The following is a 125,590-nucleotide window of genomic DNA, read 5'->3' on the forward strand; positions in this document are numbered from 1 at the left end:
TAAGCTCACTGACATTTAACAATGGGAAACAGTACTACACGCACACAGAGCTACAGTACAACCAGTCAGGGTGAGGCAAACGGTCACATTGGAGGGAAAAACAAAAACAGGAAGTAAAATGGAACAAAAAGGAGCGTCCATCCATTTTTTAAAATTTCTGTGCTGGAATTTTATGCACAAAATAAAAATACAGTCTCCCCTCAAAGTTAATGCAAATTCTTCTCCTGACAAGACAGTCCTCATTTTCTTGTGAAGAGGAAAAGCTTCTTCTTTTTTTTTTAAAAAAAAGATCCTTACTTATGATTGAGCCCTTGTAAGAACAAGGGTGGTAAGCACACCTCTCGGTGAATGATTTATCGGTTTTGGTCTTTCATATCACACTGAAAGAGATTATGTGCTGCAGAAATATCTTTTTAATTCAGCAGCAACTCACGAGCCCTCATTTGTCTCGACACAAATAGAGAAACCCTTTCAGTAGTGTGTGAATCTTGTCGGGAAATGATTTCTAAGCAGTGGGATGAACTCCAAACGCACACATGAACACAGGAGGGAAAATTCACATCCTCTGTAGCCTACTTCTTGGTGATAAGTCTTCTATTTTAGGCAGTTGTTAAGACAGGTAGTTTCACCTGGGAATTACCAGAAAGCCACAGAGTGGTGATAAATCACAGCCGTAGTGATGTGCTCAGCAAATGAAGCACAGAGGGAGAGCCGGTGAAATTAGCAGCAGAATGAGTCTCCTCCAGACTCCAGAAGCTAAAAACAAAGGCGACATGTAAAGCAGCTCTCGAGGAAAGCGGCAAACTGGGCACAGACCGCAGTGAGATGAAAATAGTGACAAACTGTTCACGTTGCAGGATGGTTACCCATCCTCTCCCCTTGTGATTTTTAAAAACAAGGCCTGCACTGCGGCTCTTGTTAACAGTAAACAGTCCTGGTTGCCTGGCAGGAAAAATGCCCCAGCATTCATCAGTCAGAGGCAAATATCTGAGACGGCAACGGCGAAAAAGAGAGGCTCATCAATATTTCAGCACACGCGATAACAAAAAGGAGGCCACTGCCTTTATGCTGACATTTCTGTGTCATTATTCACAACGAGATCTCTGTTCATTAATGCTTCAGGGTATGCATGCAAGAGGGCTGACAGGCAGGGACAAAAAACCCACAGAGAAGCTTCTGGTTCATAGTCTTGTTACACAAGATGCAAAACTACTCATGCAGAAATAAAATAAACAGGGTAAAGGGCTTTCTAAAGCACAGAAAGTGCCACAAGTGCTTCACTGCAGACATGAAGGACATAAGCAAGAAGAAGAAGTGCGTATTAATCCACCGCTGAAAGAAGTCCTCAGCAAACACACCACGTCTCGGTCAAATTTGATAAAAAATGAAGGGAGCCGCTGTTTGAGGAGTCTAAAAAAAGATCAAACTACATTACCCTGTAATTGTTTCACCATTTTTGGGAAGCCAAGCACTTTTAGAAGTTACTTTCCTTGGTGGGTAATCGTAATGTTACAGATTACTTTACAGTGGACGTCATTTGAATATAACCAGTGCACACCGGTCGCAAGGGATTCCCATGATGCATTGAGTTTTTCCTTTCCAGTCACCTTTCTCACTCACTATGTGTTAATAGAAATCTCTGCATTGAATCATATCTGTTATTAACCTCTGTCTCTCTTCCACAGCATGTCTTTATCCTGTTTTCCTTCTCCCACCCCAACCGGTCGCAGCAGATGGCCCCGCCCCTCCCTGAGCCTGGTTCTGCCGGAGGTTTCTTCCTGTTAAAAGGGAGTTTTTCCTTCCCACTGTCGCCAAAGTACTTGCTCATAGGGGGTCATATGATTGTTGGGCTTTTCTCTGCATCTACTGTACAATATAAAGCGCCTTGAGGCGACTTTTGTTGTGATTTGGCGCTATATAAATAAAATTGAATTGAAGGCAGCCAGTTTCATTTATTTCAGCCTTTTCCTTTTATGCTCTACTTTCCTCGTTGGCTCTGTCTGCCAGTCTCTTCCAGGTAATCAGTGGGTGGAGCTGACCTCGTTAAGGATGCCTCACACCTGAGCAGTTTGGGCGTAGTGTAGTGTAGCTCTGGCAGAAGCTCTAATACAGGCTGACTGACCGAAAAACCTTTGTGTTATTGTTTTACATGGATGCTCTCACTCATACACTGCATACTTACTGACTTGCTGGCAGACAGTTATTTGGTTTCCTTATTTTATTTAATGAAAATAAAACACTAAACATCTTCCTAAGAGTGCGTGTGGCCTCCTTTATGTCGGTGACTAATAAATAACTTTATTAAAACCCAATACTGAAATTGCACAAGGACAATTTAAAGTAAATACGTTGCCCTGTCCTGTTTTTCTACACAATAATGATCTTCAGTGCACTATAACGAACCACAGCTGTCTGTACTGTTAGCAGGGTGAGAGGTTTTACCAGTGCTGAGAAAAAAAAAAGACATAATTCACATCAGACCGGTTAGTGAAGTCTCATTATGAATCCTCGCTGCCACTAACTTGATGTTTTGAAACTGAAAAAAAAAAGTTAAAAACTGATACAAAAGCGAGCCAATCTCCACAGACAAGCGGAAAAATGCCCAACTTTATGGTAGGAATGACCAAGTCAGGTTTATTTATTTATATAGCACATTTTAGACAACCTTAATTGACCAAAGTGCTGTACAAGTTATACAAAATATACACTATATAAAACATAAATAAATATACAATCAAATAAAACAAGTGAAAAAGTCTGTGATTGCATAATAAAAGCCAGGGTATTGAGGACATTAACACATTAACACATTAACCATGTGTACAGCCGGGTTATTCATGTCATGTAATTATACTGTAAACAATAAATGCTTCGTAACTACAAATGAGATCACAGGTCTCGTGCTGCTAGTTAGTCCAAAATTACAGGTTGAGAAAATTCAGCCTGCTACAGTTGAACTGTTTGAATCAGAGGAATGTGCTCCCTCCTCCTGCTTTGGCTAATGTTCTTGCAGCATCCTTGCAGATCAGCTGAAAGAGAAGAATCCGAATGCAAATCTAGTTTTAAAGGCTGTGTGTTTGACTTTACATAACATGAGACATGAGGAGTAGATTAGGTTCGAATCTGGCCTAGAACGAGGCTCTTTCCACTCATTGATCCCTTCTTGATTGATCTGGATCTGATTCTGTGTTTCATTCAGAATTACTTCAGTCGACTGTCACAGGAAAGTGCCGTGCGTTTAATTAATGTGCAGTGATTTAGCATTGAGCACAGTGAAAAAAAAAAAAAAATCATAAATTAGCAAGCTTACAGCTCAGCGGGCCAGATGGTGTCATTAGATGAGGGACACATTTTAATTTGATCAACCAGATGTCCTCATATTCTCCATGTTTATTTGAGGTAAAGAGACCTTGACAAAATCATGTCAGACGTCATTCTTCTTTACTGACAGATGGCGCAGCCAGGAAAGTCCTTCAGCAGCCGCTCAATTCTTTCAGGGACACTTTCAAGAAGACTCTCCTGTGATTTCACTTCATGATCCCAGGATGTTTTAAACTGATTGTAAACCTGGAACACAACTCTGATGTACTCTTTAAATTGATTAATGCCTCCCCAAAAATGCTAACAAAACAAGTTGTCAATCAAAATGTAGCCATGATCCTAAGCAAATTCTGCTTCATCATTTGTTTTACTCTCAATGGGAGAACAATTTGTGAAAGGAACAACTTGCTTTTTAAAATAATATTTGAAACCAGAAGTTCTGATATCTGGAGGGATCTTGGGGTAGAGCTGCTACTCCTGCATGTCAGAAGGAGCCAGATGAAGTGGTTTGGGCATCTGGTTCGGATGCCACCTAAGGATTTTCTGGGTACACCCAAAAGGGAACACACCCTTGGGTAGACCCAGAACCTGGTGGAGAAGCCTAGAAACACCTCAGGATCACCCAGGAGGAACTGAAAAGTCTGAAATACCCTGGTTAGCCTGCTGCTAGCATGACCAAATGTTAGATAAGCAGAAAAGAATAGAAGGATAGAAGTCACATACACAGTGAGAAATAAGCTAATTTTCCCACTGACTTCCATACAGTTGGATTTTTTATTAAATTCATATACTGTATATAAAAGATGGCATAGACATAAATTATGCTGCCAATGTTTGCAGCATGGATGCCAAGCTAATGCTAATTATTGCTAAATAAAATTTTTTTATAAAGTACGTTTCACTCACCAAAACAAGCAAGCTGCATTATTTGTTAAATAATTGCATTAATATGCTCAAAAAGGCACCAATAGCACACATACAGTCAAGACGTCCAGTTTAGTGAGTTCAGCTCCTAGGTTTACTAAAAAAACCAAAAAAAAAAAACCCAGCAGCATTTGTTAGGAAGGGAAACTTACCGAGGCTGTGATGGCCTTAAAGTTGAACTGCAACATTTATTCAGGAGTAGCCTTGTTGAAAGGAAGCACCCCCTGCTGGCTGTCAACAATAATGCAGGTATAAAGCACTTTCTCTTGGCTTCAGTTTTCAGACCCAGAGGCTATGTCCAAATTAACAAATATGTTTTATTTGTTTCTGATTGACATACTTTTTAAACTGAACAGTTAAAAAAGATACATATAAATTTATAACCAAGCTTTGATGTTGTGGCAATGTCATGGTAATGTACGCTTACATACATATGCACAAAATTTTAAGGCTGGGGGGGGGGGTTATAATCTTAATCTTAACTTAATTTTAAGATTTTTAAGATAATGATTATTCCAAACAAAAGGCTGAAGATGCCAACACTGGTCTGTAACGTTTTATCACCCATCCACCCCTCCTCCTCCCCACTCTGATTTGAGGCACTATAACGAGAGCTCTCAGAAGACGATGTTGCTCAATATAAACAGTTTTTTTGGGCCTTTTCTGCTCATGATTGCCAGTTGAGATCAATTAGCAATAAAACTGTTGCCAAGTTGCAGCCTTTATATACACAAATATGTTCCAAGTTTGTTTGTTTTTTTTTCATTGTAAAATTAGAAAAACTTGGATTTGCTTTGGTCGTGTCTCTGCATTTGACCAAAAGACTGACGTCCTTTTTGAGAGTGAACCCCTTAGCTAAAAGCTTGACATTATTTAAAGCGAAAACAGTGTTAAGCTGACAGTAGATTTCATTTTTTTTGGAGCAAATAGAACAGAAAGTGAACTGAACTGATTCACAACTCATCCAGGATTACATCCTGACCGTGTCTAAGCCTCAGAGAAGTCCTAAACTGATGTGGAAACAAACAGAATTTTATTCTTTTAAGGACAAATGAACTTTATTAGCGGCAGATAAAAAAGAATGTTTATTTTCACCCCATGCAGACAGCAATCCTATTTTGAGAACACACACACGACTCCAAACTGATCCTGGGTCAATGAAATTGCTTTCAGATGCAGATACTCCCGAGTCATGCTGCATCTCACTTTGATTTCATAAAAGACAGAATATTTTACCACGGCTCTGTAAATCCAAAACCTGTAAATCTGACTGCAAACCTTCAAGTTGTATTCTTTTATGCTGCTCTTTATTGTTCCACTGATACTTATTTTACCTAAAGCTCCCCTCTCTCTAACTCTCTGAGCAACTTTATGCTTTTACTTCACTATATTAATTCATGTATTAATGATTTTTGCATGCAAAATATTAGCTCCCCCCCCCCATATCCTTTAACCATGAAACCAGCAAAACAGAGCATTCAAGATCCCCAGAGAGTGCAACGTGCTTTCAGAAAGCTCAGAGAAACCAACAGAGCTCAAGATTTAAAGAGAGATATCAATTTAGTATTTTTTCACTTTTCAAATATTATCCTGGGTAATTAATCGACTGCAGTTAGATGGATTTACTTACAGTATATTTATTGTAGAAAAAGAGCCACAAAAACACTGTAAAATAAAAGTGGCTCATTATAGAAAATTATGTAAATGATCTAAATAATCTAAAAGTGAAGCAAAATGTCTCACTGGATAAAAACATGCTGCTGATATTACCACTGTGTGGCTGTAACTGCAGCCACACAGTGGTAATATCAGTGTTGAGGCTTATATAAAACACTGCTTTGACGTTTGTCTTTCTTTAGGAATTAATTTACGGGACAATGAATAACCAGTTTTGGTTTAGAATTAATTCACATACATAACACTGTACTCTAAAATAAGTGCGCACATTTTAGTTTACACTGTTATGTATGATTTAATCTCTTTGTTTTCTGAGTTACCTCAGTTGCAGCTGCTGCAGTCCCTTGATTGAGGAGCCAAGGGGTGGAAAAGGGGCGGAGCAAGCCTATATGGAGAGCAGCAAATTGGCTCATTCCATAACTCGGGATCATGGGGGGGATTGGAGTTCGTTACGTTAGTTTCAGTTAGGTTTCGTGTGTTGTGTTTTTGTGGGCTGATCAGCCACTATTTAAGTTTTTCCTTTGTCTCACTTAATTAGCTCAGTTTGTTTGAGTTACCAGTATTGTTTGTTGGCAACTTCGAGTGGAGTTCTGTTATTTTGGCATCTTTTATGGACCCAAGATTTAGATTTCTTTTATATGATTTAACCAACTATGTTTTTGGGTTAAATAAAAAAAAAACTTTTTTTGGACTTTAACCTGTGCCTGAGTTTCCTTCGCTGCTCGGTCCATCACAATGCTGTAAATATAATGGCAATAATAAGTCCAAATAAATAAAAGATCAATAAAACAAAATACTTACTGATCTGTTTGTTGGCTCTGTAAAATAAACCAAAATAGCTCTTTGTGTTTGGTATGTGCAGTGGTGTAAACAGCAAACAGTGCGGGATATTATTTAAAATAAAATAACTTGTAGATGTGAGAGGTCTGAGGAGTTTCTCTTTGAAATTGAAGAAGTTTGAAGAGTCATGAAAGTTTCCTGTAAGTGTCCTTGTAGTCATTTTCTAAGCTGTAAGCCAGTTCAAAGTTCTCTTGAGAACATTTTTTAAAATTTACAAGAATTTGTTTGAGCAAGTGATTCTCTTGGATGACAAAGATTTGTGAAAGGACCATCAGAGGAAAAAAAGCCAACGCTTCAGATATATTTGAAGTGAATTCTTCTGGTCTTACTCAATTAGGATCCTAAACGGCAGTAACGGGTGTGACTGTACTTCAGTGAAGTTTAGAGACCCTGAAATTCAAGATGAAAACTCTTAGAATTGGACAAACTGCACAAGAGCACAAATTAAACAGAAAGACTCTTATCAATACTCGGAAACTAAACCGCTTCCTTCCTTATAATAAGAGCTTCTGTTAAAATTGTGAAGTACGTGCTGCTGCTCATACAGACATGTAAACAGTCACCAGTGACCTCGAGTTCCAGCTCGCCTTCTGTTTGAGGAGTTATGCTGCTACCTAGTGGCCAAGACCAGAAACATGAAGAACACGAACGCCACAGCAGCAGTCAATCAACAATAAACTATATATTTAGGCTTTTTGGGGTGAAAAGTATCTCTATCCTCTAACACTCACCTCTAACCTAGGATATCCTAGAAAGAAAGATGGATTTACTTACAATATATTTATTGTAGAAAAAGCAAAATAAAATAAAGTGTCTCAATATAGAAAATTATGTAAATGTTCTAAATATCTAAATAAATAAATAAATATCTAAATCCTCTATCACTCACCTCTAACACAATCACAGCTTGGGCAAGTTTGGCTCGTTTGCAAGTTCAAGAAACTTCTTAGATGAGATAGTGGGCGTGATAGCAGAAAAATGTTGAGGTGGACGTCTTTGCTGTGAATGGATGGGTTTTTTTCACACATGAAAATTTGCATGTTGAAGTGTTTGTTGTTCAGGAAGTTGTCTCATACAGAAACGACCTACTGCCCTACTTAGTCTCTTCCTGCTGTACCTGCACGGTGGCAGTCATTGTTTTGCTGCATTTCAGCTGTGAGAGTACTCTGATTTGCTGTTTTCACACAGTAACATGTCTTCCTTGGTACAGCCTTTGTTTGTCTGTGTTTACTCAATGTTTAGATGACATAACAGCTGTTGTATGCAGCAGACAGAAAGTCACAGCTGGCAGCTGGGACAGAACAAAACACAGTTCAGGCCCAGTAACAGACCAGTCTGTGTGTGAAACGAGCTTTTATTCATCGAAAATGTCACAAACCTCAGTCTGTGTCACCGGCAGTGTGTAAACGTAGAACAGAACTAAATGATTAAAAGAAGTTTTGATATCACTGGTCCTCAGCCAAAATGCTTTCAGGATACATGTTATCAAACTTTAGAAATTATGAGTCACTAAAACCAGAAATGGCGCTTAAAACGTCCGATGGTTTGTCGGTTGGTTTTCATGACGTGTTTGTTGGTTAGTTCTAAGATTAAAGTTCCTAACTGAAACCAGAAATTAGTGGAATATTTTTTAGTAGGTGCTCATTTTCTGATGGACAGTCTCTCAAACTATCAATCACTTGAGCTTTTGAGCTCTACTCTGACCTGGACTTTTCTTTTAGCGGGAAATCTGTAATTCTACAAGGTAAAGTTAGACATTAAAAAAAAAAACAAACACATTAAATTATGCGCAGCACGGTGCAAGAACAATTTCACAGCAAGCAAGAATGTCCTGAGTTCAATTCCACCATCAGGCCAGGGGCTTTCTGTGTGGAGTTTGCATGTTCTCCCCGTGTTTGTGTGGTTTCCTCCCACAGTCCAAAGACATGCAGTTAGTGGGGATAGGCTATTTGGAAACTCTAAATTGCCCATAGTTGCGACACATTGGTGACCTGTCCAGGGTGTACCCTGCCTCCCACTCTAAGACAGCTGAGATAGACTCCACTGCAACCCTGAAAAGCATAAGCAAAGACAAATGGATGGACATTAAAATATACGCTTTAATGTACACTGCTCAAAACAATTAAAATACCATTTTTTAAACAGAGTATATATCAAGACATTTAAACTTCTGGGACACTGATCTGGTCTGTTAATTAGTACAGAAGTTAATTAGTTTCAGTTGCTTTGGTGTTTATGGAATTAACAGCAGGTTCGGTGGAGGGGAAACAATGAGACAAGCCCTGAAGCAGCAATGGTTTTGTTGGTGACAGCTGCTGACATTTTTCCCTGCTCTTCTTTTTTTTGACTCTTTTTCAATAGTTTTGCATTGGGCTGTTGAGACCTGGACCCTACAGAGGTGCACAGGTAGCTCACCTCCTCCATGATGGCACATCAACACATGCCATTACCAGAAGGTCTGCTGTGTGTCCCAGCACAGGTTTAAGAGCACGCGAGATTCCAGGAGACAGTCGGTTAATGTAAGAGAGCTGGACAGGGCTGTAGAAGGTCCTTAACCCATTAGCAGGACCGGTATCTGCTTCTTCAAGCAAGCAGGAACAGGATGAACACTGCCAGAGTTACAATAATGACCTCCAGCAGGACACTGGTGTGAATATGTCTGATCTAACAGTCAGAAACAGACTTTGTGAAAGTGGCCTGAGAACTGAATGTCCTTTAGTGGGACCTGTGATTACTTCCTGGTTCTATGGAGCCAGATTGGCATATACCAGAGCGTATCAGAACTGGCAGGTCCACCACTGGCACCCTGTGCTTTTCACAGATGAGAGCAGGTTGACCCTGACCACACGCGACAGACGTGAAAAGGTCAGAAGAGGGTGGGGAGAACATTGTGTTACCTGTGACATCATTTGACATGATGAGAGAGATAACCTTCATTAGTCTAACTCGGATTCAGGTTAGGCGAGTGTTACGGGCCAATCACCACCGATTTCAAAGCTATACCACCGATGTCAAACGGTGGTGGTCCAATGATCGTCTGGGGCAACATATCCATGGAGGGATGCACAGATCTCTACAGGCGAAATTGATACCACTGACCGACCCATAACGCTAGCCTAACCTGAAACCAATAGGACATCTCTGGGACATTATGCTTCGTCAATGGGTGGCTGCCAGGTTGCGCCTCAGACTGTCCAGGAGCTCAGTGATGTCCTGGTCCAGATTTGAGGGGAGCTCCCCAAAGAAACAATCCGTGGTCTCATAGGGAACATTCCCCAACGCTGGTAGGCATGCATACAAGCATGTGGGGCCGTGCAAACTACTGAGATTTTGCCTAAATGGACTAGCCCGCTGCATTATTTTTTCACTTTGATTTTCAGGGCGTCTTTGAATTCAACTCTCTGTAGGTTTATTCTGAACACATCACACTGTCCATATCAGTACAGACATCCAGAATGCTGTTTGTCCCCATTAGATCTGAAGGGCTTTTGAGCAGAGTATATATTTGATTTACTGTTCCTCAGAATTTGAAGTGTTTTTCCTCTTTCGTGCCATGTATCACTGAATAAATAAGGTTGGTTGTAGAGACATCTGTAAACAGGCACGTTGCCAAGTGATGAAACAAACTAACATCATGTCATAATATTCTGGGTAATTGATGAAACAGCAACGACTGGATCTGGCCTCACTGGGTTCAAAATAAAGTCAGTCTATTTGTGGTAGAATAGCCGCTGTGTAACTGCTTCCCTTTTTCAGATTTTTAGATAAAGTGGCCACAAACAGACGTAAAAGGCATCCAACTCATCAAAATAATGTAGATGTGTGTAAACGACCACCAGTCAGCTGTTTTAACTGTCGTATTGGGATTCAGGAAATCAAAATCCATTCGAAACAGCCCAGACTGAAGCAGACACGTTTGAAAAATCAGTGGCCACCATCACCAGATGCCGTAATTTGGTTTTGTCCCTCTCTGAATATCTTGGAGACCTCCTCAGCTCCAAACTCAGCCAGGATTTCAATTTCTTGTGGCTCAAGTAGTAAATTGTTATTATTATTATTTTGTGTCGACTTGTGTGGATAATTCAATGTTAGATAATTCAGTGTGATGGCTTTTAACAGAGCAATCTCAATAATGAGATGTCCATAATGAAAACTGAAATTTGTTAAATGTAATGAAAAGTCTTATTGTGCATTCTTTTTCATTTTCCTTTGTGTTTGTCGCCTCACAGTCACCTTTCTATTGCCACTAATCTCTAACTGGAATTATTCAGTGGGGATTTTTAACTGGTTTCTCTGAGTCCTGCAGCCTGAGGGGTTTTCTTTGTGTCTCCTTCCAAGAAATGGTTTAGAGACACTGCTCGTCCTCTGAGAGCATTACTACAAAGCCTTCTGTGCATTTTAAAAGAATTTTCTGTTCTGTTTTTTATTTGAACCAAGTGTGATGCATTGATCTTCTGATGCTGTGCTCACATCAGGTGCTTTGGGCCCAGCTGATCCAGCTGCGTACGTCCTTAGAATCCTTCAGTCCAGCTATGAGTTGACTCCGAGTCCTTTCTTTGTCAGAATAAAAACTGGACTTTAGACTGTTTCACCTCATCTCAACAGTTCAGGATACTTTGTAAAACTGCTACTATGGAAACGAGTTGCAGTTTTTTCTCAGAATACATAAACAGCTGTCACGTCAGCCGCTTACAGTAAAGTTCCCAACAGAAGCTCCGCCTTTAAAGAGTCTCCTTTTTCATTTAGATTTTGTTTCTAAGAAACCAGTCATGGCCACAGTAGTGGTCCTTGACAAATAAAGAATAAAACTAAATCCCATTGTTGCTTAGTGCGGGAAGCTTGAGGGACATACATATTTCTCGGAGGCTGATTAAAATGAAAACCATCTGAGAATCATCTGAATGCTGGAATTAACATAACTGATGACATCTGCTTCAGTCTGATTGCTGACCTGGAAATAAAGCGGAATCTGAAATATTTCATCATTTCAGAAAATCTTGTGCTCCTGCCGCCTCTGACTTTCTGACTAGTCTTCAGCTTTGCATGAAAGGAGGACTGATGTCTGATATGGTCACAGAGTTTTGAACGTCACTGAGTGGAAGTGGTTAAAAAAATTTACAAAGGTGCAGATGAATGTAAAATCCTTTCAGTTGGTGTTGGGATTTTGCTTCACCAGGAAATGTTGGCAGGAAATGTTGCAAGATGCTGACAGCTCTGTGCCTCCACCTACTGAGCCTGTAAACAGATGAAAGTCCGCGTGCTGCGCTTACATGTTTTCCTTTCCTACGATTCGTGTCTGTTAAAGAGGAACATGTTCTGTGCTATAACAGCTTGAAAAAAGCAATGAGAATACGAGCAGACAGCAACACTTGCTATTGCATATTCTTTAATATTCTGTAATATTTTATGCACTACACTTGTCTATAATTGTAGCTTTTATTTAAATACATTTGAATATAAAGTAATCATGTTAATTTATATATATATATATATATATATATATATATATATATATACCCTATATATATACCCCAAGACAGCTGGGATAGGCTCCAGTGCCCCCCGCGACCCTGAAAAGGATAAGCAGAAGTGAATGGATCGATGGATGGGCGGATATTTTTCTTAAGCCAAACTTCACGTGTTTTTATTCTTTAATTCTGTCACATTGGTTCTCAAACTGCAGCACGGGCCCCATAGTGGGGCACAGAACCACGAATGACATAATATGTAGGAACCCCCCCCCCAAAAAAAAATGTTGGGGGGGGTTTAAAATGTTTTAAAAATGGGGATAAGATAAGATTTTTTTTTCTTCTGCAGTTGGGTCATGCCAGAAAAGGATTTTGAATCACTCCTTTTAGAAATGTTTAACATGCAGGGTGTTTCAGGGGAGTTTGGACGCCACCCAGTGATTTTAAGAACTGAAACAGGAAGTGAAACTATTTAAATGGCAGTGTTTGCTTTTAAAAGACTTTTTAAAAATTGGTTTAAATTAGACTTTTTAGGCTTTGTCTTGGTATGGTGTACAGCAGAAACATGCCAAACACAGGCAGGACTGCGTTACTTAAAGGATGCATTATTTTATTGATCATCAGTGTCTCTTTTTTCTACTTTTGATCAAAAATCTGAATGTATGGATAAAGCTTATGATGCAGATGTGATGAAAGGAGAAAAGCAATAAAATAAAAATAAGTATATTAAAACACACACACACTAGATACCGATGGATACTGTAAACATGTTCACGTGTTTGATTATGGCATACATACATACATCAAACATTATACAGTTTGCTAAAAGGCAACGACAGACAAGAGATGATTTATTGGTAAGCAGTCCACACGTCTTGAATATATCTTTAAATTCATAACTGCTGCTAATGTTTCTTGTGTATAGATTATAGAGATGCCAAAAAAAGAGTTTCCAGCTACCATTGTGTATCTACTAGTGTCTGAATTTAAATTATATTTAAAGTAAAAATATATAATTTTCTTGTAGAAACCACAATGAGATTTCCTGTTTGTTGGTTTGTTGGTTGGGTAGTGACTTAGAGAGAAAACAGTAATTTGCTGTTGCACCTCTCACTTCCAGTGTAAAGTGACGATAGGACTTGTCATCTGATTGCTACAAGACAGCACAGCGAAAACTTGAAATTTTACCCCCAGCTTCCGCTGCGTTCACAAGACAGGAAGTAGATTCATTCTGTTGAGTAAAGAGCATGGTGCTGGAAAGACGTGGAGGACACTTTTAAAGAGTGCTTTACATGTTATTAGGAAGCCCACACACTCCACCAGTGAGCCATGAGCAAACGGAAACTGAGTAAGTTATGTTTTATTTTCTGATGGGGAATTATTTGGAAAAGTACTTGTCATCTGTCGCCCTAAAGGATCCAGCAAAAGTAAATCAAATCCGTCAGTGAGAAAAGCACCTGATGGTGGACTGAACTTTTTCTGATTTTAGGCTGATTTTAAAAACTGTTTAAAGTTTTATATTTTGGTGTAAAATACTAAAAAGAAAAGGTAGTGACAGCAGAATTCACACAAAGCATTCACAGTAAAAAAAAAAAATCTTTGCTCTGAAATCCAGCAATATTTTTTTCTAAAGTTTAGATCGTCCAAAGGTCACAAGATAAAACTGGTTGGGCATGACATGAATTAAAGTTGTGCTTATGTTCTATACAAAGCTTAAAACTTCAGTTTCAGGACTGAAACAGTCATTTTCCAACATTTTTGTTGGATGACTTATCAGTCATCTTACAACATTGCAGATCTACTAACAAGGACGTTTAAATTTAGGTGAAAGGCGTAATCCTTCTAAGTAATAGTACAAAAGTTGTGGCATCAAACTAGCCTGTGTCTCTCTGCCGGGCACGCAGCTTTTTCTGAGATAAATCTACAAATTTCATGTGACATGTTGTAAATAGATATTTGGGATCTTGATCATCCATCCGTCCATTCTCTTCCGCTTATCCTTATCAGGTTCATGAGGGGATCTCAGTTCAATTCAGTTCAACTTTATTTATATAACTCCAAATCACAACAACAGTTGCTTCAATGTGGTTTGTATGGTAAGATGAGGACCATATGATAAAACAGAGAAATACCCAGCAACATTATGAGCAAGACCTTTGGCGACAGTGGGAAGGAAAAACTCCCTTTTAACAGGAAGAAACCTCCAGCAGGACCAGACTCAGGGAGGGGCGGGGCCATCTGCCGCTAACAGTTGGGGTGAGATGAGGAAGACAGGGCAAAAGACATGCTGTGGAAGAGAGTCAGAGATTAATAACAAGTAATAATTAAATGCAGAGAGGTCTATTAACACATAGTCAGTGAAAAAGAAATGCATTATGGGAATCCCCCAGCAGCCTAGAATTATTGCAGCATAACTAAGGGAGGATTCAGGGTCACCTGATCCAGCAGTAAACTGTACGCTTTAGCACAAAAGAAAGTCTGATCTTAAAACTAGAGATGTGTCTGTCTCCTGAGTCCAAACTGGGAGCTGGTTCTACAGAAGAGGCCTGAAAACTGAAGCCTCTCCCTCTCATTCTATTTTCAAATAGTAAGCCTGCAGTCTGAGAGCGAAGTGCTCTAATAGGGTGATATGGTACGATGAGGTTTTTGAGATAAAATGGAGCCTGACTATTCACAATCTTGCATGTGAGGAGCAGGATTTTAACTTCAATTCTGGATTGATGAGAATACATGAGAAATATGCTCTCTTTCTAGTCCCTGTCAGAACTCTGGCTGCAGCATTCTGGAGCAACTTTGAGGGTTTTTAGGACATCCTGATAATAATTACAGCAGTCCAGCTTAGAAGTAGGAACTAAGCCTAATAAGCCGTTTGAAGACATTAATTGTTAAAAATGTTTTACACACAGGTGATAAATTACCATTAAATGTTCTAAACTGTGTTGTAGAAAAGTTCAGTGACTGTGTATCTGCAATGGAAGCTGCAGAAACTGGACAGCGGATATAAAAACACTCTCCATGTTTAATTTGTGTGTGACGGCTGTTTTTCACTAAATGCAATCGGGTGAGAATTTGTGTATTAAAGTACTTATCAGTGTTGTTTTTGCAAAGCAGATCTTGATCTCAGTCAGACTTCCTGACACAAAAATATTTTTACTGCTGCCTTGCCACTTCTGCTTACTCTTATCACTGCGGCTGGCGCTGCACATTTTACTGTAATTGATAGTTCAAACACCTCCCCCTCTGCTGTGGTCTTCTGTTTATTCTTTTAGCTAAATTCTGTTGCTGTCTTTAATAGTTCTGCCATTTTTGATGTTCACTTGTGTTCAGTTCACTTTCTTTGCTTTTTTGTCTGTCGCTTGCAAACCTTTTTCATGTGTTTGACTGTTGGTAAATTGCTGTTGCCATCTTATTTTTCCAAAGCCCGACGTAACTGTTACATGCAAAGGTAAAGCTATCAGCTGAAGCTCACTGGCCTGGTTGGCAAGCTGCTTCCATAGAAAGGATATTTGCACTGGCTACAGATAACTAGTGAGGACAGATTGGACTTCACAGCAAGCCTCAGTGCTCCAAAAGGCACAAACAGCTGAAGAGGGATTCATCATTTATTAGACAACCACAGGCTGCAGCTGTGTTCACGCCCCAGATTAAGGAAACTTTAAACAGCTCACTTATATTGAAACTCCAACTGCAACTTGCAGACTTCTGAAATATGCTTTATAATAAAAGCCAAAAGAATTTGAAACAATTTATTAAATTTGCAACCAGATATTGTTTATTGTATGTTTTTAAATTATGTTTTTAATCTGATTGGAATATCAGAGCAGCCAAATGACAAAAGCAGCGTCTTAAATTTGGTTTTGAGTCTCGTCTCCTAAAGACAACCTGCGCGCTGTCCTAGCAGACTCAGACTGACACAGTCACTCTCTGACTGACTTTCTAATAACTACCTTCTTATTTGTAAATGCAAACAGATTGCCTACGCATGGCAGTCAATCTTACTCAGCACCCAGTTTGCGTCTTTGCAGTCGGAGGTTCTCCTTTTATTCAGCTGGTTGTATTCATGTTGTATTTTCAGATCTTTGAGCTTCTGGCTGGATTATGAAAGTAGGTTTCTGTGTATGTGGATGGCAACAGATATGTGATCTTCACTGATTTATCATACTTACTTGCCACATTTTCACAAAGCGATTTCATGCAATTGCTAACTTTCAATCTAAAAAATAAGAGCAGACTAACTCAGTTTTGATGCACCAAAGTGAGACTGAAGTGAGTGATCGCAGTCCTTCGAAGCAACCATTTCAAAAGCGAGTAGGGAACTTGTTCATTGCACAAAGTTACAGTAATTTTAGTCAGACCGCCGTCTTCCACCACAGTTTTTCTTGGTGTGACTTTAGCGTAACACACTGAAAAGAAATGTTACTTTGAACCAACTTTAATAATTACCCTATTTTGTTACAGCTAAGTTTATTAGTTGTACTCAGACTGTAATTTAATATAAACCTTTTACTTGAAGTACAGATTCTCACATTTGACAAATTGTTTGTGTTGATTATTTTCATGGTAAGTTATTTTTAATTTTAGGTACAGTGAAATAAACAGTGTTAACCCAGAAATCCCAATTTTCTGTTGCTACAGTGGAGTGCAATGCAACACTTTTTCAGTGTAGAAGCATTTTTAAAATTAAGCAATCTCTAGTGGTTATATGTAAAAGCATATAAATAAAATGAGCTCAGGTGGCCACTTTTAGATCGGGCACAATCCTTACTTACCTATATAAGCTCAGTCACCATAAACTCGAACCCCAGTGCACCGTCTCTAAGTCTGCTGGAGACAAAATGAAAACCATCCATTATCTGAACTGAATCTGAACTCATTCATACCTTAGATTATTTCAGAATCACCATTCAACACAATGGCTGCGGCAGGAAGCTGGAGCATCAGGAGAGAACACATGACACTAAAGAAGTGCCCTGAAACAGGAACCTCTTCCTGTGATGCGACATTGCGACCCACACCATGATATGATAAAATACATCTTGTTTAACATCTGTTGATATCAGTCACAAATATACTGAGCATTAAAAATCCCCCCAAAACCTTAGTGTAACTTATCACAGGTTACATTTATAAATATTATAATATGGAACTGTATCAAAGCGGAGGAAGTAATCTAAAGCAAACATATTTGAAAATGTCTTGTATGTATGGTACATAAGACATGAATAATATTACTATATATTAACTCTTAGTAGAGCTGAAGTAGAAAAGTAGTAGTAGAAGCACAGAGACAGTGGTATTAGACGAGTCTGGTAAAAGAGGCTGATGTAAGTTTATTTGTGCAAGCCCATAAATGAATGTGCTCTATTGGCGCTCGTTCCAGCGTGTCCGCTGTTGCTTTGTCCACTGTTCCACTTACAAACATCTTTTTGCTCCATTGTTAACGAAGCATAGACGTGCCTTTGTGCTGTTTGAAGGGACAGCGGCCCGGCTGAGCGCACAGAGCTGAGCTAAGAAAAGACAGCGAATTCCTGCTGACAGGACAACAGGCCTCTGTGCATCTCTTCTTCTGCTGCTTGACTTGGTAGCTGTCTTATAAAAACTGATTTTTTTGAGGCAGCCTGAGGACATTTATTCACTCTGTGAAAACGAATCAGCTTCAGGCTTCGGGACAACAAAAACCTCCAATGGAGCTCAGTTGAATAGTTTTAAAAAGTTCAAATTTTAGAGTCACGTTGTTGCTTTAAGTGTCACGTTGTCCTTTGACATTTACAGAAATAGCCAAGGATCATAAATGCTGAAGTGAATCTGTTTGCTGCAGAAAAACATTAATTTTGGCACATCGTGGCATTATTTTCCTTAACAGAAATTGGCAAAGGACGTAGCTGCAAATTTTGTAAAATCTGCTTGTCTGCTGTTATAATTTGGCACTATATACATAAATCTGATTAGAGTTAACAGTAGATCATTTTTCCTCAGTTCCTCAAAGTAATTGTATCTCAAAGAAAGCGAAACCATTTTAAAAACAGAATGAACTCAACGCCTAACAAGTTCTTTGGGATTTTTGAATGTTTCTACAACCAAGCGAATACAGTTGCTACCAAAATAAAACAGGAAGTGCATGTCAGAGAGACAAAGCATGCATTGACAACAAACAGAGGGAGACAAAGGGAGTGAAAAACAGTCCAGGTAGCAGGCACGCACAGTCGGGCCTGGTCTGGGCTACTTTTGGCACGTACGGTTCAGTTATGGCACCATCAGGTGCTCTGTGGGCATAAAGCAGGTCAGGCATGGGTTATAGAAAGTACTATGTGGGCCAGATGTGCCCCAGATGTCACAACTGATCTGACCTCTGGCTCAAGGTTCAGTGTGGTTCATAGAAAACCACAGATGTGGGCCATATCTAGGACAAATGTTCACTTCTCTCTGAGATGAGACAGCACTAAAAAACACAGAGAAGGGGATGAATTAAGTAAAGGAACAGGAAGCAAAACTGACCATAAACTTAACAAAACTCAACAGCATATAAGGAATAAATGACACAAAGGGAAATGCCCATATCTGTTTATTGGAAAGAGAGGAGGTTTTTAAGTTGATTGTTTAGTACTACAGTGTTTAACTTAACTCCACTGAGTGGGATTTACTCTAAAATATGACAGCCAATAAAGAACATTTTCTCATTTTTATGGTCATGGAAATCGATTAAGAACAATGTGGAAGTGACACATGCTGGCTCAAGTGTAAAAGATAACATCTACCCTCCATCAACCCCATCTTTGTATTTCTCTCCAAATCATGAGTCCATGTTTAGCTGCTGAATTAAATACACAACAGTCAGTGCCTCCAGAGCCTAATTGGTCCTTTGGGAAAACACTTGAACACTGGTGAAAGTTCGGGAGCTTCACCTCATAAGAGAGAAACAAGGGTACGATGACATTCCTCAAATGCCTCCAACGCAAAGAAAACATGTTGGTTTGCAGCTGTAGGTCTAAATAGGGACATAATGGCTCTGCACTGATGCTAATGTGTGTTTAAAATGTGCATGTTCATGTCACTAAGGGGCTAACCCAAATTAAAAAGATGACCCTGTGCAGGGATCAGCCAGTGCATCACTGCAAAACGAGCCAGATTAAAATCATTTTGTCGCGTTTAATCTTGATGAATTTGGGGTTTTTCAGTTTTTAACACACACGTTGTGTTTTCCTGTTTTTCTATTTTTTAAAAGATAAAAGATGACAAAGAAATTGATTGAACTCACTCAGCAAGCAAAAAAGTTGAGAAACTCTCTGACTAAAGATCTAAAGTCAGAGAATATAAAGACGTCATGAACTAAAAAAACAATTAAAAAAAACTGCATGTTTATGTTTCTAAAACAATTCTGATAAACAAGCTTGAAATCACAGACTGTATACAAAAGATGGAGGCTACCATGATGTCCTTTCTTTTTTGAGCTCTTATTTTGAAGATAATTTTAAACACAGTCTCACAGTATTTTAAAAGGATTCCAGGAATAATCTGACTAACAATGTCACCTGGTATGAGTTACAGTATGAGTCATCTAAAGATTTTACTGAGTAAACGTCTATTAGCAAGTAACAAACCTGTAAAAAAATAAAACAAACATGTGGGTATATAAAGTCTGTGGTTCTCACACAAGCCTATCACTGTTCCTAAAAAGGTGTCATGCTTTGTTTACTTTATATATATATGGTTAGGTTTATATATGGTTTATATATATGGTTTAGGCCCTATAAAGGCACTACTAATTACTCGGTTAGGGTTTGAAAAACACGTGGTTTTTCTGTGGTTTGGTTCAAAATATAAGGTTACAGGTCGACTATTGCATTTGAATGTGATGCCAAGAGCTTGTTGCTATTGCAATTTGTGACATGCTGTGAGTGAGAATGAGCCCTGCTGCACAAAACCTTTGGACAGAAATGTGAGACAGCAGCAGCTTTGAGAAAACATCTGTATACGACACAACAGGGAGGTAACAGCTGGCATTTTAGGTCACTGCCAGGTGTTTCTTTCTTCTTGTTCTTCTTCTTTTTTTCTTTAATAAAACCAGACCTCATACAGGGATCTGACCAGGAAGCCAAAAATCACAGTACACTCTATACCCTGCTTACCCATCTATTTCACTCTAAATGGGACTAACATTTACAAAATGAACATCACATTTTATTAAGCAGGTCTGTCGCTCTGTGTTAGCCCTACGTCAGATTGGTGACCTGTCCAGGGTGTATACTGTGTCTCGCCCTATGATAGCTGGGATAGGCTCCAGTCTCCCTGCGTCCCTGATAAGGACAAACGGAAGAGAATATGTGGATGGAGGACTTTAAACGGGCAATTAAGACCATAAAGTCACCAGCAAAGTGTATACTGATGTCATAGATTAAATCAGAAGAGGCTAATTTTCTCATAGTCTTCTATACATTCAGACATCTTTATGCAACCAAAGGAGTCGCCCCCTGTTGGCCATTCAAAAGACTGAAAGCACTTAGGCATTGGCTTCTGTGTTCTCCAGCTGCGTAATTTAAAAATGCTTTTATTAATGTTTTTGCACTTAAAAAAATTTTTTTAACTCCTTTTTAACTAACTCTTCTTCTCCAGATTTAAAACTGTTCGGGAGCCTCTCCAATCTCTCCTTCCGCCGCTCAACAGGGAAGAAGAGCACCAAAGCGTCCCTGGAGTATGATGGGAGCTTTTCCGGGGACAAATCTGCAGGGATGGGCAACCAGTCGGTGGACGACATGGAGTCCTGCCTCCACAGCCCCACCTACGCCCGCTCCTGTGAGATGTACACACATGTGGGGACTGTGCCTCGCAATGACAAGCAGAAGAAGAGCTTTAAGGGGCTAAAGGAGAAGAAGACCAAGACAGAGGAGGAGGAGGAGGAGAAAGGGATGAGTGAGAGGCAGGGCAATTTGAAGGCGGGAGAGCATGTCCGGGACTCGCCCCTGCTTGGTGCTCTGACAAGCCTTAGTGTGAACAATATGGAAAAGCCTCAGCCAGCTTCTACGTTGGCCCGGTCACTGCCAGTGACACCAACATCCAGCCGGACTTCACCTTTGACCTCAGAATCTGACAGCTGTGATCCTGCTGTGGAATCTTTAACCAGCAGTGAGGCATTAAAGAGCAAGAATGATTTAGAAACAGCCAGAGAGCCTTCAGTTAAGAGCCACAAGGCTGCTTCGAACCAGGATCTGTATGTGCCGATGGATCCTATAGCTGAAACAGCCCACAGCCACCTGGACCCCCAAACAGAGAGACTGCGAGGCGTCACACGTACACAGGAAACCACCACAACCGTGAAAAGCTCACAGGAAGTGGAGTATGCTGACAAGTGAGATGTTTATTTATTTTTCTCTCAGAAGATGCAGGTCAGAAATACACAGCCTGATTGTTATTCAGGCAGTCAATTCATATCAGTAGAAAAACGTTTTTAGTTAGAAACATAAGAAAAACAGACTGAAAATTCACAAAAGTGTCTTTGTGAGACTTAAACTATTAGTAGAAAATAGTAATAATCACGAGAGATTGAAAAAAGGTCATGTTTCATGACCACCTGACACCCAGCTGCTTGTTAGTGGAAATTAATTTAATATTGAGTTGACCTGAAATAAATCAGTCACTTAATCGATCACTGATCTATTAAATTATCTGTTTAAAAAGAAAAAAGAATATAAATCTTAAAAATAAAGCATAAAAATGAAATCAACTTAAATTAAATTAAAAAATAATATAAAATGCACAACACTCTATAAGCTCGAGTCACTGAATCAAATAATGCTGGATGAAAATATTTAAAATGAATAGATCTAAAATGTAAATATAATGAAATAATAGAAAATATTGTCTGTAACAGAAGAGACAATGAAAGTAACTCTGTGGTAAAATAATAACTAATTAATTATCGAAAAGAAACTAAGTAACATTATGACACTCTCTAAAAAATAAAACTCTCAAATATTCAACACGTGAAGATTAAAATGCACTGTGAAAGTAGCTGTCGCTGCGGACATGCGCAGTAGCTCCGCTCCCACTCACCGCGGCTATCAGTCAGCTGGGCGAAGCCGTGAGGACTGACCTCGGGACAAGATGTGTGAAGTTGGGGACTTAAAGTTAAGCGGGGTGAGGAGGGAAAGGTGAGAAAACCGCTTCCGCTATTAACTCTTTATCCACTGATGACACGGAGCCAGGCTGTGAGATCAGGGTTTGTGTTTCTTGAAGAACACACACAGTTAGTTTTTTCTGAAACAGTGAGACAGTCAGAGAAAACTATCTGTCACGATCATCTGTTAATCTGCTTCGGGGAACAGTCTCAGCTCCGAGGCTTTGATATTTTTATCCCTTCGGTCGCTTTTCTTTCGTTTGAAGTATATTTGTAAAGGCGGAAATAGAGGCGTGTTTTTGGTTAGTTTGGTGCCATAAAACCTGAAACGAGGATCAGTAAAACATTTACTAGCTACAAGTCGACTTTGAAGTGAGTCGGCTTGCTGGCTCTGGACCGGTCTGTTAGTTACATAAGCGGAGGAATTTGATCCTGCGCTGCTTCACTCTGAAGAGTGATAAGACTTCTTTGGCAGAGATGCAGCAGCAGGTTTAACTTCGTCTCTTTTCCACCTGACTTGTATGTCCCGCTGCATGCTGTCACAGTTTTGCGACCTTGTGTCAGTCGCTTAGTGCTGGCTTCAAGGAAAAGCATCCCACCTTCTGCTGCTTTAATCCAAATTATAAAAGAAATGAATGATTCTTGTACAAATAAAAGGCTATGAAAATACTTAAATGTTATGGCCCTGCAGGTAAAAGTCTATCTTAATCAAGCTGAAGTAAATGATTATGTCTTCCCAAATTGAACTTTTTGGTATTTTTCTTTTTTCAGTATATATCGTCCTGTTATTCCTGTTAACATTATGCTGTAATTAAGAATTTAGTTTGTAAAACTGTGAAAAAAAATCATTAGAATTTGACTTTAAAGTAGTTTCGTTTGCAAAGATCTGTTTCAAGCTTCTAAATGTCACCAAACATTTGAGTAAAACAGCGAAGTGACGGTGTGATTCGTGTAGATGTAATTATATCTGATACCAGTGCATTACTGGAAAAATAAAGCTCAGAGGTGCCAAAATTTTACAAAGTCAGAATCACAAAAATGCTCAAAATATTGAACAAAATATTGATACGTCCAGAATCTCAACTTAATATACAGTTCATCGGACAGCTGTGATAACAGGCCTGCTAATTATCACCAGCCTGATCATTTGATTTGAACTCGCTTAACCTGCTAGAGAGTTCAAGAGGTTGATAAAGGCCAACAAGAGTGAAAGTAAAAGGAAATGTGTCTGTATCTATAAAAAAGAACGTCTGAAATGACGAGAATGATGAATATTTGGTTGTTTTACTTAAAAAATCGGCTTATGTTGTTTCATTATGAAGTCTTATTGTTAGCATTTTGGCTCCTGCCATTTTATGTATTTATGTTTTGGAGACAGAAATAAGTTAGGGCCGACGAACACCCGTTCTTTCAAACTCGAAGCTTTAGGAGAAAGAAGATCTCCCAACCAAAAATCCTCAGTATCTGTTAAAAAAAACTAACATTAAACGGCTTTAAGACTCACATCAGCATCAAAGGAAAGCTTTTAGTTTTATTATCGACTTTCAGTAGCAGAATAAGAGGAAATGGTGTCCTGTAGCTGTCAGGGGAAAAGGCTCAGAGTGGATTTGTGGATAAACAGAGACGACTCGTCCAGCCTCCCATTAACAGTGCGTTTCTTTTAACTACCGGTGCAGTGCCTGTTCCGGGTAAGTGTAGCCCCAACTTACAGATTTTCCCTGACTGTGCAGTTAATTGGAAGTTGCTGGTTTGAAAAGACGACCGCTGTATGGTCACACTTGTTGAATGTGTGTGTAGTGAAAACATAACTGGATGACTTAAGCTGTTTGTCACAGGAAACCAAAGACTAACATTTTTTTTAAATGCCTGTTTGTCTTTTTGAGAACCAGTCTGAATTTTGTTATTCCACATTTCAACCCTGCACCCACGGGACACTACAAAGCCTTAAGATGTAGACGATGGTCTTCAAACCTCAGTGTGGGACCAAAACACCGCCATGTCGGACACTTTTAGATGTGGTATCGCTAAACTAAGTGACGTGCGTTCATGTGGATGAATGCCCTCACAAAGATATTTAAACAAACATGGCTGTGTTGGTGTGTGGGCCCCGTCCCTGCAGATAGAGTAGAGCCACAGTCACAGTAGTGGACTCAGTGGGAACAGGAAAACAATGAGAAATCTTCATCCAAACAACCAGAAACCCATCAAGTTTGAGGCATATCCCGCGAACGATCGATGAGACAGGCAAATTGGAGATTTCTCAAATTATTAGTAAGTAGTAGTAAGAGCAGTTGCCTAAAATTACCCGCAGCGCAGCCGCAGAGGTGTCACATCAGCTTTCAGCTGTTCACAGTTTCGGAGGAATTGCACTGCCCGAACTCAGCACGTTCTGAATTCTCACCTTATTGCAATAAAGGAGGTAATTCAAGTTTAAGAAGCCATCAGAGCAGAAGTGGTCACTGAGGCTGAACTTGACCTGCTTTTAAAAAGTCATCCAGGCTTGGTGACTTTCTTTTTCCACTCTGTGTTTGTTGCAGTCAGCCTCAGCTCTTTGCAACTAATGTCGTTATTAGGGAAGCGTTAAACCACAGGCAGAGTCTCTCTGACTGTGTTGCTGTTGCTTGATGGCGTAACAGCTGCTGGCAGTCGGAGCAGGAACTGCTGTAAAATTTGGTGCTGGTTTGAGGAGTGCAGCCCTGAAGTGGAGGGAGTTTCCCCTCATGGATAAGGCCACTGCAAACAGTCTTATAACTTAACAGTGAACAGACTTTAACTGTGGTTCGGTCCAAGTGTGAAGAAAAAATGTGAGCAGAAGAATATTGACCATGTGTGACAGTATCCTGTCCACGTATAAGTGGACGTTGACCACTGGTTATAAGCTGGTTATAAGCTTATTCTTAGATATAGCTGCAGGTCTCCAGTTTGTCGCCTTTAAATAGAGATAAAAACATCTATCATTATATCTCACATCAGGTGACCTGAGCCGTCTCCTTACAGAGACCTCAGGGTTGAGGGCGCTACTCTTTTATCCTCTGGGTTGTTTGAAAAGTAGTGAAAAATTTAAACACAATCACCGGGCAACCACCAGCTTTTTTCCTGTTCTCAAGGAGGTTCACATCCTATTTTTACAGAATTCGTCATTAATAAGTAATAAGCTACATTCCTCATTGCAAGGAAATGACTGAGTCATTATGTGTTTTGAATGGAAAAATCAGCTTAACTTTTTTATAAATAATTACATGAATATAACAAATATATAATATAATACAATATAAATGTTCTGAACCTGCGTTTATTGGTTAAGTAATACAGTCAATTACAAGATAGATAAAAAGAAAAAATGTAAAAATAAATTTGCATTTGCACTTTCAGTATTTACTGCTATCACTGTGGTCGTTTGCTGTCACCCGATATCTGATCCTGACGTCCATACTCGCTTTTAAACCATTTGGAACATCTAGAAGAGGCTTGCATTTATTTTATTTTATCCTGTGAGGGAGAGGTGCTCTCTGTTTTTATTTGCTCCAAGGATCTCAGAATTGGAACATCCTGATACTTGGAAACTTGGAGTTTTTCAGTCCTGAGTTTGAAAAAGCAGGTATGAAGCAGCTTTTACTGGAATGAATGGGGTGCCGTGTTGTAACCTGGGAGTTTTGTCTTCGTCTGACTTCCTGTTTATTATATTGTCCTCAATAATGCCATAAAAATACCCTCCTCCTCCTTCCTAGCCCTAAAGGGTTTAATCTAATAATTAAAACAGCCAGTGAGCGTCGGCATCATTCCCAAACAGCACAAGCAGTATATCAGGGCTTAAAATCATCTGCGTGGGGTTTAGTTTTTGAATGCCAGCGCGTTTCTCATGCTGTATGTCCACATCTGTGAGTGTGTGCTGCCTGTTCTCAGAGTTTGTGTTTGGGAACAAAAGGTCACCTCCCTTGACTCTTGGAAGTATGCAGCCAGTTGAGGAAGAGCAGAGAGTTTCACCCTGCCAGTGTGCTGTGTTTCTGCGCTGACATAATGCATCAGAGCTGTCAGAAAGAAACAAAGCTTTTGCTTTTTGGGAGTTTTTTTTTATTTAAAGCATCATTTGAAAAGTGTCAGTGGTCCTCTGAGTGCTGAGTTTAGTTTTGTGAGCCCCACAGGCCTCAGATTTGGTGAGGATCCAGCTGTTGTGTGGATGGACATCATGGAGAAAAAATGTTTCTTTTGCTTCAGTCTTGAAAAACAGACGGTTTGCAGATACGAGCGGGAATATTCCCGACCCTCCCTGGAGGAGTTTGTTGGGTTGCATGTTGTTGCTGGGCGGTGTCGAATGAACTCACTGCTGCTGTCAGAGAGTTTCGCAAGAGGGCCGATGGACAGCAGACAGCATAAAGCATGTACAACTTCTGCTGCTGCTACCAGAACTAACTGATAATACTGCTACTCACTTATCAAGATATGGGATTTTTTAAAAAATCAAGTAAATTATGATGACAAACAATAAGGAAAACGTGCTGTTTGAAAACAGGGCTGTTGGATTTCCAGCCTTTAATCAAGGCTGAACAATAAAAGACAAAAGCTGAATGTGACCGTGATGACAGTTGTTTGCTGTTTTATCTGATACCATAGAGTTGCTATGTCAATGACCACGACTCTGCAACAGTTTAAACTCTAATCTTACATGAGTGCGACAGGAAATATGTCACAGTAGATGAAAATTACAAAACACGTTGAATGTTTGTTGAAAGTTGCATAAAATGTGGTTTCTGGAAACAGCAGGCGCTGTAGACCCCCTGGCTACATTTAGTAGTTACCTGACTCAGACACACTGAATCCTGTGGAGCTTCAGTGGATGATGTAGCAGTGTCAGCTATTTCACCACCTTGCAGACTCTACTTTGATTCTGACGCGTCGCAGAAGCGACCCTCTTCTCGGCAACTCTAAAAATAGTGCCAGCTGTAGCTGCACAGAGCAGATGGGGGGGTTAGGACGACATGGTATGGTGTAAACATGACATGCAAACACTCAGCTCCGGTGTATTAACTGACTCCCAGCTATAGACTGTATAAAAGTTGGACATAAATATTGTGGCGTCTGATACTGGTTAGTAAAACACCGTCATGAAGCTTTGAGCTCAGCGGCCTCTTGGTAGTTTGAAACCAGACATGACAGGCGGAGGTGGGCGGGGGGAGAGGTCTGACTGAACCACCCCACAGTTGCTAGTTAACAACTTCTCAATTACAAGTCATTGGCAGCTGATGAAGCGGCGGGTGATTCTCTCTCCTCTAACAAGGCTCCCTGAGAAACACGAGAGCTATACTGAAACTTTGATGTTTTATGATTTTTTTTTTTTATAACATGCTGACGTCAGCCATTTTTTTTTATTACAATATGATCAAGGGCAAATGCTTACCCTACCTATGTACTCGTGCCCCCCAAGGCCTAGCTTAGTGTTGTGAAGTTTGAAGACGATCCATAAAAACATTCTGGGTAATATAAAGTTTTTAATGATTGTCACATTTGCTGTGATCTTTTTCACCTAAATTAAATCAGCGCTAGATGCTGTTGAAGACACAAAGTCTGAGAATCATATATTAAAAACGCTAGACTGCTAACTGACAGACAGACCGATTACATACTTGATTACAATATGAGCTTAAAGTAGCAACTGAGACCAGAAACTATTTAAAATTGTGTTTAGTGAGGTCATACAGCAATGAGCTGAGTGCTGTTTCACATAGACTTCTATACAACGTCTTTGTCCCCCTGGTGGTCATTAAAAAGAATACACATTTAGGGCACTACCACTTTGGCTTCACTTTTCCGACACAGAAACTAGTCATTGGTCCCAGATTCTTCCTGCTTGGATCTTTATTGTATGTTGGTCGATTTTTCTTTTCCCATAGCTGCTCTGTTGATCTCTACTGAGCAATTCATGAACAAAGAAAAAAAAACAACTTAATTTATTCAGAGCAGCCATCATTCATGAAAACACAGTGCTTGTATCGCATCCAATAAGTAACAAAAAATTAAAAGTAGACGAAAAATAAATAAACAAATACTAACCTGACCAATACAGGATTTTAAAGACTGATACCGATATTTGGTGATTTTGTTTTTTCTAGCAGACAGATGAAACAAACACATTTTTCTAAAATGTGTTAATCATAGTTATTTATTTACTTGATTGACATCTGCTAAACTCTGCTCAGATCACCTGGAGCTTATTTGTGGCATTGGATGTGTTGAAGAGAGAGAACCTTCTTCTATAATTTGCTTGGTTCAATATTTATTTTGCCCTGTCATTAATACCTCGTTAGACTCTTTTTTTTAGAAACTTTCCTGTGAATTATTAGCTGATAGGTAATTGGGGACTCTTACAAGAAAAAGTTCAAACTAATATTCTTAATAAATCAAACTTGTTTCCTTTGTTTTTTAGGCATCAGGCCATGACAGATGGTGGAGGAGAATATGTGAAAGTAAGCTTACCTTTTTGTGCGACTTTAAAGTACATTTGACTCTCATTTTGATTCAGCTTCCTTTTGCTTTCTCACTTCCTGTGGTCAAGCCTTTTTCCAGCTGTATATGGACCTCTCAGCAAACCTCTGTGATTCCCTACACTCGGCTCTGTGGCTCTAATTCAATCAGGACAGTGACAGAAAAGCCTCGGGGAATGCAGCCCCTCTGCGGTGACATACTTTTGAGCTGACTTGGTTACCGCTGGCAATGGTGGCGTCTCGGTCGGCGGCCTTGTTTAGGAAAGGTGGAGAGAGCCTCGGAGAGCAAGATGATTTCCACTCCATTGACTTATAATTAGATACTTGACAAACACACTTGTCTAAATGTTACAAGCTGCCAGTGAATGATAATGCTAATGAAATTAGAGCTGGAGGCTTCCAGGTCTTTACCTCACAACACACACACCATCTTATTTTGTTTTGAAGTGGTCCTGGCCCCGTTCCCAGTCTTTGATTCCCAGTTCAACGGGGCAAACCATTCTGTCAAAGAAGAAGGGGGTGGGAGGTTTCAGGGACCAGAAAAACAACATGTCACCTATAAAGCTGAGGAATGTGTTTGTGTGTGTGTCCACACTCCCAGTATTCCCAGCTTGTCCTTAACATAAATTTTTGTATACAGTAGCTTCTTCTTCTTCTTTTTTTTTTGCATAAAGACACGACAGACAAAGGCCGCTGAGCGATGACCCCCATCTAACAATGACGTTGCCACAGTGACAAGGCCAAAACTCCAGCATGGGTCTGGGTTTTGGGCCTCTGGTGCCGCCACTGTGGATGCCAGTGTGGGAATGCCAGAGCTGTCAATCCTCCCTCTCTCTATTCCACCTCCCTCATCCCACTCTGTCCTCTGTTAACAGACATTCACACAAAAACAGCAGAGAAGGCTGCAGATTGGCTACATGCTTGTATTTTAGCCATTTCTTTAAAAAGCCAATCTGGTTTAGATTTTTTTTCAGGAAGGAAAAACGCAGAAGATAAAAGACTCTGCTGGGATTTGACCTTTAGCCAGCAGAGGTCACACAATGGCTTAAACTCATGTTGTTGCCTTCCTGTGTTCGTACATGGGGAGGTTGTTTCTCAACGTGCGCCTGTCATGTCTTTTAAGTTCTCCAAGGAGAAGTTCTGGTTGGAGGCGCCGTCTGAGAAGCTGAGGAAGCAGCTGGAGGAAGAGCTGAGGCTGAGCGGCACAAACCTGAAGAGCCACGCTTGGTACCACGGATGCATCCCCTGGCAGGTCTGCCTCTGACATACGCACATGCAAATACACACTTTTTTTTTTTTTTGCAGCTGTTGCATGAAAATTTCATAATTTTTAAAAACGCTTCTCATTACTTGTGTCATTTAGGGTTACACAAAAAGGATATGAATAAAGGATGTTTTTAGCTTTCATGCATTAAGGTCAGACAATGTTGAGAGAATCAGTTCTGGACTTTATGCACTGTTACTTATGCAGCACTCAGCAGGAAATAGTGTGTTTCAGTCCTGAACATACTGGCTGTTCAATGTTTAGGCATCGAGGGGTACTCAGTTGTTACGAGACAATTACACAGCGTCACTTGCATGGAACTGGGCATCACACGGGCCAGACTCTAATGGACTGTTTAATTTTGACCAAGCATTTCCAGGGCTGCAAAAAGAAACCAACACTGAAGTGACAAAAACATGCAGTTCCTCTAATGGCCACTTGAGGCTGACGCCCATGTCAAAGTATATCCAGCAAACAGACATGTTTACAGCCTTGTTCAAAAAACACTATTGAGCTCTCTTATCCACTGTATGGATTTTATTAATCTTAAGGGTATGACTGTTTTGAATGACAGGTGAGTCAACAGGTAGACCCAACAGCTACCTGCTAGGCCTGACCTCCATTAAATTGACTCACCGAACTAGACCTCTCAACCATGTTTGGTATCTTGCGGAGCACTTTTAATGATGTTATCTGGCAAATAATATGGCTTGCTTTGTAGTAAATACTTTCCATGAATTTGGTTGTAGGTAGCATTAGCTAGCAAGTTTAAATATGTATGAATATTCCAGCTCTAAGAAACTAAGAAATGTGGTATTGACCAAAGACGAAGCTTCAAAATGCAGAGGCTTAAATCAGTGGGTGATCTCACAATGGCTACGTCTATTTATAGTCCAATTGGCCAACTGTGGTTCTGACGGCTACGTCAGGTAATATCTGGAGAAGTACATGTGGGGGAGAAAAAAAACAGTTCCCAGCATCTGCCCTGCAAGCAAGCAAGCACGTGTTTTCACCACAAACCAGCTGTGAACATTACGTAACAAAAATGGCTTTAGTTTCTTAGTTACTGATCGACGTCACTACAGACTAGAGCGTGGGATAGTAATCGATTAGAAATGCAGCAATGAAACAAAAACAAGAGAGTGGAAATAGTGGGCGGTGGTGGTTAAGTGGGTGTGAGGATGGTAGTGAATGGGGGGAGGGGGGGTATGCTCTCAAAGGTTGGTTTAATTTTAGTTTCTTTACTTTTCCTTTCACTTTTTTAAAACATTGGACTCCAGCTGCTTCATCACCAAAGTTGCGAGGCTCGTGATGAAGCAACTGGAGCTAAAGAAAATTAGTATACTTAACCAATCAGGGAAACCTTCAGGAGTACTACACATCTCCTGACCCAGAGTGTAAGTGAGCGTGAACCAAAGAGTCAAAGTTTGTTTTTCAACACGCAACAAAAGTCTTGTAGGAGTGTGCATTTCCATACTTGTTCATACAGTCGAGCCCACTAACGGAAAAATATTTTTCCTGTGATGTGCTCTGTGGGCTGTTTCTTCACCGAATCGGTTGTTGGTTTTGTCAGATATTTGTCTAGGCTGTGAAAGGAAAAGACTTTTAGGTGTTCTCCTTATTAGGACAGGGATTGTTTTGTGCAGATATGTGTGAATATGAAAGGTTTAGTGTTAGATTGTTAATCGGAATCTACACAGGTGATACTGAGTAACAAAAAAGTAACATAAAGAGTAATGTAACAAAGTAGTTCTACAGAGAATAAAGAATAAAACTAAAACATAAAATGAAGTTTAAAAAATATGCAATGCACCTATCAAAAAGTCAGATGTATCCAACATCCTATGATGGAAGGACAAGCTGATAGGCTGATGTGGGAATGAAGGCTACCTGAAGGGAAAAGGTTGTTGTTTCAGGGGAAAAGCTCATGCTGGTTAAAAAGCATCTTCAATCTAAGAGACTAATGAGCTCACTGAAGCATGGATAACTATATCACCATTAGAACACCTTTTCTTTTGCATCTTTTCTTTTTCTGTCAGATTTGCTGCATTGCTTCCTGATAAAACAGAGAGTATCTTTGGGTTTTAAAAAACATATTATTAAAGCAAGCTTGTTTTAAAGAAATGCATTTGCCCCATCCAGCTAGAACTGGATTCAGAGCAGAACTGAACAATCAGAACCTGTAGAAATAACTTCCATCAGTTTTCTTAATTGCTTATCCAGTTGAGAGTCAATGGAGCCTGTCCCAGCAGACAGAGGGTGAAAGGTGGAGTACACTCTGGACAGTTTGCCGGTTTATCGCAGTGCTAACAGAGAGACAGAAAACATTCAGATTCGCAAAACCCAGAGAGAACCCATACAGTCACAGGGAGAACCTGCAAACCCCACACAGCAAATCCCAGACTGCAAAGCTTACTACGGCATTTATTCAGATACTACAGTCATGTAGCTATTAGGCCACAAGGGGGAGCATCGGGCTAAACTTTGGAGACAGAATGATGTTAGAAGGAGTTTAGGTATACTTTATATTACAAAACCCCTTCAAAAGGTTTTCCTCTCTGTTCAATACATGCCAGCCTCTATTCTTAGTTTTCATTTTAAATACAAAAATCAAAAAAGCAGAAGCAGAAACGTTGATGCTTCCACAATTCTTATAAATCGTTTAGTGTCAATACAAAAAGGGAATTTAGTGAAATAAAGGTCAGCATGATAGTGTTTGGAAATGCTTGTTTATTTTTCATGACTCCTGTTTATTTAAATTAGTTTGACTTTATTTTTCCCCTGGTGGTTTCACCCTCCAGCAGCAGCCCTATCCAAGCCTCACAGTTTGAGAAACACTTTCAGGAATGAGATTTAAACTAACTTGGATTTCTTCCTCTGTGTCCGAGTGTTTAGATGTGCAAATGTAAAAAAAACTTTCACAAATATTGTTTACATCACTATTAAACACAGGTACATTTTGAGTTATGTGACTATTATTGTATTTTTTTAACCCAATTCATTCCAAACATTTTTTTAAATAAAATTAATATATCAATTAGACAACATAAAATAAAAGTGAAACATCACACTGCATCTTTAATCACATCGGTATAAATGTAAAAATGATGAAACGTCTAATAACTAACAGAAATTTAAACATCTGTTCAGGTGTCGGAGAGCCTTGTGGTGAACCATGGTGACTTTCTTGTCAGGGACTCTCAGTCCAGTCAGGGTGACTTTGTCCTTACCAGCCGGTGGGAGCAGAAAACGCTTCACTTCGTCATCGGGAAGGCGGTGGTTCAGTCCGCTGAGACGTACACTCGGGTTCAGTACAGCTTGGAGGGCGAGGCCTTCGACTCCTTACCTGCCCTTGTTCATTTCTATGTGGGCAGCCGGGCGGCTCTGACTCGGTGGAGCGGAGCTCAGATTCACCAGCCAGTCAACAGGACGTTGCCACTTAGCTACCTGGAGACGGCTTTCTGCACCACTGCCGTCACCTCATCGGGTCAAAGGGGGCTGAGGAACGGTAGCATGGGAGGAGAGGAGAGGGTCTGTCCGAGAAGGTGCAGTTCCACTTGTTTAATTCCTTTTAAGTTACGATTTTTATGTGTAACATAATAAACGCACAGCGTGAACTCATGTGAAAAACTATGACACACGAGGACTGTAAATGAATTGTCTGACTTTTGATTGTTTAAGGCTATAAAGTTTATTTTATAGTAAGAAAGAAAAACATAATCCAATAAAAAGTTTGCCACGTTGAATTTCTTGATTCACTTGGGGAAAAACAATGGAGGGCTTCATAGAGCAGTTAAGTAAAAACATGAACTCATCCTCTTTACAATCTTGTATTGTATGTGGTGGATGAAATTAAAATGAGTCCTGTGGTTCTATAATATGTGCCATCTCTCTCCATGTAGTCCTTCCTCTAACAACCACAAGGTGGCAGACGTGAACAGGCAACAGGATGGCCAGCTGAGTCCTGGAGAATTGTTTCTTTCTACTCCTTCTAGCCGCTGTAAGTTAAACCTTTTCTCCTCTTGCCTCACAGCTTGATAATCCCTAAATACTCATCAGTATTATGATGAATCAATAGTACAGCAGTAGGAAGAGGGTCAAAAAAAGAGTCTTATTTGGGTTGTTATTGCCCCAACAGCCTGGTCTGCCTGGCTTTTAGTCAACAGCCAGGAACTTCAACCTGATTCAGAGGATCTGTGGCTGTTTGCTCTCTGGCTTGTATAACCTCAGCAGCAGGTCACTTGTGTAGACCTGGGCTAAACCCTTAGACACTTTAACCTTTTAACATTTTTCACAATCGACATGATTTTATGTTTTAAATGTAGTCATTTTGCTTTTCCAGTAAAAGATGACATCTGATGAATAGTAAGAGTTAAAAGAAATCATTCAAAATTTATTCAAAGCTTAAAGTGTTTCCTTATCCAGAATTTAGATACTAAATGTGCATTAGTTCAGTCTTAAGAGAAGCGTGACAGTGGACAGGCTGGACACAAACATAGTTGCTGTAATCTAGTTGATGTTTAATGCAAGGATGGGTCTCTGAGTTTAATGTATGATTATGTATAATGTATAATGAAGAATATTTATATTTCCATGTTTTAAACACAAAAGGAACAAGGAAACAGAAAAAAAGAGCAAAGTATAACAAGATCTGGGCAAGAATAATCAGGAATTCTAATAAAGACATCAAACTGTTGATAAAGATATATATATATATATATATATATATATATATATATATATATATATATAGGTCATTGTCCTTATTTTTCAACAGGACAATGACCTAAACAACACCTCCAGGCTGCGTAAGGGCTATTTGATAAAGAAGGAGAGTGATAGAGTGCTGTGCCAGATGTCAGCCTCCATAGTCACCTGACCTAAACCCAATTGAGATGGTTTGGGATGATATGGACAGCAAAGTGAAGGCAAAAAGGCCAACAAGTGCTTGTGATCTCTGGAAACTCGTTCAAGACTGTCGGAAAAGTATTTCGGGTGACCTCATGAAGCTGAACGAGATTATGCCAAGAGTGTGCAAAGCAGTAATCTAAGCAAAGGGAGGCTATTTTGAAGAATCAAAAATATTTTTTGAGTTATTTCACACTTTTTTGTTTAAATTCGGTATGTGTTTATTCATAGTTTTGATGCCTTGACAGAGAGTCTACAATGTAAATACTCAAGAAAATAAAGAAAACCCATTAAATGAGAAGGTGTGTCCAAACATTTGTAGACATCAAAGGTTTAAAAGACAAAACTATTATTAAGAATTTAAATTGTGTTTTTTGAAGCTGCAAACTAATTAGATAGCAGAAATCCCGAAATCATGTAGTAATTATTAATATAGCAAGATTAATAATTACATCAGCAATAAAAACATTTAGCCATTTTCTTAAATAACCAATCCTGACAGATTGTGATTAATGCTGACAGGTAAGACAGTGCAACAGTATGGTTTTCATTCTATATATTGCACACTCTGTCTGTATTATGGTAAATATAATGGCCAAATTGCGAATGTTTTTTTTCCTGTAATTACATTTTAATTTCATTTAACTTTTTGAAGGGTACATGTATGGATTATAAAGATTATACATAATCAGTAATGTCAGTCAGCAACATTGTCTTGTTTATCTGTATTCACACTTGACAAGATGAAAATTCAAAAAACATTTATATTGTGCTCATTTTCAGAAACGAAAGTGGTTACAAATTTTGCAACACAATCATCATTCCTTTTTGACTTTGTTTCTGTAAAATAATTTACGCAACAGAAACCTGACTGCTGAAACAAAAATGGTAAATACTAGCAGAATAACTGCCAGCAGAAAGGCTGCTACATCGATCGAGTAGTACTGGATGCTGGACATCTTGTAAGACTCCGTCCTTAAGTGCGCCGCTCCTTTGTGCCGCATGACAAACTCGATCCAGAACATGGCTCGGTCCAGCGGTTTCATAGGCTGATCTCTTTGGATGCTGGACAGCTCCTTCATCTTCTCCCTGTAGGATGGTTGGTAGAGTACCTCCTTTAGCGCCTCCAAGAAGTTTTCTTTGTTCACTGTTGCAATATCAAGGACTTTGGCCACACCTCTTGCTTTCATCCTGAAGAAGTTATCAGCCTGGTCAAACATAAGGGGCAGGCCAACCAGGGGCACACCGTGGTAAACGGCCTCCTGTATCCCATTGGTGCCTCCATGGGCCACAAACACTCTGGTCTTGGGGTGACCCAGGAGGTCATTTTGGGGCAACCAGTCCAAGATTCGCGTGTTATTACCAAGGGTGGATGGTCTTTTGCCTTTGTGCCTCCAAATCACCTTCTGAGGAAGTTCTGCAAAAGCAGCAGCAATGTCTTCAGTGATGTCCACTGGAAGTTTTTCCACTATAGATCCCAGTGTCATCACAATGACACCATGTTCACCTGAGCTCTGCACAAAGTCCTCTAGCTCTTTAGGCAGGGGCTTGGAGGGTTTGCACTGAAATCCTGACATGTAGACAACGTTTGGCATTGTGGGTCGAGGGAACTCAAAGGTGAAATCGTTTCTCATCAGCCAGATGTCTGCTGACTGAAACAGCTCCATGTAATGTACATCACTGCCAAAATGACGATGGACAAATGGTTTGTAGTTTGGTTCTGTGACGTACCAAGTGTGAAAACATGTGAAGAAAAAGTAGAGCATATTCTGGACACGCTGAATGAAAGTCATCTTGTCAGTCAGCTCTGTCCCTGGTATGGGGATGTAAGAGAGTGGGGAAGGTGCAATTACAAAATGGCCTTCACCCTGAATAGTCCATCGGACATTAAAGACAAGTGGAAGACCCAAACGATGAGCCATAAGAAAACCTGTACCAGTCGTAGGATCAGTCAGAACCAAATCATATTTGGCATCACGGAGGCTCTGCATCAGCTTGGTATCCTCAAACATTCCCTCCACCATCTCAAGCACCTTGACATGCATTTGATACAACTGTTTCACTAAGTCATGCTCCATTGATAATCGAGTCCACAGTGAAGCACCTTGTCGACGCATGATTAGTGTTTCCATTACAAATGCCTCAAAGTGCTCTTTGTTAAAACCATTCGAGAACTTTATAGTGATGGTCTTGTAGTGAGGGGACTCTGACTTGATGTACCAGGTGTCGTTTGGCCGCACCACTGTGACTTCATGACCTCTGGAGTGAAGCTCTGCGATGATGATATTCATGTTGATCCAGTGACTTCCATCCACAGGGAACACCAAGACTTTCCCTCCATTTACCAACAATGTAGAGCATAGCAGCACTGCAAGTGCCAGCAAGTTTGGATGGCACATCTCTGAAAGAGTCAGACAAAGATGTCAGGATGTTAGATCATCTCTTATGAGGAGATGGAGTTTGAGTTTAAGAGTTTGAATCACCCTAATAAATAAGGAGAAATACCTGAGATAAAGTTTAAGTTGAGAAAATATGGACTGGCCAATATTTAAACTTGACCACTGGATGTCAGACGTATTTGCCAGGTCTGCTTTGGTTTTGGCTTAGATAAGATAAAAACGTAAATTTAAAGGTTAAGATAAAGATGTGAATTATTATCTTAAAGTCATGAGCCTCTTACTCACAGCAGTGAGCATCTCGTACAGTTGACCTCATTAGTGATAAGTTAGTGACTTTGCTGCTAAATTTTCATACCTTTTTAACATCGCAGTCACAAAAAGCAAAATAAGAAATAAGAAACTAAAGTGAAACTCTAAACACTATGAGATTGTCCTTCAAGCATGGGCTCAAAATGTGGTCATAAATATTTTGTACTTGTAAAAAAGATTTGTATGTGTAAAAAGAATTTGTGTGTGGACTTAGAAAAAAAACCCCCTGCAAGTTACAAGTACGAATTTTGACCCTATTTTTCTTCCTTTCATCTGATTGGTCAATGTCATGTCAATCACAAATGTAACAATCCAATCAGAGAACAGATGGGTTTGGCTGTCAGAGGGGCGCTTTTTTTGAACTGCAGGTCTTTGAAGGGAATAAATGCCCTTTTACATGCCAACCCAGCGTTTTCCTTCATCACCACGAAGGAAAACAGTCTGTGGTCGTCCGAGTTTGGTGATTTTTGTGTCACAGGTCTACGTGTTTAATACAGGGACTTCCACAGCCTTTTCAACAGCGCTGCGGACCGCGGGGTGGGGGCGGGCAGTGTTTTGGAAATGACAGTCTTCATTACAAAGCTTTCTTCGTTATGAATTAGCATACATGTTTTTATTGAACATTTGAGGAACCAGCAAAAAAAAACCAGAAACTCTTGTAGAGGACATAAAGTCAGAGATAGAAAAGACAAGGAGCAGGTGCATCTAGTACAGGTAGAGCTGCTGCAAAAACCCACAGAGCCCAGCAGCCAGCGTAACAAATTCTGGATCCTTTGCTTTTAGTTAGCAGTTAGCATTAGCAGCACATCCTGCGTCCGATGTGAAAGGACTTTTATGCTGCGCACTGTGACTCACAGCAATGGTCCTGGGTCAGCCCTGACTTTGTGTTAAACTAATCCTAAAGTAATAATGGTATTTCTAACCACTGATATACCACAACTTTATCCTTTCAACAGCTACTGAAACTTAGGGGACCTAGCTGCTATCGGATATTTATATAGAGATCCTGCAGCTTCAAACTGTATCACCCTTCAAGGACCTGCAGTTCAAAAAAGCGCCCCTCCGACAGCCAAACCCATTTGTTCTCTGATTGGATTGTTACATTTGTGATTGACATGACATTGACCAATCAGATGAAAGGAAGAAAAATAGGGTCAAAATTCGCACTTGTAACTTGCAGGTTTTTTTTTTTCTAAGTCCACACACAAATCTTTTTTACGCACACACAAATCTTTTTTACACACATATAAATTCTTTTTACACACACAAATCTTTTTTACACACATACAAATTCTTTTTACACATACAAATCTTTTTTACACACACACACACAAATCTTTTTTACACACACACACAAATCTTTTTTACACACACACACAAATCTTTTTTACACACATACAAATCTTTTTTACACACACAAATCTTTTTTACAAGTACAAAATATTTATGACCACATTTTGAGCCCATATTCAAGCCTTCTTTGGTTTCAGTAGCTAAAGACTTGCATTGATTCAGTTTAAATTAAATAATGTAAGGAAACACTAATAAGCTTCTTAATTTCTTATTTGAAAGAGACAGACATTTCTGTTCTTCAGGATAAGATCAATTTGAGCAAATTCTTGATCCTTCATGTTCTACCAGTAAAGTGGTACAGTCCAATATTTCACTTTACTCATGCAGCAAATAAGTCTTTAGTCCTTCATTAAATGTAATCATGTGAAACCTAATGTTGTGCCCTTAAACAGGGGGAATAGTGAGGAGAGATGAATGAATAATACTTACACGCAGCTCTTGCTTTCGCTCGTCTGTATTGAGTCTAACAAAAACAACACAATCAGAACCACATCCTCGTTGCTTTGATACACTCAGTTTAAGGACCACAGTTTCCAACTAAGGCTGCGTTCACACTGCAAGTCTTAATGCTCAATTCCGATTTTTTGATCTAATCCGATTTTTTTTGTCTGCTTGTTCACACTACAAATAAAATGTGACAGCAAACGTGCTCTAGTGTGAACCCTCAAAGAGGCCCGCATGCGCAAAAGAAGACGTCACACAACGCGCTCTGTTTAGACCCAGACCAAACAGTATTGTTTGACTGATGGCCCTTAATGTAAAGAGTTGTTTCGGACTTTGTTTCCCAATTGTGCTTTAAGTTATAAAGTTATGGTGTTATTTACATATGGCCTAATAATTATTCTTATTGCTGTTTTAGAGAGGAGCGGTGCTTCAAAGGATAGTTGCAGATTTCTGTCAGAATCTGCAGATTATACAGTTCAAATAAAATGTTCATGTTTCACTGGATGGCCAGGAAGCGTTCACGATGTCTTCTCGGGCGCTTCTGCGGTGCTGATAATTGGCGTCTGTCTTGTGTCAGTGACGTAACGCGACATGACATTCAAACAGCAGTCGCTTTCTAAAACATCAGATATGTATCGGATTCAGTACCACAAACGAAAGTGCTAATTTAGTTTAGCTTTCCAATTCAGCACAATTCAGTTATTAATCAAAAGGTTGTGCTTACCTTTAATTTAGTGGGCCCCGTACACCCGATTGATCTGCTGATTCCTGTCTATCTGACACTGGACTCTGTCCTCCTCAATTTAACACTCAGACTCACATCAACCGGGCAGAAAGACAAAAAACTGTCCCGATTCTTTTTTGATGTGCTGAGAATAAACAACCAATACTCAGATCAAGTCCAGTCAACAACAGTTATTTATTAAACACATATGTGGGAGATGTACACAACGTCACCCTCTGCATAGATCTCAAAGAGGAAGCACATGTCATACTGTTTTATATGTCAGGTTTCACGCCCCCTCATGCGTAAGCAGATAACATAACACGCATCAGTTACCGTTAGTGACAGTAAGACACAATTCCTTTTTCCGTGATCTTATGCAATTACTTAGAAATCTTTCTTAACTGCCTCTTGCCCCAGGGTTTCTTTTTGTTCTCTCTTAGCAGAGCAAACGCACGCCATGCTCTCTGCAACTCTGCAGCTTCCTGTCCTGCACAGTTTCAGTCTTGCTAAGCAACAGTGTTGGTCAAGTTACTTGAAAAAAGTAATCAGTAACTAATTACTGATTACTTCCCCAAAAAAGTAATCCCGTTACTTTACTGATTACTTATTTTCAAAAGTAATTAGTTACTTAGTTACTTTTTAAAAACACGATTTACAACCTGAAGAGGTGATAAAGCGATAGATCTTTCAGCCCAATTCTACTTTTTCTACATAATCCATCATACAAAATGTAATCAAATGGAAAGGTCCCTTTTTTTTAACTTGTTTTATCAGTTTTAATCTTTTAACTTTATGCATCAAGCAAAAATTTAATTATATGCACCATTCTCTGACTTGAATAAATTAGTTTAACATTTAAACCTATTTTCTGCACATTCCAGCACATAAAATAAAATATTTTTTGTGTTTACACTCACTCTTTCAAATAGATGCAAGTAAAACACAGCAGAAAATAAATAAAGTCAAAGACTCAGCGGTCCTGTTGCTCTATTTTCACCTGTAAAGCAGGACTACGGTAGGCGGAGGTTTACCCTGGTGCAGGTGTGCAGCGGTCAGTTGAAGAATCCGCGAGTTTCTCTGTGAGTTTCCCATTACGTTGTTGCGCACTCGGTGCTTGCTTGGAAGTTTAGGGGTTTTTTTCGCTGTAAAAAGAAGTTTTCTTCCCACACACGATGGACGCTAATGTTTTTGTTACTTTTTATGGAATCAAACTCAAAGTAAGGTCAGTACTTCCACGCTTTAAACGCTGCACGCTCATACTCTCTCCTGCACTCGATATATGATCCATTGTTGATCTGCACACAGCTGTTGTCACTAACAGCGCACTCGCTTACGTCACTGTCGTGAGACATTCTCGCAAAAAGTCACGGTTTTAGTAACGCAGTAACGCAGCGTTCCTATGGGAAAGTAACGGTAATCTAATTACCGTTTTTGCAATAGTAATCCCTTACTTTACTCGTTACTTGAAAAAAGTAATCAGATTACAGTAACGTGTTACAAGTAACGCGTTACTGCCCATCTCTGCTAAGCAATGACCTATGACACAGTTTATAACTGAAAAGTGGCCTGTAATATACTGGCCTGTTATTCAATGCATAAAACAAAATACACAGCAAATAAGCACTAGAAAATATATTTTCCTAATGCTTGCTGTAGGATGAACCTTTGACCAACTAGGCGCAGAAGGTATTGCATGGCGCTGCAGAATGCTGTGGTAGCTGTTTTGGTTCAGGGTGCTGCTCATTCTGTACAAATCACCAACCCTGGATCCAGCAAAACAGCCCCAGACCGTCACACTTCCTCCTCCATGTTTGACAGTGGATGGCACACACTGTGGAACAATCTTTTCGTCTACTCGATGGCGTACAAAGATCCTGCCTGATTAACCAAAGATTTCAAATTTTGATTCGTCAGTCCATAATACCTTCTTCTAGTTTTCAGTGGCCCAATGGTGGCGTTTCATGACCCAGGCAAGCCTTTTTGTCTTATTATGACACCTTAGCAAAGGCTTTCTTGCTGCAACTCGTCCTTTCAAACCTGTAGCTCAAAGTCTTCTTTTCATCGTTGAAGCTGAGACTTGCTTACTACGACATTAAGCTGTGCTTGAAGCTGTTGTCCTGTGAGCCGCTTATCATTCAAGCTGTTAACTCTCAGAAACTTGTCCTCTGATTCAGTTGTGGCTTTGGTACTGCCAGAGTAGACCTCTTCCTGTCAGAGTTTGCCCAGTTTCTGAGTGCCTCTTGATGTTGAAGGAAACTGTACTCACTGACACCTTGACTTTCTTTGCAATTTCTCTGTAAGACAGACCTAAATTTTTAATTGCTATGATGGTCTGGCTCTCTTCCACTGTTAATTGTCTTTTTCTCGCCATTTTTGTAGCAACACACTGCTTTCTGCTGTACAATACTGTTCAAAATGGTAAATGGCCTGTATTTATATAGCGCTTTACTAGTCCCTAAGGACCCCAAAGCGCTTTACATATCCAGTCATCCACCCATTCACACACACATTCACACACTGGTGATGGCAAGCTACATTGTAGCCACAGCCACCCTGGGGCGCACTGACAGATGCTCATTAGGGTCTGGTAACACAGTGTGTTCCCACACTGCTTTTATGCAGACAGAGGGGGGTGCAAGTGATCCAGAAAAGTTGGGACACCTGTAGGAATTAGTAGCACCAGCTTTCAAGGCTTGATCAACCTCCATTGCTGCAGAACAGCTTTAAATTGTTAACCAATTTCGTGTTCCCTGAAGTCTTCTTTAGTTTCAGTAACTAAAAACTTGTATTGATTCAGGTCAAATTGAATAATTTTAGGAAAAGCCAATAAGCGTCTTTATTTTTTATTTGAAAGTGACCAAATATTTGTGTTCTTCGGGATGAGACCAATTTGAGCAAATTCGTGAGCCTTTGCGTTCTTCCAATAAAGTAGTACAGTCCAATATATCACTTTACTCCTATTCTGTTTGCATAGGGTTAATGTTAGGGTTGGGGTCATTGCCAGTGATGACTTAGACCTCAAAAAGTTTAAAATTAAAAACAATAAGAACTTGACTTGTAAAGAAAACTCACACGATAAATCGGTGTCAGATGAAAAACTTTCATAAATCCTGAATATATGATTCAAGTAGTTAAATACGGAGCCTCACACGGGACATTGCAGAAAAAAAAATGAAGATTAACTTCTGTGAGATCTCGCAAAACTTTTGCGAGTGCGGTGTTCCCCCCAGCTCTAGTGGGCCTCGACTTCCCGGTCAGCTTTGAGCTGGTGGGTAACAGATGTCTCCGAAAACATCGGCGCACTTTTGCAAAAAATTGATGTCTTGATAAAAAGTGCAGATATTTGCCGCCATTGTTAGAAACTGGAATTGGCTGGGCCGTGTCATGAATTCTGGGATAGGTTGGGCCACGAAGGATACACCGACTCGGCCTTCAAATGCGACCTGTGAAGGATTGCAGCCTATTTTGCGAGATTTCACTGAAGTTCATCTTTATTTTTTTTTTCCTCCAATGTCTCTTCTGGGGCTCTGTAGTTAAATGTACTTAAGTTAAAAATAAATGTAACAATGGAGACATTGCTGTATATATATATTTTTTAAATCAACAAAGTGATCAATAGTGTTCTATGGTAATATGTAATTCAGTGCACCAAAATAGTTGTATTAGATTTCAACTTACTTTATTTTCTATTCCAGCAACATTTGAAATAGAGTGGGGAAAAATAAACAGTACACAGTGAATTTCAGCTACTTGCACACTGTTTCTATATTACTGTGAATATGTTGGTCAGGTTACAGAAGTTTTTTTTATGCACATGAAAAATATCACCATCAAATTCTGTAATATTTCTACAACAATACATATAATAAAATATGTTCTATAGTTGAGCACTACATGAGGCCAAAATCTTCTTATGTGCTCTTAATGAAGGTTTAAACATCATCACCATATGGGTGTAGGAAAATTTAATTATCTCCCTGTTCAACTGTTAGACAATTTTAGGAAATGTGGTGATTCTTAAAGTGTTTACAACAGCAAAATATTCTAAGTCACGTGAATTTAAACCCGTAACTAATTTATTGATTTACTTGCCTCATTTTCTAACTTTTTACTGAAAAACACTGAAAATTATATACATTTTAAGTTTTTAAGATTGGAAAAAAACAAACAACAAAAGCACATCTGAAATGTGATTAGACCGAGGTTATTAGACAATTGTGAGATTTGCATTGCTGCGCTGAGCTGCACACACTCAGGTTTGTTGCACTACCAGTACAAATTGATCTCTGTCCTTCTCCTGAATAGAGAACAGATGACAAGCATAAAAATCATCATTCCTTTTTGACTTTGTTTCTGTAAAATAACTTACGCAACAGAAACTTGACTGCTGAAATAAAAATGGTAAATACTAGCAGAATAACTGCCAGCAGAAAGGCTGCCACATCGATCGAGTAGTACTGGATGCTGGACATCTTGTAAGACTCCGTCCTTAAGTGCGCCGCTCCTTTGTGCCGCATGACAAACTCGATCCAGAACATGGCTCGGTCCAGCGGTTTCATAGGCTGATCTCTTTGGATGCTGGACAGCTCCTTCATCTTCTCCCTGTAGGATGGTTGGTAGAGTACCTCCTTTAGCGCCTCCAAGAAGTTTTCTTTGTTCACTGTTGCAATATCAAGGACTTTGGCCACACCTCTTGCTTTCATCCTGAAGAAGTTATCAGCCTGGTCAAACATAAGGGGCAGGCCAACCAGGGGCACACCGTGGTAAACGGCCTCCTGTATCCCATTGGTGCCTCCATGGGCCACAAACACTCTGGTCTTGGGGTGACCCAGGAGGTCATTTTGGGGCAACCAGTCCAAGATTCGCGTGTTATTACCAAGGGTGGATGGTCTTTTGCCTTTGTGCCTCCAAATCACCTTCTGAGGAAGTTCTGCAAAAGCAGCAGCAATGTCTTCAGCGATGTCCTCTGGAAGTTCTTCTACCAGTGTCCCCAGTGTCATCACAATGACACCATGTTCACCTGAACTCTGCACAAAGTCCTCTAGCTCTTTAGGCAGGGGCTTGGAGGGTTTGCACTGAAATCCTGACATGTAGACAACATTTGGCATTGTGGGTCGAGGGAACTCAAAGGTGAAATCGTTTCTCATCAACCAGATGTCTGCTGACTGAAACAGCTCCATGTAATGTACATCACTGCCAAAATGACGATGGACAAATGGTTTGTAAGTTGATTCTGTCATATACCAAATTTGTAACATTGAGAAGAAAAAGTAGAGCATATTCTGGACACGCTGAATGAAAGTCATCTTGTCAGTCAGCTCTGACCCTGGTGTAGGTATGTAAGAGAGTGGGGAAGGTGCAATTGCAAAATGGCCTTCACCCTGAATAGTCCATCGGACATTAAAGACAAGTGGAAGATGCAATTGGTGAGCCATTAAAGCACCTGTGCCAATCCCAGGATCAGTCAGAACCAAATCATATTTGGCATCATGGAGGCTCTGCATCAGCTTGGTATCCTCAAACATTCCCTCCACCATTTCAAGCACCTTCACATGCATTTGATAAAAATGTGTCATCAGGTCATACTCCATTGATAATCGAGTCCAAAGAGAAGCACCTTGTTGACGCATGTCTAGTATTTTCATGACAAATCCCCCAAAGCGCTCTTCATCAAATCCGGCCGAGGAATTTATAGTGATGGTCTTGTAGTGGGGGGACTCTGACTTGATGTACCAGGTGTCGTTTGGCCGCACCACTGTGACTTCATGACCTCTGGAGTGAAGCTCTGCAATGATGATATTCATGTTGATCCAGTGACTTCCATCCAGTGGGAACACCAAGACTTTCCCTCCATTTACCAACAATGTAGAGCATAGCAGCACTGCAAGTGCCAGCAAGTTCGGATGGCACATCTCTGAAAGAGTCAGACAAAGATGTCAAGATGTTAGATTATTTCTTAAGCAAATGGTTTGAGTTCAAGAGTTTGTATCACCCGAATAACTAATGAGAGATATACCTGAGATAAAGTTTAAGTTGGGAAAATATGGACTGGCCAATATTTAAACTTAACCACTGGATGTCAGACGTATTTGCCAGCTCTGCTTTGGTTTTGGCGTCGATAAGATAACAACTTAAATTTAAAGGTAAAGATATAGATGTGAATGATTATCTTAAAGTCATAAGCCTCTTACTCACAGCAGTGATCATCCTGGGCAGTTGACCTCATTAATGATAAGTTAGTGGCTTTGCCGCTAAATGTTCATACCTTTTTAACTTCGTAGTCACAAGGAAACAGCAAAACAAGAAATAACTTATGTATGAATAAAAAATGATCCTCCAAAAGAGCATGAAAGTCCTTCTCTTGATTAGGGTTATGGTGTAATTTAAGGTTTTGGAAGCAGTCCATTATTGTTATTGTCAAATGTTACAATCAGAGAAATTTTGATGACCTTTAGTTGAATTCCACAGTCAACATTCATATAAACTATTGGTCAAAAGTTTTAAAACACTCCCAATTTTTCTATTTTTCTAATTGAAAATTATGAAGTTTAGTGTCTCATTGCACATTGAAATGAAAGCATAGTATAAACAAGCAATTGGAGTTAAAAAAGAAATCACTGAATCAGTTTATTGACAAAATCTATTCTAAACTTTTCACTCATTAAAGTAGCCACTTTTGGCAGATATAACAGCCGAGCACACTTGTGGCATTCTTCCTACAGTAGAAATCAAATATTCTTCACAGAGTTCTTCCCATATGTGTTGCAGAAGTTCCCATAAATGTATGGCCATTGTAGTTTGCTTTGCTTTCACTCTTCTGTCCTTTTCATCCTAAACCAGATCGATGGGGTTTAAGTCTGGAGACTGTGCTGCCACTCCATGTTTTCAAGCTTACCATCTTGTTCTTTTTTCCTGAGGTAGTTATGGCATAGGTTGGACTTATGTTTTGGGTCATTATCTTGCTGTAGGATGAACCTTTGACCAACTAGGCGCAGAGGGTATTGCATGGCACTGCAGAATGCTGTGGTAGCTGTTTTGGTTCAGGGTGCTGCTCATTCTGTCCTAATCACCAACCCTGGATCCAGCAAAACAGCCCCAGACCATCACACTTCCTCCTCCATTTTGACAGTGGATGGCACACACTGTGGAACAATCTTTTCGTCTACTCGACGGCGTACAAAGATCCTGCTTGATTAACCAAAGATTTCAAATTTTGATTCATAAGTCCATAATACCTTCTTCTAGTTTTCAGTAGTCCAATGGTGGCGTTTCGTGACCCAGGCAAGCCTTTTTGTCTTATTATGACACCTTAGTAGGGATGGGTACCGGTATCTTCTGACATAAACGGTAGTAACTAGACCGAAAAGCAGCGCATATTTCAGTGCTTTTTTTCCCCTGAGATGTCATACACTTTGGATTCTAGCCAATCATTTTACCTTTGCAAGGATAGTAGGCGGGCCCAGATACGTACGTTCTTTTAGAGCAGAGCTACAGATTAAAAATGACCAAGGCAAAGCGGTCAAAAGTCTGCAAACTCAGCAGCTTGCAACAAGTGCTTTATGGTGATACTGTGATACTGTGCAAAGGAGGTAACACCTCAAATCTGACGACGAACCTGGAGACGCATAGCATTTTTTTAAAAGCCGAGAAATGCATCATATTTGATAGCTTGCTGCAAGACCTCACACCGACCACATCTACTGCGGGTGTGGTGCCTGTTATCGGACCTGGAGTTAGCAACATCCCTCAAGAACCCGAAGAGGAGAGTCGTGGCCCCTAGCCCTGCCAGTGTAGCAGAAATGATGACGGATGATGATGGCAGCAGCAGCCGTTCTTCTCTGGGCGAGTAGCTTAATGCTGTTCGTGTGTAATTTATGTTGAGTAGGCTAACCACGTTATTAAATTAATGCATGTAAGGTGAACTAGCAAACACCGTTGTAGTTACATGTGGCTGTCTTCTTGTTTGAAGGCAGATACTCCCTTCACCCTGGCCAAAAAGGCTAAAATGTCCAAAGAAAAAGTGGAAAACAGCTAAACATGAGAGGTTTTTGGACAAAGTTTGTGTTCTCCATTCTTTAAGCACCAGTTCGAGCTCCGTTTAAGCACTGGCACCATTTCAAAAGTACTGGTTTGGCACCGGTATCAGATAAAACCTAAACGATACCCATCCCTACACCTTAGCAAAGGCTTTCTTGCTGCAACTTGTCCTGTCAAACCTGCAGCTCAAAGTCTTCTTTTCATAGTTGAAACTGAGACTTGCTTACTGCGACCATTAAGCTGTGCTTGAAGCTGTTGTCCTGTGAGCCGCTTATCATTCAAGTTGTTAACTCTCAGAAACTTGTCCTCTGATTCAGTTGTGGCTTTGGGTCTGCCAGACCTCTTCCTGTCAGAGTTTGCCCAGTTTCTGAGTGCCTCTTGATGTTGAAGGAAACTGTACTCACTGACACCTTGACTTTCTTTGCAATTTCTCTGTAGGACAGACCTAAATTTTTAATTGTTATGATGGTCTGGCTCTCTTCCACTGTTAATTGTCTTTTTCTCGCCATTTTTGTAGCAACACACTGCTTTCTGCTGTACAATACTGTTCAACTGATGCTCATTAGGGTCTGGTAACACAGTGTGTTCCCACACTGCTTTTATGCAGACAGAAGGGGGTGTAAGTGATCCAGAAAAGTTGGGACACCTGTAGGAATTAGTAGCACCAATTTTCAAGGCTTGATCAGCCTCCATTGCTGCAGAACAGCTTTAAATTGTTAACCAATTTCGTGTTCCCTGAAGTCTTCTTTAGTTTCAGTAACTAAAAACTTGTATTGATTCAGGTCAAATTAAATAATTTTAGGAAAAGCCAATAAGCGTCTTTATTTTTTATTTGAAAGTGACCAAATATTTGTGTTCTTCAGGATGAGACCAATTTGAGCAAATTCGTGAGCCTTTGCGTTCTTCCAATAAAGTAGTACAGTCCAATATATCACTTTACTCCTATTCTGTTTGCATAGGGTTAATGTTAGGGTTGGGGTCATTGCCGATGACGACTTAGACCTCAAAAAGTTTAAAAGTAAAAACAATAAGAACTTTTCAAATATTTCACGTTTTAAAAAAAGAAAACAAAAAAGTGTACTTCTCAAATCTGACAAAAAAACTTGACTTCTAAAGAAAACTCACATGATAAATCGGTGTCAGATGAAAAACTTTCGTAAATCCTGAATATATGATTCAAGTAGTTAAATACGGAGCCCCGCAAGGGACATTGCAGGAAAAAAAGAAGAAGAAGAAGATGGACTTCTGCGAGATCTCGCAGAACTTTTGCGAGTGCGGTGTTCCCCCCCAGCTCTAGTGGGCCTCGACCTCCCGGTCAGCTTTGAGCTGGTGGGTAACAGATGTCTCCGAAAACGTCGGTGCACTTTTGCAAATAATTGATGTCTTGATAAAAAGTGCAGATATTTGAAGTTTACACAGCTACATTCATGCCTGTAAACATCTTAAAAGTTTATTTTCTCACCGAGAAAGAGTAATATTAAAACTAAGTAGCCACGAAGGATACACCGACTCAGCCTTCAAATGCGACCTGTGAAGGATTGCAGCCTATTTTGCGAGATTTCACTAAAGTTCATCTTTTTTTTTTTTCCTCCAATGTCCCTTGCGGGGCTCTGTAGTTAAATGTAGTTCAGTTAAAAATAAATGTAACAATGGAGACATTGCTGTATATATTTTTTTTAAATCAACAAAGTGATCAATAGTGTTCTATGGTAATATGTAATTCAGTGCACCAAAATAGTTGTATTAGATTTCAACTTACTTTATTTTCTATTCCAGCAACATTTGAAATAGAGTAGGAAAAATATACAGTACACAGTGAATTTCAGCTACTTGCACACTGTTTCTATATTACTGTGAATATGTTGGTCAGGTTACAGAAGTTTTTGTTTTTTTTAATAAATTTGAAAAATATCTCCAAAAAAGTCTTGTGAAATTTCTGCAGCAATACATATAATAAAATATATTCTATAGTTGAGCACTGCACGAGGCCAAACTCTTCTTATGTGCTCTTAATAACGCATTAAACATCATCACCATACAGGAGTGAGAAACATTTAATTGTCTTCCTGTTTAACTGTTAGACAATTTTAAGAAATGTGGTGATTCTTAAAGTGTTTACAACAGCAAAATATTCAAAATCATATTAATTTAAACTCACAACTCATTCCTTTACTTATTTTCTACTTTGTCACCAAACTTTCCTGCAATGTATTTATGTTTCAAAGTTTCAAGATCCAAATGCAAATAAACAAAAAGACATCTAAAATATGAGTAGACTGAGGTCATTAGGAAATGTGAGGTTTGTATTGTTGCACTGAGCTGCACACACTCAGGGTTGTTACACTACCAGTACAAATTGATCTCTGTCCTTCTCCTGAATAGAGAACAGATGACAAGCATACACAGTTTGTAACACAATCATCATTCCTTTTTGACTTTGTTTCTGTAAAATAACTTACGCAACAGAAACTTGACTGCTGAAATAAAAATGGTAAATACTAGCAGAATAACTGCCAGCAGAAAGGCTGCCACATCGATCGAGTAGTACTGGATGCTGGACATCTTGTAAGACTCCGTCCTTAAGTGCGCCGCTCCTTTGTGCCGCATGACAAACTCGATCCAGAACATGGCTCGGTCCAGCGGTTTCGTAGGCTGATCTCTTTGGATGCTGGACAGCTCCTTCATCTTCTCCCTGTAGGATGGTTGGTAGAGTACCTCCTTTAGCGCCTCCAAGAAGTTTTCTTTGTTCACTGTTGCAATATCAAGGACTTTGGCCACACCTCTTGCTTTCATCCTGAAGAAGTTATCAGCCTGGTCAAACATAAGTGGCAGGCCAACCAAGGGCACACCATGGTAAATGGCCTCCTGTATCCCATTGGTGCCTCCATGGGCCACAAACACTCTGGTCTTGGGGTGACCCAGGAGGTCATTTTGGGGCAACCAGTCCAAGATTCGCGTGTTATTACCAAGGGTGGATGGTCTTTTGCCTTTGTGCCTCCAAATCACCTTCTGAGGAAGTTCTGCAAAAGCAGCAGCAATGTCTTCAGCGATGTCCTCTGGAAGTTCTTCTACCAGCGTCCCCAGTGTCATCACAATGACACCATGTTCACCTGAACTCTGCACAAAGTCCTCTAGCTCTTTAGGCAGGGGCTTGGAGGGTTTGCACTGAAATCCTGACATGTAGACAACGTTTGGCATTGTGGGTCGAGGGAACTCAAAGGTGAAATCGTTTCTCATCAGCCAGATGTCTGCTGACTGAAACAGCTCCATGTAATGTACATCACTGCCAAAATGACGATGGACAAATGGTTTGTAGTTTGGTTCTGTGACGTACCAAATTTGAAAACATGTGAAGAAAAAGTAGAGCATATTCTGGACACGCTGAATGAAAGTCATCTTGTCAGTCAGCTCTGTCCCTGGTATGGGGATGTAAGAGAGTGGGGAAGGTGCAATTGCTAGATGGCCTTCACCCTGAATAGTCCATCGGACATTAAAGACAAGTGGAAGACCCAAACGATGAGCCATAAGACAACCTGTACCAGTCGTAGGATCAGTCAGAACCAAATCATATTTGGCATCATGGAGGCTCTGCATCAGCTTGGTATCCTCAAACATGCGTTCCACCATCTCAAGCACTTTCTTATTCATTTCATAAAACTCTTTCACTAAATCATATTCCACTGATAAACGTGTCCAAAGTGAAGCACCTTGTCGACGCATGATTAGTGTTCTCATAGCAAATCCCCCAAAGCGCTCTTCATCAAATCCGGCTGAGGAATTTATAGTGATGGTCTTGTAGTGAGGGGACTCTGACTTGATGTACCAGGTGTCGTTTGGCTGCACCACTGTGACTTCATGACCTCTGGAGTGAAGCTCTGCGACAATGATATTCATGTTGATCCAGTGACTTCCATCCACAGGGAACACCAAGACTTTCCCTCCATTTACCACCAATGTAGAGCATAGCAGCACTGCAAGTGCCAGCAAGTTCGGATGGCACATCTCTGAAAGAGATTCTGACAAAAATGTCAAGATGTTAGATTATTTCTTAAGCAAATGGTTTGAGTTCAAGAGCTTGTATCACCCTAATAACTAATGACAGATATACCTGAGATAAAGTTTAAGTTGGGAAAATATGGACTGGCCAATATATAAACTTGGAGGTCAGATGTATTTGCCAGGTCTGCTTTGGTTTTGGCTTTTAAGATAAAAACTCAGATTTAAAGGTTAAGTTATAGATGTAGATTATTATCTTAAAGTCATGAGCCTCTTACTCACAGCAGTGAGTATCTCCTACTGTTGATCTCATTATTGATAAGTTAGTGACTTTGCCGCTAAATTTTCATACCTTTTTAACACCGTAGTCACAAAGAAACAGCAAAACAAGAAATAACTTCTGTATGACTAAACAATGATTCCAACAAAAAACGTGAAACTTGTCCTCTTGATTAGAATTAATTTCAAACGTTACAATCAGCTAAACCTTTTTGTACTTGATTTGAATTCTAGAGTCAACATTTATATATGTAAACTTCGTTGATTCTTATGAATATTCATGTTAAACATTTAATCTTTTACTTTTTGTTTTTAAATATGACTTTGCTCATTATCTGCAGTAATGTTTTCTTTTAAGAGATAAGTCGAAGTTTGTGTTCCTTCAGTAAATAGAGGCTGACAAGAAGTTTGGGAGCTAGAGACGAGCATGTTGCACAGTAAAGGTGATTGTGGTGTGGAACCCCAGACTGTTCATATGATCTTAATTAAAGTGTAAATATGAGGGGGAAAAAAGGCAGAATTCACTGTACCATTTGAAAAAAATAAATTAAATTTAAAAAAAAAATAATGAAATGCGGGTGAATTTGAAAAACTAAAGTGAAACTCTAAACACTATGAGATTGTCCTACAAGTCTTCTTTGGTTTCAATAACTAAAAACTTGCATTGATTCAGGTCAAATTAAATAATGTAAGGAAACACCGATAAGCTTCTTTATTTCTTATTAGAAAGTGATGGAAAATTTCTGTTCTTCAGGATAAGACCAGTTTGAACAAATTCTTCAGCTTTCACGTTCTTCCAGTAAAGTGATACAGTCCAATACTTCACTTTACTCACGCAGCAAATAAGACGTTAGTGCTTCATGAAAGGTAATCACGTTAAACCTAACCCTTCATAGTTTTTCATATATTGTCAGTGAGAATGTTTAGTAGTTTTTCGTCTGATGATCAAAACCTTAGGAAACAGTTTTAAATAAATACTACTCGGGGTTGGGGGTCATTGCTGATGATGACTTCGACCTCAAAAGGTTTAAGAGTAAAAACAATAAGAACTTTTAAAATGTTTCATGTAACAAAATGGTAAAGCTGAAACTTGACAAAAATAGTGACTTCAATTATCCCTCAATAAAAAAAGAAAAATTGCATAATAAAAGGTGTCAGATGGAAAACTGACAGAGGCGAGGCTGCCGGACACTGGCGCCACCGGGCCCTCTGACCACCACCAGTAGGCAACGGGTGAAGTGTCTTGCCCAAGGACACAACGACCGAGACTGTCCAAGCCGGGGCTCGAACCGGCAACCTTCCAATTACAAGGCGAACTCCCAACTCTTGAGCCACGATCGCCTTCCATCCACAGGGAGCACCAAGACTTTCCCTCCATTTACCAACAATGTAGAGCATAGCAGCACTGCAAGTGCCAGCAAGTTCGGATGGCACATCTCTGAAAGAGATTCTGACAAAGATGTCAAGATGTTAAATCTCTCCATCTGTTTAGTAAGGGCCTTGAGTTTAAGGGTTTCTATAAACTTAAAAACAAACAAAAATGATTTAGAAAATTCCTTCCTGCATACACACTGGAAGATATTGGCAGTGATGTAGTGACTCCAGATCAAGAAATGACAATGAATTTCTGCAACTTGCAATGATGACAACCAAAACGTAAGTTATGAATGTTTAAGAACACATTAGATGCTATCTAGTGATTCTTATTAAACATAAGAATGACAGTTAAATCCAAGAGGCCAATTTATTTTCCTGATTAGAAGTCAGGATGTACTTAAAAAGGTAACTTCTGAGCCTTGTAATTTCACTTTGGGAATGTGGCATTGTACATCATTAGTGATCTAGGTTACTAATCTGAGTAAATAACATAACTCAGTCATTTCAGTTTATGTTTGACAGCAAAGGTTGCCGTATAGCTAAAACCACCCTGATTCACACCACCACCAGTCTTTCTACAAAGGATTTCCAGTAGTTTTTCACTAAGCTGAGGCACCCTACTTTAATACTTGCATAGCTTCCAGATTTTCTGCAGCTCACTGGTTCAACTGCAGTGTGGAAATTCCTGCCTCTAAATCTCAGGAGGTTTAAAAGAAGGCAACAAAGCTGTTTGCTGTTTTTTGTTCCCTCTCAGGTTTCACAGCTGCCAGCATTAGTGGGTATCAAATTATAAAGCAAAATGTAAAAGCTGCCATTGTTTAATGTTAAATGGTAAATGGACTGTATTTGTATAGCGCTTTACTTGGTCTCTAAGGACCCCAAAGCACTTTACACTACATTCAGTCATCCACCCATTCACCCACACATTCACACACTGGTGATGGCAAGCTACATTGTAGCCACAGCTGCCCTTGGGCGCACTGACAGAGGCGAGGCTGCCGGACACTGGCGCCACCCGGCCCTCTGACCACCACCAGTCAAAAGACCTTTTGTGCTTGCAAGACTTAACATTTTTTCCTTAGTTCCAACATTAAAATAATCAAAACAAAACTGTATAAGAAAAATCTTTCTGTTTTGCATCAAAAAAAGTAACTCCATGTTCTCTCTGTATTTAATTTGAGAAAGTCTGAACTTGTGTGACCTTTGAAGTTTCCTTCTTTTTTTCGAAAGAAAACAATTTTCCAAGCTGAAATGCATCCGATTCCAAAACAATTCATTCTTTTTCTTGCTTTTGTTCCTTGTGATCAGAACAAACTATGACTGTGAAGGAGGATAGTTTATATAGTGAGATTCCTCCATGCAATCATAAAGCTCAGCCTTGTTATTGTTGAGAGGAGACACCTGGGAAATATTCTGTTCCTCTGTGAGAATCCATATGCTACAACTTAGCTGGTTGGTCATGCATATTTCAGAACAGAACTCGCAGCGTAACTACACAAAGAAATGCTCTAAAACAGCATTAAAGGTATTTGGGGTTTACATTAAAATGCCATTTTATCTTCTAAAACTTTTGCTGATCTTGGGTTTTTGATCTAAGTACTTACCTAGAGCGTCCCTGTAAAAAGATCTCACGTTTCAACCAGAGCCTGTTGTTTGTGTGTCCAGCCTGCTTCACCGGTCTCTGAGTGAATGACTGCCGTCGGGCTCTGACGAGCAAAACACCTCTGACCGCATTGGCTCTAAGGTAGCAGGAGTAAGGTTCAGAGCCTTTTGTAGTTTTCAGCAGCAAGGTGAAATTGGACAAGAGATAAGAGAAAATTGGATCAAATGTTGTGAACTCTGATCTATAGATGTAGTAGATAATACTGTTGCTACAGGTTACTATAGACAAAGGCAAGTGTATCTGAAATGAATGAATGGTTTTGGGTGAAAACATTTGAGGATAAAATGGAAGTAATTGAAAAATTGAAGGCAACATAGAAATAAACTGTTGTAATTGAGTGTGATGTAAGTAGAAGGTTATTGGTGTGCATTAATCAAACAGTGTGTTCAAATAGTGAGTTCATCTACATGAACTTCATTACCTCGCCCTCTGACTTAAAAAAGTGAACGCGTTGTTTCACAAGACAAATAAATTGCACATTAAAACAAATAGCAGGCCATGAGCTAATGATCAGGGAAAAAAACATTAACAAGAAAAAATTCCCAAGTAAAGCTGCAATAGAGTTCGAAAGAGTTAATGCAAGTCTTCAAAAGATACATTATACTGTAGGTGTGTCCTATTAATTGATTAATTAATTAAATGATTCACATGATTCTACTGGATGTCCTCACACGGTAGATTAATTGCATTCAGAGACAACAATTAATGATAAAAAGGAATCTACATTTCTGTTTATTAAAAAACAAATTGAGCAGCGCCGCTTGATATTAACTGACATGACTGTGAAGTCAAAGAAACCAAAAAACGGTGAATAAACTAAATGACATTATAGTTTGTAAGTAAAGATTTAAATCGGGGAGAGAAATATCATGGCACCAGTAAACTCAGTCTAGACAATAATGAAGGCAGAAATAAACTGACAGAAAGGAAGTGAAAATGCAGAAAGCAAAAAAGAAATTATCCTTCAAAATAAAGCAGGAAGTAAACTAAAAAAGGGAAACACCAAGACACAGACTAAGGTGAAAATAAGAGGCGCACAAAATATGAAAGTTTAACATTAATTAACTATGAGTCAACCCAAAAGCCATGATGGTATAATATTCCTCTCTGCCTTAGAGCCCTAAAATAATTGTCCAAAACTATTAACCACAGTGATCAGCTATACTGATGATATTTCTATCAGTATATTTCATTGTCATGGGTTCATTAGTCTATAATAATCATCCACATAGAATGTGGCACTTCCTCTTATTATGTATCTCAAGTAGTGTCTGAAATGTATATATTTATTCTGCTTTATTTGGATAAATATTTGTAAACATCTTTTTCCTAATTTCCCTCCCTTCTTCTTCAGCCCCCACATCCAGAACTCCGTCCAGCAGCCGGACTCCCACTGTGACTCCGTCCCTGCCGAGGCGCTCGGACACCGTCCAACCTCTGCCCTCTCCCAGCAGCACCCTACAGAGACAGCATCTTGACAGACCCCAACCTCACCACACCCAGGTCTCTCCCTCCTCTCATGCAGACGGGAGCTGCTACACAGAGCTGTACCCTGGTCCTCAGAGCTATGTGGAGAGGCTGCAGGCAGAAGAGGGGTCAGTGGGGGTCGACCCACTGAGGGCCGAGGATGGGAATGTGTACTTTTCGCCTGTGGTGGAGACGGTCTCCTGTTTCAAACCCAGCAGGTACCAGTCACCATTGATGGGAAAAGAGAATAAGCCTCTAGAAGTGGGCGTCCTGCGGAGGGTGAAGGAGCTTCTGGTGGAGGTCGATCCCAGGACAATGGCCAAACACATCACCAAGGCTGACTGCATGGTACTGTTTATAGCTGCTCTAATCAATATTTGTAAAGTAATAGGGATTTTTTTTAAGGATGGACTGCAGCTCTGCAGAAAGGTTTAGGGATTTCTTTATTTTAGTCTGAATGCAGTGGCAACTATGCAGAAGGAAAACTAGGGCTAGCCATGCGTTAGTGATAACAGGTAAACTATGGGGTATTTGTTTGAATGCAAATTCTAAACCATTTCTAAATCAAAGTGTTATTGATGTGTGAAAACATGCAGATGTTTCAGGAGATTTTAAAGTGTATTTTCCTGCTCATCCTGGTTCCGCTAACTGAAATCTAATGCAGCAGTTCTTACATCTGTGTGTGTTCCTAGGTGGCCAGAATTCTGGAGGTCACGCCAGAGGTGCAAAGAATGATGGGCGTTACCTCCGGGATGGAGCTGCTCACGCTGCCACATGGACAACAGTTAAGACTAGACCTGCTGGAGAGGTGAATACTGTTCAACCAGTTCAGCTGTTCATTAGCGTGATAGAACGGTGTATATCTGACATGAGCCTTATTAGACTTTTGTCCACCAAGTTGGTTTTTAGTTATCTGCAAAGTTATCTACTAGCAAATGTTTTTACAAACTGGAACCATAAACTATAATGCTGCTAATGAAGTTAGTAGACTAGACTAGAGAGACCAACCTGGCTTTGTTACCAGGCTTTAAGACTTTCTGCTGTTAAGTGGGGCATTTATACACAGGAGTGTCACAACAGCAATGACATGGTGTGTTATTCCTAATTTATTCATAGTAATTTATAATTCTTTCCATCTTTTTTTTAGCCTTCTTTTAACTGCGTGATTTATTTAGTCATATGTCTGCTTTCCCTTTCAATGTTGTCTCCCTATTCCTGCTTTTGGAAGTCTTGTTCTGACTTTAAGGACCTCTTTAAGCAAAGTGTGATCACTGTGTGGGCTGACATGACCTGATATAACATAACATTCCTGCAGGTTTCAAGCCATGTCGATTATGTTGGCTGTGCACGTGTTGGGCTGCACGGGGACGACTGAAGAACGAGCCTGCCTGCTTCACAAAATCATCCAAATCGCTGCTGAGCTCAAGAGCACAATGGGCAATATGTTTGGCTTCGCTACAGTCATGAGAGCCTTGGAGCTTCCGCAGGTAAACATGCACTGCACGGAGCTTTGGTTATTTGTGTTCATGGAGATAGGGGAGGCACGCAGGAAACAGCCGGAAGAGCAAGGAATGTGTAACAAAGGTTGCCCGGGGTAAAGTTAAACCAGGGTATAGGTAAGAGATTAACAAATGTTCACTTAATGGCACAGCGTAGTACAATAAACATGAGGCTGTAACCCCTTGCCTACTGTGTATGCTGCTATAAGGGGGCGACTCGTTACAAGACGAGTTGGCAGTTCGTCTTGTAACCGAAAGGTTGCCGGTTCAATTCAATTCAATTCAATTTTAGTTATATAGCGCCAAATCACAACAAAAGTCGCCTCAAGGTGCTTCATAGATACAGAGAAAAACCCAACAATCATATGACCCGCTATGAGCAAGCACTTTGGCGACAGTGGGAAGGAAAAACTCCCTTTTAACAGGAAGAAACCTCCAGCAGAACCAGGCTCAGGGAGGGGCGGGGCCATCTGCTGCGACCGGTTGGGGTGAGAGAAGGAAGACAGGATAAAAGACATGCTGTGGAAGAGAGACAGAGGTTAATAACAGATATGATTCAATGCAGAGAGGTCTGTTAATACATAGTGAGTGAGAAAGGTGACTGGAAAGGAAAAACTCAATGCATCATGGGAATCCCCAGCAGCCTACGTCTATTGCAGTGTAACTAAGGGAGGATTCAGGGTCACCTGATCCAGCCCTAACTATATGCTTTAGCAAAAAGGAAAGTTTTAAGCCTGATTTTGAAAGCAGAGCTAGTGTCTGTCTCCCGAATCCAAACTGGAAGCTGGTTCCACAGAAGAGGGGCCTGAAAACTGAAGGCTCTCCCTCCCATTCTACTTTTAAATACTCTAGGAACAACAAGTAAGCCTGCAGAGCGAGAGCGAAGTGCTCTAATAGGGTGATATGGTACTACAAGGTCATTAAGATAAGATGGGGCCTGATTATTTAAGACCTTGTATGTGAGGAGCAGGATTTTGAATTCAATTCTGGATTTAACAGGAAGCCAATGAAGGGAAGCCAAAACAGGAGAAATATGCTCTCTCTTTCTAGTCCCTGTCAGGACTCTTGCTGCAGCATTTTGGATTAGCTGAAGGCTTTTCAGTGAGTTTTTTGGACATCCTGATAATAATGAATTACAGTAGTCCAGCCTGGAAGTAATAAATGCATGAACTAGTTTTTCAGCGTCACTCTGAGACAGGATATTTCTAACTTTAGAGATGTTGCGCAAATGGAAGAAAGCAGTCTTACATATTTGTTTAATATGTGACAGTCCGAGCCCCGGCCCTTGGGCAAGACACTTCACCTACCGTCTTTTCTGGCAAAGTTTCTGTATATATTCAAAACTGTCTTTACATAAAAAAAGACATCACCTCTGAATATTTTTAGGAATCATATACATCTCAACTATATTTTCAGACTGAAAAAAATAAAGACAGGGACAATTTCTATAAGATTAGCTGTCAAACAATTGTGGGTTCAGCTGTGCAGGTAATACAAATAGTAAGACAAATTGAATAAAACAAATATATACAAAACAAGAGGAAGGCACAAAAGCAATAGTGTTGTTCTTCGGTCTTTCAGGTGTCCCGTCTGCAGGAGACTTGGATGGCGTTACGGCAGCGGCACACAGAAGGTGCCATTCTCTATGAAAAAACTCTCAGGCCATTTATGAAGAGCCTGAACGATGGAAGAGGTAGAGCGTCTCCTGAACTCGACACCACATGATAAAAGCATGGAGAAACAATTCCTGCTCATATCTTGGTGCTACACCATTGTTTCCACAACAAACATGATCTCTGTATCTGTCTTTCAACTCTCCAGAAAGCTGTCCGCTGTCCAACACCACTTTCCCCCACATCCTCCCTCTTCTGACTCTGATGGAGAAGAATGCGGTGGTGGGTGAGGAGGGGACAGAACTGTGGGAAACGGTGGAAGTTGGGGTGGAAGTGGTCATGTTCCACCTTGGGGCGGCGAGAACCATTGCCCAGCTAGGGGGCATCTACCGCTCTAATGCTGAGAGCAAATTACAAGGTGAGAGAGCTTTGACGAAAACAAAATGCAGTATGTCTGCTTTATAACATTAGCAAATGAAATACAAACCTTTAGAAAATTTAAACACGAAATACCACAGGGATCCGTCTTGGGACCTGCTGTATTTACTCTCCACACAGTTGCCATTCCACTGCAGGAACTCTGATCGCATGTTAGGTGCTGCAGCTTCTTGCTGTTCTTCATGTTGTTTCTAATGTGCTTTCACTTTTTTCCCTTTCTTTTTTTTAAATACTGCTTTCCTCAAGTTTTAGCAGAAAAGTAGCCTAGCAGTTCTTAGCAGCCACTTAAGCGTTGGTAGCCTAGAGCATGTTTTTTTTTTTCAATCTGGAAAAAGGCCAACACAGTGGTTCCAACCAGGTGGCAACCTGCAATAAAATATAATTAAGTCAGATTGAGGCATGCATGAAATGCATGCAAGTCAAACTACATTTGAAACCTTTTATTGAAGAGACTGGTACATGCTGCAGCATTAAATAAGTCTGATTATAAAAAATAATTAGGAAAAGTGCTATAATTTCCTAAATCCCGTTCTAAGGCCATTCTTGATCTGATGGTTTATTTTAAGTTGATATTTAAGTTTATGTTTATTTAAGTTTATATTATTATTAATCAGTAATAAATAGCTTCACGCCTGGTAGGCCAAATGAACAACCCAAGGCTGTATAGTGAACTGCAATAACTTACTCTTTCACTTCCTGTAAATAAACTCTTCCTTGCTTCTTCTGCTCCTGATGGGGTCTTCATCCATCAGGTGCACCATATGCCCTATGGGTATGATGTCATGTCACCTCTTGTCACGCCAACCGCAGGTCTCACTTCCATGTAATAAAACTTCTCTTTGCTCTGGCTTCTGTCACACATCACCCCTCATGCTCATCCACACTCCCTCCACCCTGGCTTCACTCTCTTCTTCACCTTTCTTGTGCACTTTATGTCTGTTCTGATAGTTGACCTCTGATATTTAAACTCTACCTTCATTACCTCTGCTCCTTGCAGCTTCCCTGTTCATCCCTCTTATTCACACACATATATTCTGTTCTTGTTCATGTTTGAGACAGGTCCGGTTACAGAGACCTCTGTGGTAGAAATGGTAGTCCTCTGGTTCCTTTCTACACTCCTGTGCTGCTAATAATGTTAAACTGATGTGATGTTGCAGGTTTCCGGGAGCAGGCCGAAGTCCTGGAGCTTTTCCTGACTGATTTCCAGATGCGGCTGCTGTGGGGGAGCCGGGGGGCCGAGGAGCAACAGGCTCTGCGATACTCTAAGTTTGACCAGGTGCTCACCGCCCTGTCCAACAAGCTGGAGCCACCCATCAGACGACACTGACCCCAGCACTGTTTTTAGAGGCCTTGTTTATGAGCTCATGCCTACATACATGGACAATTACTGTGTTGGACACTGAGAAGCTCCTCCACTGAAAGCTCATTAAAAGGGAAAGCGCTGTGATCTTTCAAACAAGGAGGCTTCCTAAGCGTGTAGACACCAGAACGAAGCAGTGCACCCACTTAGTTCAAATCTGTCACATGTAGCAGACCGGGATACTTGAAGAGTGAGACTGAAATTTTATAAATGCTTACCTTCCCATACCAGCACTTTTCCAGTTCCTTTTGAAGCTAAACTGATATAACTCAAGGTTGAGGAACTTTGTCTGAAAGCTTCAGCAGAATAAGGACAGTTTGTGAAAGAAACCACTAAATGCTTTGATGGGGTCTCCAGAGGGTGTCTTTATTTTTGACTGAGGACTTGCACTGCTTCAACAACGTCACAGATCAACATTGTCCTGTGTTAGTTTACCTAACAAAGGACTGTATCTACTCGAAAGTGGCACAGGATCACATGATTTGGAAGTGTAAATATTTGGTGCCCTTTAGGTTACCGAGGCTGTGCCTCAGTCTGATAGGCTCATGTTTGTAAATGTTTTAATCTCCCTAAAGGCTGGACCTTAGCTAAATCCACAAACATATGCCACATTGTAGAATGTAATAACAGAATAACTGTACATCTGCATTTCAGTTTTTGTTTAGTTTTTTGTATCTTTTCAGTAATTAGGATTTTATCATTTGAAGAGATTATTAAATGTAACCTGGGGTCAGTTCGTGTTTCCTCTTTGATTCTTTTTTCTTCTTATTATAACGAAGTCACTTTTTAATGTAAGGGGAGTGAACTGATCCTAACTGCACGAGTACGGCACACAGGTGCAGATCATTTTTGTAATCTTAAACAGTTTTACTTTTTATTTATCAAAAAGTGTAAATAAACGTTTATTTCACTGGAGGTTGTTTTATTGAATAAAAACAGTCATGCTTGTGAGCTAGCTGGCAACTCGAGCCGCGCTGCAGCATACACACTAACATGTCTCACTTTCCCCGGGCCATATAACAAAGCCAACCTCCTACTTTTTGTGGTCTATTTAGTTGTAAATTTCCCCTCTCTGCCTTTGACATGTCGGTGCTGAAGCTTTTCTAAATCACTGCCTACTGTTTCAACGCTTCCACCATTAAAGCTTTTACCTACAGGCTTGAGGGGGTTACAGATCACTCCCCAATGTCAGTCTGTGTGTGGCATATTTCTGTGGAGTGATGAACTTGAACATGCCAAACTCTTCCTGTATTCTTCTGCTGTGGTGAATTTACATTTCAAAGTGAATCACCTGCTTCTAAACCCAGTTACAATCAGGAAAATGAAATTAACAAAACCACTTCAGATTTTTGACACTCATTAGTTAAACTGCAGGAAAAGACATAAAGACCTGGATGACCTGTAACTTTGCGATTCTAAATTCAGATAAAACTGAGGCTATTGTAATAGGACCTAAAGTCTAATATGATGAGAAATATGATATCTTACTCTGGATGGCATTACCTTGGCCTCCAGTAACACTGTGAGGAACCTTGGAATATGTAGGACTACTTACTACCATTTGCGCAATATCTCTAAAATACCTGTTTACTTGTAAACTTGTTATTAATTTCTGGCTCTCTTCCCAAGCATGCCTTTTGTCCCGTCTTCCTCCCCTCACCTCAATCGGTCACTGCAGATGACCCCGCCCCTCCCTGAGCCTGGTTCTGCCGGAGGTTTCTTCCTGTTAAAAGGGAGTTCTTCCTTCCCACTGTCGTGAAAGTGCTTGCTCATAGGGGGTCATATGATTGTTGGGGTTTTCTCTGTATGTATTTTAGGGACTACCTTCCAATATAAAGTGCCTTGAGGCGACTGTTGTTGTGATTTGGCGCTGTATAAATAAAATTGAATTGAATTTAATTAAAAATTCATGATTTTTCTTACAGGGTAACATGTACAAAAGTACAAAAAATATACAAACAAATCATGGAAATGCATCATTAAAAATGTGTCTGTGCCAAAACCCATATATATAAAACCAGGTAGAGAACACTGAACAAAAAGTTCAAGTTTTAAGTGAAGATTCTAAATCTAAAAACTTAAGCAAGGGGAGCAACAGAATAAATTAAAAGAGCTGCAGAAGACGGAACAGAAACGTGTAGAGATAACACATCACAAGAGAATGACAGGTCTATTTTTTACACTGTGAGCTGAACGGGGATGGGAAACAGGAGACAGCTGGAAGCAATGAAGACAATCAGTCAAAAAGTCTGAGTCAAGAAACTAGAGAAAATGATCAGAGTATAAAGGAAAACAACCCAACTACAAAGAACAGCAAGAAAACTCTCATTAAAAATGATACAGTGGAACACTGGTTAGGTGAAAAGAGTCCCTAGAGTGATAAACCAAAGACAGGAAGTCAAAACTTAAACACTAAAACGCTCAAAGCACATCCTGTGCTGAAGCAGCACCAACATTCCTTAGTCTGTTTCACAAACCTCAAAAACATAAACCTGAGGAACTGAAGGTATACACCCAATTACCATTATTCAAGATGTTTTAAAATGTAACATTGCAAAATATTGTATTTTAGTTTGAAAAAAAAAAGGTTTAATCATATGCATGAAGCTTAGGTCACTGTTAATAAAACTACAAAAACAGACATCTCACTGAGGTGCATATCTGAAGTGTGCTGTCCATGACAAAAGTGAAGGAAAAAAACCCTAAACAAACAAATTAAGTTATTTTATTTTTTTCTGGAACATAAGCAAGGACCCAGAATGTTATAACACATGACTCCATCAAAGATCATTTTCACATTAATAGCTCCCTCTGCTGTATGCAGGACACAACTTGGATTTATAGCTCTGGGTTGTTGTTTTTTTTTGTTTTGTTTTGACTTGCTAATAGAAGACCTTTCACAAACACAAACACATTTTATTTGCATTTTTCAAAAAAATCTATATGCATAATTACATTAAATGGATATTAAACATGTTTAAGAAATTACTGCGAATTGCATTTTTAAGTATGATATTTTAACCCAGATGGTTTGTCTCTGTTTCATTTGGAGATACAACAACAAAGTTTTTTTTTAAATATCCTGTTGTTTAAAGTTCCTAGAAAGTATGGAATCATACCAGGTAAATAAGTAAATAAATAAATAAACATCAAAGTGATAAAAAAATGAGGTTTAGAGCCATCCCATTTAGGTTTATGAATATAAATTATATAACCTATTACTTTACACCATGTTTCCTATTTTTACCCATGTTCTAGTATGCAAGATTCTATTTATCTAGTAAAATTGAAGGCTACATTATGTATGTGGCCTTTCCGCACCTTCTGCTTCTGTTTCACTGTTACCTAAACGCCATATGGAATATCTGTGAATTAACTGGAAGTCTGGGGTTCAGGTTTGATGTTTCGACTAAAAACAAGAAAGTTTGTGACTTGTTAGCAATAACCCTGTTAAACCTGTTGTCACAACTTTCTTTCAGACAAACAAACAAACAAACAAACAAAAATCCTGATACCAGACCGTTTCGCCCTCTTATTCCCCATTCCAGTTAAAGTAAATGGTAGAACAGAAACTGCGTCTATCATGTCAGGCAGATTTCTAGTAAAGTTTGCCAAAGTCATGCGTTTTTCTGGACTGTGATCCTCCAACGTGTCCTACAATTCACGGCCCGTGCTGGATGCTCTCTGGGAATTGTAGTCCAGTTCGTCACTGAGCTACGTCTTTCTGGGCGCCTTCCGGGGAGGAAAAAACTACAAAATCAGCCGGTAGCGATAAGGAGAAGCTCCAAACTGAGCTTTTCTGTCTGCAAGCAGGCAGCCAAAATGTTGGCGACACTGTTTGTGCTGTTTTTGTTCTTTTGTAACCCAGTCTGCTGCGTTTTCCAGAAACTTTACTGCACCATATCGGACAGCTGCGATTGTGACTTTAAGCCGAATATTAGAGGTGAGACGTACTTGTCGATGCTAACCTACGGAGGCTGCTTCGTGTTAGCAGCTAGCTTTGTACCAAAACAAAGTGCAAACAGCTTGTTAATGAAACCGTACTTTATTGTTGCTGTATTATACTACATGTGTTTCCTATAAAAATTATATCCGCTAACTGTTTTTTTAGTGTACAGTGTTCCCGAGGAGGCAATTAAGGCTTTCATTGTAGCTTATTCCTGCTTTTCTAACTGGTATGCTAGCTGGCTGAATACAAGAAATCTCTTACAATATCTGTAATTAAATTAGCTAGTTGTCTACTTTGCAGGTTTTTCATGATAACAGCCACGAGAAGTAGAATTTTCTTGCTCTGTTTTGTTCCTGAAGCTTATTCCTATAACCCTTTATTGTGGTTATTACAGGGCACCCCACCCCTCTAGTATTGCACGAAGAAAGATTGTGACTGTCCTTTTTTTCTGATCGCCAGACCTGGAGTGGGACCTCTACAAGAATGTCTACGGACAGCATCTGGCTCAGGACATTGTGTCAGAAGAGGTGGGAAGGTTCCTTCATAATAAAAGCCCCAGTCAGCCACTGGTGCTGTCTTTCCACGGCTCCTCTGGGACGGGAAAGACGCTGGTCAGCTCTATGCTGGGAAATCATCTGTACGGTTCAGCCATGAGCAGCCCGTATGTCCACCAGTTTGTCCCCACGCTGCACTTCCCCTTGCCCCACCGAGTCCAGCAGTACAGGGTATGTTGAGAAAGACAAATGGTTATATCTGAAGTAGTGAAGTAATGTACTAGTCGTTTTATTGTGTGTTCAATATAAAATGTTTGTTGACCATAACAAAGGGAAGTTTGAATGCTGTCATTCCTAATGTGCAAACAGGACACTGCTTTCTTCTTAGGAACATACATTTAGAACTTACAAGAGAGTCCTGTGATTTTGCTCCCAATTTCAGGGAAGATGGGCTGGTCAAAACAAAAATGATCACACAAATAGACACAAAAAAGATACTTGACTCATATGATCATTTTTGTTTTATGTTCAGCAGACTCTGTCAATCCGATTGTTCAGTCTGACGTCACTAGCCGTGTCTGGACCTAAACTCCGCTGCAGGTCCATATATCAAACGATCACTATGGCATTACTGAGAGTTGAAAAACTGTCTAAAGTCTTTCATCTTTAATAAAATGATCAGCGTTCTGCTCTACCAGGTGTAACAATTGAGTTTAACATCCAGGCATCCATGAAAACGGAATTTATGACATTTAACGGAGTTAGAAGTTAGAAGGGAGTTAGCTCGCTAGCTTCTATCTAAATACAATATAGCATGTCCTGACTGCGGGGTTTTGGAAACAAATTAAAACGTACAGCTCTGTTATCACTTCCAACATAAATGAAGACAGAAAACTAAACAGCAGTGACGTTTGTAGGGTTACTGAAGTTGGGCTAGCTGGTATATAATGATGTGCTACGTGACCGCTAGCGACACAGCTATGTTAGCATAATATAAACAAGCTAACTTTTTTCCCACTCGATAAAAGTTAGCGTGAGTGTTCTCGGTGGTCAGGAACAAATGTAATCGCATGGCAGGATGCTGTAAACGGACCAAACTTCAGCCAGGAGAACAGCTGAGATAATCCATCCACAATACGAGGTTAGTCATTCATATACTGCTGCATGGGCTGGGCTGTAGTTACATCCTAAGGTTTTAAAAACTGAGCTTAAATAAATGATTAGCGGTAATAAAAGCCGAGGGAGGTCAACAGTGATCACTGACTGTTTTAGGAGCTTTTTGAGATTAAATAGAAGAAAATACACAACATTAAACATGTTAACAACACAAAAGCCATATTAAACGCAGACTACTTTAGGCCCGGAAGTAGGATTCGTCGCGTCATCACTGAACAACCGGACAGACTTAACTAAGTGGGAACTAGTTAGTAATCATTTAATTATATACTAAAATTTCACAAGCGAGTGCCGCCTTTCAGACACCAGTACTTGCAGTTATACATGTTACACAGCCTATAATTAAGTAATAAAAGCAGAACAGCAGCAGACGTAATTAAAAGCATTGTTAGTTGCAGTCATAGGTGATGTGTTGGGAGCTTGTGAAATTAAATATCCATCCTTTGGTTTTGTAGGAGGAGCTGAAGGACTGGGTGCAGGGAAACCTGACGGAGTGCGCTCGCTCAGTTTTCATTTTTGATGAGATGGAGAAGATGCCTCCAGGCCTCATTGATGTCCTGGAGCCCTTTTTGGGTCCGTCTCATGTTGTATTTCGCACCAACTACCGCAAGGCGATATACCTCTTTATCAGGTACTAAACACTCCCCTAATCCAGTGAGGCATGTCCAGTGTTTAGCTTCCTAAAGCACCAAGAAGGATCTATATGACACTAATTCTGCGGATATGAACTCTCTCCAAAAGAAGTTCTTGTATTCTCTTTGTCAAAATAACTTAAAGCTTTCATGAACTGTTAATGCTCAAAACTTTATTTCTCTCCCGGTGATGCTTAAAGAAGAAAGTTTTTTGTTTTTTTTTTATTACAAAGGGACAGGCAGCTTATTTTGTGTTTCTTGTGTGCAGCACTGCAGGAGAGGAGGTGATAAACAAAGTGGCTCTGGAGAACCGTCAGGCTGGACGAGAGAGAGAGGAGATCAAATTGGACAACCTGCAGGAGGCCATCGCACAGGCAGTTTACAACAATAACACAAGTAAGACTCATTTTACATGTTTAAGTACTCCACACTCTTAGGGTAAGGCGGTTTCATCCCAAACCGCTTCAGAGTTTGATTAAAGTTCAGTATTTTCTGTGTATAGGATAGAATAAAACAGAATAGAATGGCACTTGTCATTGTACATGTACAACGAAATTGTGGGAGTTCTCAGCTGATCAACTGAGAACTGAATAAAATATAAATAATAGTAAATATAGTAGAAATAACAAAAAGGAGAAATATAGACAAAAACAAGAGGAAGGCAAATATTAGAGAACAAGTTGCAAAGTGCTTGAAGTAGAAAAAGTAAAAGTAACAATAACCATGATAAAATATTAATGTTTTCTATTTACAGAGCACATAAAATGCTTTACAGATCAATACTTACGTTCAATAACATTTAAAGGGAGAAATAAATTAAAAAAGAAGTAACTACAATCAAATTAAATGGGTCATAAACGCTTGGCCAGTAGGCTATAGCCTCAGCACCAGATAACAGTCACATGAGAGCCTGGACAAAGACTCAGATTGTTGAGTAAAGGTCTCTTAGTTCAGATATGTAGCACAGAGAGAAGCCATGAAGGACCTTGAAATAGATCCTAAAATCCATTTTAAGTCATACTGTGAGCCATTATCAGGAGGTTTAGGGAAAGGTGTGATGTGATGACTCCGGCTTCTGTACAACCTGGATTTTCAGTTGGAGCAGGTGAAGATGTATGTTGAAAGTGTGAGAAGGTTAAGACATTTTAAATGCTGGTGTCAGGAGGTAAAAGAGTTTTTTTTCATGTCAGTGTTCTTGCCTTGGTTTGTTCAAACACAGTGTTTTTGTTTTTTTTACTGCATGTTCACTAGAAGAGGAAGAAGGCAGTGATACTGATGCTTTGGTGCTCTTCCAGAGCTAAAACTGGTCTTCTGACTTTGATTCATTTAAGTTAATCATGAATATAAAATTAAAGCCCATAATAGAAGCAGCATCATCGCTCTGCAGCAGTGCATCATAATGAACACAGAAATTAAGCAGACTCGTTGAGCTAATTTTCCAGTGCATTGCTGATGAAAGCTTTCATTACTTCAGTAACTGAAGTGAGTTTTTACCCCCCATTCAGGCGGCCTCTTCAAGTCCAACATCATTCAGCAGAAGCTCATCACCCGCTTTGTTCCCTTCCTGCCCCTGAGCCGATACCACGTCGAGCGCTGCGTGCACTCACAGCTCTGCCAGCGGGGCAGCTGCAGCCGCAATGACGTGGTGGAGGCAGTAGGGGGCGACATGAACTACACTCCAGCTAAGGGAAAGTACTTTTCCAGCACTGGCTGTAAGACTGTCCCTGCCAAAATCAACTTTTTCCTGTGAGCTGAGGGGAACTGGGTTTAACTTCTAGGACTGAAAGGGAAAATCTGAGAAAGATGCTCACATGCAGGTCAGAGCAGCATCTGGAGGCTAGGATGCCCTGGGAGCATGGAATCAAGGGGAGTGGAACTCCTGACTGTCCGGATTTGCAATCAGTGAGTGTCTCCATGAAGGTATAGTTGGCGTTTTCTGACTTTTTCAGGAGTCATGCCACACTCTACCTCAAACCCAGCTCTACCTTTTAATTTTTATATATTTTTGTTGGTATGTTGTGGTTTCAGTTTTCAAAGGCTTCAACTGGAAGTCATTAATTGATGTTTTCTTGTTTTTAGGCTCATTATTTATCCAGTCTTAATTTATTCTTTGTCAACACTGCCATCCCTTCATGGTCACACTGATGAGGAATTGTCACAGGTGTCCAGAGCGGACTAAACAGCTGGAGGTTCTTTGCTGAGTGAGCGAAGACCTTTTTTTTGTTTGTTTTGTCTTCATTTCATTTTTCTAATATTTTTCCCAAAAGGGATCACACAAGATTGTTTTTATTTTGGGTAACATTTGTCAGCAATGGGATTTTTGCTAAGTGTTGACTTTCGACGATCATTATCCAAGTTTTTCACCCGGATGAAGCGACATATTTGGCTTGTGGCAAAGAGAGCTTGACATGAAAGTACACGTCATCAGCCGGCTTATTAGAAAGTAGAATATATTTTAGGACTGAAAGATGTCACAGGATAAAGGAGCTCCTTTGCCAGATCATTTTAAAACAAATGAAAGAAGAAGAGATGAGTTTTACTTGGGGAAAAAAAAACCCCAACTTGTGTGCTGCAGCCCTGCAGGCTCGATGCCATATTTTGGGAGCTTGTGACCACTTCTGCCATCAGGTGGCAGTAAAGACTTTGTTTTAGACAAGTGTAACGGAGGTGAAGCTGAGTTCACCAAGAGCTCAGTGCATTTTAATTCACTTACTCCCATGTGCGTGAGTTCTGTAGTGCTTTTATTTTGTTTCATTGCTTTAAACTGTACTGTAAAGGCAGCAGGTAGGGATGTTTTTAAAACACTGAAAGTGCACTTTATGGAGTATTAAAAAGACCTGATGTTCTTTATCAATTATGAAATATTGCCAAAAGTTTGGATTGTTTACACCAAATTACTAATTATAAAGTATTAATTTTTTCTTGTAATAAATTGCCTGTTAAATGCAGTGAAGAACAAGGGTAACGAGTTCACAGGATGAAGATGAAATTCTTATCGTATCAGGGTGAAGGTTGACACACACACAGAGGCTCGTGAAACTCAAGACAGCCGCAGGGATCAGCGTTCATTAGCTTTGCTTTCAGTACAGAAAAGTCTAATAGTCAAATCAAATGCCAGTTTTTTTTGATTGATTTTTACTTTTTCCACTCAGCTTTGCTGTGTTGCTATGGAGAAGGCAGACTCCAGGCTAAAACTCAGTCATGTTTTGTATGAAAATTTTTATGCCATCCATAATCGGCGACAGTTAGACTCCTCACACTACCACGGTTAATACAATCTCCACAACAAAACACTTTGGTTTTTGTCCTTGTTGTTTCTTCTGAGTTACACAAGTTTCAGGTCCAGCTTCTGAACATTCGTGACTGAAGCGTTTGAGGTATTGTGCACCTTTTACTGCTACAATGTAAAGCAAAAATAAAATGTAATGGCACAAGAAAGGTGTTCTGTGCCTTTTGTCCAGTATTTATTTATTAAAACAGGGAGATTTCTCTGTTTTCTTGCATTTTAATGGAAAATATTCTTTTTACTTCTGAGAATATCAAGAAATATTTCTGGGACAACTTCACCAATTCCAAGGTGCATGGAGAAGATCAAACATCTGATGGCATGAAGACTCAGTTGATCCTGGTGAAGGCCACAAGCTGAAACGCGTTTGATCACCTAATAAAGTTGTTCCCATTGCTTCTGTGAATATGACATGTAACTACAGCTTTATTTGTTTATTTATTTTTGATTCAGTTTTTTAACAATCACCACTCTGATTTCAAAGAAAGATAGTAAAGGGTCCAATTACTTTTTAACCCTTTGGGTGCTTTATGTTGAATCAGGCAACTGGTCACTGCAGGACTCCAGGCCTCAAGCGCCGGTGTCCTGCAGGTTTTAGATCTCACCCTGGGTCAACACACCTGAATCCAATAATTACTTCGTTACCAGGCCTCTGGAGAACTTCAAGACATGTTGAGGAGGTAATTTAGCCATTTAAATAAGCTGTGTTGGGTCAAGGCCCTGCAGGACACCGGCCCTTGAGGCCTGGCATTCCCCATTCTTTTGCTAAATTAATCTCCAGTTTCTTTTCTTTTTTTTCGCTTAACCAACTCGAAGTTACATTCATTCTTCTGTTTATCATTTATTGTGATTTATTTGCCACTGGAAACCCAAGTGCCCAGAGCGACTGAATCGAGAAGTTGTTTAACGTAAATACGTTCGGAGTTCTGTGTTTTTCATTCTGAGATAATTATTCCTCCAATCATAATGACACTCGTACTGAAAATGCTTAGTTAGACCCCACAATCACAAAAAACTAAGACATTTGCTGCCACATTCATTGAAAAACTTTGAGGAGCAAGACCCCAAAAGGTTGATTTTGTTCATCCGGTCGTAGCATTTTCAATGGGAGAAAACGCTACATCCAAGTGACTTCTTCAGTCTCAGCTGACTGCAGGAACAGAATCAACCTTTTGGGATTTACTTACCTGGATGATTGAGCATGCATCAAGACTTTGGGGGGCAAGACTGTGCATGAAAAAGCTGCTGTTAAATTTACTACACTGACGATGCTTTCTAAAGATAAGTCACTGTTTTGTACGGTAATTACATATCCATAGTCTAACAGTTGAAATATCAAGAGACTGAAAGACATCTGTAAAACCTGCAGTGAAGTCAATGTTCTTCACATAAAGCGGTTAACGACTGTTATTTGCTGTAACTCAACAAGTAGATAATGGTCATGTAATACAACAACATGTTGTTCATTTAAAACTCATCCTTTCTCAACATTATCCAGCACTGAAAACTTTATAAAAGCCTGTTTTTCTGTTATTTTATTACAAATTGCTTCAAAAAGGGTGAAGCATGATTTTTTTTTTTTTTTTTTTTTAATCCACCTGTCCTTGATTGTGAATGACTGGAGCTGCTGTGTATCAGCTCTCTGTACGAGATGCGATGCTGATTAGATCTCTGAGAAAGACGTAGCTCTGATATCTCGTTGAGCAGGAAATTAATAGTTTCTCCATCGGAAATGAACAGGTGTCAGAGGTCTTCAGGAGGCTGTGTTTGTTCACTCTTTTCAGTCCGTGAAGCCACATTCTCACTTGTGTGGACATTTCTCTTAACTTACTTGTCATTAGATCCAACTCATTTACGCATGACACCTCATTTTTACACTGTTGGCACAGTGGGGTGGTACTTAGCACCATCCTCTCACAGCAAGAAAGTCCTGGGTTTGAATCCTTTCTGTGTGGGTTCTCTCTGGTAAAGACACAGTTGGGGTTAAATTACATGGTGATTTTAAATTGGCTGTAGGTGTGAAAGTGTGAATGGTTCTTTGTTCTCTGTGTTAGCCCTGCCACAGACTGGGTACCTGTGCAGATCAAACCCCTCCTCTTGCCCTGTGAGAGCAGGGATAGGCTCCAGAATCATTCCGCATCCAGCTGCATTCTTTAATTGCCAACAGGGGGCGATACCCGTGTTTGCAAAAACATCTTCAAGTCCCACAGAAGTCTAAGGAGAAACAGGTCTTGGACTGAAAAAACTTTGATGATGGTTTTTGGGCTAAATCACTCATTTTATCTCACATGGTTATCATTTTCAAGTTTCAGAAAGGAGAATTGTCCTGGGTATGCTCGTTAATTAACAATTTGAGATTCACAAGTCATTAGCCGGTAGATCTGTCCCTTGCTGTCACATCTGGTTTCAACACAACAGCGGTTCAAATGCACAAAGCCTCGAAACTGGAGTTCACTAACCAATAGGTGACAGCACTGGTGAGTGGTTCTTCATCACCATTGACCATTTTGTAAATTAAAATTTAGCGATCAAATTCTGGACGTTTCACTGGAGAAACAAAAGGGAAGGCTGGTGCAAGATGGTCTTGAAATATGGGAAAGTATAAACTTATTCAACAAATCACTGAATTTATAACTAACTCACATTATTTTATGTACAATTTGTGAAAAAGTTCTTGCATTGATTTCGATGTAAATATTGGCAATACTTCACAGTCCCTAGACTAGATGTTCCTGTTCATGTTGAGGCTGAGATTCTCATCCACCTAACCTAGACAATTATACCTGATAAACATCATCACATAAGCTGATATTAGTATTTAGGTAAAAGCACCACCCCATCAGATTTCTTATCTACTCTCTATTGGGACACTGAGTAGCATATAAATAAAAAAAACAATGCAATAATTTGCAAATCTCATAGATGCACATTTTAATCACAAAAAAAAAATAGAAAATATATATTTCAAAAGAGCTAGTTTTGAGTTTGATGGCAGCAAGATATCTCAAAAAAGTTGAGACAGGGACAGAAAAATGCTGTAAAAAGTTGGTGTTACTTAAAGAAAACAGCTGGAGCAATATCATGTATTTAACTGGTAACAGGTTAGGATAGATGGAGATTAGTAACATGATTGGGAATGATACGAGCAACTTAGAAAATCAAAGTTTCTCGAAAGTAAAGGCAGAGGCTCAGTAATCCATAAAAAATGTATCTACAAATTGTGGAACAATTTTAACGATCTTCAGTATAAAATATCTCATCACCTACAGTACATGATATCAAATGAGTCAGAGATTGTGTAATGGATAAAAGTTTGGAAACTAAATTGGATGCCTGTGATCTTATGGCCTGCAGGGCAACACTGGATTAAAAAACAGGCATGATGAAATCATTGCATGAGCTCAGGAACACTTCCACCAATCTCTGTGAACAGCTCATGGAGCCATCCACAAATGCAGAGCAAAGCTCCATTATATATGGAAGAAGTCATATCTGTACAGATCTCATTCTCTGGCCCAAAGCTTGTTTAATATCAACTGAGGCAAAGTGGAAAACAAGGATGCACCATCCTCCAGACTAAAGAGGAGAGTGGCCTTCTGGCTTGTTAAAAGCACTCATACTACCATTAACAGTATGGTTTCAAAGTAGAAGTATTCAGTGTTCTTACTTTAAAGTTTTGATATGTTTTCTATATTGTGAATAAAATAACTGTTTATGAGATTTGTAAACAATTGTATTTGTTTTTCTTTACATTTTACACTGTCTGGTCACTTTTTTTGGAATTGGCTTTTTCTAAATCCTACCACACAGTCGCCTAAACATGAGATTTAAAAATGAACCCTGGAGTCAAAACTCTGGGGTGAAAGTTATTTTTTAAAATTTACATCTTCATATGTTCATTTCAATTCAGTTTTATTGTGTAGCGCCCATTTTGCATGTGCGGACATGTGTTGCATTTTCTCTCTGCTGCCTTAGGTACCGCATCTTACAGCTAAACGCATTCAGTAATTAGATAAGGGAGCACGAGAAAGAAGAGCACTCCAGCGCCAGAATACCTTTGTTGGTAGTGTGTGTGAGCAGCACTGTGCTTTGGGTTAACTTCTTGAGTTTCTCTTTGTGCGACAGACTTCTAGGTTTTGTTTGTCTTTATTTTAGGTAAACCTAACAGATGTAAACGGAAACTACCTTTATCCCTACGCTGCACTTTCACACATTCACGCCGTGGTATGTGTCAACACGACGTGTAGTTACGTTTCCTGGGAGGGAGGTGCACGTCAGGTTTCGACGTAGAGTTAAAATGGGGTCCCGTCATGATGTAAGTAACGATGATCTGACACAGAAGTATAATTTACCTGTTTAAACAACACCTGGCAACTGTAGGGAGGAAGAACTCCCTTCAAACACGAAGAGGCAGAACTAGGCTCAGGGAGGGGCAGCTATCTAAAGTGACTGGTTAGAGTGTGAGCAGAAACTACACAAAACAAGGAATTGTGCCACATAAATTCATGGGAAAACTGGAGGAGAGGTGCATTACTGGAAGTTTCTGATTTTTACCAGTATTCCCAGATGAAAGAAGGCAGACTTATTTGAATTAAAGAACATAAATTAATCACAAATCACCAAAAATATTCATCACAGAAGAACTGTAGGTCATGTTGGTGTCATCCAAAGTAAGAATCATGGTGCACGGTGCTTCTGAGATTTGAGAACATGGTCGTTTCTCAAACATAATGAAGCAGTTTGGTTGTAGATTCATGTTAGGAGATGAGGTTGGCGTGAGACAAAATTCGGTTTAAATATTGTTTCTTCATTTTGTTCGATTTTACTCTCTTGAGCAACGAGATGTGCTTGAAGTATGCACCCCAAGAAACGTCAAGTTAAACAACATTAGAGTCAAGTTTGTCATTTAAATGTCAAATTTTGAGCCAAGGCCAATGAAAACTTTTCAGATGCTGCCAGATTTACTACAGATTACTGTAGCTTGTTTTCTCAGCCAACTTGGTTTCTTTGGAGATGCCCAACTGCCATTTTTCTCACCTGCTGGAGGTGACCGACCAAACAGGAAACCAGCCAAAACCTCCAAACTTCAGTTTCCTCTCTGCTTGATGAAATTTTGGAAACATCTCCTCATCCTTTCAAAAGGCACCAGGCTGCCTCCTATATATGCCACATCTCACCACGACCCTGCTGTGATGACTTCATCAACCCCCACCCTCTGCTCTCCGCCCTCCACCCCACCCACCAATAGCACCACCACACAGGCTGTGTGAGGAAGAGGAGGGGTTCAAAGGTCAGCTTAGAGGCCTCTTCACCCCAGCTGCTGTTGCTGTGTGCTGCCATCTATGCAGTTCAGGACAATGAGAGACGCAGGGAAAGAAAAAGCCAGGATGACCGTAACACACACACACACACACACACACACACACACACACACCGCGACCTTTGAGCTTTTTTTCACACGCTCCCAGTAGAACAGCTGGACAAGCCTTTATTTTTTCCTAGGTAAGAGTAGTGTAGTTGTATTAATTTATTCTTCTGCGATTTAATGTTGTGCTCCACCCCCAACCTCCTATTCACCACATTTACTTCCTCCCTCTTTTTATCCTCTTCCTCCTCTCTGCTCCTCCATCAAAATCTGTGTAAAAAGTAACTTTCACCTCACACTTTACCTCCTCACCCCTCGCCAACCCTCCCTTCTTCCTTCCTTCCACCAGAGCTGGGTGGTGACGGTGGCGGGGGCAACAATGGGACGCTGCTCCTTCCTCCCCCCTCCCTTTGCGCCTCCACATCTGTGAGTGCCCCTCTGTCTTCTCATTCTTCTCCCTAACCGCTCCATTATTAAGCCTCTTTCACTTGTAAATGTGGCCAGCGATACTTCTGATGGGTCTTTTATGCACGCGGCCGGGGTCAGGAGAAAGGTAGGGGCCACAGTGGAGGGAGGGGGGTGGGTCATGGTTGAGGGTGGCGAGATGGTGGAGGGGCAGTGGATTCAGGAGTCTTGTGCTGTTTTGTTTTTTTTCCTCCCTTTGCAGGCCGGAGTGTGAGGGGACAATTGTGACAAAGAGTTAAATCCTTTTTTGTGTGTGCAGTCATTTGGGACGGTTGGGACGGGCCTGCATTCCTGCAGCCGGCTGTCCCCCCAGTAGGATGGAGAGGAATGGGACGGCATGTAGGAATGAGGTGTAGGAATGACCAGAGTGAGAGCTCACTCAAAAGTTGCACATGATATTTCAATAAATTTGTGTGTGTAGAATAGCATACCATCATATGCAAAAGTTCATAGATTTTAAAAGGAAATATAATTGTGACCACGCTGGCTTCTATCAACCTTTAAATGTAATGGGAAAATAAATATGGAATAACCGTCATTTTAGTAACCTACTGCCTGAAGTTTGACTTCCAAACATATCTGATCTTGTACAGTGTACAATACTGCAGCTTCAGCATTGATTTATATTTAGACAGCAGCAGCAGCATTCGGTGAAGACACCAAGTGTTTGACATCTAACCATAAAATTCAAACACATGATGTAATGATCAAGAAAGAAAGAAGCCTGCCAAAGCAAGTCCGACCCCACGGACTCCCATTTTAAAAAAAACCAGCTTTACCAGAGAAGTAAACATGTTTACTGTAGCCAGTATCCCCCAGTATTATAGCTGGTATACAAAGCAGGTTACAGGAGAAGAGATGTAGATATTTTGATTAACAGGTGTGTTTGAAACACAGGTAGCTCCAGCTGCAAAATGTCTGCAAAGTACACTCAGCTAACTGAGTAAATGGTCTGTACTTGTATAGCACTTTACTAGTCTCAAAGCGCTTTACACATCCAGTCATCCACCCATTCACACACTGGTGATGGCTAGCTATATTGTAGCTACAGCCACCCTGGAGCGCACTGCCAGACACTGGCGCCACCAGGCCCTCTGACCACCACCAGTAGGCAATGGGTGAAGTGTTTTGCCCAAGGACACAACGACCGAGACTGTCCAAGCCGAGGCTCGAACCGGCAACCTTCTGATTACAAGGTGAACTCCCAACTCTTGAGCCACAATCGAGTAACTGAAATGGACCGCTACATATTCTGCTAAAGTCTCTTAAAGGAATTTTACTGCAACTATGTGACCAATAATCTGGGTTGTTGTGAGATTAATTGTATTCACAACCATTCAAGAAGTCTGCGTTGCCGTCAGTGTAATTTTAGTTGTTGTTTTTTTCAAGTCAAGTCAAGTCAAATTGCTTTGTCGTCATTCCAACCATGTGCAGTGGTACAGTACACAGCAAAACAAGACAACGATCCTCCAAGACCATGGTGCTACATGTGACATAGGCAATCAACACAGGGCTACATAAAGTGCAAGTGTGCAAAAATTACAAAAAAACCAAAACAAAGCCAGTGCAACACCAGACAGAACAGAACGATACAACAACGACACAGGTTACGCATGTTACTCATCATTAATTAGGAAGTATCTGTGTCTTTGCTGCATTCATGACATTTGTTGATGAAGAACCGAACTTGGTAGCATTAGCTGACAGCTAAGCACTACAATGGTCTCAATATAATCACTTTTGACGTGCTAGAGTCATAGACAGTGGTTAATAGGTACCGTAAATAAATAGCATCGGTAGTTACCAAGATAATGTTTCTGTAAGCGTCACTTTACCATTATGTGCAAGCTCTATAATCAAAATAATATTTTAATGCTAAAATACAATTGCTGTCATTATCAATGAATTTTAAAATGTGCTGTTTTACAAAAAAGCTGTAAAAATGGCAAAGAGCTTATTTTGTTGTTAAATTATTTTTGTTTACTTGCATTCCTGAACAGAATATTTTCATTTTAATGGTGGAATGCTATATTTAATTAATTACCGACTTAGCCAAATTTAAGCTGCCACTAACTTGATTTTTGTTTGTTATTTGCCAAATAAATAAGTTTTAAACAAGTTGACAGATGTCTGAAATACGGTCGAATACATTTTTTAAGCACTGCAGCTTCTGGATCAGAAAACCTGCCACCAGATGTTGTGGTGCTGACAGCTGTGGTTTAGTGAAAAAGCCTGCAGAAGCTTTCCTTCTTCAAGTTAATATGCTTTTGCCAACTAAATATTTGTCAAATTGCTGCCTGGATCAGACTCACTAGCAATTTTTCTTCTTCTCTTCTAGGAAAAGTCACATTCTTGCGTCTTTCTCAAGTCACGGTGAGATGCTAGAAACAAAGTCTCAGAATTTAACATTTAACAAAGTGTCTCCAACCCCAGAAAACCCCAAAAACTAGACAAGAACAGCAACCTGTGCAGAACAATTTACAACCACAGCTGTCATTCTAATATAATTATTTACAGCTTGCAAGGTGCTGCAGTCCTCTTTACAATAGGAACGGTGATCCAACCCAGCTTCTCCAGTTCATCTCAATGGACAGCAAACACAGGGCTGGTTGGTGGGGTGTATACACACACTAGACAATATGGTGGGGACACGAAAGGAGAATGGAATGTACCATTCAGTAACCTGTAACAAAGCTTACAGCAGACTAGACTATTATTTCGAGTCCAACACTTTGATTATACTTGATATATCTGGTGACATTTTTGCCAGCCTTGGCAAATGTAAAATGCTACTTTATTAAACAGATATGGTTCCTTTACACAGAAGGTGTTCTTTGATGGCAGATCATGACACGCCATATTAAAAAACTTGTGTCAGTACCTCCTAAATTTTCAAACCACTAAATAACTCTTTTAATCTAACTGTTTCATCCCAAAAGCATAATCTTATTCCTAAACCTAACCTAAAGTTCTTTTTTGTCAGGTTGAAATCAAAGGTTGACCCAATGCAGACCAAAAACAAACAGGAAAAGCAACTAAATGAGAACAAATCCAAAATGCACAGGCTCAGACAAAGAGGAACGAAGGACTATTTATACACCGAGGAGTAACCAGGGACTAGAAACAAACAAACAGATGAAAGTAATCAAGAGAACAATCTATCAACCAATCAACCAAAGTAAAAAAGGTCACAACCTAAAACACCTGTTCCTAAACATGGAGACAAGAATACTCCCATCAAACACGAAAACACGATGAAGGGAACACAGAAGGACAAATGCATAAACACAGAAAGCGAGAAAGGACAAATGAAAAGGGAAACACCGAGGGAACTAAACACTGTAATAAAACTAAAGTTAACCATCCAAGAATACTAAAGAAGAAAAAAATCAGGAATAAAAAAAAATAAATCTCACTTAAAATCAAAACGTCAAACATAACAAATATGGTCAAACCTAAGCAGAAACCCAAACTTGAATATATTAACTAATAATTCAGAAGGAAATAACACAATGTTTGAGATCAAAGCATGTTTTTGTCTGCCTAAATCTAATGAGCATGGGGAAAAAAACTAAACAAAGTATTCCAACCAGCTGGTCGACCAACCAGCAATTTATGTAGCTGCCATCACTCTGATCTCTCAGTGCATAGTAAATGACAGTTGCTGTTAATCTTACTGTCTGCACACAGCTACTGTCCCCACACTTAGAAACACTGAGGCATCGGAGTGAGTAAGAACAGAGCACAGATGTCGACGGATTTTTCCTGACGCGTCTCCCAGTCCACGTTTTCTCCAGAGTGACACTGACACTAGTTCAGCCTTATTGTTTCTCTAAATATAAGACTCATTTCTTCATCTGTGTTCGCCTAATAACGTTTACCTTTAGGCTTCTGATTAGCTAACATTTTGATACTTTTGGGGTTATATCATTACTTGTTGCTTTAGCGTGCTTGATATAGATTTATGGATTTAAGGGTTTTTTTGTAAAAATGAAAGAGTAAAATCTCTATTTTCAGAAATACCGTGTACGTGTGGATATAGCTTAAACTGGACCGTTACTTCTCAGTGGCCTGTTTGACTGCAGCCACTGCATCAAGGCACCCAAAGGAGACAATGTGTGACAAGGTAATACACCTGTACCATGTGATAGAGCTGCCTTATTTTACATCCCAAGATGAGCATTAACCTTGAAATGGTGCCTCACAGAGCTTTTAGCTAAGACGTCCTGTTCCATGTGTCAGTCACTGTTTAAAGCAGCAGGTGAGTTTAAAAAACCCAATGAAAAAGCCAATTTGTCTGCAATTGGCTTTTTCAGAGGTTCCAACGTTGAATTTTGGCGTTCCCTTTTTTTGGCATTCCCTATTAACCGGCACGCTACCTGCTCAGACCTGATTGGCTAATAGAAGGAGACTAAAGTGAAGCCAGAAAGCTTCCAGATTGGTGTTTTGGAAAAAGCTTTAAGTTGTTTGTTTCTATGTTGTGCGCGTATTTTATGTGATAAGTGTAATTTTCCTTTTGTGAAATTATTGTTGTTTAGGTTGCCACTGAGTGGCCTCCATGGTGTCATAGCCTGATCGGTGCTCTGTGGGATTATCTGTTATTTTAGCTTCTGTCCTGACCTCTGCCACACACACACACATGGACACACAGTAGAGGGTGGTCTCAGTGGCAATCGAGTCTCCAGGACAACAGGTTAACAAAGGGGACGCAGTGGGGGGAATGTGAGGCGAGGACGTCTCCGAGTGGGCTGGGGGTGAAGGTTGATTCCTGGAGAGGGCTGATGGGAGATGAGTTGTTAGTCGGGGGGGTGTGATCAGGTTGACCTTGGCCTCAATGTGATGGTCAGATGGGGTGCGAAGGCCACCGGCCGTGTGGGAGGAGGCAGAGGATGAAGAGCAGGGAAGGATAAAGGGTGTGACGCCTCTCGCTCTCTTCAAACCTGCAGTGATTAATGACAAAACACACACGCTCACACACACACACACAGAGCACCCCGGCTGACCCCTGTGAGCCTGCTGCTCAAACAGCCAGCCCCGGGTCTTTGGCGTGGTCACTTTCCCAACACTTCTGATTGATGAGCGATTTCTTTCCCACCACATATTATGGTAATAGCGCTGAAAGAGATGAGGAGCCGCGACTCTGCAGCTGCTCTGCACAGCTCGCTGATCCCACCGAACAAGCAGCAGCACAATCGCAGTGTTTGCTTTTAAAAGTAGATGTCATTTAGGCAGATTGTTTACGTGCAGGAATGAGTGCACCAAAAGCCTCATGGGTGTGTATGTGTGGAAGAGGAAAAAATATGTGTTTATTAAGTTTTCCATCTTTTATAGTCTTTGCACATTTAAAGATTTTTTTTCCCTCTAAATTTAACCTTCCCACACACAAAACCCTCCTGACCCTTAGTAAATAATAAGAGTAAATTATTTGAATTGACTATTTATTTACTTTTTAAACCTCATATTGTATCCAGTCTAAATATCATAATCCAATCAAAGGGTTTCACATAGTTTAACACATAGTTTAAAATACTTTAACATTTTATAGACATTGTTTGCTTAAAAATAACAGTTAAATACTGTTTTATTGTTTTTTTCCCCCACTTTTAAAAAACCATACATGTGCTTTTTAAAAAAATATTTTTCTCAAATTCTGAAACCTTTAATCCGAGATGTGTCAGATTTATTTTTCTTCTTCAAAATGTATAAATAAATCTATTCGCTGAAAAGAAGGAAAATCATGTAACTTGGAGAAAAGAAAGATTGCTTCAAGTTATTTCATTCAGAAAACAATCTACACTTTACAGCCTTGTTACATTTTTATTCATGTGAACACTGTTTAAACAGAGGAATCTAGAACTAATCACTTCCTTGTAGGAAAGGACAATTATATTTCGAGACAGCGGGGTGCTATGACTTTTCTTTTTCTTCCAAAATTGCTCAATAATAGTCTAAATCACAGGTGCAAAATCCTTGGAGCTTCCTTCTAATTCTCAACAGTGCAAAAATACTATAACCCAGTCAGTTTATCCTCTAACCAGGAGTGTCTAGCATACAGCTGGAAGCATTGTTTTGGAGGTTTTTTAGAATGGATCGCAGCGATTTTACTTGATTTGTATATGGACCAAAATGATTTTGACACCTCTGTTGTTTAATGGTTCCCAAATGGTGTGCTGAGGTACATTGGTATGCTGCGAGGCACGGCCAGGTGTGGCTTCTGATTTTTCTGTGTCAAACATTATTATTAGAGCAGTATACACACTCACACCTCCTGAGAAAATCCTTAACACTTCTATTAAAAGGAGCCTCAGTCTTTCTGTACAGTTGCCAGATGCCAGATTAAAGACTGTGATCGACAGCAGGGAGGCTGTTATGAAAAACGGACCACTTTCTTGTGGGTTAAGATGCTAAGATTTTCATTGGTAGTGACCACGATGGACAGGATTAGAAATGAGTTCATCACAGGAACAGCTCAGGTTGGGCGGTTTTATAAAGTTAGAGAGGCAAGGCTGAGATGGAGTGGAGAGGTGCAGAGGAGGGATAGTGGATGTACCGGATAAAAGATGTTTAAGATGGAGCTGCCAGGAAGACCACAGAGAAGATTCGCGGTTGTAATGAAGTTGGTGTGACAGGAGGATGCTGGGATAGGGTAAGATCCCAAATCAGGGAAAGAAGGAAAATAATCATTTCAACTGAACAATTAAACAACTTCTGGAAGTTATACTCCAACCAGCATCTTTACTGTTAACAAATTTACCCATAAATCTTCACCCAGATTCTTTGACTCTTTCCAACTGCTAACCAGACACAATCAGTTAGTGATGATTCAGAGTAATTAAATCAGGGATTTAAAGAGTTCTAATAACATTGTCTTTAAATATTAGTGCTTTGAAAGCAAGACGACATCCAAAGCCTAAAATAGAGCCAACGCAAAGTGCTGAACATGAATGAAAGGAATTCCTTGACTGATTTATTGAGAAAGCACCGCGACCTGAGGTCAGTTCGGCCTTTCCTCCATGAAGGCTTTTTTTTTAAAGCTGTCTTTTTTTATTTGTGGCACTTTAGCCAAACTCTGCATGGCTGCATTTATTGCAACCGCACAGGCGTCATCGCAGTGATGCATTGCTGCGTTGATAGTTGAAGGACTTTTCTTTCTATTCACTGTTTAAAACCAACCCCAAAAAAACCTCCCACCCTCTTTACGATATTGATTAAAACACCTCTACTCCTCGTTACAGGAACAGTCGACCACAAAGACATGTGAAATTGCTGCTACATAAAAAAAGCATGTCCTCCACTGGCCAAGCAGTAAATGTTGCTTAAAATAAACAAAGCAGATGATTGGCTGGAAGGAGGCGGTGATGTCAGAGCGCCCCTGCTGAACTGCAGCTGTGTGTCTGCACTGGGATTGAACAGTGGTGCAGTGTGGGGTTAGAGAAGGTGGTGGTGGTGGGGGGTGGTATGGTAGTGATGGCAGCCCGGTCGCAGACGGGTGAAGACGTCCCAGGCGTTGCTGGCTGGCGATGAAATGGTAGAGCAAATGGCGGCGCAAAGAGAAGGATGTAAGGATGAAAAGGGTGTAAGTTCACACAGGCAGCACGCACTTTAGTGTTTCGTGTGCGTGAGTCGTAAAGGCAGCCACTTTTTTAAAAATCCGTTGTTTTAAGGGCCAAAACATGGCCGCCAGTTTTCCCTGCAAAGCGCCAGCGGCGGTGATATTTTCACTGCTGCCGCTGATGATGGCGTTTGGGTGGGTGTGCGTTGCTGGGAATGAGAAGGGGAGGGGATCATATCATATGGACATCTGCAGTCCCTCTGACACCTCCAACCAAAAGCATTAACCCCTTTCAGCCTCACCAGCACTCAGCGGGGGCGACCCGCTTATTGTACCTGTCCACAACCGCCTCTGCAGACGAAGGGGCTCACCCACACACTCACAGATGTACCTACGAACGGCCTCCTCGCGTCTACTGAAAAGACGTCATGTCTCCGTGGAGTCACAGGAGGTCATTTCCGTGGCGTTCCTGTAGGCGCCTGTGAGATGCTGGTTCTGCTGCCTGAGTGTGTGTGTGTGTGTGTGTGTGTGTGTGTGTGTGTGTGTGTGATGGGAATAAGGGAGGGAGGGATGCTGGGAAGGAGGTCGTGATGTGACGTCACCTCTGTGATGCTCCCACACCCCCTCCTTTTCTTCTTCCTCCTCCTCCGCCCACATCCGGTCCCCTCCCTTCATCTCTATCTCCGTCCTCCGTGCTTTATACTCTGCGGCGTTAAATGTGTGTGTGCGTGTGTGTGTCCCGACGATGACACAACCTGGGTCATGTGACTGTGGAAGTGATGGTGTTCTTGGGAACAGAAGGAGGTGGCATGTGAAGGAGGAAGTGAGTGACCCAGAGCAGAACGCAAGCGAGACGAATGCCGTCCGGCGGTGACCAACATGGAGGCCGAAACCGGAAGAGAAAGCATTTTCAAAGGTTTTAAAGCTGCGTCAGCACCTGAAATCATATTCATGTTCAATTAATCCGGAGAATATGTGTGATGAGACACAGACATGAAGACGGACATGAACTCGTCCTTTTGTTCTGAGATGCAGGCCAAAGATGTCTGCCTGAAACAGTGAAGCGGCAGCTCACAAAGGAGCTTTTTCAAACCTATATGTCCAAATGCTCATTTTTTCCCCTATAGTTTGTGATTTCAAGCACAAAGATTTCAAGTTACACCAAACAATCCCGAGTTTCACCATCGAGCTTTCAGGACCCCAGAGTTAGTGGAAACACATCAGCGATCAGTCCATACCTCATCAGCAGATGCCATGGAGGTTAAATGGCTCTAATGATCCCTCTAATCATTACACTGCTCTCCTAATTGTTTCCTCAAGATATCTTTGTCATCAATATTACTGCCGATACTGATCAATCCCTCGTTGAGCTGCACTCAGCTGCAAGTGCGCCTGAAGTTACCCTCAATGCCACAACGAGTGAAGCTTCAGCTACATCAGCACTTCAGCTGCAAACGTTTTTGCGACTTTGTAGAATTTCTTCAAATGATGGGAAATAAACTGAGCGTTTGGTTCTATGCTTGAATGCTCTTCAAAGCTGAATGGCTATATAACATTCCCACTAGAAATGTTATCATTTATAATTTTATATTTTCAAAAATTATTCCTTGGAATAATTTTTTAAAAAGCTGAAAATGAAACCAAATGTAATAATCCAGCAAATTTAAACCAATTAGTCAGAAGCCCAGAAATCCCTGCCAATGTTACACAGTTATTAGTTTTTTTTGTTTTAGGGCTCTTGCTTTAAAATTTTGCAATTTTCTAGTAAATTACTGGATGATTTTTATCTCCTCGGGCATCTAAAAGAAATGAAAGCGAGCACAGATGAGGAGTTGCAAAAAGAGAACTGGTTTTATGTAGAGTTTTACAGAAAAGTGGAAGAACCAGACATTTTTTGATTGACCAGTCTGAGTCTGTACATCAAGAAACAAAATCAGAAAACAGAGATTTCTGATTTTTACTTCTAACCTCATAATTCCAGATTTTGACAATTCAAAACTGATACCAGCTACAAGAACTTTTCCTGAATAAAACACTCTTTGGTTTTAAAGGAAAATCTAGTGTTTTATCCAAATTATGGCTAATTTTGTTACCTGAAACTCAAATTTAAAGCATTCCTGATCTTAAGATGTTGTTTGGATATGAGAGGGTCTCCTGTCTGATCCACTCATTATGGGGCATTCAGTGACACTCAGCAGACAAACATTGTGGTTTTCTTTCTTTCTTTCTTTTGTCTCCCCAACTTGGGTGGTGTTGCATTTACCACACACACACACACACACACACACACACACACACACACACACACACACACACACACACACACACACACACACACACACACACCTCCCTGAGTTTTTAATCCTGTGAGCTCCATCCCAGAGCAGCTCGGCTCCTCGGGCAACACGCTGAGAGCGGATTACAGCAGCAAATTAGTCTGAGGACACCCAACGCATCCAAGCTGAGGTGATGCTGTGGTGTGAAAATCAAACAGACCCCTGTCCCAAACCCAAAGGAGGCCAAAGTTAAACTGAGCGTTTGGTTTACCCTGCTGCTGACAGCTTTTCAGATTCCTGTGGTGCCACAGTTTTCACACGATTTTAACTGAAAAAATACAATTAAAAATCTTCAGTGGGTTGTTTCAGATAGAAAAATCTCACTGTGGGAACAATTCTATTAAAAAAAATATTGATATGAATTGCAATTGTATTTTTTAATGGATTTATTTAGTTTGTCTTACATCTAATGAACGTAAGAACCAAAATTTTCCCAAACTTGGCCGTTTATTTCTTTTTTTCTTTTCTTTTCTTTGCCAAAATCCAAACTTCTCATGAAAAAGAAAATAAACTGGGACTCCAAAACCAAGCACCCAAAGAAACTGAACATGGTGGGCCTTTTGGATCAAAAGAAAATTTCATTTCATTCATTCCTTTTCCAACTTTTTAACATGCTAAACTTTAACTTATGCTCTGATAAATTAAATATAAATTTTTTAAAAAAAGGTGATGCATGTGGAGGGAAATAAACACAAAAACATGAAGAAAAGAAGAAAAATGGAACAAAAAAAAAAATCGGATTCTTCCAATGATCATTAATTCTTTATTATTCATTAACAGTAGAATGAGTACAAACGAATTCCTCTTTATTGGCTTGTAATGGCGTCCTTTATCAAAAGGATAAAGGGTTTGGAAAAGGTCACGGTTTGTTAAACAAAATTAAAATGATACATTCCTGAAGAATTATGCAAATTATAATCCCCAAAACGCCAACAAAAGGCGGTAACAAAAGCTCACCAGTGGAGCGACAATAAACCTTCCCAGCGAGGTTTTCAGCAGGAAAAGTGCGAATAAAGAGAGAAGCTGTGGAGCTGGGCCTGCCGGAGAAATATTAGTTTCACTCCAACAACTTAGAAAAAACGTCTCAGCTTGTAAAATACTTAATTATCAGTCTTTATTTATTTATTTACTTATTTTGCTTGGCCTCCTCCTTCTCTTCCAACTCCTGCAGGCCCGTAATGAAACGAAATCTGGAGGGGAGGGAAAGCGAGTGTTTAAATGTTTTCTGATTCGCTAAAATGAATCAAAAATGAGGAGAAATGAAAGTTTAAGATGTCAGGAAAAAAATTACAGTGGTCCTCTGATAGAAATCCCTCAGCACACATCAAAATGGAAACAAACGCGTTAAACGTGATCATGCTTTTAAAAGAAAAACCAAACGAGGAACATGCAGAGGAGGGAAAAAACAGACTTTATCCTGGTGAAGGAGGAGCAGGAGGTGCAGGAGCGTCCAGCAACAGATGTCCAGGCACAATTCTCGGGTTGGATTTGAAATTTCACAAGAATTGCGTTTGGACAATCAGCAGCTAGAGCTCAAAATAAGACAAATAAATGAACCAGAAAAAGGAAAAGGAGCCAAACTGAGACGCTCGTGAGGGAGAGAGAGGCTTTAAAGGAGGGGGTTCAGGTGTTTACAAGTGACTCTCCTTCATCACGATTCAATCGGAGCTCAAAGTGAGGTCAACAGCAGCGCCACATAAAGCCACATTATCCAATTACAGCCGTTAATTAGCCACTCTCCAAAATAAAATCTCCCAAAACAGCAGCTGATGGAGCGGGAAAAAGGAAATCTCCCTCCATTCACAAACACCAAACCCAGACACGAACTCATCTGCTGACCAAAGGAGGAATCCGGGAATCAAAGCAGTTTTGTGCCCCAAAAAAAAAAAAAAAACCTCCTCTCCGCCATATCTGCACCTGTTAAGACGCATCTCTCCTCCATCCTCCCATCCTTCCTTTCCCCTTGTCGCCCCCCCTCATTACCCCCCGAAAAAGAAAAAAAAAAGCTAAAAGAAAAGAAAAGATGAAACTACCATCTACCTCCTTTTCACCTTTTTTCCCCTGAAAAGAAAAAGGACAAATGACACGCAGGTTGCATGATGCACCTGCTCCTCCGCGTGTAGTTCCAGGAGAGCGAATTGGAAGCAGCAGGCTACTCCAGCAGCACGGAGAGAAAAAGAGAGAAAAAGATGCTGGAAATGGAAGCAAAGAGACGGACAGCGAAGCTGGACGCTCCCCCGGATGGTCGCATGGAGAGACGGCGTGCGAGTGGACAGCATACCGCTACCATCAACAGCACCGCAGCTGCTGACTCCCGACTCCTTCTGTCGCTGCTGCTCTCCTCCTCCTCTTCATCCTCCTCATTCTCTCCTACTGGCCGATTTGGTGGGCTTTTTCTGGGGCTCCTCCAACAATGAGCCCCCGTGCGTCCGTGTCACCGAGAGAGAGCTCCGGAGTGGGGCCGCTCCGCTCTTGGTACAGAGATTTGAATAAACACATACACACGCACCGCGGGGGTGATGATAAATGCCCATTGTGCCCCGAGGAGGAGAAGAAGAAGAAGAAGTAATGAATCTGCACTGAGAGAGAGAGAGAGAGAGAGAGAGAGAGCAGCTGCCAATGAAGGAGCAAACCTCTTAAAGAAACAACGGTCTCATTTTCCCCCTTTCTCTCTCTCTTTTTCAGCTTTTTCTTCTTTCCTAATTACAATCAAAACACTGTTAACCCTCCTACACAAACACTGCACTGTAACTCTCTCTCTCTGTCACACACACGCACACACACACACACACACACACACACACACACACACACACACTGTGTGTGCATGACGTTTTCCTTTTTGCTAAGATAGTTGGAGCTTGCAGAGACTTCCCTCGCTGATGATGTGATGGTGGGAAAACAACAACAATAACAACAACAAACAAAGAGGGGGACATAAAATCACAGTGACCTCAAGCAAAGAGATTTTTTTTTAAGGAAACTTGTGCATCATAAACAGCCAGTGTTTTTATTTTACCCGTAAAATGTTCCCTATTTTAAAGAAAAGGTCTTTATTCATTCTTTATTATATTCTTTATTTCTGTCCTGAAGCAGATCAAATTTTTTTGTTGAGCTTGAAAGTTATAAACAACATTTAAAGAAGAAATGCTGCTGGTTCCAATCACAGGAGCCTGTGAAAGTGAGTCTTAATTAAAATATATAATTAAAAATATAGAGAAACTTTCTTTGGTTGTAATAATTAAATTTTTGAATATGTCTGTTATGTATGTGCTTGGAAAATATTTTAATTAAGAAAGAAATCATGTAAATTATAAAACTGTACATTTATTAGCTTGTAAATTCTAGATTCTAGCTGTTCATTAATTTAACTAGGAGCATGAAAGAAACCACGATCAGCGAGCAGTTATAGAATTTCCCACCTTATCTCAGTAATCATGCTAAGCTAAAAGCTAATGAAATCCTCTTCTGGGTCTCTCCATCTGACTGGGAAGATGGAGCTTTGTACAAGACAAATTAAAATTAATTCATTAGTAAATAAAGATTAAAGAAGGATTTAAAGACTTACATTTTGTGAATTAGGTGGTCAACAACCTGTAAAAATGCAAAAAATGCGTCTTTTTTTCTATCACGTGACAGAACAGATGTTGTAATATGAGCTGTGGATCATGAAAACTAAACTTTCCTACAGTTTTTCTATGTTTGCCCACAAAAAACAAAACAAAACAAATAAAAAAACAAGTAAAAGCTTTTTTGACCTTGTAAGTCAACATAAGCATAAAAATCTATTCCTGCTAATGAATCATAATTTTTTTAAGTCAAATAATAAACACACTTTGAGCCATGTTTGTGTTGCAGACCTAACACCTTAAAAAAAATTAATTGACGCAAATTAATATTTTGTGGTTAAGCTTTTGGTTAATCCATAAAGAACTCTCTCCAATTTATCATCAGATTATTAAGAAAACATAAACAGAGGTTTTTGTTAAATTTTATCCTTAATCCAACTTATAGTAAAGTATATATAAATAAACTTACCATATTAAAGTTAAAGAGAAATGTAAAATTTAATTAAAATTTTTTTTTTTTTTAAAAATGACCTTTGTTTAGATTTTGAAAATAATAATTAATAACAATGTAAACTTTCCTGTTTTGATCACTGTTAACCAAGGAACACTTTTCCTCATATATCTACTGATATAAGTGTGCAATTACTTTATTGTCAGCAGCTGTGAACATATTCACAGTTTATGGCAGTGAACAATCATAAAAGTATAACTCACAGACAAATCACAAACTCTCAGTTTGGTAGCTATTTTAAATGATAAAAATCACATTACCAAGAGAGCTTGTTTGCACTACCAGAAAATGAAAAAAAAAATCTCAAAAGTTTTTTGAGGTCAAACAGTTTACTCACTAACATCTGGGAAAATAGCTCAAAATTGAGGAAATAACTTGAAATTTTGATCCGATTTTTTATTTTTATTTTTTCCAGTGGCAGAAACAACCCTTTTTGTTTCCTCTAATAACTCCTTATGTTTTACCATTTTAATTGCTATAATTTTGTACACAAACAAAGAAGAAAAATTAAATGCCATAGAGGCTTGACGAGGTTAGTGAAATGGGCTGGCTGACATATAACGATATAGCTAGAGTACTAAGGTTAGGCTAATTAAACACTTTAGTATGGGGAAAATGTGAGGGTTAAATTGTTCCCTCAGTTCATAAAAGAGATGAATGTATCAAACATCAGCAAAGAAAACATCTAAAAGAAGTCCATCCACAACATGAGGTTGATCATTACAATGTTTCTACATGGTTTAGATTACGTGCTATGAAAATCTCCCGAAACTAAGCTTAATGTCCACTCTTAAATCTTAGTTGGCCCAAGGCTCAGCTTTCAATGACTGATATAGCACGTTAAAAAGATGAGAACTTCAATGAGCGCAGGGTTGATACATGATCACTTAATCCTTACCTTCAGTTGTATTTATACATTGTTTCCATGGTGAATGTTTAAATTAAACATGGCCAAAGTTTCAAACGATGAAGTCAGTCAACCATTAATCTTATAAGAACAAAGCTCAGGTTTCAGACGGTTCTAACAGGCTGAATTTGTGAGACTTTTTTTTCAACACTTGGATCTGTATGATGTCATTAAAAGAGACATCCCTAATATGGTCATCTGAAGCAGGGAAGCTCCACCCACATGCTATTCAAACTTTCTCTTTATGAGGGGCAACCAGTCAGATTAAAGTTGTCTCACAGGGAGGGGGGGGGGGGAGTAAAAGAGCTCGTTTTAGACAGACTATTAACTGAGGGGCTGCTCCAGTGCCCAACCGAACATAGATAGAGGTCTGGATCACTCAAGTACTTTTGTATAATGCAAGATTAAATATATCGAAGCTGGAAATTAGCAGAAGAGGCGCCCTTTCCTATACTGAAACCTTGAGGGCCATCTAAGAGAAACCTCTTATATCTGGTTTAACAGTAATAATATAGCATATGTGTTATTTTATTTGAAAAATGACAGTGTAAATACTTGTTTCAGCTGTCTCTATTATGCCATGATGTCTTTTAAAGAAAAAGAAAGATATTCTGGCAAAAATTATGTGCAAAGCTGTGTATTTTACACATTTACCAAAATATTTCTATAGTTCTAAAATATCTGAATGTGGCAACTACAGTATGTTAAGGATTTTGGAAACAATATGATTATAAATTGTATTTTACTTTGAAAGTGTTACTACCTACTGGACTACAAACAAAAATCACTTGGTGCAGAATTATACAAAATGAGAGAAATGCTTAGAAATGTACGGCTGTGTGTGAAATCCAAAGTATATCTAAATATTGGCATCGGTCATGGTTGACATTTGGTTTTTCATGGTGGTCTGAAAGCTTGAAATAAATCCTACATTGTGGAGTCAACATTCTTTTTATTCTACGGTTGCACTCCTTGAGCACTGCTCTAAATAAACCCATCAGCTTAAAGCCAAATGTAAACAGTTAGACAAGGGGTTAAAGGATAAATTACCCAGCAGGCTTTGCCTTCAGGGCGATGGCAAATGTTTCCATCCCTTCTCATCAGACATGCCAGTGGTTTCCCTCTGCCCTGCTCTGCTCTATACGGTGAGTTAACATTTCCGTTGCTGGGAACATCTTTGCACGTTGGATGCTCATTTGCCTCTTAAAGGGCCCCGCTGCTGCCTTTTCATGGGCCTGTAAGAATAATTTAGTGCGGGAGGCCTGAGATCACTGGAGATTATGGCTATGAAAGGAGAAAAGGACGCGTTATTAATGCTTGCTCATCGGAAAGAGGCGAATGAGAAAGGGGTCCCCAATGGGCCTGGATTCACTGTAACACGCTGAACTGCCATGGGAAACCAGGATGGCTTCAGTCTATTCTGTGATGATGGAAGAAAAAAAAAAGAAACTGTAGTGATACTGAAGGACCTCAGATGCAGCACATGTCCCTGCTGTAACATTACAGTAATAAATGAAGAGATAAAACACACTAAGGTCGCTGTTAGCTTACTATTTAGCACCACAGTGAGTCCCTTAGGATATATAAAGGTTATATTTAGGAAATCATGAAGGTATTCTCAGCCATACTATCATCATAACTCAGTACAGCATTGTAAGAATATAATTTTAAATAGGTTAACAAAATTTCAGCTGTAAAAAAAAAAATATTGGCACCAGTCAGAAAAACAACAACAAAAATAGAATTCTTAGGTTTACAAGCCTCACCTTTACTGTTACTGCAGTGGGAAATCTGTGCCGTAGCTACATCATAGGTGCAAACTCCTCTGAAACCCTACATCGCAACTTAAGGAGTAACGGCTTAATTATGCTTTGGGAAATCTACGCTGTAACTTATGACGTAACCGGAAACAGCTCTAAACCCTACCTTAACCTTAAATGTAACTTGACGTGCACCTCCCGAGAAATTTAACTACATGTTGGGTCCACCCAGCCCATTACAACATGAATGGCGTAAAATGTTGTTGTGTACGGTTAAGAGGGGTTTCTGGTTACGTCATAAGTTAGGATGTAGATGAGGGGGGGCAAATATATTTGTACATATTTTGTACACAATACTGCTGCCAAAAAGTAGCACAGAAAAAGTGCACAGGAACAATCAGACCGGTCACAGTATTGTGGACTGCACTGACTTGATGTAATTGCATTTCTGGAACAGGATTTATCTTCCAAAGATGCACAATTAGGATTTTGGAGGACTTCACAGGAGCGTGTTTGCCACAACCACACATATTGTACCATCACAGCATAAATTTCAACAATGACGTTGGCCACTTATGTAGTTTACATTATAGGCTGTCCAAAGACTCATGAAGTCTTCGGACAGCTTTGTCTCGTTTCACCATAAAACCTTTTTCTCCAGAAGGCATTTGGCTTGCAGAAAATTTCAGTCAAGCTTGAACATGTCAGTCATTGAGCAGAAGCTTCTTTCTCTGCCAGCACCCTGGTGTTCCAGCACTTTCAATTCATGGCAGGCTTGAGTCTTGGTGGCTTCTGGGTTTGTTCTTGAACATCCTAATCAATTATCTTCTGGACTGCACTGGTGACATTTTGGATGTTGTTCCAGACGCTGGCAAAGGGGCGACATATTAGAATAACTTGTACTTAGGTAAAATTGTGCAACTCTACTATTCTTGGACTTTCCCACTGCTTTGAACAATGATCAATCCGATGAGTTCAGAAAGAAAAACTACCAGCTATAGTCAATCATGATTACTAAAGAGAAGTTAGGTTAGGCCTTGTCAACTTAGAAGACGCTTTAGCCCCACTTATTAAAAGATTTAAGTGAGTGTATGTATTTGAGCCTTTATGTATACTTTTGACCTTGTGTGTATTAGAGAAAATCCAAAATAAATTCAAACTTGTGTCATTAAAGAGGCATCTCTTTCTCTCTCTCTCGCTGATAATAGTTATTGTAGCTTTGTTTTTATAGCATGACAGCATTTACAGAGTCAAAGTACATATTCAAAGTATGGAAGTACGTGATCATTGACACTGTATGTACGTTATGAACCTCTAAGCTGAGTCAGAGCTAAGACATTAGTTTAGTGGTTTTAGATTTAACTTGAAAAACCCAAGAATACTCTGAGGATAGTTCTTGATTTTGTTTATCCCACTGAAAAAACATCCTCAAATTCAATAAGCTGCTGTCCCCACATTTCTGCCTATAATCAAAACTGTTCATCAAAGACTTGTTGTGCTTTTCCAGGGACGTCTACTCTGCTAAAATGGAGGTTCAGGCCTTATCCTTTAACATTCCCAAAGGTTCAGATAATCATATTATGAGGTCACTGCATGTAAAGACAATCCCTGTTATCCCAAAAGTTCAGGCTTCAGACACTTAGTTTCAAGGAGTTTTTTCCTACATTTGGATCAGTATGATGTCATAAAGACAGGAAGCCCCACCTACCTGCTTTTCAAACCTCCTGAAACCAATCAGAAGGAAGCTAGTTTAAAGGCAGGATCACCTTAAAGAAAGAAGACCCCCGACAGCTTATTTCACATTAGGGATAAACTGAGGGGCTGCAGCACGTCCCAATGTAAGATGAATAAGGATTATTTTGAACTCTGAATTGCACAGAGCTGCCCTGGTAGAGTCAAAGTATAAAAACATGGAGCTAGAAATGTGCGAAATAATCCATTAAAGTTTAGACATTTCACTCAGAAATATAAGTCTTTGGTCAAGCTTTGGGAAAAGTCGGGAGTAGGGTTCACCAAGTGAGGACCAACTTTTATTCAAGTGTGGAAAATGATGTTCTAAAGGGCCAAATATAAAGTATCATTGATTAAATATATACATACCATTAACATAGCTCTGCTTAATAAGCTAAATTATCTAAATTCCCACTGCCAGCGGAGTCCGAGGGCTCGTTTTGTGCTACTTCAGAGTTAGAGGGAAGACCCCCCACTGGGCTGCTATTCCAGGGAATAGAGCGCAGGGGGAGGGTTTGAGGGCTGTTCTTGAATAAATTTATTTTTTTTCTCTAAAGGTTGGGTGTTCAGCCTGCTTTTGACCTTTGACCCACACAGAAGAAAAGTTACTGAAGCTGCTGGTAAGGCCTCATAAAGCTGACCAGAGAGGAAGGGCTGGGAAAGTGGCCTGATGGAGGGAAAAGGTGGCTCAACGGGGTCACAGCAGAGAAAGATGGGGGGTTTAGGAGGGCGAAGGGTGTTCGTGTGTGTGTGGTGGGGGGTGTCATAGAAGTTTCCTTTGAGCTCCCCCCTTTCTCTCCCTCATGTCCACAAGTGTGTCCCTACAGCTATTGTACGTCTGAGCTACAGCAGGACAGAAGGCCTCAAAAATCTGGGTCTAAACAATGTTTGCCCCCTTTTGTTTCTCCCCTGCCTTTCTTCTTCTGCCCTCCATCGCAATCTACTGGCCTCCTTTGTATTGATTTCCCTCATTCAGCGGCTCGTCAGCCTCTTTCCGCTGTTTTCTGCCCTTTTTTTGTACGCCACCTCCCCCGCCGAACCCTCCGTTCCTCCGCTAACCTTCCTCTGGCATTCTCAGCAGTGTGAGAATGCAGCGCACCTCTTGACGGGATGCAACTCATTAAAGACACATAATTGATGAAGAGGCGCAATTAGTGGGACAATCGGAAGAGGAAATCAATATGTTTTTGGCCAAAAGAGCCACAACAGGGAGGACGAGCTGGAGAGGAGAACCGTATGTCGGGGGCAGAGTCACACGTGGACTCTCAGATACAAAAAAAGAGAAGATGAGCTTCAACAAGTCTTTGTTTTAGAGCGGTTCAGCTCCTTCTACTGACATTGCTCACGAATAAAAAACATCCAGGAAGCCTCTAACTTAAAGAACATGATCATCAAATAAAGAACAAAAAAATCAATAACACACGACTGAAGGCTCAGAGACTTTGACCTTTGACCGACTGCAAGAAGAAAGTGCAAATGCAGAGTGCAAAGTATAATAAACTGTTGTTAGCATCCCATCACATATTAAGAAGAGTATTTCATATATTGTATGCGTCGCTTGTGGGAGGTAAATTGAATATTTTTAGATATGTCAGTGTGTCTGCAACTATGAGTGAACTGCTGTGGATCAGAGTGAGTGCGGTAGGATTAGGGTGGTGGTTTGGCTCAAAATTGTTTTCTATTACCAGCATAGTGACCGCCTGCTCCACTCTGTGTGTAGGACTCTCACACAGATACATGCATGTTAGTTTGGCTATCTTTGTGAGGACATATTCATATTATAAATATTTTTTGGCACGCTTTGGGCCCCTTATTACCAGCTGAGGATTACTTTAATGCCACAGCCCACCTATTGTTGTTGACCACGTCCATCACTTTATGATCAGAGGGGCCTCTTCCAGCAGGAAAACACACCATGAAGCTCAAATCGTCTCAAACTTCTTGAACATATCATGGCTTTACTGTACTTTAACAGCTTCAACAGATCTCAGATCTCAATCCAATAGAGCACCTTTGAGATGCACATCATGGATGTGCAGTCAACAAATCTGCAGCATCTGTGTGATGCTATCGTGTCAACATGGACCAAAATCTCTGAGGACTGTTTCCAGCAGCTTGTTAAATCTGTGCCAGGTAGAATTAAGGCAGCTCTGAAGGCAAAAGGGAGTCCAGACCTGTATGAGCACGGTGAAGCTCATGAAGTGGTCAGTGAGTTTATTAGAATTAGTCGGTCAGGGCAGGTATTATTAGTATTAGTATAGTAGTACTGGTGTCAGAGAGTCTATAGTTTGCAGATTTTAAATGTTTTTAATGTAAATAAATGCTCAACTGCTCTTAATGTGCATGAAAATCAGATAATCAAATTTATTTCGTTTAATAACGATTTATTTTCATATCTCACAGACAGACTGTCCTCTGCCACAGACTGAGCCAAGCTTCTGGCTTCACTTCCAGCTTTTCAGCGAAGTGAATAAAAAAAACTGGTTCATCGTGTAGGGAACAAACCTGAAGACAACAAGATTTCTCGGTTCTCCTCTTGTTCTCTGAGACTTTTCATGTAACAACATCACCTTTAAGTGAATAAATACAGATAAAGTGGTTCATGTTTTCTCTTTGAGGCAGTTCTATGTGTGATAACAGAGTTCAGGTTTCAGCTTCAGCTCTGAGCTGCTGCAGAGTCCTCAGCTGGTGAGCCTGAGCAGGCCCTCTCGTTTCTCTTCTGTGCAGCTTGTCTGCCCCCTGCTGGTGAGGAGGGGAGCGGGGAGTCCTGTTGTGAGTCCTGCTGGGAAAGCTGGGAAAGGAGGAGGTCCACACTCTGGACCAAAACAGAATCCAGGAGTTTCTGTTCCTCTGTGGTGAATCTGCCCAGAACATGACGGTCCACAGACGTTTTCCCTGTCGGCCGGCCAATCCCGATCCGAACTCTAGGCATCACCTGCAGGAGAAAAAAGATCCTGGTGTTAAACAATGTACAAGTTTTTAAGCTGTAAACACTTATATCTTCATCTAATTGTTATTTGATACTATTTTAGATTTGGTTGAGTATATGTCCATGTTTTCAAAGTGCATTTGACTACAGTAAAATACTAAAGTCTCTACACCTCAATTTTTAAAGCTTGAGCAATAGTTCTCCACCTTTCAGAAGGGTTTTCAAACTTTTTCTTAGGACACGGCCTATTTTTTTTACTTTTTCAGTCCAGTCCTTTTACCTGAGCAATATCTTTTCTTTTGCTGAGTGGCATGCCTAAATAATATCTACAGTAGATGATCTGCTCTAGATATCTGAAAGTCAGGTTCCCAAGAAACTGTGGGGAAAAAATCCAGAAAAGACCTGCAGCTGATCCATCTACTGTTTGAGGAAGCGTCATGATTCAAACTGTCATCAATATGTACAGAGGAGGTCGAGAAAGAGGTACAGCAGCGAGTGCTGTTAGGGATCATGTCAAAACGGAATAAGTCATGAACATAATGAAGTGCAAAATGTTACAATGCAATACCATCTGGAAAGCATCTGATTGGCAATGGCTTCATATTTAAGCATTAAATTATCCCAAACACATCTTGATGCATGCACCTGTCCCTTGATGCACTTATCCCAAACACACTGCCAGTGCAGTAAAAGCATACATGGATAGAAAAACACAGTGGAGCACTACCAGTCATGGATTGGCTTCATCAGAGCCTGGACCTCAACATTATTGAAGCAGTGTGGGATCATCTTAACAGAGATTGTAACAAAATGCAGAAACATCCAAAGAAAAGCTTTGAGTGTCCTTAAAGAAGCCTGGAGAACTATTCCTGAAGACTATTTAAAGAAATGACAAGAAAGCTGCTCACAGAGTTCAGAATGTGTTGAATAAGAATGATGGTGGTCATACCAGCCTGCTAGAACTGAAAACTGCACTTCCATGTATGTTTGCATGTTTCAATAAATCGTTACATCTATTTCCCATTTTACTAACAAAGTATAAACAAATGAGGGGCGGCTCAGGACTTTTGCGTATGGATATTAAGTGACCGGCAAACTATGTTAACAGTTTCGTCTTGATGCATGCTCAATCATCCAGGAAAGTAAATCTCCAAAAGTTGATTCTGTTCATCTGGACGTAGCGTAGTGGGAGAAACGTTTCGTCACTCATCCAAGTGACTTCTTCAGTCTCAGCTAACTGACCTCCCAGCCCATTGTTCCTTCAGTGGACTGGTTTCAGTCATTATGCAAATGTACTGTTTATACGTTTGGGGAAACCTGCAGTCAGCTGAGACTGAAGAAGCCACTTGGATGAGTGACGAAACGTTTCTCAGTATAAATCTGACATTAAAATAAAAAAAAGAGCATCAGTGTGATAGTGAACACACACACACACACACACACACACACACACACACACACACACACACACACACACACACACACACACACACACACACACACACACACACACACACACACACACACACACACACACACCAGTGACTTACATCAGTCTGAAGACAGTCCACGCAGGAGCGGACTCCATTATGACCTCTGTGGGGAAGGAGAAGCGACATTTATTTTATCAATCTGACAACCTCTTTTCTTCTTTGGTTTTGTTGTCCATCTTCAGGATACCAAATGCACCAGTTGCAGTTTCTTGCATTACATTAAATTTTCATAAATCACCATCTGGTTATACACGGCTGGAATGCCTAACGTAGCTTTTCAAGCAGGATTAAACTGCTTTATCCAGCTTGCTCTGAGTAGCAGTGAGAAACGTACTGAGAGGGGACGCCTGTTAACTGAACACCATTCTTATTGTTAGTAAGTAAAATGACAAAACAGTTAATGAGATACAACCAGCGTCATGGCATAAAATTAATAAAAACAGACCATTTGCAACATTATGAGAGTCAGGCATAAGAGTCTGAAGAGCTCGGGGAGGCTTCATCACAACAGCGCAATCAAGAGCAAAAATAGTAGCAGGAGGAAGAAAAGAGACAAGAGACGAACCAGAATGACTAAGGCCCAAGAGAGAAGCTGTGTGTGCTGATTAGAAGTTTGTTGGTTTTAAAATACAGGCCTCACTTCGCTGTTATTTCTGGTTGTGCTGCTTCTGTCTTCTCGTCTCGACATCGGGAAGACACCAAGGTTCACAGCAGGCAGAGCTCAGGCAGCTCCCACATGCTCCAAGTTTGAACACTGAGGTGTTGAGAATTCAATCTTATGTGTACAAAGACAATTCCCAACAGCAGTTGCTTCAAATTGCTTAATAGTGAAAGGTAAATACCCTAAAATATTAGAGAGAACAGATAAAAGAGAAGTGGAAAAAAGGAGAGTATAGAGAGAATAAGGACAAACACAAATTGCATAGGAAAGAAGACTCGAGTTAATGACATGCAGTGGTGACGCATAAACACACAGGGAGTGAATAAAGGGGGTGGAGAGAAGTGCTGAGCACATCATGGGAAGTCCCTGAACAACCTGAGACTATAGCAGCATCACTAATGGATGCTTTGAGGTCACCTGATCCCTCCATCTGATCCAGGTTTGATCAAAAAATAAGTTTCAAGTAAAGTTTTCAGCCTAGTTTCAAAAGTAGCGAGGCTGTCTGTCTCCTGAACCCAAACTGGAGCTGATTACACAGAAGAAAAGCCTGAAAGCTGAAGGCTTTGCCTCCTATTCTACTTTTGGAAGCTCTAAAGTAAACCTGCAGTGTGAGAGAGAAGTGCTCTACTGGGACAAGACACTGTCAGGTCTTTAAAATATAGTGGAGCCTTGTTGCTGTTGTTTTTTCCCCACGAAGACAGAAACTTTCCAGTCTGAAAGTTTGGACGAATGAGTGCAAATGCAGTTTAAAAGCCGCACTTGCACTTCCACACAGAAATATATTTGTTTATTGGCCTTAAAGTTAATGTTAAATGTACCCTGGTGATACTTTAGTGACTGCTTTCCCTCACCACTGTCAATACATCGCTTAAGATAATGAATACTGTTGGTGACGTAAACAGATCGCGGCGAGTCCGAAGCAATCCAAGACCCAACACTATGATAGAGGATGACCCACCTGGCGCTTCCTCCATGTTTGATGGCGATTTTCCCCAGAGGTTTGTCCAGTTCATCGTGGACCAGCAGGATATCTTCAGCCTTGACGCCATATTTGGCAGCTAAACAAATCAAAACATACAAAAAAAAAAGTTTCTTAGTTTGGTTGCTTCTAATAATATAGCAGGATAACAAAACTTTACTAGTACAGAACCCTTAAACACTTTGAACCTGAGCTTCCTTCTGTTCATATAAATGTGCAAGTAAAATAAACACAAACATCACGTACACCTGTAAACTGTCAAAAAGTCTGAAATAATAATAATAATAAAAATCAAAGTTCTCACATGTAAAATAAAGAAGATGTGTCAAAGTCTTTATTCAGCCTAAAGCAAACTGAGCACACAATCAGAAGATCAACACAAGACTCCTCTCAGCAGAAGCGATGTCCAATGAAGGCCGCGTGAAGTGGTCGACTAAGAGTCTTTTTGGTTTTCTGTGAGATTGAACATTTTTATTATTGTTGTAGAGGCTAAGCCTACGCCTGAAGCCACTGAGGTGTTCGATGGTGGGGGTCATGCGGTGTCACTGTTAGGAATGAAACTTGACATAGTCCAATAACTCGAGCCGTACTTATCTTGTCTGTTTAACAACTTTATTGCATTCCATCGGTTGTATTTGTTGTTCAACAGTTCTCTTAGTATCCAAAGTCATTTAACATAACTCACAACAGCGCAGCGGTCACAAACTGTTCACTTCTTCTGACCAACAACACCTGACGCTAATTACACGTCTACCTTAAATACAGTCCCATAAACACAACATCCTGTGAAAACACAAAAATGTTACACATAAGGTAACAACACAAAAAATGGCTCCTACAATTATGATATTATAAAAGCAGGAATGAGTAGACAGAACTCTCAGAATCCATCCTCCATGTACTGAGCAGCTGCTTCTCTACATAAAATATTGTACAAGTCTCCAATTCATGGACTAAATTTTCTTTACATTCAATAATATAATTCACTGATTGTTTTCAATCACATAGACAGAAGTCTGATATAGTGACAGGGCTGAATAACACAGGTTGAACCTCAATGGAGTTAAATTTCCAGCTTGAATTGTTTCTGGCTGCCTGAGTGACAGATGACGGAGGTTGAACCACCTCAGTATGCTTGTGCAGAGACATGCCACATTTCACAGCTGATGATAAGAAAGAAAAAAAGCCTAATTTATTTAATGAAAATCACTTACAAAGACAGAAATGACCTCACCTGCTTTGGCCACTGATACTCCATTGACATTCATCAGCAGCCGGGGACGAAGCAGCACCACATTCGTTTGCTGGACTTCTGACAAAATGACCTCACCGGACACGTACTTGTCGCCACGCCAGCGGTCTGCCACACCGAGCCGGGCAGCGAGAGCACCAAGTACTGTCATACCAACGCTGTGTCTGGTACCCTCCATCCCCGGATTACCCAGCCCCACCACCTGAAGCAAACGCAGACACACAGTTAAAGGCATACACCTCTGCAGTGAAGCTACAGGAACAGAAGACTGTCTGAGTCAAAGGAAGCAGACTGTTGAATTTTTATATATATTTACACATATATTCAGACAAGGTAAAAGCAACTGAGTAAATAAGCTTTTTAAACTGGAGCTAGATGCAAACACAGAGAGATTCTAGATTTAGACTTAAAAATGACCAAAAACTCAGTAACAGCTCTGTTAACAGGAAAAACAACTATAGACAACATTGTAATGTGTTGTATTGCACTGTATTGTATAAAGCTTCTATAGCTGCTTACAAACTGCAAACACTGTAGGGTCTTTATTGAGGTTTCATTCATTTTTAACAAAAGCCTATGAAGGCAAAGACAAGTTAACACAGGGGAGGACAGCTGACATCATTTTAAAATAAAACTGTTAGATATGCTGATTAAAATAAAATAGAAAAAAATACAACAATAAGGAAAGACCCAAGCTGGCTGAAATGAATGAAAGCATTTTCCTTCTAAAATTATCCCCACACTAACCAGTAATTAATTTAAGGGCAATTACGCCAAATTACAAAGGGGGGTTTGAGTAACTCAGTAATTGTTTTGAAAATGTAGTAAGGTGATGAACAATTTGACAAACCCTACAAAAATTATAAGTTCTCAGATCTTTCAATGGAGTTTGGCGAGATCTGACGACTGGTTTTAGGGGCTTACAATACCTATAGCAGTAAACACATACAGCTGCCCGAGAACTTGGAGTGTAGTAGACAGTATGTAGCTGATTACGAGGTTTAACACTTACCATCTTTCGGCGGCCTTGATTGTGTATTTCTGCTTCGATTATCATCGCAGGTGAAAACGGATCGCTCAGCAGAACTCTGTTTATGACTCTCGTCAAAAGTCGTCGCATCATTAGAAAGTTAATCAACTTCTTGAAAAAGTTTAACAAATACTGGCAAAACTTACTTAAAACTGAGCCCTTTTTCATTCGGCTCATAGAACCGATCGTCTTCTCTTGACAGTTAATAAGAAATCAGGCGTTTCCACATGTATTTACAGTCATGAAGCAACAGTACCTGTTCGGGCATTCATGTCGATTCTGTCAATTCATCGATTTCGTCTGGGGTTCACTATATGAACTGTAACTTTGTCAGATATTTATTATCTGTTTGTAATTAATCATAACCTTTTCCTGCCCTCCTGTCATGCTACCAACCGCTCAACGAGCGCTAGCAAGAAAACATGGCGGACAGACTTTTTCTCCTCTGTGGGGACACAGCGCCATCTAGCTCGGCGACTTGATTATTACAGCAAACACAAATTTGGAAGTCTATTGACTGAAAATAGCAAACAATGAACCTTTTAACACTATTTACATTTCAATAAATATTTAATTTAAACGAGTTTTGATTACATTTATCGAAATGTGTTTTTATGTACAAACTGAATTTTATTTTACTTTATTTTACTTCATCTTCTCTATTTAGAACTACTTTTTGTTGTTGTGTTTAATGGCTGTGGCTGTAGTGGAACACAGTAGTTTCCCAATTTCTGGCAATTTCCCTTTCACTTGAACTTTTGGAAACTTTTCATCAACGGATGAACAGCAAAATGTAATGCATGTTATTAGGAGTGCCACAGTGACAGATCATGGGTGGATGTACTGAAAGAGGACATGCAGAGGCCTGGTGTGACAGAAGAAGATGCTAGGGATAGGGTGAGATAGAGACAGATGGTCTGCTTTGGTGACTGCTAAAGGAAGCATCTGAAAGAAGACGAAGAACAAGTTTGCAAGTTTATTGGTTAGGCAACCAAATGCACAACATAGGAAGTAAACTATAGCAGTTCATGTAATCCTAAAAGATTGATGCTACATGTTTAAAATTAGTGTGTAGATATCAAAATAAGCAGTAGGGCTTTGGAGCTCAATGAGTCAAAATTCTTTTAAATTCTCCAAAAATTAAAGAATACAAAACAAAGATTCACCTTGAATTTTGATTGCGCTTTATTTGAAAAACAAAGCATCAGCAGACTCATCATCAGTTTTGATCTGGGGAGCAGGGGACAGCATCAGGCACTGGCTGACACCGTTCCACCACAGCATTGATTTCGCCAACACTCACGCCGTCATAGGTGCCTGTGATGTAGGTCCAGTGGGTGTCTCCGTTGTGGTTGGTCCTGCTCAGCCGGCCGGTGAAAGGGATGTCAGCCTTCATCTTTCTGCCATCCATCCTCACGGTGCAGGAGTGATTGGGTGGGACCAGCAGCTCCACAGAGACAGCGTGACTGATTGACTCCACAATGGTGGTCCCCTTTGAGAAGGTCACCGTCTGCTCCTTGGACAACTCCACATTACCCGGACCAAAGATAGGAACTTTGGCTGTCATGGTGGACACAGAGCCATTGCGGGTCTCCCTGCCGATGTCCCATTTCTTCTCCACTGTACTGGTCTTCTCCAGTGTCACTGTCTTCTCCACATCTCTGCACTCCAGGTTGGTGACCTTAGTGAGCTTCAGGGCTTCTGGAGGATGGTGGAACAGCTCCATCTGGTCAATGGCATACTCTACATGAGAGATGTGCTGGCTGTAGCTGTCTCTGTTGATAGCAAGCACCTGGTAGTTTTTGTACCAGTACTCATCCCCCTCCCAGGGGAGGAAGAAGGCTTCATGTTTGGTCACCACTTTACCAAGACCATACTTATTCTTACCCACATATATGTCTGAGTCGGGACAGGTTTTGATGGCATACTCAGGAACAGAGCCATGTGAATCTTCAACCCACTGCAGGAACTCAAAGTGGTCCACGTTAACCAGGACTTCGAACTTGGAGGATGCATATTCTTTGTCAGCGTAGGGGTACTGGCAGAAGTTCCCTTTGCTGGGAGTGTAGAAACCAGCCTCACAGTTGACTTTGCACACATAGTCGGTACGTTCGGTGTAACCGTTGAAGATGGCAACAGCGCCATTTGGGAGGGAACCGCTCCATGTGACCCACCTAAGGTTGACATGTTCACCAAACATGGGGCTTGAGTGTGAAGTCGTCTCAGTTTCTGAGGTTTCTGCAACTTTAGGAGGGCTGAGAGCTCCCCGGGAAGGAACAACATTTCCCAAGGTGGGGTTAAGCCATGGCTCTGTAAGACAAGATAGAAAGATAGTGGCTGTAGGATTTATTCTAGACAAACAAAAGTTTCAACTCATTTGAAACATTTACTACCAAAACTGTTAAGACAAAAGCAGAATCGAGTTTGAATGAAAGACTGACACTTGCTTTCAACCAAAGTGTTAAGCAGAAAGAAACATTGTTGACATCAGGTAGTTTCATACCTATTTTTTAAGCACCGTGAGGATGAAAGTGTATCCACTAGTGACAGTTATTGGGTTAGGGTCTTAATATAAATTCAGCACCTTCACAATCTTAACACAACCTTACATGAGCGCACCATAACACCATACATGAGGTGATGGAAAAAAGTGTTACAAAGCAATCCCTTAGATTAAACCTGGTTGCTATTTCCTCTGAACCTTTTCCAACATTCCTCTTATTTTTAGTCCCAGCCTGACTAACTGGACTTACACATCTCGGATGCAAGTTGGACACGTTCTACAGAGCCAAAAGACCAATGCGTCATTTGAATATATTTTGGGGGAAACAAAATGAGAAAAAACTAAAATAAAGAAAGCCAAATCTGCCAAGAAGGCTGAGTAGGGTTGGTGTGGCCAGAAAAATCTCCCCTTTTCAGTGCTTTAACCCCCCTTAATGCCCAGTGTGTCATATTTGATACATGAGTTTATTTAAGTTTTAAGACTTTAAATTATCAGTGTAATTTCTTCTCCCCTGAAAAACCTAAATAAATTTTAAAACACATTTTTAAGCAATGCATTTTTTAAAAGTTAGAAGTCTTCAAACTGCAGACTTTGCTCTCACGAACACTGATGATCCTTGACATCCAGGTTTTATCAGTCTGACACAGAAGTAGATGATTCAGCTGTGTGCAAGTTCGAGTGTTGAAATCACAGGTGCAAGTGATTAGAACTGGAGCTCAGACACGGTTCTTATTTTTCTAGTGGGAGGAGTCATGTAGTCATTAAAGTAATGTGCTGTGATAAACTGTAGGATTATAATGTGACTGACTGCTGGGTTTTTCTTCCCCATCCTGCTGCTGGAAAACGTAGAGCAGCGGGTCAGACTGCAGCGCCGGGCTGCACAGCTGCAGAAGTGTCAGGAGAACAGCAACACACCACCTCATCTGGACACACAAAGAAACACCGGCAGTAGTATGTCATCATCAGTTGGCAATCAAATTCAAATTCAAATTTTATTTGTCACACACACACAACCATACACAGTATGACATGGGGGTGAAATGCTTGTAGCTGTACAATGCCCGACCATTGTCACTGTGCCCGAACGCTGCAACATGGAAATGTACATTTCTAAAAGCTAAAAATAAACAACCATTAAAAAACTCATGTGGTCAACACAGTTTTAAATCAATGGAAAAAAAAATGGAAAACTATTAAAAATAGGAGTCAATTTTAATCCAATTAATTTTTTTTCTTATTTTTAATTAAACAGATATAGACGAATACTTACCAGTAATCTGCTTTGGACGAGTCAGAATACATTGAAAGATTTATTATTCATGTCCGAGGCAATAAAAATTATATTACTTGACTTTTAGTTTATTGATATAAATATTTAGTCAGAAAACAGACGTGAGAACTTTATACAATAAGATGCATTTATAAACTTTTACATTTGTATGCATAATATATGCAACACTGATTACTCTGCCTGTGTGTGATGAGCCTTTGACACACACAGCTGACTTAGCTTGTGTACTTTAAAATATATATCTTTAAATAGTGTATTGTTAGAAAAGACTGTTATTTTGTTGTTTATGTAAAGATCACTGGTGTTTATAAATGACTGTACCCATATACACAGCTAGGTTGCTACAATTCATCAAATATAAATCCCCAATTACAGTAATCTTTCTCTAAAAATGAAACCAAATGAATGAAAAAAGAACCAGCTCTGAATCTAAATAGTACCAGTATCACATGCCCTTACATACAATGTATAGAAATTACTTTAGGTAAGTGAATGAAATAAAAGAAAGTCACATCTGCATGATGTCACATCAGGATTAGCGTCACATAAATTAGTAATTAAGGCGGTAAATTATAAACTGAGTGTCCCATTACTGTATGTTTATAAGATTACTAAATGAAGATCAGACTTAAGAAATCATCCCCGAATGCCGAGTATAAAACCAAACAGTAAGAAAGATTTTGACCTGAAATTTGTTGATCTGTTTATTGATTTCACATGACAGATAAGACAGAGATAAAAAAAACAAAAAAACAGAACCCCTTAAATTCAAGCCCACAGCAGCCGTTCATTCAGATATAGAGAAGTTGTTTTTTTGTTGTTTTTTTTTACCTTGACAGGTTCCTTCTGCAGTGACTCTTACCTGCAGTAAGTGTGAAGCTTTAAAACCTCCCAGACTTATTGCCCTCAATAAACAGGAGAGATAAAGCTTCTCGTCTGGCTGGTTCACAGTTTGCTCTGTCCTGCTGCTCACTTTGAATCGAAACGTTTTTACTGAAAGATTTGAAGAGAAAATAACTGCACGTGAAACTTCAAATCAAACTTCTATGGAGGGAGGAAAACTAACTGAGTTTGTTTGAGCTTCTGCAACATACCGTTACACTCATATGGTGTGTAATCATATTGACAGTTACAGCCAATTGGCAGCTTTAATGTCTTGTTCAAGGACACAGTCTTACAGAGGCTGTGAGTGTCATGAAGTCTTCTGCCCGCTCAGAGGATTTGAAAAAACTAAAATAGGCCAGACATCCAGGGTACGAATGCTTGTTTCTGTTACTTTACAATGCAGATGATGAATTGGTGCAGTTTTGCTATTGAAACGTGAATTGAAAATTGGTTATGAGTAAAATAATTTTGAAAGAAGTAAGAAAGAATTTGGTTTTCCATTGTGATACCCAAGGAGAAAACTAATTTGGTTGCACTGTTTTAACAACTTAAAAATTTTCAGCCCTCAAAATGAATTGTTAATATCTCCTATGAAGTGATGAAATGCTGGAAAAATTGTGTGAACTGACTCGTACCTATGTGCGTACATAGGGACAGGTCAGGTACTTAGATAATGTGGAACATTTTAATAGTATGTGGCGAAACTTTTCAATGACCTTGTTAATGTACTGTACAAAAAAAGAGCTGCTCCTGAGGGGGTTTGTGGACTGATTTTTTTTTTTTGAAAAACATCAACACACTGAGATATTCCAAACTTCTTCTGCTCACCTTCAAGGCCATTCATAACCTTGCTCCTCCTTACCTTTGTGACCTGTTAACCACTACCTGTTCTGCCCGTTCACTTCGATCTTCTTCTTCTATCCAGCTTGCTGTACCTTCCTTCTGCCTCACCACCATGGGAAGCAGAGCTTTCAGCTGCTCTGCTCCCAGGCTGTGGAACTCTCTGCCCCCAGAAATAAGAAACATTGGTTCTCTCCCACAGTTTAAATCCCAACTCAAAACTCATCTGTTCAAATCTGCATATTCACTGTGAATCCACTGTTTGTTAATTTTATCTTGTGCTTTTGTTTTATTGTTCTTATTTTGCCATCGTTTTACTGAGTGTTTTATCCTATTGTAAAGTGTCCTTGGGTGACTTGAAAGGCGCTCATAAATAAAATTTATTATTATTATTATTATTATTTGGTGTTTGATGTAGGCTTTTATCACGTCAGTGTACAAAACTCCAACAGACGTATGAGGAGCCTAGCTTACAGCATTGTCTTCCTCATCAAACCCCTCTTGGCCTATAGATGAGGAGCACTTTCATCTGTTGTATTGGTTTTTAGTCACTGTGAGAACCCAAAACATGCCAGCCACAGTTTCACTGTGGAAGTCAAGATTTAAGGGTTTTCCTTAAATTTGCAAAGAATTTAGGTCAGCTTAAAGACTGATGAATGGATGGCTGCCTTTGACCTTGACCTGAAAGTCTGCAGCTCACGAGTGTTGGAAACAAAAGTCCTCATGTGCCTGATGATAACAGGACTCCTTATTGATCCTTGCTCTTATTTAATAAGATCGTTAAAAGTGCCTCATAAATAAATTTGCTTGGATTTAGTGTGCTGTATCTACTCAATCACATGATGTCCAAAGTGCTGTGGCCTCTCTCTCACCGCTGATGAAAAGATCCTGTACGTTCAGATAAGCTCGGACAGAGAACAAGTTGATTAGATCTCCTGTAATAGCGGGTCAGTGATTAAGACGGGCCTTGTTGCGTAATGTCGCTGGCTGCCAAGATTCAGCTGGAGAAGAAGCCGCTCAGCACGGACATTGTTCTCCACACACAGTGCTATCATTGAAAATCGCTGATGTCAGGGCCATCTCTGTGCGTCCTTCAGACAGAAAGTTATTATCAATTTATTTATTTAGGTCTGAATGAGGACTGTGTATCAAACAAGGCTGTGCAAAGGTCATTTGCACTGATTAAACTGCACAGTCACCAGTTTCAGCTGCTTCAGCATTCAGTCTCTGTCTGTAAAGAACATTTATATTATGCTATTCAGATTCAGCCTATATCAGTGAGCGTGCCAAGCAGTTATTCAGTCAGACAGCTGATGATGTTTTTCTGTCTCACCATTTTATTTTCACACAATAGAGGCTAAATGTTCTCAGTGTGATTTACAGTTTCAAATTAAATGATTATTTTATTCATTGTCAAAACTGGATAATGGATTGTGCTACAAAACAAATTAAAAGCGCTTTTTAAAAACTCTACTATGTGTTAGCACATCATTTCCAGAAAGTTTTTCTGTAGTTGTCCAACACCAACAAATTATTTTCTTACCCATGTTTGAAATCAGTTTGCGTCGCTGTCTTGAAAAAATGACTGAACTAATGTCTCTTTTCCGCTTATTCAGTCTTCTACCAAAACACATTTATATCTATGATACTAATGTGAATTGTGAATAAAAGTTTAACCAAGAACTGAATAATATAAAGGGAAAAAAATATATATACCCCAGGGCCTATCACAGAGTTATTATGCCTATAAACCCATACTGATGCTGCCTTGGGTTGCTATGTGAGACCAGATGAAAGCTGTGGGTAAATATTCTCTTCCAAAAAGAGAAATTTGAATGTTTTAGAACTTAGGAAACATTTTAAAAACACAAGTTCTGACAGTGAAAATAAAGATAAACTTTTCAATTGTGTAACTCAACCTGTAGTCTTGGTTCACCTGTTTGAATTACAGCTTTGTGATAATGAGTAGCATGACATCAGAACTGTGTGTCAGAAGTCAAATTATTATCAAAGAGAGACCTTCTTTGTGTTAGATCATGGCTGTAACTGAAGTTTTCTAAGGCGACAGTGCAGGGAACTCTAAAACACTGGGATCTAAAGCACCAAAGGTGAGACGTTAGAAATTATGTACATCAAGCTTGGTTTACTTAAATGATTTTTGTTTGTTTTCTAGACTGATTTAACTTTTCCCTAAGCATTTTAAAGGTTTATATTTCCACACCAACATGAGCCCCACTGAAACAATGGAGAAAAACCTGCAAGCAACAAATGCATCATTTTAAAAATTGGACTCAAATATACGCCTGCTTATAATAATAATCAAAGTATGTTAACAATAAATAGTTGAAGTACCATTCAATTCACTTTAGTTTAAAAAAAATTAATTTATGCCTTCTAATGAATCTGAAATAGTACTATGTTTGCTATGCTGTGGGTTAATAGAGGGATATGTCTTTATTGAAAGCAGATAAAGTATTGTGCCAATTTACAAACGATATAGCAGAAATAGAAAACCGTGCTTGATACATATCTGGCCTCAATTGCCCAGATACCCTTTTTTTGGCACATTCTGGTGATTGATTTTAATGAGCTAAATTAACAAAATGAGTGAAACGTGCCAAATTGCTTTATTTTTGAATAAACTCATACACTTGCGCACATGAAAGATATTATAAATTTACCAACAAAGACATGAGTGGTATTTTTTATTGTGACATATCATTTGCTTCCATTATCACAATCACCAGATAAGATCAGAAAAATATGATTTAGTGTGTCTTCTCCCAGGTTTTAGGGGCAAGGCTTGGCATCTATGACAGGTTCACAGCGGTCCACCACTGCCCGGACTTCTCCGATCTGGACTCCGTCGTACGTCCCGGTGATGGTGGTCCACTGGGTTTCTCCGTTGCGGTAGGTTCGGCTGAGGCGAGCCGTGTAGGGGATATCGGCTTTGATCTTGCGTCCCTCCATGCGGACTTTGCAGGTGTGGTTTGGTGGGACTGTGAGCTCCACAGACACGGAGTGGCTGAGTGTCTCGATTACGGTGGTTCCCCTGGAGAACTGCAGCGTCTTCTCAGCACCAAGCTCAATGCCCCCGGAGCCGATGAAGGGAATTTCGGCTGTGATGCTGCCCGTGACACCAAGCATCGTGGCTCGTCCGATGTTCCAGGTAGTCTCCACCTCTGAGGTCTTTGTGATGGTGACTGTCTTCACCACTGTCTGGCACTCATTGTTGGTGATACCAGAGATACGCATGGTCTCAGGAGGATACTGGAAGATGGTGACCTCATCAATGCCGTACTTAACATCAGAGATGTGCTGGGTGTAGGCGTCCCTGTTGATGGCCAGGACCTGGTAGTTCTTATACCAGTACTCATCACCTTCCCAGGGCAGGAAGAAGGCCTCAAACTGAGGAACAACCTTCCCGAGACCGTACTTGTTCTTTCCAACGTAGATGTCAACTCCTGCACACGTCCTCACTGAATGTTGTGGCAGTGAACCGTAGGAGCCTTCCTTCCATTCCAGGAATTCAAAGTTGTCCTTGTTAGCCAGGATCTCAAACTCAGGGGCGTAATACTCACGGTCACCATAGGGGTAGCGGCAGTAAGGTCCCAGGTTAGGGTTATAAAAGCCAGCCTCACACTTGTACTTGCAGACATAGTCAATACGCTCGGTATAGCCGTTGTAGATGGAAACGGCTCCATTGGGCAGAGATCCATCCCAGGTCAGCCACTGCAGGTTGACATTATCGCCAAAGAGGAAGGAGGAAGGCAGATCCTGTTGCTGCTCCAGATCAGCAGGATTTAGAGGACCCAACACCTTTCTGTTACCAGTTGGTTCAGGGACCCGGCCCTCCAGCTCTGGTTTCAATAAGGACACTATATAAGAGAGACAAAGAAAAGAAAAAATGCCATAAAACAGAAGAGATAAGTGTTAAACACATCAACAACAATTCAGGCAACAAGCTTTAATCTCTTTTTAACCTCTTAACACTTGAATGATCCTGAATTAAGGTTGTTTTTCCTTTCTTTTATTCTAGCTACAAAATATGCAAAATATTCAGAAACTACATTTTTGTGGGGGATCTTTGGATGTTGAACGCAACACACTTCAGGTTTACTTCAGTTTAAGTGTTACTATGGGTGTAACACAAAGCTGTTATCCATATCTCTATACAATATGTCATAAAACGTATGATATGCTTACCTTTTCTGAGTTGTATGCTCTTCTTCACAATGTCCTGCAGACTGGCTGAGGACAGAGCCAGCAGGGCCGAGAGCAACAAGACAGACAGCTTCATCTGAAGGTGAAACACAAAAACACAAAAACACTTATACCTCTAAGTTATGAGATCTTTTTACAAACTAAATCTTTAACATCAGAATATATTATTCCACCAATCCAGCTATCCAAATGACAAATTAGCTCAAATATTTTCTGGCGTAATATTTTACAGTTTCAAATATTATTTCTTTCTTTCAGCTAGTTTCAGTTATTACAATTTTTATCTTCACCAGTGTCAAACACCTTAAACGACAAAGAACTAAATTTACAGCAGTTTATTTTTGACTTTACTCTGAAAGGTTAGAATCCAACATAGTGAACTCCATTTTCACTGAAAACCCCCAAAATATAGAAGAAATAAACATCTTTGCCACCACAATAACGCTTTATATGTAGTTTATCTTCTATGTTACATTTTTGGGTGTATTGGGTCTATTTATTCTACATTTCCCCCCATCCCACCGACCCAAAAGAGACAGTATTTATGACAGTAGTATGCATCAGTGAAACAAAACAAATACAAATTTAAAGCATTATAAATCTATATTATTATAAATATATAAATTAATAAATATAAATATATATTATCATGTTATTATTTCCATTATAGGTCAGGTGGAAGTTATGAACACACATATAGCGTATAAAATAACTTTACATTTGATGACTTATTGCCTTAAAATGGTAATATTAAAGCATTTCTTAAAACCACACTATATATTAAAATAGTAGAGTTCCTCTTGCCACATCTGATTAGGTTTTTATTTTAAACACATTTATAAAATAAAAAGAAATATCCCACTTCATAAGGAAATTAACATCTGAATATGTCAGATTATTGTCATTTGAAATTTGAGCATGAATGTGCTGATCAGCACTCACCCTTACTGTCGCTCTCCGGTGAGTCCACCTCGGGACACCTCCAGGTTTATATAGCTGCTTTATGGCTGAATCATAAAGCAGACTGTGCACTTTCACTGTCTGGATACTGACTTTGAGCAATAAACTGGTCAAAGAAAACTGTGTGAATGTGTGTGTGAATGGGTGAATGACTGAATGTAGTGTAAAGCGCTTTGGGGTCCATAGGGTGTCATGGTTAGCTGTGTGGCAGGCAGGCAGGAGTGGTGGACCCAAAATGCAGGATTCAACACGGAAGTCAAACTTAAAGAGGAACTAAGGACTGAAACACTGGGAAAGAAACACTAAACCAGAGCAGGAGACTAAACACACAGCAGGTTGAGGGTAAAACACAACAGGAAACACAGGAAAACACAGGGCTTATATACACAGGGGAGTAATCAGAAAATGGAAAACAGGAGGGAGACACAGGGAGCAAAGCTAGACACACTGACACAAGGCACAACCTTTCACAATAAAACAGGAAACAAGAAACAGACACAGACCTGACACTGAACTGAACCTAAACTAAACAAGAGACACAACCTAAGAACTAATCCCTCACAAAGAATAACTGAAACACAGAATAATACTAATAAACAAAGCATAACAAAAGGATCAGAATACAAACCATAATACAAAGGAATTTAAGAACTGAAAACGCTGGGTCAAAATGACCCAGGACCGTGACAAAAGCGCTATACAAATGCAAGCCATTTACTGGTTTTGTGGGGATTGTTGTCAGATTAAGATAAACTTCCTTTTCACGAATGTGTGACTTCTTCATCCAAGTAACCAGGACAAAAAGAGAACATAATTATTAATTTACACATTAATATACATAACACATAAGATGTGTTTTCATAGTCGACAATGTCGTAGAGGTGTTCTTTTGCATTTAAGTCACCATAAATGATTCAAATGAAACAAAAGCGTGAGGATTTTTCTTTGTCCCGAATTCTAAATATTGAGAATAAGAACAAAACAACACTGGCCCAGAAGAGGGCCGTCAAACAATGATTTTATTGAACACACACGTGGGAAGATGTACACTGCAACACATCAGCATAGATCTTCGCCCAAAAATAGCCTTCAGACTGCTTTTATTTCATCAGGGTTCCGCCCCTTCATGCGTGACTGATGAATATGACATGCATCAGTTACAGTAAATGGTCAATTAAAAAGCTAAAAACAGAGAAAGAAGTTCCTCTTTCAATCACATTCTTCCATACATGGCAATTTATTTCACATTCCAGATGGTCCCTGAGGGTTTGTACTCTTCTTGACTCTTCTTCTGTCACCTGTTACTAGGCAAACTCAAATGCAGTTAGAAGAAAAAAAGCCTTTGGCCTGGAATTTTTAAATCATTTGTGTTTGTAAGCGTGTATGCGTTTTAACCTTCTGTTGCCCCGAGTCACTTACACCATAGATCGTCAGGACATCAAGCCAAACGAAGCTTAAGACCTTTAAATAGACTGAGCATCAACTCTTTGATGAGCACAACCTGCAATGTGTGTATAAAATGATTATGGCCGCACCTGTAATAAAAGTTTTAATCTAATGCCAGTAGCTTTTAATGAACTTTTAATGCAATGATAATGATGAAAGCTATATGTAGCAGTAAAATATTTTCTTTATTCCCACAACTTCTTTGTGCCTCTTCTCTGCCACCTGTCCAATCAATTCACCAGATATTTCTCCAGGAAATAGCATCACCATTACTATATAGTTCTCAGAATCGGCTCTTTGCGCACAAGAATGGCAACATCACGGAGCGTAAGTTTGATAACATCATGGAGAAGCTCACGGCTCTCCAACGGGAGATTGAGAGACCAGTGTCGGACTGTTAGAACAGCTTTGAAATTCATATGAGTTGTTCGCACTAAAGTAAAAAACACCATCACTTCACATGGATACCCCTTCGGCGCCAGCTGTGGTCTCAAGGCTGGAGCTGAACAACAACACCCTGATAACGACTGTGTTTAGACTGTTCCCCCCATTCAGAAATATAACAGCAAAATATTTTCAGGGAACTCCCTCACATCCTATTTTTATCCCACTGGCCTCCTTACAAGGGAGTGGAAAGGAAAAGTAAGTACATACATACTTAATCACAAGGAAGTCACAGGACAGTTGAAGCAAGCGAAAGCAGACCGAAGATGGAAGGTGAGCACTGCTTATTGTGTTGTCTGTCAATTTTAATAAACATTACGCATTTTTAAAACAGGTTGTAAACGTTTAGCTCCTCTTTCAAAGGGAATTCCCCATCTTGAGACAGTTCAGACTCTTGACTCAGTGTCTTCAAAGCTTTGCTGTTCAGAGCTTTTACTGGGTTTGTTTAAATAAACTAGGTCACAATTAGGGATGGGTATCGAAACCCGGTTCTTGTTGAGAACCGGTTCCCACTGTTTCAATCCCTTGGAATTGTTTGCCATTTTTGCAAACGATTCCCTTATCGATTCCAGTCGCCCCGAATGATGTCACCACGTTGCGGAGCGTCATTTACCCGGCAGGAAACACGGTGCCTAAGCGGCTCAAATGCTCAAAAGTTTGATCATACTTTACGAGAATGGAAGACAACAGGGCAACTTGCAATACTTGCAAAGTAGATATTTCATTTAAGGGAGGAAACACTACGAATATGCAAAAGCATTTGCTCATAAAACACGCGATAACCTTAAAATGAATGTCGTGTTTTTAATTCCACTCCGGACTCGTGAATCTCAACCCAGCAGCAGCGGTAACGTTTGCACGTCCTCTCCCGTTAATGCGGCAGGTAAATAATCAACTAACAGTGCATATTATGTTAGCGCGATCTGCCTTATTACAAAACCTGCCATTACTGTGCGTTTAGGTGACCATGATGAGAGAGATGCTGGCAGTTTTCGCTGCAGTCTACCGGTAGCGTCTCCTTTCAGACCAGGATAGACGAATGTCACCGAGCAGTGACTAAGTTTGTGGTAAAAGGCTTGAACCCATTTGCCACAGCAGATGCCCCCGATATTCGGTAAGTGAATGTGTGTAATTGTAGGCAGGGACATTACTGGATATTCTTGTGTAATTGCTACAGAATAATTTATGTTATACTTTGTTATTGCTACAGAAGAATATTTATTTTATTATTTTACATTTACCCTGTGACACCCCATCGAAGAGCCGTAGGCTGGATCTCTTAAGATCTCACTGTTGGGTTTGTAAGGCCATGTTACTCCTAAATTTCTATCTTGTTCAAAGAGAAGATATAAAACAAAGTTCTTAGCTAATCGACCTTAGTGTTCTCCTTTTTTAAGAATCGATAAAGAATCGAATCGTTAAACAGAATCGAAAATGGAATCGGAATCGTGGAAATCTTATCAATACCCATCCCTAGTCACTTAGTCAAGTTGACATCACAGATGTAAATGTCTTATTTTGGGCTTTTAATGATTTCTTTGAACTTCTCTTTCTCCAGGATGGAAAGATAAAGCAGTCTAGGCAGAATCAGGAACCAAGCAGAGCAACACCAGTCTTGTCAGGTCCCAATTTAATGTTGCCTCCTCCAAGCTCCACCTTCCCTCTCAGAATGAACATAAACATTTCTTTGCACATCTGTGACGGATGTTCTAACATGTCGCTGTGTTGCGATCACGCGTCTTGCATGCTTCAGGTTAGTTGGAAAGTCCAGGATCAAAGACACACTTCCGGTCACGTGACAGGTGGGAAAGTCCCGAGGTCAAAGGTCAAAGCCATCAATCAAACTCAAAGTGACACAAGGTGTACTGGAGAACTCTCTTTAATTACAGTGATAATGCCATAGAGCAGAGAAATGGTAAACAACAACAACTACTGTTCATTTCATTTTAAATTCCATTCCTTAAATGTCTGAAAAAGGAAATGTCTTATAGACCAAAATATATCACATTAAAACCTTTTTAAAAGGATTATAGGATTTATAATAAAAATCTTATATGTTCAAGATTTTATGTCTGAAATAAGACCACAGAAATAGAAAAACATCCAGTCTATTAATAAAGATGAAAGAGTAATCAGAAAACTTGAATATATTACCAGAATGATAAAACCAAGCCAGAAGCTCGATGTTTTTGTCTTTCTCTTTTTCTTTCTTTTTATTCACTGGTGAATTCAGATGCAACTGGGGGTCCTGGGAAATCGGCTAACAGATTGATGCTAACAGACCAGCCTCTTGTTAGTGTTACTAAGTTCAGACAGAGGAAGCCAGTTCATTCTTCTTCCTTTAAGACTACCATTGACTCCAACCTGGAGTGGATCACCTTTAAACTTACTATTCCCAACCCTGCTGTCTCAATTCACAACAGATATTTTCATTGCACTGATTATGTCTGCAAATATAAGTGTGACACAGGCTTTTATACCTCCAAATAGGGTACTTATTGTTTCTTTGCTCGGAAAAACAATTTCACAGAGGATTTCCCTTTGAGTTACTGGTCAACAGAGACAACTTTGAGATCCTGTAGTGGAAGGATAATTCATGTGGTAAGGTGTCCAAGAATTCTCGACCTGTCCAGGGGAGCAAATATATGTAGGAATGAACAAACATGGACTTCTTGGGAAGGTGTCCACTAAAGAAAAGGCCTTCTACCTGCCCTGGAAGGGTAAAGTATATACTTACAAATCCTACAAGGTCCTGACCACAAATGAAAATATAGTCAGCCAACAGGTTGACGATGTCAGGTACAACATTGACAACACTAAAATTCTCCAATGTCCTCCTGAGGTCATGCATGAAGCAACCATCAGCAACTATGAATGTCACCCAGTAGTGAAAACAAGTTCCATCTCAAAGACGAGTCAGGTGGAGCACAGGTGGGACACCTATTCTTCTGTTTCAGTTACTGTTAGTACAAGCATTAAAACTGGTATCCCTATCCTTTTCAAAAAAGAAATTCACATAAGCACTGAGGTGTCCTTTGCATTCATCCAAGGAACAACTGTGACAGAGAGCGTCACTGATACTGTATCTGTGGAGGTCACTGTGCCACCAAACCAGTCCTGTGTCATTAATATGCTCCGGTACAAATACAAAGTTGACATCCCATTCACAGGATGCCTCAGGCGCACTTACGGTAATGGGAACATCCGAATAACATCCATCACTGGTAAATATAACGGCATTCAGGTGGATCTAAGCCTTGTCCATAAAATCAACAAACCTCAGTCTGATGTCTGGTGATGTCTAATGTGATTTTAGCCATCAAACTCCTCTTTTTGTTGAATTTGTATGAAATTATTTTAGCTGTTTACAGTAGAAGAAGGTATTAAACAGAAAATGGATACAAGTATACACTGTTATTTTTAGCATTTAATTATGATTATATGCATTAGATGAAAATGAAAGTGTTGCTGAATGTCAACTTAACTGACCTTAAAATGTCAGTTTCAATAAAACTGTGTCTAAACTAGTAAATCTAGTAGTAAACTAGCCTTTTTTTCATTATAAAAAAAGGCTGTGGTGAGCAGTTAATGAGGTTTCAGTGCCATCTGCTGGATTGACTGAAAACACCCAACAAGAAAGCCAGGTACAAGAACTGTTTTCACAATTTTTGTGAAGAATTAAAAACTGATGTAGTGATCACACCACTAAAAAGTTTATTCTTGGTAAGTCAGCATGTAATTATTTATTATTAGTGAGCACATGGGCAGAGATAAGGAGAGTGTGGCTCTTCCTTTACTTTATCACATTATCTTGGAAGGAAGGTAGGAAGTTTTATTTTTAGTCTGATTTAAGAGGGTCACAATTCCTTGAATAAGATATCAAATACTACAGTCCAGCAAAGAAAAAAATTATCATCATAATTATTCTTATAGATTCATAAAAACTAAGCAGGTAGAGCAAAGTTGCCAATTTGTATGCGTTCAAACATCAGTCCAGCTATTTAATTCAATTCAATTCAATTTGTTTTTATACAGCCTCAATTCAAAACAACTGTTACCTCAATGTGATTTATATTGTAAGGTAAAACCCTAAAATAATACAATAGAGAAAACCCTGACAATTACATATTCCCTTTAAGCAAGCACTTTGGTATCACTCCATAAAGTTGATTCTGTTCATCTGGACGTAGTGTTTTGTGGGAGAAATGTTTTGTCACTCATCCAAGTGACTTCTTCAGTCTCAGCTGACTGCAGGTTTCCCCAATCTTATAAACAGTACATTTGCATAATGACTGAAACCAGCCCACTGAAGGAACAATGGGCAGGGAGGTCAGTTCCTTAATCTTAAATATGCAAATTCTCATGACCATTGATCAACAACCACTGACCAAAACCCACTGATCAAAGACCACTGATTAATGGCCATGAGTACCATTCACATACAGTTGGGGAATGGCTGCAATCACAGCATTGTAAGATGGCGAACGATGTACCCTTAGGCCCCCTCCTCAATTCAGAGATGGTCTTTCCTTTTTTACTTTGGTGACAGTGAGATGGAATGGAAAAACTCCTATTTAACAGGAAGAAACCTCCAGAAGAGGCATCTGCTGCGACCGGTTGGGGTTATTTGTACATCTTCTTCCCTCTTCTGTGGAACCAGCTTCAGAGACAGACACTATCTCTACTTTCAAGATTAGGCTTCAAACTTTCCTTTTTGCTAAAGCATATAGTTAGGGCTGGACCAGGTGACCCTGAATCCTCCCTTAGTTATGCTGCAATAGACGTAGGCTGCCGGGGATTCCCATGATGCATTGAGTTTTTCCTTTCCAGTCACCTTTCTCACTCATTATGTGTTAATAGACCTCTCATTGAATCATATCTGTTATTAATCTCTGTCTCTTCCACAGCATGTCTTTTATCCTTTCTTCCTTCTCTCACCCCAACCGGTCGCAGCAGATGGCCCCGCCCCTCCCTGAGCCTGGTTCTGCTGGAGGTTTCTTCCTGTTAAAAGACAGTTTTTCCTTCCCACTGTCGCCAAAGTGCTTGCTCATAGGGGGTCATATGATTGTTGGGTTTTTGTCTGTATCTATGAAGCGCCTTGAGGCGACTTTTGTTGTGATTTGGCGCTATATAAATAAAATTGAATTGAATTGAATTGAATCTTCTTCTACTTATCGAGTTCAGGATCACAGGGAAGCTGGAGCCTACCCGAGCTGCCATAGGGCGAGAGGTGGGGTGCACAATGGACAGGCTGGCATTCTGTTGCCGGGCTAACACACAGAGACAGACACCCATTCACACTCACATTTACACCTGTGGGCAATTTAGGATCTCCAGTAAACATAACCCCAGTAACTGCTTGTCTTTGGACTGTGAGAAGAAGCCAGGGGACCCAGTGAGAACACATGCAGACACTGCGGGAATCCACACTGCAAGGCCTCGGGCAGATGGTGGATTTGAACCCAGGACCTTCTTGCTGTGAGGCAACAAAGTTAAATACTGCAATAACAAACAGAACATTTGATACATTTTTATCGTGGGCGATCGTGGCTCAAGAGTTGGGAGTTCACCTTGTAATCGGAAGGTTGCCGGTTCGAGCCCCGGCTTGGACAGTCTCGGTCGTTGTGTCCTTGGGCAAGATACTTCACCCGTTGTCTACTGGTGGTGGTCAGAGGGCCCAGTGGCACCAGTGTCCGGCAGCCTTGCCTCTGTCAGTGCGCCCCAGGGCAGCTGTGGCTACAATGTAGCTTGCCATCACCAGTGTGTGGATGACTGGATATGTAAAGCGCTTTAGGGTCCTTAGGGACTAGTAAAGCGCTATATAAATACAGGCCATTTACCATTTTTATTTTTGGGGGGAATATTAAGTTTTACTTTACAACTTAACTTGTATATACACATGATTACAAGGCAAGGCAAGTTTATTTATATAGCACAATTCAACAACAAGGTGATTCAAAGTGCTTTACAGAGACATTAGAAACAAAAACAAATAAAAAGCATGATTTAAAATTGATTAAAACAAGACCAACTGAGTTATTATGTCTTTTGTGGGCATGGCTGTGCAGAGGTTAGGTATTCACATCTTTCTACCACAGCACGGACCTCTCCCGTCTGGATGCTGTAGTATGTCCCTGAGATGTGTGATCGTTTCATTGCTGTGTTCCTGTAGGTTCGGGTGAGGAGAGCAGTAAAAGGGATGTTTACATCATACTTATAAGCCAGCATTTTGACTTTGCAGGAGTGGTTTGGTGGGACGGAGACCTGTACTTCAACAGTGTGGATGAGCTCTTCTCCATGAGTTGCCCCATTTGAATAGTCAAATGTAAATTGACCGCTAACCTGAATGCTTCCGGATGCTACGGTAGGGACTCCTGCAGTAAAAGTCTTAGTGACACCAACCGAGACAGAAGCGCGAATGTCCCACCTTTTCTCATCTCTAACTGACTTTGAAAGAGTTACTGTTTTTGTCACTGGATTGCATCCATTGTTAATACTGGAAGAGGTGCGCATGGTCTCTGGAGGATACTCGATGATTTTAGCGTTGTTAGTTTTATATCTGACATCAGAGATGATCTCACTGTCAATATCTTTATTAATGGTCAGCACCTCATAGTACTTGTACCAATATTCTTTACCTCTCCAAGGTAGAAAAAATGCAGTGTGTCTACGATGCACTTTACCTAGACCATACTCGTTTTTTCCAACATAAACCTCATCACTAGAACATGTTCTAACTGCATGTTCGGGCACTGAACCATAGGAACCTTTCTTCCACTCCACGATCTCAAAGTCATCTTCGTTCACAAGGATATCAAATGAGCCCGTACGATGCTCTTTGTCGCCATAGGGATAGTGGCAGAAATCTCCCAAGCTATGGCTGTAGAAGCCAGCATGGCATCCATGTTTACAGACATAGTCACTACGTCCCACATATGTGTTGTAAATTAGCACTGCTCCATCAGGGAGGGAACCATTCCAGGTCTGCCATTTCACGTTGCCCTTATTATCAAACGCCTGCCTTTTCTGTTTCATCTTGGCTGGAAACAAAAGATGTTGATATACTGATGTGTTAACTGAGATGTCAGTCATTTCACGAGCTCTGTCCTCCAGATCTGGGTTCAGAGAGGTCACTGTACGAAAGAAAACAAAAACCTTTTTAAAAAAATAATCATATGCAAGTGTGAAAAGATGAAACTTCAGAAACTGCTCTTTTCATAAGGTTGACACAATTTTAACTTGACTATGATATTTTCTCCTAGTAGTTCAAATTCATGTTAAATTTCCCTTTTATTTCAGAATTTCTTATGACTGTCAGACCGTACTGGACATAATATTTCCAATCATGTTCCCAAAAGCTGGAAGCCATTTTTCCTTTTTTAAAATGGTTTTAAAACCAGGTTTAAGCCAAATCTTGGTAAAAAATAAATAAATAAATAATAATAATTAAAAATTAAAATATGAACTGGACCCCACGTTATTTCCTGATATTTCTAAATGGGTTAATTCAGATTTAAGCAAGAGATAAACAATTCCAGTGCCTCAAGGTAAATTGATGATCCAAGGACAATTTTGTAGTGCTCGGTGTGTTGCAGCCTTTAGACTGACGAATCCTGGTCTTTAGCTGTTTGATTAGTGCTTATTGCTCCTGAGCACATAGTGTACAGTGGGTTTATCTGAGCATTTCATCTCTAAGTAGTTTTAGAGCTAGTATAAAAAAGTGAATCTCACTTGTTTATTTTCACAAAAGGACTTTTGAGGACACTTTTGCAAATTCATAATGCCAGTTACATTTTACCATTTCTGTCCTCTGAGTGCTTCTTCACAGTGCCCTGAGGACTGGCTGGGGACAGAGCCAGCAGCAACAGCAATGACAGCTTTAATAAAAAGGAAAAGCTGTTTTATTGCAAACAGTTTATATTGCAGCCATTAAACAGCTGACCACCACTGTTACCCTAAACGCAGAGGCTGCACAAGAAACATGAAACTCAAACATATGGTAAAATCTGAAAACGAAAATTCCTTAGAAATCAAATGTTAAATTATCTTCAGCAATAAGTGAACAGTCTGCTTGTTTTGCAGTTTTATATTTAGATTAATTACAATTTCAAAACCTGTTTAAACATTTACTGTGAAGTAAAAAGTTACTCACCATCATAAGTGTAAGTTGCTAAGTCTTTCTAGGTCTGACGCGTGTCTGACTGCAGACGAATATTTTATTTTGGACTCTGACCAATCAACAGGTGGGTGAAAGCAGAGATCAATAACATGTTACAGTGTGTTTGTGCTTGTGTCACGTTGCATTTATTAACTTTCCCAATATGTCTGTGAAGGTTCTCAGTCATTCAGGTCATCGTAGTCTAAGGAGCTTGGAAAGAAAAGCGCCTGGACTTCTTTAAGTTGGTTCAAGACGTTTCAGCTCTCATCCGAGAAGCTTCTTCAGCTCTAAGGTCAAATGGTGGAGAGTCCCAGATTTAAGCCCTACAGGAGCGTCCCCCAAGAAGGATGCCCACTCACATTTAGACCTTTTGACCTCAGGAAATCACATGATAGGGTGGAGCTAGGTTTCACAGCGGGTTCACCTGAAACCTTAGCTGATTGTAACCTACACCCGTTTTCACACCTTGTCTCGTGTGATTAGGTAGAGGATCAACAGGGGTTCTTCTTGGGACTCTCCACCATTTGACCTTAGAACTGAAGAAGCTTCAAGCCAGACACTTTTCTTTTCGAGCTCCTTAGACTACCTTTCCCAGTGAGTGTTCACATTTTTGACATACATGATGACTATTTACATTTTTAAAGTGGAGGTTGCTTCCTTCCTTCCTCATTAACCACCACTTGTAATATTTCACACAGTATGCTTTTTGCAATTACATTTGTGCATTGTTGCCTTGTGAAATTGAAGTAAGTAAAAACAACTTGATAATTGCAAATCCTGGTCTAAAATCTACATCATCTACCATTAAT

General features: G+C 40.0%; 9 protein-coding genes, 3 long non-coding RNA genes and 1 pseudogene across 18 annotated transcripts; 4 read left to right on the forward strand and 9 right to left on the reverse strand.

Moving 5' to 3' along the window:
• Positions 1 to 2,224: 2,224 nt before the first annotated feature.
• LOC120745490 lies at positions 2,225 to 6,279 on the reverse strand. The gene is made up of 3 exons (XR_005698643.1): positions 6,243 to 6,279; positions 4,398 to 4,476; positions 2,225 to 3,029 (listed from the first exon to the last, which is right to left on the reverse strand). It is a non-coding gene; the product is annotated as an uncharacterized LOC120745490 (long non-coding RNA).
• A 7,163-nt stretch (positions 6,280 to 13,442) lies between these two features.
• sh2d3cb (SH2 domain containing 3Cb) lies at positions 13,443 to 62,866 on the forward strand. 2 transcript variants are annotated; one of them, XM_040050387.1, is made up of 12 exons: positions 13,443 to 13,578; positions 20,841 to 21,573; positions 28,763 to 28,802; positions 29,944 to 30,072; positions 33,235 to 33,629; positions 33,987 to 34,084; positions 56,931 to 57,391; positions 57,736 to 57,851; positions 58,359 to 58,530; positions 60,124 to 60,235; positions 60,364 to 60,573; positions 61,751 to 62,866. In XM_040050387.1, exons 1-12 carry the CDS (start codon positions 13,560 to 13,562, stop codon positions 61,918 to 61,920), a joined length of 2,655 nt encoding a protein of 884 aa, XP_039906321.1. In that variant the 5' UTR covers positions 13,443 to 13,559; the 3' UTR covers positions 61,921 to 62,866. The 2 variants fall into 2 exon arrangements, with proteins under 2 accessions (XP_039906321.1, XP_039906322.1); XM_040050388.1 differs by lacking the exons at positions 13,443 to 13,578; positions 20,841 to 21,573 and adding an exon at positions 21,642 to 22,375.
• Positions 34,853 to 40,582, reverse strand: LOC120745488 (UDP-glucuronosyltransferase 2A2-like). 2 transcript variants are annotated; one of them, XM_040050394.1, is made up of 3 exons: positions 40,222 to 40,582; positions 39,483 to 39,516; positions 34,853 to 37,393 (listed from the first exon to the last, which is right to left on the reverse strand). In XM_040050394.1, exon 3 carries the CDS (start codon positions 37,389 to 37,391, stop codon positions 35,811 to 35,813), a length of 1,581 nt encoding a protein of 526 aa, XP_039906328.1. In that variant the 5' UTR covers positions 37,392 to 37,393; positions 39,483 to 39,516; positions 40,222 to 40,582; the 3' UTR covers positions 34,853 to 35,810. The 2 variants fall into 2 exon arrangements, with proteins under 2 accessions (XP_039906328.1, XP_039906329.1); XM_040050395.1 differs by lacking the exon at positions 39,483 to 39,516.
• LOC120745491 lies at positions 41,658 to 53,090 on the forward strand. Its single transcript, XR_005698644.1, has 2 exons — positions 41,658 to 44,014; positions 50,132 to 53,090. It is a non-coding gene; the product is annotated as an uncharacterized LOC120745491 (long non-coding RNA).
• On the reverse strand, positions 44,408 to 51,119 carry LOC120745487 (UDP-glucuronosyltransferase 2B31-like). The gene is made up of 2 exons (XM_040050393.1): positions 51,111 to 51,119; positions 44,408 to 46,041 (listed from the first exon to the last, which is right to left on the reverse strand). Exon 2 carries the CDS (start codon positions 46,026 to 46,028, stop codon positions 44,556 to 44,558), a length of 1,473 nt encoding a protein of 490 aa, XP_039906327.1. The 5' UTR covers positions 46,029 to 46,041; positions 51,111 to 51,119; the 3' UTR covers positions 44,408 to 44,555.
• On the reverse strand, positions 50,652 to 55,939 carry LOC120745486 (UDP-glucuronosyltransferase 2A2-like). Of its 3 annotated transcripts, none has more exons than XM_040050392.1 (3): positions 55,518 to 55,939; positions 53,878 to 53,974; positions 50,652 to 52,168 (listed from the first exon to the last, which is right to left on the reverse strand). In XM_040050392.1, exons 2-3 carry the CDS (start codon positions 53,970 to 53,972, stop codon positions 50,683 to 50,685), a joined length of 1,581 nt encoding a protein of 526 aa, XP_039906326.1. In that variant the 5' UTR covers positions 53,973 to 53,974; positions 55,518 to 55,939; the 3' UTR covers positions 50,652 to 50,682. The 3 variants fall into 3 exon arrangements, with proteins under 3 accessions (XP_039906326.1, XP_039906325.1, XP_039906323.1); XM_040050391.1 differs by having other exon boundaries at positions 53,878 to 53,986; XM_040050389.1 differs by lacking the exon at positions 55,518 to 55,939 and having other exon boundaries at positions 53,878 to 54,774.
• Positions 60,822 to 62,276, reverse strand: LOC120745489. Its single transcript, XR_005698642.1, has 2 exons — positions 62,172 to 62,276; positions 60,822 to 60,959 (listed from the first exon to the last, which is right to left on the reverse strand). It is a non-coding gene; the product is annotated as an uncharacterized LOC120745489 (long non-coding RNA).
• Positions 62,867 to 65,693: 2,827 nt separating the features above from the next.
• tor2a (torsin family 2, member A) lies at positions 65,694 to 71,642 on the forward strand. Of its 2 annotated transcripts, XR_005698702.1 has the most exons (6): positions 65,694 to 65,896; positions 66,362 to 66,627; positions 68,028 to 68,203; positions 68,473 to 68,600; positions 69,710 to 70,106; positions 70,284 to 71,642. XR_005698702.1 is itself a non-coding variant. In XM_040050956.1 (5 exons), the coding sequence occupies exons 1-5, from the start codon at positions 65,776 to 65,778 to the stop codon at positions 69,952 to 69,954; spliced, it is 936 nt and encodes a 311-aa protein (XP_039906890.1). In that variant the 5' UTR covers positions 65,694 to 65,775; the 3' UTR covers positions 69,955 to 71,642. The 2 variants fall into 2 exon arrangements, 1 of the variants encoding a protein (XP_039906890.1); XM_040050956.1 differs by having other exon boundaries at positions 69,710 to 71,642.
• A 26,335-nt stretch (positions 71,643 to 97,977) lies between these two features.
• ptrh1 (peptidyl-tRNA hydrolase 1 homolog) lies at positions 97,978 to 104,402 on the reverse strand. Of its 2 annotated transcripts, XM_040050925.1 has the most exons (6): positions 104,177 to 104,402; positions 104,013 to 104,098; positions 102,983 to 103,202; positions 101,728 to 101,827; positions 100,166 to 100,211; positions 97,978 to 98,621 (listed from the first exon to the last, which is right to left on the reverse strand). In XM_040050925.1, exons 1-6 carry the CDS (start codon positions 104,205 to 104,207, stop codon positions 98,343 to 98,345), a joined length of 762 nt encoding a protein of 253 aa, XP_039906859.1. In that variant the 5' UTR covers positions 104,208 to 104,402; the 3' UTR covers positions 97,978 to 98,342. The 2 variants fall into 2 exon arrangements, with proteins under 2 accessions (XP_039906859.1, XP_039906858.1); XM_040050924.1 differs by having other exon boundaries at positions 104,013 to 104,402.
• A 318-nt stretch (positions 104,403 to 104,720) lies between these two features.
• LOC120745775 (natterin-3-like) lies at positions 104,721 to 107,656 on the reverse strand. Its single transcript, XM_040050923.1, has 2 exons — positions 107,342 to 107,656; positions 104,721 to 106,340 (listed from the first exon to the last, which is right to left on the reverse strand). The coding sequence occupies exons 1-2, from the start codon at positions 107,454 to 107,456 to the stop codon at positions 105,250 to 105,252; spliced, it is 1,206 nt and encodes a 401-aa protein (XP_039906857.1). The 5' UTR covers positions 107,457 to 107,656; the 3' UTR covers positions 104,721 to 105,249.
• Positions 107,657 to 111,969: 4,313 nt separating this feature from the next.
• LOC120745886 (natterin-3-like) lies at positions 111,970 to 113,987 on the reverse strand. The gene is made up of 2 exons (XM_040051098.1): positions 113,756 to 113,987; positions 111,970 to 113,466 (listed from the first exon to the last, which is right to left on the reverse strand). The coding sequence occupies exons 1-2, from the start codon at positions 113,847 to 113,849 to the stop codon at positions 112,340 to 112,342; spliced, it is 1,221 nt and encodes a 406-aa protein (XP_039907032.1). The 5' UTR covers positions 113,850 to 113,987; the 3' UTR covers positions 111,970 to 112,339.
• Positions 113,988 to 116,889: 2,902 nt separating this feature from the next.
• Positions 116,890 to 119,921, forward strand: LOC120745888 (annotated as a pseudogene).
• A 2,516-nt stretch (positions 119,922 to 122,437) lies between these two features.
• LOC120745435 (natterin-3-like) lies at positions 122,438 to 124,841 on the reverse strand. The gene is made up of 3 exons (XM_040050283.1): positions 124,776 to 124,841; positions 124,422 to 124,500; positions 122,438 to 123,756 (listed from the first exon to the last, which is right to left on the reverse strand). The coding sequence occupies exons 1-3, from the start codon at positions 124,779 to 124,781 to the stop codon at positions 122,663 to 122,665; spliced, it is 1,179 nt and encodes a 392-aa protein (XP_039906217.1). The 5' UTR covers positions 124,782 to 124,841; the 3' UTR covers positions 122,438 to 122,662.
• Positions 124,842 to 125,590: the final 749 nt, after the last annotated feature.

This window comes from Simochromis diagramma, unplaced genomic scaffold, assembly GCF_900408965.1.
Source record: "Simochromis diagramma unplaced genomic scaffold, fSimDia1.1 OVJJ01000131.1, whole genome shotgun sequence".
Classification (NCBI taxonomy): Eukaryota; Metazoa; Chordata; class Actinopteri; order Cichliformes; family Cichlidae; genus Simochromis; species Simochromis diagramma.

Excerpts from the sequence above, each read along its gene's own strand:
- sh2d3cb (XM_040050387.1), top strand. Across the intron at positions 34,085-56,930 it reads TTCTACTCCTTCTAGCCGCT|CCCCCACATCCAGAACTCCG; the intron begins GTAAGTTAAACC and ends CTTCTTCTTCAG. Across the intron at positions 60,574-61,750 it reads TGCTGAGAGCAAATTACAAG|GTTTCCGGGAGCAGGCCGAA; the intron begins GTGAGAGAGCTT and ends GTGATGTTGCAG.
- LOC120745488 (XM_040050395.1), bottom strand. The coding sequence starts at position 37,391 with ATGTGCCATCCAAACTTGCTGGCACTTGCAGTGCTGCTATGCTCTACA.
- LOC120745487 (XM_040050393.1), bottom strand. The coding sequence starts at position 46,028 with ATGAATATCATCATTGCAGAGCTTCACTCCAGAGGTCATGAAGTCACA.
- LOC120745486 (XM_040050389.1), bottom strand. The coding sequence starts at position 54,020 with ATGGAGAGATTTAACATCTTGACATCTTTGTCAGAATCTCTTTCAGAG. Across the intron at positions 52,169-53,877 it reads GTGCTCCCTGTGGATGGAAG|TCACTGGATCAACATGAATA; the intron begins GCGATCGTGGCT and ends TGTGGATGGAAG.
- tor2a (XM_040050956.1), top strand. The coding sequence starts at position 65,776 with ATGTTGGCGACACTGTTTGTGCTGTTTTTGTTCTTTTGTAACCCAGTC. Across the intron at positions 66,628-68,027 it reads ACCGAGTCCAGCAGTACAGG|GAGGAGCTGAAGGACTGGGT; the intron begins GTATGTTGAGAA and ends TTGGTTTTGTAG. Across the intron at positions 68,601-69,709 it reads AGTTTACAACAATAACACAA|GCGGCCTCTTCAAGTCCAAC; the intron begins GTAAGACTCATT and ends CCCCCCATTCAG.
- ptrh1 (XM_040050924.1), bottom strand. The coding sequence starts at position 104,207 with ATGAGCCGAATGAAAAAGGGCTCAGTTTTAAGTAAGTTTTGCCAGTAT. Across the intron at positions 101,828-102,982 it reads AGTATCAGTGGCCAAAGCAG|CTGCCAAATATGGCGTCAAG; the intron begins GTGAGGTCATTT and ends TGATTTGTTTAG. Across the intron at positions 100,212-101,727 it reads AAACATGGAGGAAGCGCCAG|AGGTCATAATGGAGTCCGCT; the intron begins GTGGGTCATCCT and ends CCTTCCCCACAG.
- LOC120745775 (XM_040050923.1), bottom strand. The coding sequence starts at position 107,456 with ATGAGGTGGTGTGTTGCTGTTCTCCTGACACTTCTGCAGCTGTGCAGC. Across the intron at positions 106,341-107,341 it reads TGGGGAAGAAAAACCCAGCA|AGCCATGGCTTAACCCCACC; the intron begins GTCAGTCACATT and ends CTTGTCTTACAG.
- LOC120745886 (XM_040051098.1), bottom strand. The coding sequence starts at position 113,849 with ATGAAGCTGTCTGTCTTGTTGCTCTCGGCCCTGCTGGCTCTGTCCTCA. Across the intron at positions 113,467-113,755 it reads GAGCATACAACTCAGAAAAG|TTTATGGCATTTTTTCTTTT; the intron begins GTAAGCATATCA and ends TATCTCTTCTGT.
- LOC120745435 (XM_040050283.1), bottom strand. Across the intron at positions 123,757-124,421 it reads GCACTCAGAGGACAGAAATG|TGACCTCTCTGAACCCAGAT; the intron begins GTAAAATGTAAC and ends TCTTTCGTACAG.